Source organism: Bos mutus, chromosome X (genome assembly GCF_027580195.1).
Source record: "Bos mutus isolate GX-2022 chromosome X, NWIPB_WYAK_1.1, whole genome shotgun sequence".
NCBI classification, from domain to species: Eukaryota; Metazoa; Chordata; class Mammalia; order Artiodactyla; family Bovidae; genus Bos; species Bos mutus.
The window spans coordinates 70,571,576-70,714,862 of NC_091646.1; the positions used below are offsets into that span (position 1 = coordinate 70,571,576).

At 39.5% G+C, this 143,287-nt stretch overlaps 2 protein-coding genes, 1 long non-coding RNA gene and 1 other non-coding gene across 6 annotated transcripts; 2 read left to right on the top strand and 2 right to left on the bottom strand.

Moving 5' to 3' along the window:
* Window positions 1-537: 537 nt before the first annotated feature.
* Window positions 538-63,623, top strand: SNX12 (sorting nexin 12). 3 transcript variants are annotated; one of them, XM_070366304.1, is made up of 5 exons: window positions 538-822; window positions 5,645-5,740; window positions 7,023-7,147; window positions 7,558-7,648; window positions 63,546-63,623. In XM_070366304.1, the coding sequence occupies exons 1-5, from the start codon at window positions 658-660 to the stop codon at window positions 63,606-63,608; spliced, it is 540 nt and encodes a 179-aa protein (XP_070222405.1). In that variant the 5' UTR covers window positions 538-657; the 3' UTR covers window positions 63,609-63,623. The 3 variants fall into 3 exon arrangements, with proteins under 3 accessions (XP_070222405.1, XP_070222407.1, XP_005900892.3); XM_070366306.1 differs by having other exon boundaries at window positions 63,549-63,623; XM_005900830.3 differs by lacking the exon at window positions 63,546-63,623 and adding an exon at window positions 14,491-25,792 and having other exon boundaries at window positions 539-822.
* LOC102268725 (large ribosomal subunit protein eL21) lies at window positions 48,058-52,457 on the bottom strand. The gene has a single exon (XM_070365557.1). It carries the CDS (start codon window positions 50,992-50,994, stop codon window positions 50,512-50,514), a length of 483 nt encoding a protein of 160 aa, XP_070221658.1. The 5' UTR covers window positions 50,995-52,457; the 3' UTR covers window positions 48,058-50,511.
* A 34,660-nt stretch (window positions 63,624-98,283) lies between the features above and the next one.
* TRNAC-ACA (transfer RNA cysteine (anticodon ACA)) lies at window positions 98,284-98,355 on the bottom strand. The gene has a single exon. It is a non-coding gene; the product is annotated as a tRNA-Cys (tRNA).
* Window positions 98,356-98,573: 218 nt separating this feature from the next.
* Window positions 98,574-103,609, top strand: LOC138986454 (uncharacterized). Its single transcript, XR_011463304.1, has 3 exons — window positions 98,574-98,680; window positions 101,464-101,671; window positions 103,483-103,609. It is a non-coding gene; the product is annotated as an uncharacterized lncRNA (long non-coding RNA).
* Window positions 103,610-143,287: the final 39,678 nt, after the last annotated feature.

Sequence of the window (143,287 nt, forward strand, 5' to 3'; positions counted from 1 at the left end):
CTTCTTATCTGGATGACTTTGCATATGCTATTCCTTTTTGTTGCTTTCCTGGCATCATAAGTAGCGCTCACTGAGTGCTCAACTGCGTGTGAAATGAATTGAAACTATCAGTGGCACAAGTGGCCAGGCTGCGTTCTACGTTTTTAATATTGTTGGAACCCCACCCTCGGGAGACCACCCTTCTATTTTCGCGCAAAACCAGGACTTATTCAGGTCCCGGAGCTTCGGCCTATCACTGTAGGATCCCAGCTTGCGGGGAAGTGCCCACTGCTGATGGATGCATAATATAAAAACAATTTCTTGGGTTGAGGAGCAGCGATTGGCGGACCTCCCCTGTAGTGCTTCCTAGGATACTGGGGGAATACGTGTTGGAGATGCAGGTTCCGGGGCAGTCACACACACACTGCCCGGAAGTCTGAATGATGCTTTCTCGGTACAGGAGTGCAGGCCGTCAGCTTAGCCACTATTCAGGGTTCCGGGCCCTTGGCCGTGGCGGCGTGCGCGTGCGTGCGTGCGTGCGTGGGCGCGCGTGCGCGGCGCCGCCGTCTGTGGGTTGGCTGGTTATTTTGCAAGCGGGAGGGGCCGTGCGCGCTCTCTGTCTTCGGCCTCTGTCCCCCCACCCCCCCTTTCCCCGGTCTGGGTCTCTCCTTCGGAAAGATGTCGGACACGGCAGTAGCTGACACTCGGCGCCTTAACTCGAAGCCGCAGGACCTGACCGACGCTTACGGGCCTCCGAGTAACTTCCTGGAGATCGACATCTTTAATCCACAGACGGTGGGCGTGGGCCGCGCGCGCTTCACCACCTATGAGGTTCGCATGCGGGTGAGTCACGGGGTGAGGGAGACAGCTGAGGGAGGACCGGGCGGCTGGGCGGGAAGGGCGGGGGCGGGGAGGGGGAAAGACTGCCATTGGGAAGGCTAACGGTGGAGGAAACACTTGAGGGGTCATTTGGGGGTTAGGGGCTTAGTAGGTTTGCTGAGAGGTCTGCACACAAGGTTGTGGCCTGAGGATGCAGAAAACTCCTGAGGGGGAACTCCTGGCCCAATGACCAGCCTGAGGGAAAACAAGTACCCAGGAGCAAGAAGGAAGCATGGCTGGAGACGGTGGGGGTGGAGAGGATTAGAGTGAGGAATTCCAGGAAGTAGGAATCAGAACTGTAGCAACAGAAGGAGGGAAGGAAGAGTGGAAGAGGGCTGGGGGATGGAAAGCCAAAGCTATATGCTGCGGGGTCCCAAAACGAGGTTGTGGGAAGTCAGTCTGAGGAAGGGGATCAGGAAGGCCCAACTTCTTCCTAATGAGGTCTCCGTGGATGATCAGTTCTGCTCAGTCGTGTCCTACTCTTTGCGACCCCATGGACTGCAGCACACCAGGCTTCTCTGTCCATCACCAACTCCCGGAGCTTGCTCAAACTCACGTCGAGTCGGTGATGCCCTCCAACAATCTCATCCTCTGTCGTGGATGATGGGGTTGAGCAAAGCCTGGGTTAAAGGGAAGAGAGACTACAGGAAAGGGAGACAGTGGACTTGGTGGAGCAGAAATAAGAACGGGAGGCTCCTTGAGTGCTTCCCAGACTTGTGTGGAATTAACATCTGAAAGAAGTGTTCAGTGCTTGTTTTCTCAGGTACTACATGCTCACTGGAAAACCTGACCTTGCAACTCGGATTGGTGGATTGTTAGTCACTGCCCTCATCTTGTGCTGACCCTTTAGATTTGAAGTATCCAGAATGTTTATTTCAGTATTTACTGGCTCTCATTTGGGTTTTCTGTATATGAATGGCCATTTGCCCTTTCTGCCCTAGATAAACCTTTTGGATTCATTATATTAGTCCTTGGTCTGTAGTCAACTTTAATATATGACATTTAAGTACTGCTCTAGGAGTGGCTTCTTCCAGTGTGCACTACAGAGGACTTTATTCTCTAGTTCTTAGTCCACCATGCAAGGATGGAATGTGCAGAGTACATGGTTTGCAGGTTCTTTGCCCCCACTGAAGTGGCTACAGGCAAAAAGGTTGAGAGCCATTTCCTAATTTTCCTTATGTTTTCTTCTCAGACTAGAGGGCCAGAATATTCTCTATGGACAGCATGCTGCTCAAACAGCATTTGAAGACCTAAAAGAGTGTATGTGCTTTTATTTTTGAATGAATGAATTGAATGAGAGAGTATGCTGTCCCAACTGAACTTTGAAATCTAACTGAGAAGTGATGATCTCCAAATTCCAAGTTTGGCAAAGTCCAAACTGAAGAAAGAAACACGAATAGCAGAAAATGAGAAAAACTCATCTATATAAGAATTATATGAAATCATCTCTTTGGGGAAGAATGGATGTTAGATCCCTCAAAATATGATAAAACTTGGGAACTGTTAATGGTAGAGAATTTAATTACCTAAAGAGGCCTGGGCATAACTTGTTCAGTGTAAGAACTCTCTGCTGTGGGGTTTTGGAGACGTTGTCTTGATGTATTACCCAAGAGCTGTAGGGATTATGAATGGAATTGTTCGCTACTCTTCTTCTAATAACAAGAACTGTTCATCTAGTGCCTGTCGTGTGTCAGGCACTGAACTAGGATTTAATTTATAAATCCTTACAAAAACAGCATTTTACAGATAGGAAACTAAGGAGGAATGCAATATAAGTAATTTGCTCAAGTACACATAGCTGATAAGTGGCAGTGTTGGGATCTGAACCCAGATCTGTCTGACTCCAAAGCCCATCATACTCTTTCCACTACATTGCAGTGTCTTTGGCAGTGCTTAGTTGCAAAACTTTAGTTTGCAGGTTTTTTTTTACCCACTAAGCTTTTCATCAGGCCTTTCCACAATTACTAATTGTATGGTAATGATAGGATTGATGGCAGTTCCTAATTCTGTGGGTTTGAATTAATTTGTATTTTTGTTAATTTGTATGGCTATATAGACTTAATATTTTGTTGAGCTCTGAGGGGAAATTGATGAAATCATTTGGTTTTAAATTGCTAATTTAAGTGACTGATCATGGTAGGTATTATAGGGAGTATGAGGCTCAGAGAGTGGGCTTTGAGAGTTGGGCGTTGTGTATGGTAGAAGCAGATGGCACTGACTGTTTTCATTTGTATAATAATAGCTCAGGGAAGGAATATCTATCCCCCTCACCCCCGCAAGAAATGAGTCTGGAGAGTTGTTCTGGTGACTTCACATGATATGTATGGGACTTTTCAAATGTCAGTTATCCTTTGGACTTGAACTTTGCTTCTTTCTTTCCTTTCCCTTGATTTTGTTTTGATCAGAGCCAAAGGACTGTGTATCCTGTACTACACAATCCTGTCTCTCTCATACAGTTTGTAGGTTGGACCTGAGAGAGTATCCTAGTACATAGTAGCCCCTTCCTTAGATGGCTAGGTGCTGAGACGAAGGGCCATTACTGTCACCATCCTGTGGGGGTAGGGAAGAATAGCATTTTTGTAAGTCAAAGGAGGAAGTCCACAAAATGACAGTGGGTGGTTTTACTGTGTCTTGGAAGAATCTACTCAACACTTTTTTCCTTATGTCTTTCTGTTGGCCTACTAGTTAAGGTTCTACTGTTTGGGGATCACAGTATTTGTAATGAACTCTGGTGGAAACCTAGAATCTCAAGATACTGAATGGCTTTTTTTCTTGAATGATTGTTTTTATTCCCAGCTTTATTGAGATATAATTGACAGATAGCGTTGTGTGTTGTTGTTGTTCAGTTGCTCAGTCATGTCTGACTCTCTGCGACCCCATGGACTACAGCATGCCAGGCTTCCCTGTCCTTCACCATCTCCCGGATTTTGCTCAAATTCTGTCCATTGAGTCAGTGATAACATTGTGTAGGTTTAAAGTATAGACTGTGATGATTTGATACATGTACATATTTGCGTGCAGGATTCTGAGAATGTTCTCTATAATGGCTTGTTTTGAATAGTTAATACATGCACATGGTACAAAATCAAAAGGTACAAAAATGATATACTATATATATTGAAAAAAATCTGTGTACCCATGTGGACCCATGTGATTTAAAACTATGTTGTTCAAGGGTCAGCTGTACTGTAACAATGAGGTCTCCCTCTCCTGCCTTCTGGAGGTTCCTCTTTCTGAAGAAACTACTGCTTCCATTAATAAGATACTGCTTTACATATTTCTCATTCCACTTCAATCCACTGCCATTCCTGGGATCATGATCCTGAGTAGAGTTGTAACTAATGTAAGTTGGCCAGTTATTTGGCTTTATTGTTTGATGCTATATACCTAGATCCTGAAAAGTCAGTATCCAGACAAGGACTACAGAACATAACATAGCAAGGAATGTGTGAAGCTCCAGCATGGTGCCAATGCCGTTTTCCTGCTCTGAGTTAGTTGTGGAGAAAGTAGAAAAACTAGCTCCTTTTATTTCCATCTACTGATTTGAATTGACTGGTAGGAAGTATAGTCGGTATTAATACATTTGTTTGGCTATTTCTGTTTAGAACCTATAGATAGGAGTGAGGATCAGGGCTTTTTGTTTGTTGGAGGTTCATGTTGCCAATGGAGCTTTGGGGAAATTCTCAGTGATTAAAATGTGGGAATCAGCTGATGTATATCAGGGAGCAAACTATGGAAAACCAACTTAATGTAATTGCTATTTCTGCTGCACTTTCTGGATAAGGGGAGGGTAAACACATAGTTCACTGTTAATCAATTGAGTGTTTATTGAGGAACTTGCATAATCTGCATTTAGGGAGATGCAGCAGTAGTCATGGCTCCTGATTTCAATGAAATTATAATTTACTTTGGTAACAAGGCTAACATAATGCATAAAACAGTAGTGTGTCAGGCAATACCAAAGTCTTATGTGTCCTAAGAGTTCAGAGGAGGAGACCAATAAATTAAGCCAGTGTTGTCAGGACAGATTTCCTGGATGAAGTTGGACTTGAGCTGGGACTTTTAGAATGGAAAGGATTTGGACAGGAAAAGCAAAGGAAAGCATACTTTGAAGGTGCTTATCTCTTGTTTTTTTACAGGGACCGTAAATTCACTTTTCAATTGAAAATGTAATACATGCACATGATAAACTCAAGTTGTATAGTGAAAAATGTGACGTACCCATTCCAGTTGTCTAGTTTTATTCTCCAAAGTCAGTCACTATTATCAGTGTCTTTTCATAAATGTTTTAATTCATAAATATAAATAGATACACATATACATACCCCTTTTAAAAACACAGACTATATACTGTTCTGTGCCTTGATTTTAATGCTTAATATCTTTCCGTATTGGGACATATATATCTTTCTCATTCTTTTCATAGTTGTATTCCACTCTGCAAGTGTACCATAATTTATTTAACCAATTATCTATCTATAGACATTTATTATTATTACAAATGAGAAAATTCAGTGAAAACCCTTGTATACACATATTTATGTATAACTTCAAGTCTATTTGTGGGATAAATTCTAAGCAGCATGGGACTTCTGATCACCACCTCTGACAAGGCTGGATGTGGTGAGGATTGGTATTCACCCAGTGGTGTTTCAAAAGGGTTATAGGAGCATGGTCCTTAGGAGCTGTTTCTTTTCTTAAGATGTGTTCAAGTGGTTGTGACAGGTGGGCATCACAGGCTGAGTGTTATTTACCATCTCTCTTCTCTCATTCTTTCTCCTTGTAGACAAACCTACCTATCTTCAAACTAAAGGAGTCCTGTGTACGACGGCGCTACAGTGACTTTGAATGGCTAAAAAATGAGCTGGAGCGAGATAGTAAGGTATGGCCCTGTTCCCTGTGTGACCCTTGAGAGAGGAGATCTCCATAGGTTTATAAAATCTTGAAGGCAATAGGGAGGGTGAACATACTATATCTACCAAATCCCAATATGTTGGATCTGAGTGATACCCTTTGAGACCTGAAAGTGGGAAGTTCAGGAGAAATTGTAAAGAAAAATTATTACTTGACTCAGCGGATAGAAAAATCATGCAACTTAATTCCTATAGGTGCTAAAAATGGAAAGTTGAGCTAAATTCTTGGATGGTAGTGGACTGTTAAAGAAAGTGAAGAATATTTGAAGTTTATTTCCTTTCCTTTGAGATGGTAGACCTGTCCTCCTACAGAAACAGAGTTGGATTAATTTTTGACCTGAGCCATCCTGTTCTTTTTTTTAAATTAATTTATTTATTTTAATTGGAGGCTAATTAGTGTACAATATTGTGGTGGTTTTTGCCATACAATGACATGAATCAGCTGCAGGTGTATATGTGTCCCCCATCCCAAACCCCCCTCCCACCGCCCTCCCCATCCCATCCCTTTGGGTTGTCCAAGTGCACCAGCTTTGAGTGCCCTATTTCATGCATCGAACTTGGACTGGTCATCTATTTCACATATGGTAGTATACATGTTTCAATGCTGTTCTCTCAAATCAGAGTCCCACAGAGTCCAAAAGTCTGTTCTTTATATCTGTGTCTGTTTTGTTGTCTCGCATATAGGGTCTTTGTTACCATCTTTCTAAATTCCATATATATGCATTAATATACTATATTGGTGTTTTTCTTTGTGACTTATTTCACTCTGGATAATAGGCTCCAGTTTCATTCACCTCATTAGAGCTTATTCAAATGTGTTCTTTTTAATAGCTGACTAATATTCCATTGTGTATATGTACCACGACTTTCTTATCCATTCGTCTGCCGATGGACATCTAGGCTGCTTCCATGTCCTAGCTATTGTAAACAGCACTGTGATGAACATTGGGATACACGTGTCTCTTTCAATTGTGGTTTCCTTGGTATGTATGCCCAGCAGTGGGATTGCTGGGTCATATGGCAGTTCTATTTCCAGTTTTTTAAGGAATCTCCACACTGTTCTCCATAGTGTCTGTACTAGTTTGCATTCCCACCAACAGTATAAGAGGGTTCCCTTTTCTCCACACCCCTGACTGTTCTTATGATCTCAGTTCTTGCAAATTGCTGAACTATGGCATAGGATGGACCCTATTCCTAATAGGAAATTAAATGTACAATGCATTACCACGGATATTTTGCATCTGCCTACAGATTGTAGTACCTCCACTCCCTGGGAAAGCCTTGAAGCGGCAGCTCCCTTTCCGAGGAGACGAAGGGATCTTTGAGGAGTCCTTTATTGAAGAAAGGAGGCAGGGCCTGGAACAGTTTATTAACAAGTAAGCCAAGTTCCTGGGGGTTCCTTTTGCCACTTTTGCCATCTTAGTCTTTCTGTATGTTTCATCTCTCTGCTCTTTTGCAATGGGTAATATGATGTGGTGCTGATTGTGTGCTGGGGTCACTGGACAGTAAAACTCCATTCCTTTGAACAGAATTCTGATCCTGTACCCCAGGGCCTGAGGAAGCATTGCATGTTGGATGTGTCCAGGAATTTGCCCCTACCTTACCTCTCTGTCCCCTTCCTCTCTGCAGTATTATGGTTGAAATGGTGCCCTGTTGCTGTCCTTTACTTGCTTGACCCTCAGGGCTGACTTTGCCCTTCTTCCCCTGTCCACATCCACAGCCCTGCCCCTCTGTGAATTCTCTCTGGTCCCAAAAACTACTGATAACCATCTTGGTCTCTTTATAGAATTGCTGGGCACCCACTGGCTCAGAATGAACGCTGCCTACACATGTTCCTGCAGGAGGAGGCAATTGACAGGAACTACGTCCCTGGGAAGGTGCGCCAGTAGGAGCCCCTCTCACCACTTGCCCTCTACTTTCCTGCTGAAATGACATTGGTTTTTACACTAAGCCTCTCTTTCTCTCTGATCTGAAGTTGTCTGTCCATCCCCTGGCCTGATAGACTGTCTGGCATTGTGTTCCTTGGTACCTGACTATACCATGGGCACTCTACTAGGATCCTCTTCTCTGAGGAGAGGTGGGAAACCACAGGCAGATGCCCTTTGCTTGGGATTGGGGGGGTGGGTGGGGGTATTGGACTGGAAGGCAATTTCTTGGGCATTTACCCATACCAGAAGGCCAACCTTGGGGGCGTGGGTCTTGTGTTGGTGGGGCACTTGGATACATACTGATGCTGCAAGTCCAGGGGATTTTTCTTACTCTTAGGTTTAACCAGGAACGCTGAGCAGGGAAAGACCCTGCCTTTCCTACCTGCATGAACTTTTTTCTTTGGGGAAGGTGGCAGAGACCCCAAAGCTCTCATTTTCTCTAGGCCTTTTCCCAGTTTTCTCAAGAGTTTCTTTTGTTATACTTTCTCTCTCCCTTGTTGCTTTTCATGGCAGTAATTCTAGGGTCTAAGCAGTCTGTTTATGGAGCAAGGTGTGTGGGTTTTTTGGGCCCATCATCATGGCTGCTTCAGAGTCAGAAGAAAGCCATAGGACAGTCAGGGAGATCCTGTTGCCTAGCCCCTCCTTTGTGGCTCCCCACTCTGACTACCTGTTTCTTGCTCACCAGCAGGTGAGTCAGTATGGGCTGGGCCAGCAGTTCCTCTCCCCAAGCCCTCGCTACTTTTATGGGTTAGCTTTGCAGGTTTGGTGGCTTGAGGGCTGGGGGAAACTCACCACTGCCAGGTAACTCCCTGAAGGGTGGGAGTAGATCATTTTCTAGGTACCTCCCAGTGGTAGGGAAGGACATCACCACTCTCTTCCTTCCATTCTCCCTCCCCACCATCCTATTTAGTGCTGCCACAAGGTAGAAACACATGAACAAACCACACAGTCTGACTTCTCCTAAGCACTTTGAGCTGTTGAATGGGGCTTAGGGGCAAGAGCTGTCACTGCCCTCCCCAGCTTGGTCACAGGGTTATTGAACTGCCTGCACTTGTTTCCCATGGAACCCCAGCATTCTCCCCAGAAGCTGAGCTAGGGTTAGCAGCTGGGTATAGATTTCCTAAATCTTAGAGTCTGAAGCAGCTTCTTGAGGCTGGCAGCTGTCCTAGGCTTCTATCTGAGAGGTGGTGGTTTGCTTGCTGGAGCCCAATGTCTGTCCCAAGTGGTGGGATGGGAGCAGGTTAACTCTGGTGTCAGGTCAAAAGTGGGGGCTCTTTGCTTAGACTTCCTGTCATGGAAGGGTTGGAGTTCTTTATATAGGGTCTTGGGGAAAAGGATTACTGATTCTGACAAGACCCTGAACAGAGAGGTTAAGGATTGGATTTTAACATGGGGTTTAAGTCCATCTATATGTTGAAGTTCCCTGAGACAGACCAGCTCTCCGGCTACCGGGCCTGAGCAGCCCCTAGAGAGACGCTCTGCTCCCTTTCCCACCTTTCCAGTGTTGGTGTTGTTGCTGCCTTTTTCATCTGTATCCTCTGTTACTATTTGTTTTTAAAGATTCTTTCTTTCATTGTGCACAAGTGCTGAAAGCCTGAGGTCCCATTTCTGCTGTGTATATATCCTGACTCGGGGCTTTCATTCAGCAAAATGTTCATTCTTCTGTCAGACAATGTCATATTCAACTCTGTTCATATTAAACCACTGTGAAGCAAGCCTCTGTTTTCCTGTTTAAGTTGTAAATTTAGTACTTTTTAGTTTCTAGAATATTCTGGGTATTGTGCAGAATTATATTAACACGGTCAATGTCCTAAAGTGATAAGTAATTTTTACATTTAAATTTTTAAAAAGCAGAATCCAAGCTACCTGTAGTAGTATTTACCTGTCCTTTTTGCAGCTTCCAATTGACTTTGTCACAGAGGTAATGCATCTGCTTGGAGGAAGTAGCCATAGGGCTCAGTAACTGTGGTTTGGGTCAGATTTAGCAAATTTGGTTTTTAAGCTTGTAGGTTTGTGCTAATTTGGGCAAAGCATATTTATAGTATGTGTGTGTATATGCAAATGCTATATGTGTACATAAACGTGTGCATATGCTCATCCTCCAATACACCCACACATGCCCTACAAACACTTTTTTTCATAGGCTTTTTACCTCAGTTGAGATGTTTTCCTTTCAAATAAATTTTATGTAGGCAGAAAGGTGAGTGAACTCTGAGAATTTTTGATGGATAGATAGTTTCACTTGACCAATGGGTTCTCAAATGGCTTCATGCACAAAGTGGGTTTTGGGAAAGGTTTGGAATGAGAGGTTAGTTAGGAATCTTGGCATTTGGGAAGTCAAAGCTACTTTTAATCATGTAGTTGAGCATGCAAAGAAGGTATAGAAAGTGATGTCATTAAAACATAATGAATTAAGAGGACTTAACAGTGATATTTGAGTCCAGGTAGAAAAGTGGGGACTGAATTGAAGAAGTTAAAGAGATTTGGGAATCAGATGCCTAAAGATATCTGAGGGAATAGGGAAGAACAGCTGTTTCTATGAGATGAGAAAAAGGAAGAGTAATAAGAGAAGTGTAGCCTTCATAGGCAGCAGTGTTGGAGAATGAATATAGAATAACCTGAAAAAGCAGCTATAAAAATATTAACAAAATTTTGACAGATAACGATATAAGTACTAATCAATAGCTGCCTGTGTGCCCAGCCTTATGCTAAAAGTTGGGCTGTGATGGGGTGGGTGCTCAAGGTACAAATAAAATGATTACATTCTCTTTCTTCATAGACTTTATACTTTTTATACTTTAGATCAGGAGATATCTCAGTAAGACAAAAAATGCTAGAGACAAATTAAGAGGTCCAGATATATCTAGTTAGTTGTCCTAACTTTTTTCCTTTTTAATGTCAGTCAGGTAAATTATTTCTTTGGATTCAAATGTAACTGGGTTCTGAAAGAACCCGAAATCCAAGCCCATGAACAATGAGAAGGAGAAGCATACTTTTTATAAGAAATTCAAGTTTATGCATGCATCTAGGTATTTACTACTAATTAATCCTCTTTTTCCATAGCACAGAAGCAACTCAACTTTTCACTGGAAGCTGGGCGACAGAGGCTAACAAAAATTTTTGAATACAGTAGCTATACCCAAGGGAAGTCTAAGTCTTCACATTCCAAAGATGGCTTAGCTACCCTTTGACCCTTTCTTTGAGATGAGTTGAGCTAGTATAGGGTGGGAGAGATGAACAGCATTCAGGCTTCTTTGGAGTTTTTGTTTGATGAGGTGTCCTAGGTAAGGCATTTCCATCTTCAAATACATGCTGTAATAATTTAAGTAAAATTACTCTTTTGCTTTGGAAATGCAGACTAACTGCTGACTGAAATAGATATTTCTTCCTACCTTTGAGGATTGTTGAGTCATCTCTGGTCTTCTCAGACACAATAACAGTTCTAAGTTTTCCTCACTTCACTCATTTTTAACCCTTTTATCTTTATTATTCTGAAGTCTCTCCAAGGTCCTCATATGTCCCCAAGTCATAGAGTCTAAAACTGGATACCACTTTAATTATAGCCTGAAGTTTAGGTGGTTGTTAGTCCATCTATATATCGCAGTATTCAAGTTTACTTTAAAAATACAAACACTTTGTGACTAATTTAGCTTGTGGTTCTCTGCCACTCCCTTCCCGACCACCCACCACCCCTCATTCTTCTTATCTTTTTTATGTTATACAAAAGAATTGTTCCCTATTTTACTTTTATTTTCTCTCTCCGTCCTGTCTATCTGTCTATCTACCCTTCTGAGAACAGAAAAGTCATTCCTTAGAAAAGAGACAAACGGGTAATCATTAACAATATACAGAATAAAGGAGTTTTAAAATCACAGCAGGCTTCTTTTAAATATGTACTTCTGTGGTGGTTTTAAGTGTTTGTATATAGATAAACAACTGCTTAATATAGAGAAACTGAAGGTAAAGGATTAAGAGGCACTGCCAATAGAACAACAATCAAATTGGATAAAATGGAAGTTCTTAAGTGAATAGTAAAATACAGTTAGATTCACAGAAATTTATGCATTACTTTTCAAGAAAATATTTTTTTTAATGTTATTTCTTATCCATTAATTTCTTTTGTCCAAATACAGTCAACTTTGATAATCTGTGCTAGTGGAGGGATATTATTAAATATTTTGTTATGCATTTTTGTCCTAAACTTTAAATACAGAAATGTCTAATGTTCATAAGACTTTAAAATATTCCCTAATATGTCATCAGAAAAGACACAGGAAGATCTGAAAAGTAGAAAGAGTACTAAACCTAAAGAGAAGCCTGGGTTCAGAGCTGGCTATGCTATTAGTTGGCCATAGCTCCTTAAGCAAATTGCATCACCACTCTGGGCCTGTTTTTTCAGCTATAAAGTGAGGGGGTTTAACTAAATGATATATGAGTTATCTTAAATCTCTAATGTTTATGGTTTTCAACCCTTGTTTCTCAAGGAGTTGAGAAACCCTGGAGGTGATGCTATCAAAAAAGGTAAAAGCACAATTTTCCCTCTGTGATGAGGTTTGCTATGGTGCAGTTAGGTTTTCTCTCCCAGAAATGAATGACTCTTCAGTTACCCTGATTAGATTTTCTTTGCACATATTCTGTTGTGTCATGAGTACCCATTGAATCTCAGTGGTGATTTGATGATAATTTTTTCATAGGCCTTCTAGCCAAAATTTTTATTATTTAAGAAAAAATTTTTTTTTTTGCCAAGTGACATGAGGGATCTTAGTTCCCTGACCAGGGATCAAACTGCATCCCTTGCAGTAGAAGGGTGGAACCTTAACCACTGGACCACCAGGAAGACCCTAGCCAAAATTTTTAAATAAAATAATCACCTCATAACTATATGTAGTTATTCTTATTTAAAATATATAAATTATAGCTTTGATTTGATTACAAAAGTGCCAATTTTGTTAAAATGTTTTATTGTGATGAAAGTTCAAAAGTAATTAATGCTAGTTGAAAAAACTCAAACAAAACATAAATATGTAAAAAGTGAGATTTCTCCTTATTCCCTAACCCTATTTCCATTCCTCAGGAATAACCTAATTTGGTATGGGTCTTCCTAGGCATTTTTCTATGCACAAATGCATGTATATGAATACATACGTATATTCATACACACGTAAACATCATTGAATACTCACATACTTGTATATAGTTTTAAAAACAAAATGGGATATTTTATGAAGTATTTTGGAACTTTATTTTGTAATATTGTGTGAACTTCCTCTCATTAGTACATGGAAATTTACCTCATTTTTTAAAAATGGTGACATAACATTTTACAGTGTAGTTGTATCAACATTTCATGATTCACTTATTGGTGGAAATCATCTACTATTATAAGTAATGCTGCATATAACCTTGTGTGTTTTAAGTGTTTCTGTAGGATAGATTTTGAGAGAAGGAATTCCTGGGTGAAAGGATGTGTGCATTTTACATTTTGTTAGGTACTACTAAGCTACCTTCTTAAAGAGTGCAGTTTAGTTTCCCACTTACAGAAAATGAGAATTTCTGTAACTTTACAAAAGTGGAGAAATCCTGTTTCCCTCCAAAACGTTTCTTTGCCAAAAGTGGAAAAATATTAAACAATTCATAATTACCCATACTATTTGGTGAAAGTGGTGTTTTCTTAGTTTTAATTTGCATTTCCTGGCACATTTATTTGTAATGATACCACTGTCAGGTTTTTAAAATTTTCCCCATACTTTTCATTTTAGTTGTTCTATAAGCAGTTATCGCTGCTAATTGAGCATCCCTATACTTCTTATTATAGAAAAACCCATATCAATTAAAGGTTCAGGATGTTCCTAGCCTTCTTCCCACCTCAATTTGGAAGAAAATGAAACTACTAGCCTAGTGGCAAAGCAACATATCTGAGGCGCTCTCATGACGACCAATATTTTTCTCAGGTTGGCACTACTTGAGGCCAGTCCCAGAACAGGACTGATAGCTCAACCACAGGCTCATCTGACCTCAGGGCTAATCTCCTTAGAAACTCAGGGAAATATCACTTTGCCTTTTGGACCAGGACCCCTCCAGCTTGGATCTCCTTTTCGGTTATTTAGATTACAGGTAGGGACGGGACAAGGGCAGTGACGTAGATAGAGTTGGGGACTGAAATAAGAAGCCGACTCGCCAGGCCTCCGCTTTTCTGGTTGGCTATCCACACGTCAGAAATGAGCAAACTTAATTGGTCCTATGCAACGGGAAGCACATGCTCTCCTCTGATTGGCTTCTTAATCGAGGGGGTGGGCCATAGGGATTCCAGCTGGTTGGCTGGGATGGAAGACCAATGGGGACCCTGTGGCACTGGTTTCGAAAGCATAACCTGCCTCAGGGCACCTAGAAGAGTCGGCGGGATACCTCGGAGCTCGTTTGGCTTGTTCGGTAACTTCCTGCATCCCGCAACCTAGCTACCTCTAACCACCCCCCAACCCCGTCACCCCAGGTCCACGCTTTGGCGTCTCACTGTGTCTCCGGATGTGCCGCCGCGAAACTGCCTGTAGTCTCCTTGCCTAGCACTTAGAGGGGCCGTGCCTTAACCTGCAGGGCTCCTTCCACCACCGCTGGTCCCGAGCTCTTCCTCTGATGCGGCCAGGGGAGTGAGGGTCGGGGACCTGGACGGGGGCCACAGAGAGAGGTGAAGCCGGAAGCGGGAGAGGCTGGGCTCTGCGGCTGTGAAGGCCTCCTTTGAATTAAATACCAAGAAGGAAGCAGGGGGTGCCTGACTCAGAAATTTCTCCATCTAGGTGTTCAAAACTGTTTGAGCCAACCATCCCCTCCGTCGCCTGATTTCACCGCTCGCTTTTCCTAGACTCATCAGCTCCAGACCGACTGAAGCAAATACATCGGCCATCTCAGCCTGGATTAGAGCCAGTGCCCTTTCTTTCTCAGTGTCAGTGGACCTGACCTCGTTGCTTTATTCCTTTACCCCAATTATTTTTAATTACACTAGTACAGTCTCCTTGGTGTGTGGGGGGGGAAGCCCTCAAAACATTACACAAAAATGGTGCTAAAGTACACGTTGGCCATTACCCACAACCCTAGTCCTCTTAGCCTTCCCAAAGGTAGCCACTATCAACTGTTTTGTATATCCTTGTAGTTTTCCAACTCTTTTTAAAAGACAATGTGTTGTTGTCTATTTGTACAAAAAGTATACCATACTGTACATATCCTGAAAGTTTTTCATTCAATGTTTTTGAAACATTTCAATTTCACTAATATCAAGATTTACTTCATTTAAAAAAATGCCATAGAATTGGAGAAGGAAATGGCAATCTACTCCGGTATTTTTTGCTTGGAAAATTCCATGGACAGAGGAGCTTGGTGGGCTGCAGTCCATGGGGTTGCAAAGAGTTGGACAGGACTGAGCAACTGACCATACACAAACATGCCATAGAACAGCTATTAAATGGTTTATTTAACCATTCCTTATTGATATGGTTTTTACAAGGAGCCCTGCTATGAACATTTCCTGACTTGACATTTTTCTCAGAGTTTCTCTAGGAAAGTGGTTTTCAAACTTTTTAATGTCAGGACTCTCTACACTTCTAAGAGAATTTGTTTATGTGGGTTTATATCTATCACTATTCAATGTATTAGAAATTACAAAGTGATAATTTTAAAATAGTCATTAAAAATAACAGCAATAAACTACATGTTAAATGATATTTGTATATGAAAAATTACTTTTGCAAAGCCAAAAAAGAAGAGTAAAATTGTGCTACATTTTTTGCAAGTCTCTTAAATAGGATTAATAGGAAACATATGGATTCTAATATCTGCTTCTGTATTTGATCTACTATGATGTTTTGGTTGAAGTATATCACACAGGTGTAATTAGAAAAATGAGCAGTATTTTAATAGCCTTTTCAAATAATTGTGTATATTGTTTAATATTACATCAATCCTTAACAAGTGGTAGTTTCTTAAATAGAAGATTACTTTTAATGTGGATTTTGAAACTGTATTAGTAAATGTTTCGTATTTTGTTACATTAAAACCCATGTCTACCTTGTACTTTAATAGATCTTTTACTGGTGCATGATTTTATAACATGTATTGGCAGTTTGGAAAGTGTTGTTTTCACTGTTACACAGATCTTTCAAATGTTGACACAGTTCATTATACAGAGCCAAAAAAGTCACATTCATTAATATCACCACTGCTCTCATCAGAAGTCTTTAAGTATTGAAAAGCTGCCAAACCTATCTATGGTGGAGGTGTAAGTTTTCAAAAATTCTACTTTTTGCTCGAAAGCTCAGATTCTGTCAGTTTTTCTTGAAGCAACAGGCTCATTTTGTCCATTTCGAGAAAACGCCTGCCAAGAACCCAAGTCTGAATATCCATGATTTATCTGTCAGTTGTTATTTCAAGAAAAATGGTGTTTCATTTAAAAGTGACTAGTTCAGCTCACAACTCAGTTTCACAAGTGCTCTTCCTTGGCACAACCCAACTTGAGTATGCAACAGAAATACTTTATCTGTACTTTCTGTTTTGTTATACAAAATATTAAACCGTGTACTCAACAATGGAGATGTAATAACTTTTACTGCTTCATCAAGGACATTCTTAAGTGTGTGGTGGTTAAAAAATAGTGACTGCTAGTACAGCTTGGTCCCACTGCCTTTTATCCACCTTTGCTTTTTCTTTTTCTCCCACATTTGCTTTTGCACCATCAGTGCAAATGTCAGCACAGTAAAAAAGGCAAACACATCTTAATACTTTATTTATTTATAGCTGCACTGGGTCTTCATTGCTGTGCACAAACTTTCTCTAGTTGCAGCTAGCAGGGGCTACTCTTGTTGCAGTGAGTGGGCGCTGCTCTCTAGTTGTGGTTCGTGGGCTTCTCATTGCAGTGACTTCTTTTGTTGTGGAGCACAGGTTTTAGAGTGCATTGGCTTCAGTAGTTGCAGCTCATGGTTAGTTGTGGCGGCACATACTTAGTTGCTTTACAGCATGTGGAATCTTCCTGGACCAGAGATCGAACCTGTGTCCCCTGCATTGGCAGGCACATTCTTAACCACTGGACCACCAAGGAAGCTGTTTTGAATCTCACAGACCCTCAAATGATCTTGGGGGTTTCTAGAGATCTGTGGACCACCTTTTGAGAACATCTGAACACATACTCTAGGAGATGTACCTAGGAGTGGTATCATAAACTATATGCATTTATAATCTTAGTAGATAGATATTTTCATACTTTGGCCACCTGATGCGAAGAGCTGACTCATTTGAAGAGACCCTGACGCTGGGAAAGATTGAGGGCAGGAGAAGGGGACGACAGAGGATGAGATGGTTGGATGGCATCACCAACTCAATGGACATGGGTTTGGGTGGACTCCGGGAGTCGGACATGACTGAGCGACTGAACTGAACTGGTGTGAGCCCTTCCAGAAATTGCCATTAGCCCAACCAACCAGTGGGAACACAGCCTTACTCATCAGCAGACAAGTGGCTTAAAATCTGTGTCATGTCTGCATCCTCTCAGGGTGGAACTGCTATGTGCCATCTTGCCTGTCTCTGACTAGCCTGCTTTCCACACTGGGGCTGTTGGCCTTGGGGCCAGTGGAGGGCGTAACCAGGTCCTTTTATCCTCTGTGTTTCATTAGGCATTCATCTGGCCAACCAGGGGATCCTCTTCATCCGGGCTCTGGAACAAGTGGTTGCCACAACCTGGAGTGGCAGACTAAGGGGTACATTTGCTGTCTTAGCAGCCTCTGAGCCTCCTTCGCAGAGCTCCCCACAGGCCTGTGTGTTTCCCCTAGGGCTTGTCCCTTTCCCCAGGCTGCCCTGTCGGGGGATCAGTGGGCAGAGATAGTGGTGCAAGGTTCAAAGCTCTTTAAGGCTGAGGAGAAAGAGCTGTCAGGAAACTCTGGTCTCACTGGAGGGCTGGGGTGAGGGTGGGAGTCCCAGCGGGGGGAGAGCAGGCAGCGGCCTCAGCTAGGACTCAAGACCTCAGGAACTTGCTCCCTTTCCTCACACACCTAAGCTGCAACTCTCTGCTCCTCTCCTCCCACTGCTTTTTACTTTTTGCTATGTCCCCCATTCCCTTCCCCCCCCCTTTTTTTTCCCTAGAAAAGCTTGATATTTAGCTCAGGCCAAACCTTCTCAGTAGAAAGGCAGCCTTGGGCAAAAGTGGCCCGAGACCTGGAGGTGGTGGTGCTTGAGGGTTTGCTCCAGCTGGCAAGGCCTCGGCTGCTCATTGCCTCTGCTTTCCCTTGCCTGGTACGGCGGGGCACTCTGGCCCATTCAGGGGGCTCCCTTGCCCACACGAGTCACCTGCAGGCTTTAATCTTTCATTGCTGGATTTGGCGTGGGGTGTTCCTGGCTGGCTCCTCCTCACACCTCCCATCATTCAGAGTAGCTGTTGGCCCTGCAGATGTGACCCCCAGAATGGGACTGGAGGATATAGCTGAGAGGCTAAAGTTAGGGACAGTTAGCTGAGGTTCACGTTTTCCCCCCCCCCCTTTTTTTTTTTTTTTTTTGAGAGCCAAAGGCCAAGCTTGAATTCTGCTGCTGTATTCATGGTTATAAGCTTTCCATGCCTAGGTTCTGGGGAATTTATCTATGCATGTATATTTTTAAACATTGTTTCTTGGGTACTGGGCATGTGCCTGTCTGAGCCCCAGGCCCATCTGTCCACACCCCACCATCCACTCTGTCTCTTTCTTGGTTCCTAGAACCTAGAACTAGAGCCCATCATCAGCTGTTCTCTTCTGTAAGGAAATATAGTTTAAAAATGGCTAAAGATGACAGAGAGCAGGAGCTTGATAGATACAATCTTTTCCTTGTTTTCTTACTTGTTTCTGTTTTGGAAATGAAAGGGGGATTTAAATGGTCATTTGAATTCTCTTTTCCAAATAAAGGTTTACCTTCCCCCCCCCCAAAAAAAAATTTTGATTCCAGCTTGATTTCATCTTGTGCTTCATCCAGCCTGGCATTTCGAATGATGTACTCTGCATGGAATTTAAATAAGCAGGGTGACAATATACAGCCTTGACATACTCCTTTCCCAATTTTGAACCAGTCTGTTGTTCCATGTCTGATTCTAACTGTTGCTTCTTGACCTGCATACATGTTTCTCAGAAGGCTGGTAAGGGGATCTGGTATTTCCATCTCTTTAAGAATTGTCCACAGTTTGTTGTGATCTACACAGTCAAAGACTTTAGCATAGTTAATGAAGCAGAAGTAGATGCTTTTCTGGAATTCTCTAACTTTTTCTATGATCCAACAGATGTTGGCAGTTTGATAACCTTTCCATAATAATTTCCCAATCATATCCTATCTGCCTTTGGTTGGATTATAGAGGGAATAGGAGGTAGAAGGGAGAAGCTCATAAAAGAAGCTAAGGAATGGGAAGAGACACAGGAGGAAAACTTGGAGGGTGAGGTGTCATGAAAACCAAGGGAATAGAGTATTGTTGGAAAGAAGAAAGGAAGGAGTACATTTAATACTGTATTAAATGCTGCTGAGAGACCAAAGTAAGATGAGGACTGAAAGGCATCTGTGAGATTTAGTGACCTTTGAAATGGCAATTTCTGTGGAGTGATGGGAAGCGGGAAGAACATTGAGTACATAACTCATTTAAGAATTTTCAGGGACTTGCCCAATGGTCCTGATTCCACTCCTTCACTGCAAGTGGCACGGGTTCCATCCCTGGTCAGGAAACTTAAGATCATGCATGCCACATGGTATGGCCAAAATTTTATTAAAATTAATAAAGTTTTAAAAATTATATAAAAATAATTTTCAATGTTTTTATTTTATAAATTTTTTATTGGAGTGTAGTTGATTTACAGTATCATGTAAGTTTCAGGTATATAGCACAGCCACTCAGTTAATACGTATATGTGTGTGTTAGTTGCTCAGTCGTGTCTGACTCTTTACGACCCCATGGATTGGGGCCCGTCAGGCTCCTCTGTCCATGGGATTTTCCAGGCAAGAATACTGAAGTGGGTTGCTATTCCCTTCTCCAGGGGATCTTTCTGACCCAGTGATTGAACCCAGGTCTCCCGCATTGCAGGCAAACTCTTTACCATGTGAGCCACTAGAGAAGACATACATATATACAAATATATTCTTTTTCAGATTCCTTTCCTTTATAGATTATTGCATAATGTTGAATATAGTTCCCTGTGCTGTATAGTAGGTCCTTGTTGGTTGTTAAAACTTATAGTTTATGTCTCCATTTTTTTTATCATTATAAGAAATTGAACACACAATATGCTGTTGTGCCATATTCTTTTAGGCCATTTCACTCATACAATTTGAAATTAATATTTAATAACTGTATGTTTTATATGGCTTGTGCATGCAGATATTCTAATTATTGAGTTACATATATTAATTTTTTTAGTTTCTTGTTTACTTATTTCTGGCTTCATTTATCTTCTTTTACTATTTATGCACTATTGCCCTGCATTTAAATCTGAAATTAAATCAAGAAAATACAGCTACCACCATAAAATCACTGGTACCACTATGTAACGCCTGTATTGTTTTCTAATGACAAGAGAAAATTCTTTGTATATAAGAAATGTGTATATCCATTATCAGTCACATGTGGATCCCATTTGTATATTTGAGTACTTGAAAAATACATAGAACTCGCAAGCTTTTGAGCCTGGAAATTTTATTTTAAGCTTTTATGTATAATTTATGTCTGTTTCCTCACAGTCTCATCCATTTTAAGTGTAACAGTTCTCCTGAATTTCTCAGCAAATCTTTTCCTAAGGTGAAGCTAGGATCTAACATTGTACTTCATTAGCACATGCCCTTTCTCACTTTAATATCATCAGGAGTCCCTATTATCTGAACACAGGAGGGTATACATCAGTGTCAGTCTTGAAATTTGAAATGTTTTGTTGAAATGTCAACTCTGTTTGCATAGACCTTAGCCATGCTTTTTACACCCTCAGTTTTCAGAGGAAAGAGGTAAACCATTCAGCAGTTCTGCCAACTTCTCCCTGTTGTTCTGCCAACAAGAATTCGTTGACTTATACTTTTCTTTTCAACTTACAAATCAATTTTGTTTCTCTTAAGTCACTTTCTTATTTCGCTCCTTCAATTTACTATAAATTCTTCTTTTTGACCAATATCCCCCCATAGACTTTTCCTATTAATAATATTGAAGAAAGTGGTGTCTTATGTATTTGTTTCTCTAATCTGATAGTTTTTGATACTTTTTTTTTTATAACTTGATGAACAGTACTACTTTGCCATCGTTATTTATGAGTAGTAGTAAATATGTAAATGTTATTTTAAAAAATTCTTTTAGGAATATTATGAGTCCAAAAGCTTCCCAAGCACTTCCTGTTTCCCTTCCCACATTGTACATGCACATAAATAAAGCTAGGAGATATTTGATGTATTGAGAAAACATTTATGGTTGTTATAAAATGAACTTGGCATCATGCATTTTCCTTCATCCTGCCAGTTAAAAGTCCTCTTTAAAACTCTTTTTTAATCAGGAAATTGTGGAAAAGTATCAGTTCAGTTCAGTCCCTCAGTCATGTCCGACTCTCTGTGATCCCATGGACTGCAGCATGCCAGGCCTCCCTGTCCATCATCAACTTCTGGAGCTTGATCAAACTTGTGTCCATCGAGTCAGTGATGCCATCTAATCATCTTATCCCCTGTCGTCCCCTTTTCCTGCCTTCAGTCTTTCTCAGCATCAGGGTCTTTTCCAATGAGTCAGTTCTTCACATCAAGTGGCCAAAGTATTGGAGCTTAAGCTTCAGCATCAGTCCTCCCAATGAATATTCAGGACTGATTTCCTTTAGGATTGACTGGTTTGATCTCCTTGCAGTCCAAGGGACTCTCAAGAGTTTTCTCCAACACTGCAGTTCAAAAGCATCATTTTTTCATTGCTCAGCTTTCTTTATGGTCCAACTCTCACATGCATTTATGACTACTGGAAAAACCATAGCTTTGACTGGATGGACCTTTGTTGGCAAAGTGATGTCTCTGCTTTTTAATATGCTATCTAGGTTGGTCATAGCTTTTCTTCCAAGGAGCAAGCATCTTTTAATTTCATGGCTGCAGTCACCATCTGCAGTGATTTTGGAGCCCAAGAAAATAAAGTCTCTTACCGTTTCCATTGTTTCCCCATCTATTTGCCTTGAAGTAATGGAACCGGATGCCATGATCTTAGTTTTTGTGAATGTTGAGTTTTAAGCCAACTTTTTCACTCTCCTCTTTCACTTTCATCAAGAGGCTCTTTAGTTCTTTGCTTTCTGCCATAAGGGTGGTGTCATCCGAATATCTGAGGTTATTGATATTTCTCCCGGCAATCTTGATTCCAGCTTGTGCTTCATCCAGCCTGGCATTTCTCATGATGTACTCTGCATAGAAGTTAAATAAGCAGGGTGACAATATATAGCCTTAACGTACTCCTTTCCCAATTTGGAACCAGTCCGTTGTTCCTTGTCTGGTTCTAACTGTTGCTTCTTGACCTGATACAGGTTTCTCAGGAGGCAGGTAAGATGGTCTGGTATTCTCATCCCTTGAAGAATTTTCTACAGTTTCTTGTGATCCACATAGTCAAAGACTTTGGCATAGTCAATAAAGCAGAAGTAGATGTATTTCTGGAACTCTCTTGCTTTTTTATGAGCCAACGGATGTTGGCAATTTGATCTCTGGTTCCTCTGCCTTTTCTAAATCCAGCTTGAACATCTGGAAGTTTACAGTTCACATACTTTTGAAGCTTTGATTCTTCAAGTAATTCGTGAATATATTTTTGTTGTTTGAGTCAAACATTAAAGATAGTTTTTTTCAGCCTCTCCAATGTAGGTCCTTGTCCCAGAGGAAACTGGTGTTACCAATTTGGTGTTTGTCCTTCCAGATCATCTTCTGTGTATTTAAAAATACAAATATATATATATTTTGTTTATTTTTCCCTATATAAGTGATATACTCTACATTGTTCCACAGCTTGCTTTTTTATTTGGCAATATACCTAAGAGAGTGAGGTTAAATCAGTGTTTCTTACATAAGACATGCTGTATCATATTCTATAGTATGCATATACCATTTCCCACTTCCCTTTTTTAACTGTGATAAAATAAGCATAACATAAAATTTACCATTTAACAATTATTTTCATTTTTTGAGTTGAAATATAATTGATGTATAATATTACATAAATTACAAGTGTTAGATATTGGTCCTTTGCCACATATAGTTTGAGGATCACTGAGAGAGAATTTCTAGTTTTTGGTTTTTTCCTATTAACTCTTTTTAAAAACTTTTACTATGAAAAATTTTTAATTGTTTTCTTATTATGAAAGTATAACATTACTGTAGAAAATGAGAAAATACAAATAAGAAATCATAGTAATACAATTAACCTGTCATTATGTGGATGTCAGTCTTTTCTAAGCAATGTCTAAAATTTATCTCATGTTCTCCTATTGATATACACTGGAATTTTTTGTTATTATAAATAATACTGTAATAAATACCTGGTATGTTGATTTTTTTTTCGTTTCTGATTATTTTTTTAGAACTAGTTCCTAGAACTGCTATTGGTTCAAAGCATATTGCATTTTTAAAAACATATTATATTTTTAAGGCTTAAAATATTTTTATTGAAATATAGTTGATCTATAATATTATGTTAGTTTCAAGTATACAGCAAAATGATTCAGTTATATATACATATGTGTGTGTGTGTGTATATATGTTCTTTTTTAGATTCTTTTCCATTATAGGTTATTACAAGATATTCAGTACAGTTCCCTGTGCTATATAGTGGGTCCTTGTTTATTTTGTATATGGTGGTGTGTATATGTTAATTCCAATTCCTAATTTATCCCCCCTCATTACCTTTTTTTTGTGGATATATGCAAGTGTTTCTATAGGATAGGTAATGAATAGAATTACTGGGTTGAAGGGTATGCACATTTTACATTTTAATAGATAGTACAGTATTGCTCACCAAAAGACTGAATATTTCCAACAACAGTGTGTGAGAGCACATATTTCCCCATACCTCTGCCAACAATTGATATCAATCAGACAGGGAATTCCCTGGTGGTACAGTGGATAAGAATCTGCTTGCCAGTGCAGGGGACATGAATTCAATCTGTGGTCTGGGAAGATTCCACATGCTGCAGAGCCACTAAGCCCCTGCACCACAAATACTGAAGCCTGTGTGCCTAGAGCCTGTGATACCCCACAGGAGAGGCCTCTGCAATGAGAAGCCTGCACACCTCAACGAAGAATAACCTCTGCTCGTCTCAACTAGAGAAAGCCCACATGCAGCAGTGAAGGCCCAGCACAAGCAAAAAATTAAAATAATTTTTTAAATCTGTAAGGCAAAAGGTGATGTTTTGATTTGTAGTTCTCTGCTTATTAGCCTAGTTATATATATTCCTTTCATATATTTATTATTTGCATTTCCTCTCTTCTTATTTGCTTATTATATCTTTTGCTCATGTTTCTATTGGGTTGTTTTTTCTCATTGATTTGTAGTTCTCTATTTTTTAGATATTAATTATCTGTCTTCTATGTATGTTACAAACACTTCCCCATTCTTTTGTATTTATTTTTTATCTCTTTAGAATAGAAACTTTAAACTTTGATGTAGTCAAATGCATCATTCTTTTCCGTTATGGCTTTTTATTTTTTCATCTGTGTAAGAAGGCTGTCCCTACTCCAAGGTTTTAAATATACTCACTTATATTTTCTTCTCAAGTCTTTTTTTTTTAATTAATTAATTAATTTGGCTGTGCTGAGGCTTAGCTGTGGCACACGGGACCCTCAGTTTCATTGCAGCATGCGGGATCTTTAGCTGGGGCATGCAGGATCAAGTTCCTGACCAGGGATTGAACCCAAACCCCTTCATTGGGAGCATAGAGTCCCAGCCACTGGACCACCAAGGAAGTCCCCTCATGTTTATTCCTCCTTTTATAAAAGGTTCGTTGAGGTATGATCAATGTACAGTAAACTGTACATAAAGAATGTAGTTTGGTGAGTTTTGACATATGTACATGCCCATTAAACTATCACCACAATGAACATGTCCATCACCCCCCAAATCTCCTTATTCCTTTGTTCTCATATATTTCTAAGTGTGAATGTGTGTGTATGCATGTGTGTGCTCGGATTATGTTTTCATTTTTTAATTAAGGTATAATTATGTATAGTAAAATTCATTCCTTTTAGTGTACATTTCTACATGTTTTGACAAATGCATTATAGTTGTGTAACAACCATGATAATCAAGATACAGAATAGACCCATCACTTCAAAAAATTCCCCAGTTCTCCATTATGGTCAACTCCTCCCTACTTCCTAGTACTCACTACCTGTTTTCTGTCATTGTAGTTTTGTGTTTTCAAAACTGTCATATAAATTAAATCATACAGGGACTTCCCTGGTAGTCCAGTGGTTAAGACTCTGTTCTTCCAATGCAGGGGGCACGGGTTGGGGGGAACTAAAATCCTGTATGCCATACAGGATGGCTAAAAAAATTATATATATATATATGAAATTATACAGTATGTAGCCTTTTGAAATTGGCTTTTTCCAATCCATGTCAACCTTTAAAATGTTTCCATGTTGTTGCTTGTACCAGTACTTTGTTCCTTCTTAGTTTGCTAAATAGATTTCAGTGTATGGATGCGCCACAGTTTGTTTTTCCATTCCCCAGTTGAGGGACATTTGGGTTGTTTCTGGTGTTTTATGATTAAAAATGCAGTCACTGTTAACATTAGCATCAGGTTTTTGGGTGAACACAGATTTTCATTTTGCTTGGGTGAATGCATAGGAATGGGACTGCTAGGTTGTGTAGTCAATGTATGTTTAACTTTATAAGAAACTGCCAAAATGTTTTCCAAATTGGTTATACAATTTTGTATTCCTTTCAGTAATGTATGAGAGTTCCAGTTAGTTCTAGTTCCTCAGCACTTGGTAGTGTCAGTTTTTTTAAAATTCTATTAAGTTTTTCATTGTGGTTTTAATTTGTATTTAATTTGTATTTGACTTAATGTATTGAGTATCTTTGGTATAATGTCTGTTCGAATCTTTTGCCCATTAAAAAATTGGATTATTTGTTTTCTCATTATTGAGTTTTGAGGGTTCTTATATTTTGAGTACAAGTCCTTTATCAGATATGCAGACATTTCCTCTCAGTCTGTAGCTTGTCATTTCTTTCTCTTACCAGTATCTTTTGAAGAGCAGAAGTTCATAATTTTGATGAAGTTCAGTATATCAATTGCAAGTTTCACACTCACTCATTTCACATGCTAGCAAAGTAATGCTCAAAATTCTCCAAGCTAGGCTTCAACAGTACATGAACCGAGAACTCCCAGATGTTCAAGCTGGATTTAGAAAAGGCAGAGGAACCAGAGATCAAATCTCCAACATCCATTGGATCATAGAAAAAGCAAGAGAATTCCAGAAAAACATCTATCTACTTCTGCTTCATTGACTACGCTAAAGCCTTTGTGTGGATCATAACAAACTGTGGACTATTTGTCTCCGCTGGAGACTCCTAAACACAAACAGGCAAGTCTGGCTCAGTCTCTTATGGGGTCACTAGAAAAGGTCAGTTTTCATTCCAGTCCCAGAAGAAGGGCAATGCCAAAGAATGTTCAAACTACCATACAACTGCACTCATTTCACATGCTAGCAAGGCTTCCCAGGTGACGCTAGTGGTAAAGAACACATCTGCCAATGAAGGAGACTCAAGAGAATGGTAAAACCAGACCCCCTTACCTGCCTCCTGAGAAATCTGCATGCATGTCAAGAAGCAATAGTTAGAACCAGACAAGGAACAAGGACTGGTTCCAAATTGGGAAAGCAGTACATCGAGGCTGTATATTGTCACCCTGCTTATTTAACTTATATGCAGAGTACATCATGCGAAATGCCAGGCTGGATGAAGCACAAGCTGGAATCAAGATTGCTGGGAGAAACATCAATAACCTCAGATACTCAGTTGACACCACCCTTATGGCAGAAAGTGAGAGGAACTAAAGAGCCTCTTGATGAAGATGAAAGAGGAGAGTGAAAAGGCTGGCTTAAATCTCAACATTCAAAAAAACTAAGATCATGGCATCTGGTCCCATCACTTCATGGCAAGTAGATGGGGAAACAATGGAAATGGTAAGAGACTTTATTTTCTTGGGCTCCAAAATCACTGCAGACGGCAACTGCAGCCATGAAATTAAAAGATGTTTGCTCCTTGGAAGAAACGCTATGACAAACCTAGACAGTGTATTAAAAAGCAGAGACATCACTTCGCCTACAAAGGTTGTATAGTCAAAGCTATGGTTTTTCCAGTAGTCATGTATGGATGTGAGACCTGGACAATAAAAAAGGATGAGTGCCAAAGAATTGAAGCCTTCAAACTGTGGTGCTGAAAACTCTTGAGAGTCCCTTGGACAGCAAGGAGATCAAACCAGTCAATCCTAAAGGAATCAACCTTAAATATTCATTGGAAGGACTGATGCTGTGAAGCTGAAGCTCCAGTCAATCCTAAAGGAATCAACCTCAAATATTCATTGGAAGGACTGATGCTGTGAAGCTGAAGCTCCAATCTTTTGGCCTCCTGATGCGAAGCACCAACTCATTAGAAAAGACCCTGATACTGGGAAAGATTGAAGGCAGGAGGAGAAGGGGCAACAGAGGGCAAGATGATTGGATGGCATCACCAACTCAATGGACATGAGTTTGAGCAAGCTCTGGGAGGTGGTGAAGGACAGATAAGGCTGGCGTGCTGCAGTTCTGGGGCTGCAAAGAGTCAGACAGGACTGAGTAACTGAACAATAGCAACTCAACACTACCCACACTACTCCAGAAAGTTTGTTCTAATGTACATTCTTACCAGCCATACATGATATGTCATATGTCACCAATGCTGGAGAGTTATTTGTCTTTTTCAGTCATTAGTCTTTTTTATTTGTTTCACAGTAGAAATTATCATCATTCTTATTCTTCACTATTTTCAGACCATTGCTTTCAACACTCAGATTAAAAGGCTCATGCCTTCTGGTAATATTCAATGTTCATGTCTCACAGAGAAGGCAATGGCACCCCACTCCAGTACTCTTGCCTGGAAAATCCCATGGATGGAGGAGCCTGGTAGGCTATAGTCCATGGGGTCGCTAAGAGTCGGACACGACTGAGCGACTTCACTTTCACTTTTCTGGTATTATTACTTTTTATTCTTTTTTTTTTTCTGGTTGCCTCCCACAGCTTGTGGGATCTTCATTTCCTGACCAGGGATCAAATCCTGGGCCCCTGGCAGTGAGAGTGTGGAGTCCCAACCTCTGGATTGCTGAGGAATTCCCTTTTTATTCCTTCTTCTTTTTTAAAAAGTATTTATTTATTTATTTCTTTAGCTGTGCCAAGTCTTATTGCAGCATGTGGGATCTTCAATCTTAGTTGTGGAATGCAGGATTTTAGTTGCAGCATATGGGATCTAGTTCCCCCAACAGGGATCGAATCTGGGCCCCCTAGTTTTGGAGTGTAGAGTTTGGGTAGAGGGGAGAATAAGAGCCAGATGCCTGAGTTCTCAAAAAAAATATAAGGAAATATAAAAGAAGTTAATAAATTACTACATCAAGAAGGAATTGGGACTTCCCTGGTGGTCCAGTGGCTAGGACTCCACACTCTGAATGCAAGGGGGCCAGATTTCGATCCCTGGTCAGACAAGTCCCAATTTTTCAGGCATCTAGCTTTTATTCTCCCCTCTACCCAAACTCCAGCTCTTCACCTGATCAGACAGCTCTGTGATTTGACTAGCCAAGCAGCACCCCAGCTTCACAGTTCTCTGGCCACTGCTAGTGTTCTCCACTCTACTCCTGCGACAAAAATCTCTCTGCCTGCTCCTGGATTTGGCCATTTCCCAGAATTACTCTACTGAAAATGTAAAATTCCATTATTGCAGTCTTTGTCCTCTACTTTGGTTTCTCACTACCTTAATCCTTTTGTCATTTCCCTTCAAATCCATAACCCCTTCACTTTCTTTTTTTGAATTAATTAATTTTTGGTCACACTGGATTTCTTGCTGTGCTTGGGCTTTCTCTAGTTGTGGCAAGCAGGGGCTATTCTTCATTGAGATATACTGGCCTTTCATTGTGGTGGCTCCTCTTTTTGTGGAGCATGGGCTCTAGGTGCATGAGCTCATTAGTTGCAGCACACAGACTTAGTTGCTGTGCAACATGTGGAATCTTCCCAGACCAGGGATCAAACCTGTATTCCCTGTATTAGCAGGAGGATTCCCATCCACTGAGCCACCAGGAAAGTCCACCCTTCACTTTATTTTTCAAAAGGTGTTCTTATTATTTTAAAAATAATATGTATTATAAAAGAATGGCTTAATAACTAAACCTACAGTCTAGAGAGTTCTATCTGGTAGTTCTATTACTCTGAGATAACCTCTGTTAAGAATTTAGTGTAGGTCTTCCAGAGTTTCATCTATACACATACTTTTATATTTTTATAATAATGGGCACATATTATATTTTATATGCCATTCTGTACTTCCTTTCTACATAATCTATTTTGGACATTTTGGTCATTTTATACATACAGCATCAATGCATTCATTTTTAAAAATCCAAACAATTTTCTATTGAGGTGTAAATGGACATATAGTTTCAGGTTTACAACATAATGATTCAATATCAGTTATTGAATTTCATATTGTGAAATGATCACCAAAATAAGTCTAGTTAACATCCATCACTATAGATAGTTATGAACTTCTTTTTCTTGTGTTGAGAACTTATTTAAGATTTACTTTCCTTTTTTTAAAAGTAGTTTTTATTGGAGTATAGTTGATTTATAATATTGTGTTAGTTTCTTGTGTACAGCAAAGTGGTTTAGTTATATATATTCATTTATTCTTTTTCAGATTCCTTTCCCATAAAGGTTATTGTAGAGTATTGAGTATAGTTCCTTGTGTGATACAGTGTGTCTTTGTTGATTATATTAAAAATTTACTCTCAGCAATTTTCAAATATGTAATACAGTAATACATAAATAATACATAAGTAATACAGTAAATAATACTGTAATACAGTATTATTAATTACAGTTACCATGCTTTATATTACATCCCCATGATCCCCTCTCCCATATTGCCTCCCACCTCTGGCAACCACTAATTTGTTCTCTCATATCTATGAGCTTGATTTGTCTTGTTTTTTTGTTTGTTTGTTTTTAGATTCTACATACAAGTGAGATCATATGGTATTTTTTTTTTCAGACTTATTTCCCTTAGCATAATGCCTTCAGGGTCCATCCATGTTGTCACAGATGGCAAAATTTAATTTTTTGTGGCTGAATAATATTCTATTGTATATATTTACCACATCATCTTTATCCATTGATGAACATTTATTTTTTTAACTGATAAATTTTTTTATTTAACTTTTGAGTTTTTACACTTTTCCTGATTATTCCATGTAAGGTGGAAATTATGTTTAAAAGACATACACAAATCTTTTATATCAATAACCAGGTTTTTTTCTCTTTTGCTCTACTATTTTTACAACCACAGGTATGCTTGCTAGCAATATAGCCATCACAGGGGCAAATGTGAGGTAGGATACTGGTAAGGAAAAACAAAGTGAGAGAGAGAACCATCAGATATACAGACAGGCTTGTTCCACATCATTCATGGACATTTAGGTTGTTTCCAAATCTTGACTATTGTAAATAATGCTCCACTGAATATGGGGGTGCATGTACCTTTTTGAGTTAGTGGTTTAATTATCTTCAGATAAATACAAAAAGTGGAATTGCTGGATCATATGGTAGTTCCATTTTTAATTTTTTGAGGAATCTCCACAAACTATTTTCCCTACTGGCTGTACCAATTTACATTCCCATCAGTGATGCACACAAGGGTTCCCTGTTCTCCACATCCTTACCAACATTTGTTTTTTCTTGTCTTTTTGATAATAGCCATTCTAACAGGGGGCTTCCCAGGTAGTGCTAGTGCTAAAGAACCTGCCTGCCAATGCAGGAGCCATAAAACACCTGGCTCCATTCCTTAGTTGGGAAGATCCCCTGGAGTAGGAAATGGTAACCCACTCTAGTATTCTCACCCTGGAGAATTCCATGGACAGAGGAACCTGGCGGGCTACAGTCCATGGGGTTGCAAAGTTTCGGACATGCCTGAAGTGACTTAGCATGCATTCTAACAGGTGTGTGGTGATACTGTGTGGTTTTGATTTGCATTTCCCTGATGATTATTGATGTTTTATTTTTCATGTACCTGTTGGCCATTTGAATGTCTTCTTTGGAAAAATGTCTATTCAGATCTTCTGCTCATTTTTAAATCAGATTTTTGTTTGTTTGTTACTATTGAGTGTGGGCTTCCCAGGTGGCACTGTTGGTAAAGAATCTGCCTGCCAATGCAGGAGATGCAATAGATGCAGGTTCAGTCCCTGGGTTGGGAAGATCCCCTGGAGAAAGAAATAGCAACCCACTCCAGTATTCTTACCTGGGAAAGCCCATGGACAGAGGATCCTGATGGGCTACAGTTCATGGGGTTGCAAAAAGCTGGACATGACTGAGTGTACACACAATTGAGTGTACCTATTGAGTGTATGAATTTTTTATGTATTTTGAACATTAACCTCTTAGCAGATATATGAGTTTCCCATATGTTCTCCTATTTATTAGGTTGTCTTAATTTTATTGATGGTTTCCTTTGCTGTGCAGAAGCTTTTTAGTTTGATGTAGTCCCACATGTTTATTTTTGCTTTTATTGCCTTTGGTTTTGATGTCAAATCCAAACAACCATCACCAAGATCCATGTGAAGGAACATAGTTTTCCTCTAGGAGTTTTTATAGTATCCAATTTTAAATTTAGGGCTTTAGTCCACTTTAAGTTTATTTTTGTATATGGTGTTGGAGGATGTTCCTTTTTTTTTTTTTTTTTTTGCTTGCACTGAGTCTTCATTGCTGCACATGGGCTTTCTCTAGTTGTGGTGAGTGGGCCTACTCTTCATTGCGGTGTGCAGGCTTCTTATTGCAGCGGCTTCTCTGTTGCTCAGCACAGGCTCCAGGCACACAGGCTTCAGTAGTTGCAGCAGATAGGCTCAGTAGTTGCACCTTGCAGGTCCTAGAGCATGCAGGCTTCAGTAGTTATGGCCCACAGTAGCTTAGTTGCTCTGTGGCATGTGGAATCTTCCCAGACCAGGGAGAAAACCCATTTCCCCTGCATTGGCATGTGGATTCCTATCCACTGTACCACCAGGGAAGTCCGAGAATGTTCTAATTTTATTCTTTTACATGTAGCTGTCCAGCTTCCCCAGCACTATTTACAGAAGAGACTGCCCTTTCTCCATTGTGTATTCTTGTCTCCTTTGTCATAGATTGGTCATATGGTCAATTGAGTGTAAGAGCATGGGTTTATTTTGGAGCTCTGCACTCTGTTCCATTGATCTATATATGTGTTTTTAATGCCAGTAACACTGTTTTGATGACTGTAGCTTTGTAGTATAGTTTGTAATTGGGGAGTGTGATACTGTGTTCTTCTTTCTCAAGATTATTTTGCCTATTTGGAGTCTTAGCTCATTCATTTAAAATATTTTTATTTATTTAGATAAATAAGAATTATATATATGTATATATATTTAAAGATTGTATATATTTAAGGTGTAAAATGTGATGCTTTGATATATGTACACATTGTGATATGATTACCACAACCAAACAAATTAACATAACTCCCATAGTTACCATTTTTTGGTGTGTGTAGTGTGGACACTAGAGATCTACTCTATTAGCTATATAATACATTGTTATTAACTATAGTCACCATGCGTATATTATGTTTTCAGAACTTATTTATCTTATAACTGAAAGTTTGTACCCTTTGATACAAAAAAATTATTTTTTCTTTTCCCTCCACCCCCAGCCTGTGGTAACCACCATTATACTTTCTGACTTCAATCCAAACTAATTAATTTTAATAGCTGTATAGTGTCCCATTGTGTATATGGACTATCATTTTATTTAGCCAAATCTACTGATAGACATTTGGGTTGTTATGGTATGCTAAGTGCTAAGTCACTTCAGTCGTGTCCGACTTGTGTGACTCCATAGATGGCAGCCCGTTAGGCTCTCCCGTCCCTGGGATTCTCCAGGCAAGAACACTGGAGTGGGTTGCCATTTCCTTCTCCAATGCATGAAAGTGAAAAGAGAAAGTGAAGTTGCTCAGTCATGTCTTGACTCTTAGCGACCCCATGGACTGTAGCCTACCAGGCTCCTCTGTCCATGGGGTTTTCCAGGCAAGAGTACTGGAGTGGGGTGCCATTGCCTTCTCCGTTGGGTTGTTATAATGTATGACTATTACAAACATTCTTTGTACATGTATTTATGTGCCTATGTGAGTATATAGCATGAAGTTTTAGAAATGTATTGCTATGTGAAAAGGTATGCACACTTAGAATTTTAATTACAGTTATAGAGTCTACCATTTTACATGCTTTACCAAGAGAATATGAAGGTGTGTTTTTCCCACGTACTTGTCAATATTGGGTATTATCAATCATTTTATATCCTTTCCAAGGAGAGTTGTTTGTAATCCATTTTGTTTGCACTCAGTAGCATGTTCTGAACTTTTTTCTGTGTCAATGAATATACATTATACCATAATTTTAAATGGCTGTGTAGTATTATAATTTGTGTATAATTATAATTATAACTTTATTTACTTTTCTCTTAATGGACTTTTAGGTTATTTTCAGGTTTTCTTGCTATTATAAGCACCTGTGATGAACATTCTTACCCATGAATCTTTGTGTAATTGTCTGGTTCTGTCCTTAGTAAAATGTTTTACTTGTTAATGCATTTATTAACCAACATTTGCTTCAAAATCTATAGCTTTTAAGGACCAGTTTATGTGTAATGCTTCTTTTGCTCAGCATAATGTTTCTGAGATTTTCCCATGTTAATTGTGCATATCAAGTTTTCTCCCTTTCATTATTGAGTGATATCCCATTGTGTGAATATACCAGTCTGTCCTTTCTATTATTGATGAACATTTGGATTGTTTATGTTTTTTTTTTAGCTATTATGACTAAAATCTTTTCATAAACATATACTTTCGTTGCTTTGTCTTTTGTAGGGTTTTTTTTTGGTAAGTATCTAGATAGAAGTGGCATTTCTAAACTGTAGGGTAGATATATATTTAAATTTATAAGACACTTCAAAACAGTTCTTGTAAATAGTTGTACCATTTTATATTCATATTGATAATGTATAAGAATTCCACTTGTTCTATATCTTCTCCAACATTTGATATGGTTGGTCTTTTAAATTTTAGGTATTTTACTGTGTAGTAGCATCCATTGTAGTTTTAATATGCATTTCTCTGATGACTAGTGATGTCAAGCACTTTTTCACACGCTTATTTCCTATTTATACATTTTTCTTTGTGAAGTGTCTATTCAAATATTTTCTCCTTTTTCCAAACTGGATTGTTTGCCTTTTTAAATTATTGAATTGGGCAACCCACTCCAGTATTCTTGCCTGAAGAATCCCATGGACAGAGGAGCCTGATGGGCTACAGTCCATGGGGTTGCAAAGTGTTGGGCAAGACTTGGCGACCAAGTATGAGTTCTTTTTTTCTGTATTTTTTAATAAAGACTTTTTTTTGGGGGGGAATTTTTAGGTTCACAACAAAATTGAGGGGAAGGGGCAGAGATTTCCCATATACTCCATGTACCTATGCATACAAATGAAGTTTTTATAGCTATTGCTGGCAGGGCGGTAGGAAAACGAGTATACTCATGCCAAGCCTGTGGAAGTGGTTCCTTTAGCTCCTGTTAAAGACTGTGGAGAAGGCACCTCCTCTTGTTCTACATACAGGTCTGGTTGCTGTGACCACAGACCATCCAGTAAACAATGATGGCATTTATCTTCCTCCTAGATTGTGACTTTCAACACATTCTATATCTTTTGACATAGTCTTCTAAGATAGGAGTTCATTATACTCTGGTTACAAGTTCTTTGTCAAGTATATGTTTTACAAATATTTTCTCCTAGTCTGTCACTTGCCTATTCATTTTCTTAGTGGTGATTTTTGATGAACAGGTTTCTTTTTTTTTTAATTTGGTGAAATCTAATTTATAATTTTTCTTTTATATGAATATTGCTTTCTGTGTTCTTTCTAAGAAAGCTTTGTCTATCCTCGTCTCAAAGATCCTTTCCTGAGTTTTCTTCTAGAAACTTTATAGTTTTAAAAATTATATTTTATGACTGGTTCCACAATCTATCTTCAGTTGGTTTTCTAAAAATTTCAGCTTTATTAAGGTATAATTGACATTCAGTTAGTTTTTATGAATGATGTAGGATTGGGGTCGAGGTTTATTTTCTCTGTATTGATATCCAATTTTTCCAGCACCATTTGTTGAAAGACTTTTCCTTTCCCCAATTCAATATTGCTTTGTCAAAAATCAAATTACTTTGCATGTATAGAACTCTCTATTCTGTTCCATTGGCCTATTTGTCTATCAAATACTGTGACTTTCTTTGTAGTAAGTCTTAAAGTCAGGAATATAGATCTACCAACTTTGTTAATCTTTTTTGAAATTTCTTTGGATATTGTAGGTCCTTTGCATTTCCATGTACATCTAAAAATCAGCTTGCCAATTTCTATTTTAAAACGTGATGGGGTTATGATCACAATTTTATTGAGTCTATAGATGAATTTATAGAGGTTTGACACCTTAACAGTATTGTGTCTTTCAATCTAAGAACATGGCAGGTCCATTTATTTAGGCCTATAAATTTTTCTTATAGGAATGTTTTATAGTTTTCAGTGTAGAACTTTCTAGGTCAGTTTTAATGGATATTATCGAATGCTTTATAGTGGGTTGCCATTTCCTTCTCCAGAGGATCTTCCTGACCCAGGTATCGAACCCAGGTCTACCTGCACTGTAGGCAGACACTTTACCCTCTGAGCCACTAGGGAAGCAATAGAAATGTTATACCAGTTTGCATTATCACCAATAGTACATTTTCCCATACTTTCATCAACACTGGATTTTATCAATGTTTTTATTCCTTGTCAGTCTCTCATAGATTAAAATTTATATTAAAAGTTTTATTGGCATGTCTTTGACTAGTGGTGAGATTGAACATTTTTTTCCACTAACTGTATTTATTGATTATCTATATATAATTTTTTAATAAATTATCTTTTGCCCATTTTTCTATAGGGGTGTTCATCATTTTCCTGTTGATTTGTAATGATTTGTAAAAGCTCTTGGTAAGTTAGGGAGGAATGAGTGTGTCTGTATAACTAGAGAATTAATAGTATTATCTTTACAACTTGAAGAAATTGAAGCTAAGAAAAGCTAAGCAATTTGCCTGAAAGTGAAAGGGAGAGTCGCTCAGTCATGTCTGACTGTTTGTGACCCCATGGACTGTATAGTTCATGGAACTCTCCAGGCCAGAATACTGGAGTGGGTAGCCTTTCCCTTCTCCAGGGGATCTTCCCCACCCAGGGATTGAACCCAGGTCTCCTGCATTGCAGGCAGATTCTTTACCAGCTGAGTCACAAGGGAAGCCCAAGAATACTGGAGTGGGTAGCCTATCCCTTTTCCAGGGGATCATGCAAATACGTGACAGAGCAAGGATTTGAATCCTGGCCTGTGTGACAAAAAATACTGTTCCTTCTTTTATAAAAAGATTATTTTTAGTCTCTTAATAACTTTTTCAAGACTTATAAAAATTCTTTTAAAAATTATTTATTTATTTATAGTTTTGGTTGCACTGGATCTTCATTCCTGCTCATGGGCTTTCTCTAGTTGAGGAAAGTGGGGGCTACTCTTTAGTTGCAGTGTATGGGCTTCTCACTGTTGTGGTTTCTCTTGTTGTTGAAGACAGGCTCTAGGTGCACGGGCTTTGGTAGTTGCAGCACTCAGGCTCAGTAGTTGCGACTTCCAGGCTCTAGGGAGCATGGGCTTCAGTAGCTGTGGCTCGTGGGCCCTAGAGTGAGCAGGCTTCAGTAGTTGTGGCACAGGGGCTCAGCAGTAAATGGCTCATGGGCTCTAGAGCATGGACTCAGTAGCTGTGGAGCACAGGCTTAGTTGCTCTACGGCATGTGGAATCTTCCTGGACCAGGGATTGAACCTGTGTCCCCTGCATTGGCAGGCAGATTCTTAGCCACTGTACCACCAGGGAAGTCCTAAGATTTGTAAAACTTCTCTAAGATTATTGTCTTTGGGGGGAAGAGATCAAAATGGTGAAGTATGAGGATGTTGATCTCACCTATCTCTATAAATACATCAAAAATATATCTATGGGTGGAGCAATTCTCACTGAAAACAAACTAGAGAAAGACAGAAAGACTCTTCTGCAACCAAAGCTGTAAAGAAAGATCCAAATGAATTTGGTAGAGAGGGAGAAGCAGCAATCTGATCAGAACCTGCACACTTCAGAGAGAACACAGCAGAGGAGATTATATGAACTTGGAGACCCTTCCTAGGGAGTGAATGGCTCAAACCACATATTGGGGTCCAATACTGGGAAGACAAATCCTCTTAGCTGGTTTGAAAACTAATGGGACTAATAGAGTTATAAGAAACCAAGACTGTGCCCCTGAAGAGCAGGCACACACTTGCTTATTCTCAAAACAAGGCAGAGGAAGCTGATAGAAACTGCCTGGGACTCTGACCTATCACGATGTGTGCCCTGGCCCACACCAAGAACCCATTATGGCCTCTCTTGCACCAGCACAGCTCCCCACTAGGACAAGGGCTACTGTTGCTGAGGAGAGTATACAGTGTACTAACTGAATTCAGTTCAGTTCAGTCACTCAGTCGTGTCCGACTCTTTGCGACCCCATGAACCGCAGCACGCCAGGTCTCCCTGCCCATCACCGACTCCCGGAGTTCACCCAAACCCACATCCATTGAGTCGGTGATGCCATCCAACCATCTCATCCTGTGTCATCCCCTTCTCCTCCTGCCCTCAATCTTTCCCAGTATCAAGGTCTTTTCCAATGAGTCAGCTCTTCTCATCAGGTGGCCAAAGTACTGGAGTTTCAGCTTCAACATCAGTCCTACCAATGAACATCCAGGACTGATCTCCTTTAGGATGGACTGGTTGGATCTCTTTGGAGTCCAAGGGACTCTCAAGAGTCTTCTCCAACACCAAGGTTCAAAAGCATCAGTTCTTCAGTGCTCAGCTCTCTTTATAGTCCAACTCTCACATGCATACATGACTACTGGAAAAACCATAGCCTTGACTAGATGGACCTTTGTTGACAAAGTAATGTCTCTGCTTTTCAAAATGCTGTCTAGGTTGGTCATAACTTTCCTTCCAAGGAGTAAGCATCTTTTAATTTCATGGCTGCAATCACCATCTATAGTGATTCTGGAGCCCAGAAAAATAGAGTCAGCCACTGTTTCCACTGTTCCCCTATCTATTTGCCATGAAGTGATGGGACCGGATGCCATGATCTTAGTTTTCTGAATGTTGAGCTTTAAGCCAACTTTTTCACTCTCCTCTTTCACTTTCATCAAGAAGCTCTTTAGTTCTTCTTCACTTTCTGTCATAAGGGTGGTGTCATCTGCATCTCTGAGGTTATTGATATTTCTCCTGGCAATCTTGATTCCAGCTTGTGCTTCCTCCAGCCCAGCGTTTCTCATGATGTACTCTGCATATAAGTTAAATAAGCAGGGTGACAGTATACAGCCTTGACATACTTCTTTTTCTATTTGGAACCATTCTGTTGTTCCATATCCAGTTCTAACTGTTGCCTCCTGACCTGCATACAGGTTTCTCAAGAGGCAGGTCAGATGGTCTGGTATTCCCATCTCTTTCAGGATCTTCCACAGTTTATTGTGATCCACACAGTCAAAGGCTTTGGCATAGTCAATAAAGCAAAAATAGATGTTTTTCTTGAACTCTCTTGCTTTTTCCATGATCCAGTGGATGTTGGCAATTTGATCTCTGGTTCCTCTGCCTTTTCTAAAACCAGCTTGAACATCTGGAAATTCAAGTAGTAATTTAAATAACTCCCAGAAAACACAAGTCTAATACTGGAGAGCTTCATAGGGGATTTCTACTAAACATATAAAGAATCCTATCCTTCTCAAATGATTCCAAAAAATTGAAAAGGAGGGAACACTCCCAAATTCATTCTACAAGGCCATCATTACCCTGATACCAAAACCAGATTAAAAACACTACAATAGAAGAGATTACATGCCAGTATCTCTGATGAATATAGATACAAAAATTCTCAACAAAATGTTAGCAGACTGAATTCAACAATATATGAAAAGGATCATACAGCATGAACAAATGGGATCTATTCTAGGGATGCAAGGATGGTTCAACATTCACAAATCAATGTAATACACCTCATTAACAAAAGGAAGGATAAAAATCACATGCTCATCTCATTAGATGCAGAAAAAGCATTTGACAAAATTCAACATTCATTCATAATAAAAACTCTCATCAAAGTGGATACAGAGGGAACAAATCTCAACATAATAAAGGCCATATATGACAAACCCACAGTGAGCACCATACTCAATAGTGAAAGGCTGAAAGTGTTTTCTTTTAAATCAGGAACAAGATAAGGATGCCTACTCTCACTACATATATTTACCATAGTATTAGAAGCCCTAGCCACAGCAGTCAGACAAGACAAAGAGATAAATTGAATCTAAATTGGAAGAGAAGAAATAAAACTCACTATTTACAGATGATATGATACTAAATATAGAAGACCCTAAAGTCTCCATCAGAAAACTAAGAACTAATCAGTGAATTCAGTAAAGTTGCAGGATACAAGATTAGTAGACAGAAACCTGATGCTTTTATATACATTTGTAATGAACTATCAGCAAGAGAAAGCAAGAAAACAGTCCTATTTAAAATTGCATCAAAAAGAATAAAACATCTAGGAGTAAACTTAGAGGAGGTGAAAGATCTATACTCTGAAAACTATAAAATACTGATGAAGGGAATTGAAAATGATGCAAAGAAATGGAAAGATATCCCGTCTTCATGGTCTGGAAGTATTAACATTGTTAAAATGGTCATACTGGTCTTCCCTGGCTCAGTGGTAAAGAATCCTCTTGACAATGCAGGAGACATGGGTTGGATCCCTGGTCCAGGAAGATCCCATATGCTGTGGAGCCAGTAAGCCTATGAGCCACAACTATTGAGTACTCTAGAGCTTGGGAGCCACAACTACTGAGCCCACATGCTGCAACTACTGAAGCCTGTGCACCCTAGAGCCCCTGCTCGGCAACAAGAGAAGGCGTCACAGTCAGCAGCCCTCACACGACTAGAGAGTAGCTCACTGCACCTAGAGAAAAGCCTGCGCAGTAATGAAGACCCAGCACAGCCAAAAATAGAATAAATAAATACAAATATTTTTTAAAATGACCATACTGATGCAATTGCTATTAGAATACCCATGACATTTTGCACAAAGCTAAAACAAATAATCCTAAAACTTAGATGGAAATCAGAAAAGATCCCCAGTAGCCAAAGCAATCTTTTGAGTAAAAGAACAGAGCCAGAAGTATGCTCACTGATTTCTTGCCATAAAAATAGACACTTAGATCAATGGAACAGAATACAGAGCACAGAAATAAACTCATACATTTATGGTCAATTAATCTACAACAAGGTAAGCAAAAATATTGTTCTTGTTGTTCAGTCGCTCAGTCATGTCTGACTCTTTGCAGCTCCATGAACTGCAGCACGCCAGGCTTCCCTGTCCTTCACTGTCTCCTGGAGCTTGCTCAAACTCACGTCCGTTGAGTCGGTGATGCCATCTAACCGTCTTATCCAATGTTGTCCCCTTCTCCTCCTGCCTTCAGTCTTTCCCTGCCTTCAGTCTTTTCCAATGAGTCAATTCTTCGCATCAGGTGTCAAAGTATTGGAGCTTCAGCTTCAGCATCAGTCCTACCAATGAATATTCAGGGTTGATTTCCCTTAGGATTGACTGGTTGGATCTCCTTGCAGTCCAAGGGACTCTCAAGAGTCTTTTCCAACCTCACAGTTCAAAAGCATCAATTCTTCGGTGCTCAGCCTTCTTTATAGTCCAACCCTCACATCCATACATAGTCCGACTACTGGGAAAATCATAACTTTGACTATATGGACTTTTGTTAGCAAAGTAATGTCTCTGCATTTTAATATGCTGTCTAGGTTTGTCATAGCTTTTCTTCCAAGGAGCAAGCGTCTTTTTAATTTCATGGCTGCAGTCACCATCCACAGTGATTTTGGAGCCCAAGAAAATAAAGTCGGTCACTGTTTCCATTATTTCCCCATCTATTTGTCATGACGTGATGGAACTGGATGCCATGATCATAGTTTTTTGAATGTTGAATTTTAAGCCAGCTTTTTCACTTAAGCCAACTTTTTCACTCTCCTCTTTCACCTTCATAAGAGGCTTTTTAGTTCCTCTTTGCTTCCTGCCCTAAGGGTGGTATCATCTACATATCTGAGGTTATTGATATTTCTCCCAGCAATCTTGATTCCAGCTTGTGCTTCATCCAGCCCAGCATTTTGCATGATGTACTCTGTATATAAGTTAAATAAACAGGGTGACAATATACAACCTTGATGTACTCCTTTCCCAATTTGGAACCAGTCGGTTGTCCCATGTCCGGTTCTAACTGTTGCTGCTTGACCTGCATACAGGTTTCTCAGGAGGCAGGGAAACTCGTCGGTAGTCCCATCTCTTTAAGAATTTTCCACAGTTTGTTGTGATCCACACAGTCAAAGGCTTTAGTGTAGCCAATGAAGCAGAAGTATATGTTTTCCTGGAATTCTGTAGCTTTTTCTATGATCCAGTGGATGTTGGCAATTTGATCTCTGGTTCCTTTGCCTTTTCTAAATTCAGCTTGTACATTTGGATGTTCTCGGTTCACATACTGTTGAAGCCTAGCTTGAAGAATTTTGAGAATTACGTTGTTAGCATGTGAAATGAGTTCAATTGTGCAGTAGTTAGAACATTCTTTGGCATTGCCTTTCGTTGGGATTGGAATGAAAACTGACCTTTTCCAGTCCTGTGGCCACTGCTGTTCAGTTTAGTTGCTCAGTCATTTCTGACTCTTTGCGACCCCATGGACTGCAGCATGCCAGGCTTCCCTATCCATTACCAACTCCTGGAGCTTGCTTAAACTCATGTCCACTGAGTTGATGATGCCATTCAACCATCTTATCCTCTGTTGTCCCCTTCTCCTCCTGCCTTCAATCTTTCCCAGCATCACAATCTTTTCTAATGAGTCACTTCTTCACATTAGGTGGCCAAAGTACTGGAGTTTCACTCAGCTTAAGCGTCAGTCCTTCCAATGAATATTCATGACTGATTTCCTTTAGGATTGACTGGTTTGATCTCTCTGCAGTCCAAGGGACTCTCAAGAGTCTTCTCCAACACCACAGTTCAAAAGCATCAATTCTTCAGTGCTCACCTTTCTTTAGTCCAACTCTCACATCCATACATGGCTACTGGAAAAACCGTAGCTTTGACTAGATGAACCTTTGTGAGCAAAGTAATGACTCTGCTTTTTAATATGTTGTCTAGGTTTGTCATAGCTTTTCTTCCAAGGAGCAAGCATCTTTTAATTTCATGGCTGCAGTCACCATCTGCAGTGATTTTGGAGCCCAAAAAATCACTGGGCTCTGTTAGCTTTTGCCGTCTTCATTTTGTACTCCAAGGTCCCTGCTGAATTTTCCAAATTTGCTGACATATTGAGTGCAGCACTTTCACAGCAGCATGTTTTAGGGTTTGAAATAGCTCATCTGGAATTCCATCACCCCCACTAGCTTTGTTCATAGTGATGCTTCCTAAGGCCCACTTGACCTCACACTCCAGGATGTCTGGTGAGTGATAACACAATCATGGTTATCTGGGTCATTAAGATCTTTTTTTGTATAGTTCATCTGTGTATTCTTGCCACCTCTTCTTAATATCTTCTGCTTCTGTTAGGTCCCTACCGTTTCTTTCCTTTATTGTACCCATCATTGCATGAAATGTTCCCTCGGTGTCTCCAATTTTCTTGAGGAGATCTCTAGTCTTTCCCATAATATTGTTTTCCTCTATTTCTTTGCATTGTTCACATAGGAAGGGGTTCTTTTTTCTCTTTGGTATTCTTTAGAACTCTATGTTCAGATGGGTATATCTTTCCTTTTCTCCTTTGCCTTTAGTTTCTCTTCTTTTTTCAGCTATTTGTAAGACCACCTCAGACAATCATTTTGTCTTTTTGCATTTCTTTTTCTTGGGGATGGTTTTGATCACTACTTGCTGTACATAGTTCTTCTGGCACTCTGTTTATCAGATCTAATCCCTTGAATCTATTAGTCACTTCCACTGTATAATCAGAAGGGATTTGATTTAGGTCATACCTGAATGGCATAGTGGTTTTCCCTCCTTTCTCCAATCTAAGTCTGAATTTTTCAGTAAGGAGCTGAGCCACAGTCAGCTCCTGGTCTTGTTTTTGCTGACTGTATAGAGTTTCTCCATCTTTGGATGCAAAGAATATAATCAGTCTGAGTTTATGTTGACCATCTGGTGATGTCCATATGTAGAGTCGTCTCTTGTGTTGCTGGAAGAGGGTGTTTGCTATGACCACTGAGTTCTTTTGACAAAATTCTGTTAGTCTTTGCCCTGCTTCATTTTGTACTCGAAGGCCAAACTTGCCTGTTACTCCAGTTATCTCTTGACTTCCTACTTTTACATTCCAGTCCTCTATGATGAAAAGGACATCATTTTTTGGTGTTAGTTCTAAAAGGTTTTTTAGGTCTTCATAGAGCCATTAGTGGAGAAGGCAATGGTACCCCGCTCCAGTACTCTTTCTTGGAAAATCCCGTGGACGGAGGAGCCTGGTAGGCTTCAGTCCATGGGGTCACTAGGAGTCGGACACGACTGAGGGACCTCCCTTTCACTTTCCACTTTCATGCATTGGAGAAGGAAATGGCAACCCACTCCAGTGTTCTCGCCTGGAGAATCCCAGGGACGGGGGAGCCTGGTGGGCTGCCGTCTATGGGGTCGCACAGAGTCGGACACGACTGACGTGACTTAGCAGAAGTAGCAGAGCCATTCGACTTCAGATTCTTTGGCATTAGTGGTTGGGGCATAGACTTGGATTATTGTGATATATAATAGTTTGCCTTGGAAACAAACCAAGATCAGTCTGTCATTTTTGAGACTGCACTGGGGCAAAAAAGCAATCTCTTCAGTAAATGGTGCTGTGAAAACTGGACAGCTACATGTAAAAGAAGGCTACTATGCTCAGTAAATCAGAGATAGAAAGACAAATACTGTATATAATGTTATCAGTTATATGTGAGACCTTAAAAATAAAACAAATTAATATAATGAAACAAAAATAGACTCACAGATATAGAGATCTAGTACCAGTGGGGAGAAAGAAGGGGGAAGGGAAAGAGAGGGCTACAGATTTAAAGATACAAACTGCTGCTGCTGCTGCTAAGTCACTTCAGTCATGTCCGACCCTGTGTGACTCCAGAGACAGCAGCCCACCAGGCTCCCCCGTCCCTGGGATTCTCCAGGCAAGAACACTGGAGTGGGTTGCCATTTCCTTCTCCAATGCATGAAAGTGAAAAGTGAAAGTGGAGTCGCTCAGTCATGTCCAACTCTTCGTGACCCCATGGACTGCAGCCTACCAGGCTCCTCCGTCCATGAGATTTTCCAGGCAGGAGTACTGGAGTGGGGTGCCATTGCCTTTTCCAAAGATACAAACTACTATATATGAAATAAACAAGCCATGCGGGCATATTGTATAGCACAGAGAATATAACCAATTTTATATTCACTATAAATGGAGCATAATCTGTAAAAATTTTGAATTGCTATGTTGTAAACATTAAATGCAATATTGTAAATAAACTATATTTCAATTTTTTAAAAAGGTTATTATGTCTTTTGCTAAAAGCTTTGGTTTTGGAATTTGGCTCCTGCTGTTAATCTTGATAGAACTTTAGTGAACATTTGGTATAGTTTTCCCCTTTTAAAATATCATTTAAAGTTTAAAAACAAACTTATCACTTTGAAGTAATTTCAAACTTAAAAGTTGGAGGAATAGCACAAAGCATTTCCATATACTATCTACCCAGATTCATAAACTTTTGACATGTTGCCACATTTGCTTTCTTATTCTATCATCATCTGTCTGTAATTTTTTGAATCACTTGAGTAATTTTCGGACATAAATTTCCTATTCTCCTAAATCCTTAAGCATGTCTTTCTTAAGAGCAGAGACATTCTCTTACAAAATCACAGCATAATGATCAAAATCAGAAAAACTAACATTGATATTAACATAGTATTATCACTATCTATATTTAGATTTTACTTCTTGTCTCAGTAATGTCCTCAATAGCAATTTTCCCCCAGTCCAGATTACAAGCCAATATTATTTATTGAATTTGTTTGTCATGTCACTTTATTATCCTTTAATCTGAAATGGTTTCTGTCTTTTTTTTTTCATTGTGTTGCCATTTTTGAAGAGTTCAGGCCAGTTATTTTGTAGAATGTCCTTTAGTTTGGGTTTATCTGATGCCTCCCAGTGATTAACTTCAGGTTATGCATTTTTTATAGGAATATTGAAGAAGTGATTTGTTCTCAATGCATTACACCAGAAAGCACATAATGTTTGCCTGTCCCACGATCGCTGATGCTAAGTTTGGCTATTTGGTAAAGTGAAGTCTGCCAGGTTTCTCCACTGTAAATTTACTATTTTTTCTTTTGTAATCAATATACAATTTGTGAGGGGATAATTTGAGACTGTATAAATGTCTTGTTCCTCATCAAATTTTCACCTAATAGTTTTTAGCGTTCACTGATAATTCTTACCTGAATTACTCATTACTATGTAGTTTGGAAAATAGTGGTTTTCTAAATATATCTTTATTTCTACATTAGTTGGCATTCTGCTGAAACAAAGAGCTTTCCTTTTACCCCATGTATTGATAGATTGATTATCAGTATGGATACATGGGTTCTTATTTTTTGCATGAGTTATAATATTTTATAGTGAAAGTGAAGTAGCTCAGTCGTGTCCAACTCTTTGTGACCCCATGGACTGTAGCCTACCAGGCTCCTCTATCCATGGGATTTTCCAGGCAAGAATACTGGAGTGGGTTGCCATTTCCTTCTCCAGGAAATCTTCCCGACCCAGGGATTGAATCTGAATCTCCTGCATTGTAGGCAGATGCTTTACCATCTGAGCCACCAGGGAAGATAGCCCTATAATATTTTATAACGTGGGTTATAATGTGAGGAACAGGGAGGCTTTGGGGTTGCAAAGAGTCAGACACGACTTAGTGACTGAACAACAACAATAGTAATGTTTTACTGTCATTATTCAGTTTTATAGTTAAATTGGCCCAGACTTGGGCAGTAGGAGCCCTTTCAAGCTGATATCTGTGTCCATTTACATATCCCCATCATTATTTAGCACTTCCTTACTTTCTGGGACAATAAGACTATTTCAAGCTTATCATATACTTGCTATATGATATATATGCATTACAAGCTTATCATACACTTGCTTATCATATACCTGCTATCCCCCTGGGACCAGCTATTTCTCCAAGGAGCTTTGGCTCTCTTAAATGAAGAATGATATTTAGAAACTAAGATCTTGTACTAGGTATATTTATTACTACTGGAGTATCATGGCTTTTGGCTTTTTTAGCAGAGAGACCTATGAATTATCCCAGGCTTTTGAATCTCTCTCAATGTTCCCATAAAATGATTGTCTAGGTCTGTGCTTGAACACGTCATTATTTGAGGATATGCTCCAGAGACAGTCTTTTCTATTGTTGCGCAGCTTTGGTACTTGATGACATTTACATTTGAAAACAGTGGTCATTGGTTTCCTCTACTAAGTCTTGTCTTTATGCTAAAAATCTGCAACTCCTTTACTGTCACTATTCTCATGACAGAGTTTTAAGATCCACTCATCATTCTGGTTATTCTGTTCTGCTCTTACTTCAGTTCACTAATATCTCTCTTTAAAGATTGGCATCTAGAATGAAATGTACTATTTCAAGCAATGAAATGTACTATTTCCCCTCACTACAGAGAGGAGAGTCAATGCCTTTTTGTTTTAGATCCTATGCTACTACTCATGTAGGCCAAGATTTATTTAGCTTTTGCCTTTTTTTTTTTTTTTTTTTTTTGACAATCACGTCAATCACTCTGTTGACTTATGTTGAGGTAGTCGGAATTCCTAAGACTGACTCTGCTGCTGTGTTCATCCATTTGGTACTTGCACAGTTGTGTTTTAGGACTCGGAATGCACTCTTTAAGTTGATCTCTTTCTCTTCACCTTGTTAAATTTAGCCTATTATTCCTGCTTGTCAAGCTTATTTTGAATCCTAAATGTCGTCCGGTTGACTAGCTTTCTTTCCGTCTATCATCTGCAGATTTGCTTAGTATGCTTTTGGTGTGTTCATACAACTAACTATTTAAAAATATCAAGAAGGGAAATTTGCAGCTCAACTCTTTTCAGCCTGATTGGAGACTTTTCTCCCATGTTGAAATCAGTCTGTCAAATAAGGGTTAGTGCTGTTCATCTACCTTCAGTTACTGTTGTATATAGGATCTGAACTAACAGACCTGTCACAGTACACAAAGTAGGTCCAATTTCTAAGTGTTTTCATGGGCCAGTGCTTCAAGGTCATAAGAAGGCTTATTTCTTGTAAAATAGAGGCCTTTCACATAGTCCAAACTTATTTTTGCATGAAAACTGACCTGGTCTGGCTCGTTCTGTGTCATCCTTGGTGACAGAGTCAAGGGAAAATGTTTGAGGGAGCCAAGACCATTATACTTTAATCATAGAATCCTTATTGAATCTAAGAACTTTAAGGATCATCTAGTTCAAGCTTCAAAAATCTGACTGTCAAAACCTCCTAATAATGTACCCTTCTATATACCCTGCTAAATTTGACAACAAGTGTTTACATACTTTATTAAAAAGGAGGAAATATGCCTTACTCTGGAAGGTGCTCTCAGAATTGCAAATAAGGATGGGGAAAGGTTATTGTCTTAAAATTAAATATAATGGATAAAAGTAGCTATCTGAAAGCATGCTTCTAAGAGAATTAACCTACCTTAAGACAGTTTCTAAGTTTTCTTTTAATGAGACTAAGGTATCTTTCAAGTTTCCATCAAAGAAGAGAATGAAATGTAATAATGCAAAAAATCCTAACTTACTCAGCTGCCTTATAACTTGGCCCTCTGAGATAGAAAACTGTGTATAGAAGTGGAAGGGTGGTTATGGCAAGGAGCCTAGAAAGGAGAAGAATGATATTTTGTTTCTTTATCCTTTTCTGAGGTTTATTTGCTTTAAACTACTGAGCGCCAAAGAATTGATGCTTTTGAACTTTGGTGTTGAAGAAGACTCTTGAGAGTCCCTTGGACTGCAAGGAGATCCAACCAGTCCATTCTGAAGGAGATCAGCCCTGGGATTTCTTTGGAAGGACTGATGCTGAAGCTGAAACTCCAGTACTTTGGCCACCTCATGTGAAGAGTTGACTCATTGGAAAAGACTCTGATGCTGGGAGGGATTGGGGGCAGGAGGAGAAGGGGACGACAGAGGATGAGATGGCTGGATGGCATCACTGACTGGATGGACGTGAGTCTCAGTGAACTCCGGGAGTTGGTGATGGACAGGGAGGCCTGGCATGCTGCGATTCATGGGGTCACAAAGAGTCGGACACGACTGAGCGACTGAACTGAACTGAACTGAACATAGATAATAAGGTTAAAGATATGGGGCTACAGGGAATGTATTATGCTTTGCTTTTCTGTTTTGTTTTTTGGCCAGGCTGCATGGCTTTTGGTATCTCAGTTCCCCAACTAGGGACTGAAGCCAGGCCATGGCAGTGAAAGTCCAGAATCGTAACCACTAGACCATCAGGGAACTTCTGCTGTTTTCTTTTTTTTTTAAATTGGGGTTCTCTTATCTGTTCCCATGGCTTCAGTTGCTTACTATACATTCACTTTACACAAGTGTATGTTCAACTCAGACTTCTTTTCTGAGTTTTAGACCCAGTGTATCCATCTGCCTATGTGGATAGGCATCTCAAATTCACCATTTCCCATATTGAGCTTGTTCTTCCCTTTTCTGTCAAAACTTGTTCCTCCTCTTCTGTTCCTTATCTCAGAGAATGGCACCACTGTTAGTTCAGTGGCCCAAGCCTGAAACCGTCATATTGTCCTCCCTCTAGTTATTCTACCACCAAATCCTTTTAGGTCTACTTGCTAAATATCTACTGAATCCATGTACTTCTATTTTCTTATTGCCTATTCCTATTCTGGTCCAGGCCACCATCACATTTCACCTCCACTATTGCAACTATCTCTTAATTCATCTACCTGCCCCCACTTTCCTACTCCCAAAGCATTCTCCACACTATAGCCAGAGAACACTTTCTAAAACATAACGCTTCAGTGGCTTCCTAATCCCTGTAAGAGAAAGTCCACAATTCTTTGAGTAGCTTCCAAGATCCTACATCTTGCTCCTGTACCAGCTTCTTTTATCAAAACTTTCTATCTCAAACTCTAAACCCCGTTTTCCATTATTGAGAATTCCATGCTCTCTTCTTCTTGAATCGAAACCTTCACACATGCTATTCTAGTATCTGGTTGCAAATTGGTGACCGTTTGATCCCCCCACTTTAAAGTTCCCTATTTGTCTTCCATTAGTTTTAGCATCCAGTGATAATCATTATCTGGAGTAGCAAATGTCAACCCACTCCAGTATTCTTGCCTGGAAAATTCCATGGACAAAGGAGCCTGGTGGGCTAAAGTCCATGGGATCACAAAGAATCAGACATGACTGAGCGACTAACATTAATGTATGCACAATGATCATTGTCTAAATCAGTTATTTTATAAGAGGCTTCAAACTGGTAATTTTTCTAGTTCTATCATTCTTTCTACATCTATTAGCTGGAAATCTTTTGTAAAGAATTTTCTCTGACTGGCTAGGTCTATTTGGTATACTGAAACATAGTTTAAACATGATTGGCAGGATGAATATTTAATTCTTTTATGGTTATATTTTTAAACATTTTTAAAATTAGTGACTTGAAGTTTTGGACAATTTTATCAGAAAAACTAAGAGTAGTGGTTGTGTTTTCAGAGTAGCAGATTAAAAGCCTACAGGGTAAATTAAGCATTATACATAAGCAATGAAAAATAGAAAATATTTTTGTAATATTAGTTATTAAATGAAAACTGGATGAATTTTTGAAGTTTAACTTGAGTGAGAGAAAGGCAGTGCTAGTAGTGAAGAACCCACCTGCCAATGCAGGAGACTTAAGAGTCATGGATTTGATCCCTGGGTGGGGAAGATTTCCTGGAGGAGGGCATGGCAACCCACTCCAATATTCTTGCTTGGAGAATCCCATGGACAGAGGAGCCTGGTGGGCTACAGTCCATAGGGTCTCAAAGAGTCAGACATGACTGAAGTGACTTAGCATGCATACACTTAGAGGAAGAAGATGTAGGTAGATACTAACAGTGCTTTGAAGGGATCTACGGAGTATTTTCAAGAGTTTTTAGAATTTGATGGCACTGGTTCTTATGTTTATTTATTTATTTTTATAAATAATATCTGGCAGTTTATTAAAAAATGGAACATACTGAACAACAAACTATCTTTCATCTTTCAGGAAGAAAAAACACTAAATTTGAAAAGACATCACCCACTGAATTTGGACACAACACCTCTACTTAATTAAGAGAAACATTTGTACAGTCCAGGTCTTTATTTTTACACCCATCAGGCCATAAATTCATAGGGAATGGGCTCCAACAGTTTGGGTTCCTTTCCATTGGTCCTCCCAAAGTGTGCTTCTCTGGGTGGAGCAGGCTGGCACTTCAGCTGAACCCAAGTCCCTTTCTCTTTGACTTCCTTCTTTTTCTGATCATTTTCCTTCATACATTTCAGGAAGCTATCTCGGCTCTTAGAGTGCTTAATATGCTCCATACGCACCTTAATTCTCTTGGCAAGAATCTTGTCCTTAACTTGTTTGTTTACAATGATGACAACAGCATGCTGGGTAACATTGTAGACTCTCCCAGTTTTGCCATGGCAACATTCATGGGGCATTCCTTTTTGAACAGTACCCATTCCCTTGATATCTACAATATCACCCTTCTTGTAGATTCGCATGTATGTGGCCAAAGGAACAACTCCATGTTTTCTAAAAGGCCTAGAGAACATGTAGTGGGTGCCCCTCTTCTTTCCCTTTGTGTTGGTCATTTTGGCGAATTACTGGAAAATGGTGGTTCTGGCTGAAAAGCTGGTTCTTATGTTTAATTTCACTAAGGATTTAAGCTATTTCCATTTCTGTGACTGGTGTAACACCAACACTTCCCTTGTACTCAGCAACCAGGGCCCACAGTCAGGGGAAATTTTCAAGTTACAAATGGAGAGAGGCACATTTTCCCATATGCCAACTGTCAGAAGGGAATTAAAGAGGTACATGTGAGTGCACCTGAGACCAGAGTGATAAAAGATAGAAGGACTTTAATGTTTGGACTTGGGTGTGAGGAGGGACCAGATCTAGGGTAAAGCAAAATGAGATGCCTGTAGTGCCGATGCTACACTTGCTTGACCCTGAGAGTGAGTGCCTCCTTAAATGTTGTGCTGTAAGATAGTGACTTTTGAGCTCTCTCAGTGGGAAACAGTCCAGTGAGATCCATGGAAGGACGTGGTACAGCAGTTCCTAGGTACAGTTTGAAACTGAGCAAAGACTCTAAGGCTACAGATAAGAACACAGGTATTATATGATAGGAGAAGAAGGTTCAAACCAAAGTAGATTGAATATTGGAGGTCAAGAAAGGGTTCATGGAGACTTGTACTGATGTCAGAAAGCTCTCCTCAGGCCAGAAAGTTTTAGGAGGAAGTGTGATAACAAAAAACAGAGGAAACAGGAGCAAAGGCATGGGGATGTGAAATAGGTTTAATGACTGTAATTTAGGGAGTAGTAGGAGATGAGGCTGGGGACTACATTATGTAGAGCTTTACAGACCATGCTATGGATTTGAGCTTTATCTCTGTGGACCTTGGAGAACTACTGAAGTTTTTTTTATACTCAGAAGTTACATGGTCAGATTTGTGACTTTAAATAAATGTCTTCAAATGTACTCATAAAGAGGATTATATAATGAACCTTCATGTACCCATTAACTGCTGCTGCTAAGTCACTTCAGTCATGTCCGACTCTGTGCGAACCCATAGATGGCAGCCCACCAGGCTTCCCCATTCCTGGGATTCTCCAGGCAAGAACACTGGAGTGGGTTGCCATTTCCTTCTCCAATGCATGAAAGTGAAATGTGAAAATGAAGTCACTCAGTTGTGTCCGATCCTCAGATACCCCATGGACTGCAGCCTTCCAGGCTCCTCCATCCCTGGGATTTTCCAGGCAAGAGTACTGGAGTGGGGTGCCATTGCCTTCTCCAGTACCCATTAACTACATTCAATAATTACCAAGATTTTGCCAATCTTGTTTCAGCTATCTCTTTTTTCCTTTCTCTTTCCTTTCTTTTTTAAAAAAATTTATTTATTTTAATTAGAGGCTAATTACTTTACAATATTGTATTGCTTTTGCAATACATCAACATGAATCTGCCACGGGTGTACACGTGTTCCCAATCTTGAACCCCCCTCCTACCTCCCTCCCCATACCATCCCTCTGGGTCATCCCAGTGCACCAGCCCCAAGCATCCTGTACCCTGCATCAAACCTGGACTGGCGATTTGTTTCTTATATGATATTATACATGTTTCAATGCCATTCTCCCAAATCATCCCCCCGTCCCTCTCCCACAGAGTCCAAAAGATTGTTCTATACATCTGTGTCTCTTTTGCTGTCTTGCATACAGGGTTATCATTACCATCTTTCTAAATTCCATATATATGCGTTAGTATACTGTATTGGTGTTTTTCTTTCTGGCTTACTTCACTCTGTAAAATCAGCTCCAGTTTCAACCACCTCATTGGAACTGATTCAAATGTATTCTTTTTGATGGCTGAGTAATACTCCATTGTGTATATGTACCACAGCTTTCTTATCCATTCATCTGCTGATGGACATCTAGGTTTCTTCCATGTCCTGGCTATTATAAACAGTGCTGCGATGAACATTGGGGTACACATGTCTCTTTCAATTCTGGTTTCCTTCTTTTTTAAAATTTGCTGAAATTTTTTTAAAAGCCAATCCCAGGTATCATGTTATTTCACCATATACATTCACTAGGCATGTCTAAAGTACAGACATTTTCTTATATAACAGTTATGCTGTGGTTATGCTATCTTGCTGCTGCTAAGTCACGTCAGTTGTGTCTGACTCTGTGTGACCCCATAGACGGCAGCCCACCAGGCTCCTGTCCCTGGGATTCTCCAGGCAAGAATACTGGAGTGGGTTGCCATTTCCTTCTCCAATGCATGAAAGGAAAAGTGAAAGTGAAGTCTCTCAGTCATGTCCGACTCTTCTCGACCCCATGAACTGCAGCCTACCAAGCTCCTCCATCCATGGGATTTCCCAGGCAAGAATACTGGAGTGGGTTGCCATTGCTTTCTCCTTATGCTATCTTACAAAATTAAAAATTCCTTAATAGTATCTAGTACCCAGTTGATTATAAAATTTCTCAGGTTATCTCAAAAGATTGTCCAACAGTTGGTTTGTTCATATAAAGATCCAAACAATGTTCTCATATTACATTTGGTTATCATCATTTTTACCTTCTTACTGACATTGCTATAGATTAAATGTTTGTGTTCCACCCCCTTCCCCAAGTTTGTATGTTGAAACCTAACCCCCATTGTGATGGTGTTAGGAGGTAGGGCATTTAGAAGATGATTACGTCATGAGGATAGAGCCCTCATAAATAGGATTAGTGCCTTTATAAAAAAGACTTCAGAGAAATCCCTTACCCATTCCACCATGTGAGGACACAGAGAAAAGAGAGTTGTCTATGAAGAGAGGATCTTACCAGACACTTAATCTGCCAACACTTTGATCTTGGACTTCCCTCCCTGTCTCTAGAACTATAAAAAATAAATTTATGTTATTTATAAGCTATGGTATTTTGTTATAGCAGCCTGGACAAACAGACTAAAATGAGGTGTAATTGGAGTAGGAAATGGCAAACCATTCCGGTATTCTTGCCTGGAGAATCCCACGGACAGAGGAGCCTGCTGCTAAGTCACTTCAGTCGTGTCCGACTCTGTGCGACCCCATAGACGGCAGCCCACCAGGCTCCCCCGTCCCTGGGATTCTCCAGGCAAGAACACTGGAGTGGGTTGCCATTTCCTTCTCCAATGCATGAAAGTAAAAAGGGAAAGTGAAGTTGCTCAGTCGTGTCTGACTCTTAGCGACCCCATGGACTGCAGCCTTCCAGGCTCCTCCGTCCATGGGATTTTCCAGGCAAGAGTGCTGGAGTAGGGTGCCATCACCTTCTCCACAGAGGAGCCTGGCGGGTTGCAAAGAGTTGGACATGACTGACCAACTGAACACACACACACACATACACACAAGTATATGGTATTTTGTTATAGCAGCCTGGACGAACAGACCAAGACAAGGTGTAATTGACAAATAAAAGTAGAATATATTTAAGGAATTATCTGGCAGTTTAGTGGTTAGGACTCCATGCTTCTAATGCAGGAGTCCAACTTTGATCCCTGGTCAGGGAACTAAGAGCCTACAAAGCGCTACCAGAAAGAAAAAAAAAGCATATATTTAAGGTGTACAACTTTATGATTTGATACAGGTATACACTAGGGAATATTTACCATGACCAGGGAGGATAGGGGTTAAAGGGAAAAATGTTGATCAAGGTATACAAAGTTTCAGTTATACAAGATGGTTATTATTTCTTCAGTTCAGTTCAGTTCAGTCGCTCAGTCGTGTCCGACTCTTTTCGACCCCATGAATCGCAGCACACCAGGCCTCCCTGTCCATCACCAACTCCCAGAGTTCACTCAGACTCATGTCCATCGAGTCGGTGATGCCATCCAGCCATCTCATCCTCTGTCGTCCCCTTCTTCTCCTGCCCCCAATCCCTCCCACCATCAGGGTCCTTTCCAGTGAGTCAACTCTTCGCATGAGGTGGCCAAAGTATTGGAGTTTCAGCTTCAGCATTATTGTTTTTGCTTTGGCTCCATCCCTTCATTCTTTCTGGAGTTATTTCTCCACTGATCTCCAGTAGCATATTGGGCACCTACAGACCCAGGGAGTTCCCCTTTCAGTATCCTATCATTTTGCCTTTTCATACTGTTCATGGGGTTCTCAAGGCAAGAATACTGAAGTGATTTGCCATTTCCTTCTCCAGTGGACCACATTCTGTCAGACCTCTCTACCATGACCCTCCCGTCTTGGGTGGCCCCACACAGCATGGCTTAGTTTCATTGAGTTAGACAAGGCTGTGGTCCGTATTATTTCTTAAGCCTCTCTTAATCTAGAGCAGTCTGCACTTTACTTTTTCAAGCCATCGACTTGTTACAAAAAGTGGGTCAGTTGTCCTACAGAAAATCCCACATTTTGGATTTGTCTCTTACCTTTCTTATGCTGTCATTTACTTTATTCCTCTATACACTCCATATTTTTCTATAATGGAAGTTAGCTTTAGAGGCTTGATTCAAGTTCAACTATTTTTTTGTCAAGAATATTACACAAGGGTTGGTGTGTAATGCACTTTGAGTCACATCTGGAGCATCATGTCTATTCCACTTTTAATGAGCAGGTGACAGTCTGATTCCTTCGTTATGATGTTTCCCATCAACCTTTCATCTATTGATTTAATTCATTGATGATCATTAGCAGAATTAATTATTTTACTAGGAATTTCAAGGTGGTGATTTTCCAGTTTTATCTTCTACATTAATTAGTTGGAATTCTTCTGAAAATAAACTTTCTCTCATCAATTACAGCTATTGAGTTACTTATGCAGAGAGGATAGGAGAGATACTTAATTCTTTATCTTGGACTTGATTGCCAGTTTTTAGAATAAACGCTTTGTGCCCTGTTTACTTACTTTCAATGATATCCAGTGAGTTGTATGTGTCTGTTCTCGCTTTATCATTATGAACCCATGTTTTTAAAAATATATTTAGTGGGTTTCAATTGATTGCATTCATTATCCTTTTTAACACTCAAATTGTCCCATATCTTGCCAAAATGTTACCTCCTGTATCCCTTCAACACTAGTCATTAGGTTTTCATAGCTTGCTTGATTTTTGGCATAGAGATTACCTCATATATTTCCTGCCTGAGACCTGCCATTTCTCTAAGGAGCCTTAGTTTATTTATATTTTCTTTTTTAACAATATCTTTATTGAGGTACAACTTACATACCATAAAATTCACCTATTTGAAGTATACAATTCAATGATTTTTAGTAAATTATATAGTTGTACAACTATGACCACAATCTGACTTTAGAATATTTCCATCAGACCACAAGATCTTTTGTACCCTTTGTCTGTCAGTCTCCTTACTCGTCCCTATTCCTAGGCAACCACTAATCTACTTTCTGTCTCTATAGATATGCCTTTTCTATAAATTTCATATGAATGGAATCACACGCTATATAACCTTTGGCATCTGGCTGCTTTCATTTAAATATTGCTTTTTAAAAATTGAGATGTAATTCACATACCATAAAATACATCATTTTAAAGTATATAACTCAGTGGTTTTTAGTATATTCACAAGGTTGTGCAATCATCACCACCATCTAATTCCAGAATATTTTCATCACACCAAAAAGAAACTGTACCGGTTAGCAGTCACTTCCCATTTTCGCCATCCCTTAGTCCCTGGCAACCAACAGTCTACTTTTTGTCTCTATGAATTTGTCCACTCTGAATATTTTATTGCAGCTGAAGATTGAGAAGCTCTATACGGTCAGCAAAAAACAAGACCGGGAGCTGACTGTGGCTCAGGTCATGAACTCCTTATTGCAAAATTCAGACTTAAAATGAAGAAAGTAGGGAAAACCACTAGACCATTCAGATATGATCTAAATCAGATCCCTTATGATTATACAGTGGAAGTGACGAATAGATTCAAGAGATTAGATCTGATAGACAGAGTGCCTGAAGAACTATGGACAGAGGTTCGTGACATTGTACAGGAGGCAATGATCAAGACAATACTCAAGAAAAAGAAATATGAAAGACAAAATGGTTGCCTGAAGAAGCCTTACAAATAGCTGAGAAAAGAAAGCTAAAGACAGTACTCAAGAAAAAGAAATAGGAAAGACAAAATGGTTGCCTGAAGAGGCCTTACAAATAGCTGAGAAAAGAAAGCTAAAGACAGTACTCAAGAAAAAGAAATAGGAAAGACAAAATGGTTGCCTGAAGAGGCCTTACAAATAGCTGAGAAAAGAAAGCTAAAGGCAAAGGAGAAAAGGAAAGATATACCCGTTTGAATGCAGTGTTCCAAAGAATAGCAAGGAGAGATAAGAAAGCCTTCCTCAGTGATCAGTGCAAAGAAATAGAGGAAAACAATAGAATGGGAAAGACTAGAGATCTCTTCAAGAAAATTAGAGATACCAAGGGAACATTTCATGCAAAGATGGGCACAATAAAGGACAGAAATGGTACAGACCTAACAGAAGCAGAAGATATTAAGAAAAGGTGGCAAGAATATACAGAACTATATAAAAAAGATCTTAATGATCCAGATAACCACAATGGTGTGATCACTCACCTAGAGCCAGACATCCTGGAGTGCGAGGTAAAGTGGGCCTTAGGAAGCATCACTATGAACAAAGCTAGTGGAGGTGATGGAATTCCAGTTGAGCTGTTTCAAATCCTAAAAGATGCTGCTGCTAAAGTGCTGCACTCAATATGCCAGCAAATTTAGAAAACTCAGCATTGGCCACAGGACTGGAAAAGGTCAGTTTTCATTCCAATCCCAAAGAAAGGCAATGCCAAAGAATGTTCAAACTATCACACAATTGCAGTCATCTCACACGCTACCAAAGTAATGCTCAAAATTCTCCAAGCGAGGCTTCAACAGTACGTGAACTGGGAACTTCCAGATGTTCAAGCTGGATTTAGAAAAGGCAGAGGAACCAGAGATCAAACTGCCAACATCTGTTGGATCATAGAAAAAGCAAGGGAATTCCAGAAAAACATCTACTTTTGCTTTATTGACTACACCAAAGCCTTTGACTGTGTGGATCACAACAAACTGGAAAATTCTGAAAGAGATGTGAATACCAGACCACCTTACCTGCCTCCTGAGAAACCTGCATGTAGGTCAGGAAGCAACAGTTAGAACTGGAAATGGAACAATGAACAGGTTTCAAATTGGGAAAGGAGTACATCAAGGGTATATATTGTCACCCTGCTTATGTAACTTATATGCAGAGTACATCATGCAAAATGCCAGGCTGGATGAAGCACAAGCTGTAATCAAGATTGCTGGGAGAAACATCAATAACCTCAGATATGCAGATGACACTACCCTTATCACAGAAAGCAAAGAGGAACTAAAGAGCTTCTTGATAAAGGTGAAAGAGGAGAGTAAAAAAGCTGGCTTAAAACTCAACATTCAAAAAACTAAGATCATGGTATCCAGTCCCATCACTTCATGGCAAATAGATGGGGAAACAGTGGCAGACTTTATTTTCTTGGGCTCCAAAATCACTGCAGATGGTCACTGCATGAAATTTAAGCAAAATATAGCAAAAAAATAAAGCAAAACCATGAAATTTAAAGATGCTTGCTCCGTGGAAGAAAAGTTATGACAAACCTAGACAGCATATTAGAAAGCAGACATTACTATGCCAACAAAGGTCCATCTGGTCTAAGTTATGGTTTTTCCAGGAGTCATGTATGGATGTGAGAGTTGAACTATAAAGAAAGCTGAGCGCCAAAGAATTGATGCTTTTGAACTGTGGTGTTGGAGAAGACACTTGAGAGTCCCTTGGACTGCCAGGAGATCAAACCAGTCAATCCTAAAGGAAATCAGTCCTGAATATTCATTGGAAGGAGTGATTCTGAAGCTGAAACTCCAATACTTTGGCCACCTGATATGAAGAACTGACTCACTGGAAAAGATCGTGATGCTGGGAAAGATTGAAGGCAGGAGGAGAAGGGGATGACAAAAGATGAGATGGTTGGATGGCATCACCGACTCAATGGACACAAGTTTGAGCAAGCTCCAGGAGTTGGTGATGGACAGGGAAGCCTGGCGTGCTGTGGTCCATGGGGTTGCAAAGAGTTGGACATGACTGAATAACTGAACTGAACTGAACTGAGCATTTTATATAAATGAAATCATACAGTATGTCTCCTTTTGGTCTGACTTTTTTACTTAGCATAGTGTTTTCAAGGTTCATCCATGTTATGTGACAGAACTTCCTTTATTCCTTTTTATGTCCAAATAGTATTCCATTGTATGAATATACCATATTTTGTTTATCCATTCATCAATTGATGAAAATTTGGGTTGTTTGAGACATATGGTAGGTTACTCCAAGTTTAACCTTTTGAGGAACTGGAAACACCTTTTTTTTGCCACTTTGCTTTTTTTAATTGAAGGATAATTTCTTTACACAATTTTGTGGGTTTTTTGTCAAACATCAACAAGAATCAGCCATAGATACACCCATGTCCCCTCCCTCCCTCCCATCTCCTTCCCCATCCCACCCATCTAGATTATCAGAGCCCCTATTTGAGTTCCCTGAGTCATACAGCAAATTCCTATTGGCTATCTAGTTTACATATAGCATTGTAAGTTTCCATGCTACTCTCTCCATACATCTCACCCACTTCCTCCTTCCCTCCCACTGTGTCCATAAGTCTGTTCTTTAGGTCTGTTTCACCATTGTTGCCCTGAAAATAAGTTCATCAGTACCATCTTTCTAGATTCCATTTATATGCATCAGAATACAATATTTATATTTCTCTTTCTGACTTACTTCACTCTGTATAATAGGCTCTAGGTTTGTTCACCTCAGTAGAACTACTTAAATGTGTTCCTTTTTATGGCTTTTATTCCACTGTATATATGTACCACAGCTTCTTTATCCATTCATCTGTCAGTGGACATCTAGGTTGCTTCCATGTTCTAGCTATTGTAAATAGTGGTATACTGTTTTCCAAAGCAGTTACACAATTTTACATTCCCAGAAACAGTGTATGAGAGTTCCAGTTTTTTCCACATCCTTGCCAAAGCTTGTTTATTGTCCATCTTTTTGACCATAGCCATCCTATTGATTTTCCACTATATTTATCTGGCCAATCCCTACTCACAAATCAACCCAACGATTTCTTTTTTCTATTCCTGTTTACAAATTACAAAGTACTATTAAGGAAAATCCTATACTCCTGACCACTAGTTTCTCCTCCACCCAACTGATCTTCTATTGCTATCAGAGTGATCTTTTACTTTTGGCAGGGGAGGGGGCTGCACTGAGTCTTCTTTGCACCACACAGATTCTCTGGTTGTGGTATGTAGCCACTTTGGAAAACAGTGGGTGTAGCCACTTTGGAAAACAGTTGGCAGTTCCTCAAAAGGTTAATTTCAGGTTCTGATTCCTACCCATTCTGTCTCTGAGGTTGCTGTGGTGGCTTGCCTGGATCAATTCTGTGAATTCTCTCTCTTCAGTGTGTAGCCTATTAATGTTTCTACTCTTTTTATTTGTAAGCTTGGCTTCCTTGGTGTCATACAGGTCAGGATAGCTTAGCGTTCAGCCAATTGTTTTATTAGAGATTGTGTCTAAATACCTTGGGCCAGTATTGTCTTTTACTCTTTGTCGATGGAATTGTGTGTAGGTTTGGAAGTATAGTCGAAGTTCAGGAGAGTTTAAAAATTTTCCTTGATTTTTACTTTCTGCTGGGCCTTCTTGTGTCTCCTCTGTACCTTTGTAAGGCTTCGCATTCAAGCAGGGAAATGTAGTTAAGTAGGATCCTCTCTAGTACCTTGAGCTTGAGTGCAACCTTGTACATACTAGCATTGTAGACCCACGGGGGTATGAGTGAGCTTATTAAGCCCTACCAGGGTTGTCTGTCTCTCTGCATCTCTCTGCTAAACTTTCAGCAGGCCTGCTGTTCTGTTGCTTGCCCCAACCAATGCTGTAATCTCAGGTAACTGTGATGATAATTTTCTCTGATCTAAGGAGTTTGCTGTTATCTTCAACATCCCTGGGCATAGAAATTTTTTTGTGTGTGCTCATTCCCATACAAGTAATTCCCCTCCAGCAGCCAAGTTGTTGGTTTTTATGGTTTGACTTGCCCTAACCTTATAATATCAGCTCCAGTAGAGCTGGGGAGGGAGGTGGGAATATGAACAAGCCTCAGGCTAAAACACCATAGATTCCCACTGTTCTTAGCCAACATTTAATAGATTTTCTTAAATACTTTTAAATTTATTTTTTAATTTTGGTCTATTTCCAGAATCTTGAAATGGTTGTTTTTGACAAATCTGTACAGTTATATCATTGTTTTCATGGGGAGAAAATTAGCTGAGCCCCTCATTCTGCCATTCATGAAGTCTTGCTTAATCTATGTTTTAAAAGATCATTCTGGCACTTCCCTGGTGGTCCAGTGGTTAAGAATCTACCTTCCAATGCGGAGGACATGAGTTTGATCCCTGATCAGGGAACTAAGATCCCACATACTGAGGGCAACTAAGCCCACACACCACAACCAGAGAGTCTGTGTGGTGCAAAGAAGACTCAGTGCAGCCCCCTCCCCTGCCAAAAGTAAAAGATCACTCTGCTAGCAATAGAAGATCAGTTGGGTAGAGGAGAAACTAGTGGTCAGGAGTATAGGATTTTCCTTAATAGTACTTTGTAATTTGTAAACAGGAATAGAAAAAAGAAATCGTTGGGTTGATTTGTGAGTAGGAATTGGCAGGATAAATATAGTGGAAAATCAAGGGGATAGGAGAATTGAGTGTGCTGGTTACTGTCAATGAAGTCCCACTGTCCATGGAGTCTTCCCTAGGTAGAGAAGGAAGTGAAATCCAAAGGGACATTGAGGCCTTTGAGAAGAGTTAAGAGTGTTGATGAATCGAAGGCCTTTGGAAAGTTGAAGGGTAAATTCAAAGACTGTAAAGTGTAGGACAGGCAGAAAAACAGGTAGTTCTGAGTGCAGACTCTGGTTTTGGAGGTAGAGCCATTCCAGGTGTCACTACAGAAATGGATGGCTGAGCTGAAGAAATTAAAATAGGATATGTCATGGAACTGTGAAGTTTGGATGTTAGATCATCAAGGGGAATAGTGAAGGCTTTCAGATGAAAAGGGGAAAGAAAACAGTTGGTACCAAAGTCCTCAGTGAATGTCAGGGGGAGATCTGAAAGTTGACATTTAACATTAATAGGATGATAAAATTAAGCAGTGTAAACTCTGAAGAAAGAAGGGCTATTGAGTAAAACAATACTTTGGGGATCCAGTGAACAAGACCTGAGATGATGTTAACTTGGTCTTGATTTATGGGAAGGGATGAATAAAGGAAAATGAATAGCTTCCAATTAAGAAATTTGCAAGGGAAACAAAATTGGGATACCTAGAGTTAAGGAGAGGAGATAGAGACTCCTTGAATGGATGAGCAAGACCAAAAGCAAGAAGGTTTTAGGAAATGGTGGATAGTTCTTTTTTTTTTTTTGGCTTAAGCAAGCATAGGTGTAATTCAGAGTATGCGTGTGTGCATGCTCAGTCGCTTCAGTTGTGTCCAACTCTTTGCGACCCTATGGACTGTAGCCCACCAGCCTCCTCTGTCCATGGGATTCTCCAGGCAAGAATACTGGAGTGGGTTGCCATGCCCTCCTCCAGGGGACCTTCCCAACCCAGGGATTGAACCATGTCTACTGTCTTCCTGCATTGCAGGTGTATTCTTTACCACTGAGCCACCAGAGAAGCCCGTAATTTGGAGTATATTAGAAGATAATATTGTTTGAATTCAAACAATTCAAATTAGTTTGAATCTAGACTATAAATAGTGTTATTGTTAAAAGTATTATTAGTTAGATGAAATACTAAGGAAACTGTTTGAAATTATTGTATTTAGATCTTAGGGAAATTTTGGAACTGATATTGGTAGCTGGGAAGCAATTTGACAACTTTAGAATACTTTGTGACAAATGGGATTTGGTGTATGTTTGATAAGTTATTAATGCCACCACTGGAATTGAAGGTGACTATAAATCATAATTTTGATAGGAATATATCCAGGAGACTGATGAGTTTTGGCCTTTTGTAATTAGAAAATTGGAGCTTTAAAAATGTATTGACTTTTTGGAATAATCTTCTTCTATTTTCTAGAACCATCTGTAATTCACTATATATAGAGGACTGTGTAGAATCTGCTTGAGTATGGGGGTTTTTATCTCAGTTGCCCTGACTGATTCTATTTGACATGATTGTGTCTATGTATAAGAAACATAGGTGTGTAGGAGAAGAGAAAATGTAAAGCAAAAATGAATCTGAATTGTAGATGTAGAGCTCCAGCTATGAAAACTTTAAGAAGATTAACTGCTGTGATGGTAATCTGGCACATTTTCAATTCTAGCTATCATTTGTTATGAACTGAAAGAACATTGAAATAATTGGATACTGAGGTGTATAATTGCTGGCAATGGGATGGAGGAGGGGAGTTGGTTAGCTAGCAAGAAGACTTACAGCTGTTTTTATGTTAATACTGTATATTTGGCATTGGTTGATAACAGCAGGAAAATTATTTATGATTATGCTGAGGACTTGTTATATTGATTCTATTTTGTAATAATATGAAAGAGTTTAATGGTTACTCTTATTAGATGTAATATTTCTTTCTTTTTTTTTGTCATTCCAGCAGCCATCAGAAAAGAGACCACAAGAAAGCAATTGCCTGTACAGTCCTCTTCATCGTTTGTGACCTAGGATAGTGAGCTCTTGGGCTGTCAGAATTCCAGTTCATGAGGCAATCTATGTCATTCTGGTCTAGCCAGGTAAGTAGTCCCTATGGACTAATTTCTTGTTCTCTGAAAAGAACAAGAAAGAAAAAACCAAAGTAGGGGAGTATGAAAAAAATCTATATATGAATCTTAGACCCTAGAGGAGAACTTAAGGCTTGGGCCATAAGCAGCAAAACAGGTGAAGATGACCCTGGGGGTTATATACAAGTTCACTAGAGTGGAATTCATGAAAAAAATACTGGGAGAATTACGTCTGTTTTGAGACCTGGCTTGACTTCAAGCATGAAGAAACTTAGGTTGAACTGCAAAAAAAATTCCTATGAAGGCAAGGTTAAATAGGAAAGAAGTATGCTTTGAAGTTAAAATGGATAGAAGCTTAATTTTAATGAAGTACCTTTTTCTTTCTTTTTTAGAAAACTAGCAATATTTTATTTTTTGTTTTTTAGTTTTTATTTTATATTGGACTGTATAGTTGGTTTACAATGTCGTGTTAGTTTCAGGTATACAGTAAGGTGATTCAGTTATGAAGTATCTTTTTCTAAAGCAATATTAGCTCTATAGAGATAATAATAACATTTTAAAGATTTCTTTTATATTTAGGAGAATGAATCCCAGCTCTTTAAATTATTAGTTGTGTGATCATGGGAAAATTAGTTACCTTCTCAAACTTCAGTTTCTTTACCTATCAAATAGATTAGGTATACTTATATGGTTACTGTACAAATTAAATGAAAAAATATATAAAGTGTATAACATGATGCCTAGCACATACTTAGAGCTCAATATACAGTCACTATTATCAGGCTTTGGAAGGAAGAGTAAATGAGATGGGAGTGCAGTAATGTGATGAATGATTCTTCACAGGTAGGCATGCAATTAGTTATTTCTTGTCAGGTTAGTTTGCAGCAAAAAGTTTCAAGGTCAGAACATCTTGGAGATCAGGACTACAATGGGTGCTAATCAGGCCAGTTTGAAGGAGGGTAGCTTTCTTTGTTTCTTGAGTTTGTAACAAATTAAGTCTTCTACACTTCCCTTCCAGAACAGTGCATTTAACATTAGCATTTTAGCTAGATTTATCTTTAGTGTTTTTAATATTTTTGTTTGTTTGACGTGGATCTTGAATTCTGGGTAAGATGGCAAAAACCATCAACAGATCAAGTAGACAGACCATGCTAGTTAAAAACAGAGAAGATGGTAAGTGGTAAGAGTATAAAAGGTACAGATTTCTCCATGGTTAGTGTAGATCACCTTTTGGATTTACTTCATTAGGTCACTTGTCTGGGTAGAGTGAAACAGAGTGCCTGGAGTTGAAGTGCCACAGGGAGTCTAAAACAGAGGTCCTAATGAGGTTCTCTGATTAGCCTATTCAAGTTAAGGAGGAGGAACTAGGCTTCTCAGTCTAAATAGCAAAGGAGGACATGGACTGTACTTTTTATGGACCTAATTTTGCTAGGCCTAAAAAACAGCCATGGGACAGAAAGTATAAAGCTATAGTATTTTTTGTTTTATTGTTATTTCACATTCTATTTGAAGAGTCTCTGATTTAAACAATTTTAATAGACTTTATTTTTAGAGCAGTTTTATGAAACTCCAGTACTTTGGCCACTTGATGCGGAGAGCTGACTCATTTGAAAAGATCCTGATGCTGGGAAAGATTGAGGGCAGGAGGAGAAAGGGACAACAGAGGATGAGATGGTTGGATGGCATCACCGACACAGTGGACATGGGTTTGGGTAGACTCCGGGAGTTGGTGATGGACAGGGAGGCCTGGCGTGCTGCGGTTCATGGGGTCGCAAAGAGTTGGACACGACTGAGCGACGGAACTGAACTGAACTGAACTGATGTTCACATCAAAATTAAACTGAAAGTTCCTATATACCCCCTGACCCCACACAAGCATAGCCTCCCCCACAATCAACATTCTGCACCAGAGTGGTGCATTTCTTAAAATTAATGAACCTATAATGACACATCATTATCACCCAAAGTCCATAGTTCATACTTGGTACTGTACATTCAGTGGGTTTTGACAATTGTATGATGACATATATAGCCACTTATAGTATCATACAGAATAGTTTCACCACCTTGAATATCTTCTGTGTTCTTATTTATCTCTCTCTCCTCCCTAACCCCTGGTAACCACTGGCCTTTTTACTGTTTTTATAGTTTTGATCTGATTTTTAAAAATAGCTTTATTGAGGTATAGTTCACACACCACACAACTCACCCATTTAAAGTGTACAATCCAATGTATAATTTAGTATATTGACCTTTTTAAAGGACCAGCTTTTAGTTTCATTGATTTTTTTCTATTGATTTCTATTTTAGGGCTCATTGATTTCTGCTCTAATTCTTATTATTGTCTTTTCTTCTGCTTACTTAGAATTTAATTTGCTCTTCTTTTTCTAGCTTCCTAAGGTGGAAACTGAGATTACTGATTTTAGATCTTTCTTCTTTCGTGCGTTTAATACTATGACTTCTCTCTAAGCACTGTTTTTGTGGTATCCCACATATTTTGATAAGTTATATTTTCATTTTCATCTAGTCAAAATATTTTTAAATTTCTCTTGAGATTTCTCCATGACCATGTGTTATTTAGAAGAGTATTGTTTAATCTCCATATATTTTGGAATTGTTCCAGTCATCTTTCTGTTATGATTTCTGGTTTAATTCCACTGTGGCCTGACAGTGAAAATTGTTTGATTTCTATTCTTTTAAATTCTGTTCTTCAAATTGTTAAGGTGTGTTTTATGGCCTAGACTGTGATCTATCCTGGTACATGTTTCATGTGAGCTTGAGAAAAAACGTGTGTCCTACTGTTATTGAATGAATTAGTCTATAGATGTCAATTATATCCAGTTGATTGATGGTGTTGTTAAGTTCAGCTAGATCCTCACTGTCTGCTAGAACTGTTCATTTATGACAGTTCTATTTTATGGAGGCATATTGAAGTATCTAAACAAGATATTGGATTTATCTACTTGTCTTTGCAATGCTATTAGTTTTTGCCTCACATAAGTTAATGCTCTGTTGTTAGGTTGTATATACATTAAGGACTGTTATGTCTTCCTGGAGAATTAGCCCTTTTATCATTATGTAATGCTCTTCTTTATCCCTGATAACTTTTCTTGCTTAAATTTCACTCTGTGTGAAATTAATATAGCTACTCCTCTTTTTTTGTTAGTGTTAGCATGGTATATTTTATTCCATCCATTTACTTTTTAATAAAAAATTTTTATTTATTTGGCTGCATCAGGTCTTAGTTGCAGCACATGGCATGCAGGCTTAGTTGCTTTGCAGCTTGTGGGATCTCAGCTCCCCAACCAGGAATTGAACGCATGGCCCTAGCATTACAAAGCAGATTCATAATCACTGGACCACCAGGAAATTCCCCATCCTTTTACTTTTAATCTATATGTGTCTTTATATTTAAAATGGGCTTCTTATAGATAACATATACCTGGGTCTTATTTTCTTAATTCATTTTTATAATCTCTATCTTTTCAATGGTACATTTTGATCATTAACATTCAAAGTGATAATATTTATCATATTCATTAGTGTTTTCTATTTGCTGCCCTTGTTCTTTGTTCCTGTTTTTATCTTTTATTCTTTTTGTATCTTCTGTGGTTTTAACTGAACATTTTATATAGTTCCATTTTTTTTTTCCTTTCTTAGAACAGCAACTATACTTTTTTTCCCCTTTTTAGTGGTTGCCCTAGAGTTTTCAATATACATTTGTAGCTAATCCAAGTCCGCTTTTCAAATAACACTACAGTTGACCTCTGGACAACATGCATAGGTCCACTTATATGCAGATTTGTTTCCAATAAATATATAGTTAGCCCTCTGTATTCATAGGTTTTGCATCTGTGGGTTCAACAACTGCATATTGAAATTTCCATTTGTGGTTGGTTGAATCCACAGTTGTGAAACCTACAGATATGGAGGGGCAACTGTACTATGCCATTTTATATAAGGGACTTGAGCATCCGTGGATTGAGGACTCCTGGAAACAGTCCCCTGTGGATACCTAGGGACAACTGTACACTGTTTCACAGGTAGCACAAGTGCCTAATGATGACAAAATAATCCTAATTCCTCCCTCTTGTTCTTTCTTATCATTGCTGTCACTCATTTCACTTCATTATAAACACACACACACGTATACATAATTGAATGCACTGTTGCTATTTGAGCAAACTGGCATCTATTAGATCAATTTAGAATAAGAAAAATTTCTTCTTTTTTTAATTCCTTCTCCTGGTATTCCCATTTTGCATATATTACACTTTTATTTTTGTTGACCCACAGTTCTTAGATATTCTTTTCCTATTTTAGAAAAGTCCTTTTCAGTTTGCTTTTTATTTCTGGAAGATTCTATTGATATTCTCAAGTTCAGTGATTCTTTCCTCAGCCATGTCCAGTCTACTAATGAGTCTGTCATAGGCATTCTCCATTTCTGTTACAGTGTTTTTGATCTGTAGAAAATCTTTTTGATTCTTAGAATTTTCATCTCTCTGCTTAAATTACTCATCTGTTCTTGCATGTTATCTGCTTTTTCCATTAGAGCCCCTAGCATATTTATCATAGTTGCTTTAAATTCATGGCTGATTCTAGCATCTGGTATGTCTGGATCTGGTTCTGATGTTTGCTCTGTCACTTAAAACTGTGTTTTGCCTTTTGGCATGCCTTGTTGTTTTTCACTGGAAACCAGACGTGGTGTATGAGGTAAAAGGAACTTTGGTAAATAGGACTGTTGTAATGTACTGGTAAAGTATGGTGGGAGGGGAAGTGTTTTATAAATCCTCTGATTAAGCCTTAATCTTTCAGTGACCCTGTGTCCCTGGGCTGTGAAATTTATGTGTCTCTCAGATTTTTATTCTCCCCACTTAGGTGGTACAGAGTGTTTAGAGGGGTCAAGAGTTGACTATTTCCCTTCCTCTAGGTTGAGCAGGCTCTAATAAGACCCCAAAAGATTAGGCTCTTGTAAAACAGTTCTTAAGGGTAGAACAGAATGGCCTAGCATATTTCAAAAAGATTACTTTCTCCTCCTCCTACTGGAATCCTGAGAGTGTGTTATCTCCATGACTGGGTCTTCCTGGATTTTTTTTAATCTCTCAGGCTTGTCTACTCTGATACTCCAACATTTCATCAATAGTTCAGAATTTTCTACCCCAATACTGGTTCCCATGGAAGTTTCTGCTCATGGGTTTCTGTTCTGGCAAGTTGTAATTCTCTGAATCTGCCTGCTTGTTCCCCAACTTGGGGGGCAGTGTTTGCCTTATTACTTCACTGACAGATCTAGAAGAGTTGTTAATTTTTTAGTTTGTTCAGCTTTTTACTTATTAGCATGGAGTGATGACTTCTTATGTGCCAGACTAGAAATTGGAAGTCTCCTTTGTCAATTTTTTAATTGGATTATTCATTTTAGTACAAAGTTGCAAGAATTTATGTATTTATGTATGTTTAGTCCCTTAACATATATATGATTTGAAAATACTTCTCTCTCATTCTGTGTGTTGTCTTTTCACTTTCTTTCTTTCTTTTTCTTTTTTCATTACTCCCTGGAAGTCTAGTACCTTCTTTCCTTGTTGTCCTGGAGAAGCTCAAACTTTTCCATTACTTTTCCCCTCAGATATTTAAGCCACTGCCTATACCAATACCTTATTATAAGCTGCCATCTCTCAAACAAGATCTGATGGCAGGCACTGGGGGATATTTGTCTTTCATGTATTTGTCAACTTCTTAAGTTCTGTCATAGAACAGTTATTGAGAAGGTCCTTGGCTATGGAGCCTACATTCTGGACACATTCATGTGGCCACTGATTTAGAATGGAGAAGGTCTAATACCTTTCATTTTTTGATGTTTTACAGCAGAGAGAATAAAACACAAATTATTGTCTAAGTAAATCATTGTCTGAATTCTTCCCAAGTAAATTTTTGTGCTTTAAAAATAGTTTTTCTGCTGAATTGTATCTTTATAAGTATCCTGTGCATCTCAGGTGCCTGTGCATCTGCTTTCTGTAAGCAGTTATTCTCATAAGTAGAGTGATGTCTCAGATATGTTTTACCTTATCTCTGAACATTTTTAATTTGGGTATGTGAGATTACCTTCAAGAATAAAGTTAGATAGGCTGATTGCATTTGAAGAGATCTTCATAATCCTGAATGTCTTATACTTTAAACCTGTAAGAAAATTATTTTTAGATGCAGTTAACAGATATGACCTCTTTATTCTCCTTGTCCAAGTTTTTCAGACCCTGCTTATATATGGAGATCTCATTTCTTATTCTCCTGGGATCTGACATGGACTGTCTTGCCATGGGTCCTTTTATTAATGGAGTCTTTTCACTTTTTTGATATATCCTTTGAAATACCAAAGTTTAAAATTTTGGTTAGTCAAGTATATCTATTTTTTCTTTAATTACTCATGTCTTTGGTGTCATACATAAGAATCCATTGCCCAATTCAACATAATGAATATTTACATTTATGTTACATTTAGGCCTTTGATCCATTTGAGTTAATTTTGTATATGATGTGAGATAAGGGTCCAACTTCATCTTTTGAATATGGCTATCCAGTGTTCCCAGCACCCTTTGTTGAAAACACAACTCTTTCCCCATTGAATGTCCTTGGCACCCTTTTCAAAAATCAATTGACCACAGATACATGGGTTTATTTCTGTACTCTTAGTTCTATTCCATTGATCTGTGTGTCTATCCTGGGCTTCTCCAATGGCTCATTGGTAAAAGAATCTGCCTGCAATGCAGGGGACACAGGAAACGTGGGTTCGATCCCTGGGTCAGGAAGATCTCCTGAAGGAGGAAATGGCAACCCACTCCAGTATTCTTGCCAGGAAAATCCCATGGACAGAGGAGTCTGGTGGACTACAGTCCATAAGGTAGCAAGGAGATGGAGATGACTGAGTGACTGAAGACACATACACATGTGTCTATTCTAATTCCAGAACCACACTGTCTTGATTATTGTAGCTGTGTTTAATAAGTTTTGAAATTTGGAAATGTGATCACTCTAGCCTTGTTTTTATTTTTCAAGATTGTTTGGTCATTCTGTGTCTTTTGAATTTCCATATGAATTTTAGGTTCAGCTTATAAATGTCTGTAAAGGAGAAAGCTGGAAATTTGATGGAGATTACTTTGAATCCATACATCAATTTGGGGAGTATTGACATTTTAACAATACTAGACATTATGTTAGACATTAGACATTATGTCTAATAGTGTTAAAATGTAATCCATGAAGTGGTATGCCTTTCTACTTATTTAGTTTTTTTTTTTTTTAATGAGGTCTTTTCCATTTTATTTATTTATTTAGCTGTGCCATGCAGGATCTTAGTTCCCTGACCAGAAATTGAACCCGCCCTGTGCAGTGGAAGCATGGAGACTTAAAACACTGGACTGACAGGGAAGTTCCTATTAAGTTATTCAAGTTATTTTAACAATATTTTATAGTTTTCAGCATATACATTTTGTACTTCTTTTGATATGTTTATTTACAAGTCTTTTTAATGCTATTATAAATGATATTGTTTCTTTTTTATATTTATTATTTATTTTTTAATTGGAAGAATTGCTTTACAGTGTTTCATTAATTTCTGCTGTACAACACTGCATATCAATCATCAGTTCAGTTCAGTCGCTCAGTCGTGTCCGACTGTTTGCGACCCCATGAACCACAGCACGCCAGGCCTCCCTGTCCATCACCAACTGCCGGAGTCTACCCAAACCCATGTCCATTGAGTCGGTGATGCCATCCAACCATCTCATCCTCTGTTGTCCCCTTCTCCTGCCCTCAATCTTTCCCAGCATCAGGGTCTTTTCAAATGAGTCAGCTCTCCGCAGGTGGCCAAGATATTGGAGTTTCAGCTTCAACATCAGTCCTTCCAATGAACACCCAGGACTGATCTCCTTTACGATGGACTGGTTGGATCTCTCAAGGGACTCTCAAGAGTCTTCTCCAACACCACAGTTCAAAACCATCAATTCTTCAGTGCTCAGCTCTCTTTATAGTCCAACTCTCACATCCATACATGACTACTGGAAAAACCATAGCCTTGACTAGACGGACCTTTGTTGACAAAGTAATGTCTCTGCTTTTTAATATGCTGTCCAGGTTGGTCATAACTTTCCTTCCAAGGGGTAAGCATCTCTTAATTTCATGGCTGCAATCACCATCTGCAGCGATTTTGGATCCCAAAAGAATAAAGTCTGTCACTGTTTCCACTGTTTCCCCACCTATTTGCCATGAAGTGATGGGACCAGATGCCATGATCTTAGTTTTCTGAATGTTGAGCTTTAAGCCAACTTTTTCACTCTCCTCTTTCACTTTCATCGACTATATGTATATCCCCTCTCTCTTGAGCTTCCCTCCCACCACCCCATCCCACCCCTCTAGGTTGTCACAGAGTGCCAGGCTGGGTTTCCTGTGTTACACAGCAGCTTTCCACTAGCTATCTATTTTACACATGGTAGTGTATATGTCAGTGCTAACTTTCTCACTTCATCCCACCCTCTCCTTCCCTCACTGTATCCATGAGTCTGTTCTCTATGTGTCTGCATCTCTATTCCTGCCTTGCAAATAAGTTCATCAGTACCATTTTTCTAGATTTCATATATATGAGTTAGCATATATTTGTTTTTCTCCTTCTGACTTACTTCACTCTGTGTAACAAACTCAAGTTTCATCTATGTCAGTTCAACTGATTCACATTTGTTCTTTTTTATGGCTGACGAATATCCCATTGTATATATGTGCCACAACTTCTTTATCCATTCCTCTGTCAATGGACATCTAGGTTGCTTCCATGTCCTGGCTATTTTAAATAATGCTGCAGTGAATATTGGGGTACATGTGTCTTTTTGAATTATGGTTTTCTCAGGGTATATGCCCAGTTTTGGGATTGCTGGGTCATATGGTAGTTTTATTCCTAATTTTTTAAGGAATCTCCATACTGTTCTCCATAGTGGCTGTATGAGTTTACATTCCTATCAACAGTGCAAGAGAGTTCTCTTTTCTTCACATCCTCTCCAGCATTTATTGTTTGTAGACTTTTTGATGATGGCCATTCTGACCAGTGTGAGATGATATCTCATTGTAGTTTTGATTTACAGTTCTCTAATAATGAACGATGTTGAACATCATTTTTTCTGCAAGTGTATAGAAATATCATCAAGTTTTATACATTTATCTTGTATCTTGCAATTCTGCTGAATTCATTTATTCTAATTATTTTCTAGTGTTTTTCTTAGGATTTTCTATATATAAGACTAAGTCATCTACACATATAGTTAGTTTAACTTTTTTTCTAGTCTGGATGCTTTGTTTTCTTTTCCCTTTTTTCTTCCTTTCTTTTTCCCCCCTAATTTCCCTGGCTATATCCTCCAATACAGTGTTGAATACAAGTAGTGAGAGTAGACATACTGGTCTTGCTTATGAACTTAGGGAAAAACATCCTTTCACCATTAAATATTATTCATACATGCCCTTTACCAGGTTGAGGAGGTTACCTTTTCCCATTTTAAAAGAAAAAAAAATTTTGTTTATCATGAATAGTTTTTGCGGTTTGTCAGTCTGTGTCTATTGAGATGATAATATGTTTTTTGTCCTTTATTGATATGGTGTTTAACACTAATTGATTTTTGGATTTTAAACCAACCTTGCATTATTGGGATAAATCCTACTTGGGCATGGTTTACATTTCTTCTTACATATTGCTGGATTAATGTTGCATATGAGTGTGGGTGTTTGTGTGTGTGTGTGCATGTGTATGTCTACAGTCATAAGAGAGTCCATAATTTTCTTTATAGTAATATTTCTGGTTTTGATGTCAGGGTAATACTGACCTCATAGAATGAGCTGGGAAGTGTTCCCCTCTCATTTTGGGGGGGATAATTTGTGAAAAATTATTATTAACTCTTCCTTAAATATTTGGTAGACTTCACTAGTGAAGTCATCTGTGTCTGGGCTTTTCCTTGTGGGAAGGGCTTTGATTACCATTTCAACCTTTTTACTTATTTAGATCTATTCAAATCCTCTATTTCCATGTTCTAGCTATTGTAAATAGTGCTGCAATGAACATTGTGGTATATGCATCTTTTTCAATTTTGGTTTCCTCAGGACATATGCTTAGGAGTGGGATTGTTGGGTCATATGGTGGTTTTATTCCTAGCTTTTTAAGGAATCTTAAATTTTAAGGAATCTTCCATAGTGGCTGTATCAGTTTACACTCCCACCAGCAATGCAAGAGTGTTCCCTTTTCTCCACACCCTCTCCAGCATTTATTGTTTGTAGACTTTTTGATGATGGCCATTCTGACTGGTGTGAGGTGATATCTCATTGTAGTTTGATTTGCATTTCTCTAATAATGAGTGATGTTGAGCATCTTTTCATGTGCTTGTTAGCCATCTGTATGTCTTCTTTGGAGAAATGTCTGTTTAGGTCTTTTCCCCACTTTTTGGTTGGGTTGTTTGTTTTTCTGGTATTAAGTTGTATGAGCTGCGTGTATATTTTGGAAATTAATTCTTTGTCAGTTGTTTCCTTTGCTATTATTTTCTCCCATTTTGAGGGTTGTCTTTTCACCTTGTTTATAGTTTCCTTTTCTGTGCAAAAGCTTTTAAGTTTAATTAGGTCCCACTTGTTTATTTTTGTTTTTATTTCCATTACTCAGGGCAGTGGGTCATAGAAGATCTTCCTTTGATTTGTGTCATCTAGTGTTCTTCCTATGTTTTCCTCTAAGAGTCTTACAGTATCTGGTCTTACATTTAAGTCTTTAATCCATTTTGAGTTTATTTTTGTATATGGCATTAGGAAGTGTTCTAATTTCATTCTTTTGCACATAGCTGTCCAGTTTTCCCAGCACCACTTACTGAAGAGGCTGTCTTTGTCCCATTGTATATTCTTGCCTTCTTTGTCAAAAATAAGGTACCCATAGGTGCGTGAGTTTATCTCTGGGTTCTCTATCTTGTTTTCTTGGTCTATATTTCTGTTTTTGTGCCAGTGTCATACTGTCTTGATGACTGTAGCTTTGTAGTATAGTCTGAAGTCAGGAAGGTTGATTCCTCCAGCTCCGTTCTTTCTCAAGATTGCTTTGGCTATTCAGGGTCTAGAATGTGGAAGCAACCTAGTTGTCCATTGACAGATGAGTGGATAAAGAAGCTGTGGTACGTATATACAATGGAATAGTACTCCACCATAAAAAGGAGCATATCTGAGTCAGTTCTAATGAGGTGGACAAACCTAGAACCTATTATATAGAGTGAAGTAAGTCAGAAAGAGAAATATAAATATCATATACTGATGCATATTATGGAATCTAAAAAGGTGGCACTGATGACTTTATTTTCAGGGCAGCAATGGAGAAACGGACATAGAGAACAGACCTATGGACATGAGGGGAGGGGAGGAGGGAGAAGGTGAGATGTATGGAGAGAGTAACGTGGAAATTTACAATACCATATGTAAAATAGATAGCCAATGGGAATTTGCTGTGTGACTCAGGGAACACAAACAGGGGCTCTGTGACAACCTAGAAGGGTGGGATGGGGAGGGAGACGGGAGGGAAGTTTGGGAGGGAGGTTTGGGAGGGAGGGGACATGGGTGTACCTATGGCTGGTTCTTGTTGATGTATGACAGAAAACCACAAAATTCTGTAAAGCAATTATCCTTCAATTAAACAAAATTATTTTGAAGAATATAAACATCAAAGGAGAAGGCAATGGCAGCCCACTCCAGTACTCTTGCCTGGAAAATCCCACGGATGGAGGAGCCTGGTGGGCTGCAGTCCATGGGGTCACGGAGAGTCAGACACGACTGAGCAACTTCACTTTCACTTTTTACTTTCATGCATTGGAGAAGGAAATGGCAACCCACTCCAGTGTTCTTGCCTGGAGAATCCCAGGGACGGGGGAGCCTGGTGGGCTGCCGTCTACGGGATAGCACAGAGTCGGACAGGACTGAAGCGACTTAGCAGCAGCAAACATCAAAAAATAAACTAAAATATTAGAATAAAAAATCTTCTGTTTCTTCTTGAGTAATTTTAGTTACTTTGTGTCTTTCTAGGAATTTGTCTATTTCACCTTCAGTTCAGTTCAGTTCAGTTCAGTCGCTCAGTCGTGTCCGACTCCCTGCGACCCCATGAATTGCAGCACGCCAGGCCTCCCTGTCCATCACCAACTCCCGGAGTTCACTCAGACTCATGTCCATCGAGTTAGTGATGCCATCCAGCCATCTCACCCTCTGTCATCCCCTTCTCCTTCTGCCCCCAATCCCTCCCAGCATCAGAGTCTTTTCCAATGAGTCAACTCTTCGCATGAGGTGGCCAAAGTACTGGAGTTTCAGCTTTAGCATCATTCCTTCCAAGGAATACCCAGGGCTGATCTCCTTTAGAATGGACTGGTTGGATCTCCTTGCAGTCCAAGGGACTCTCAAGAGTCTTCTCCAACACCACAGTTCAAAAGCATCAATTCTTTGGCTCTCAGCCTTCTTCACAGTCCAACTCTCACGTCCATTTCATTATAGGGGACTGGAATGCAAAAATAGGAAGTCAAGAAACACCTGGAGTAACAGGCAAATTTGGCCTTGGAATACGGAATGAAGCAGGGCAAAGGCTAATAGAGTTTTGCCAAGAAAATGCACTGGTCATAGCAAACACCCTCTTCCAACAACACAAGATAAGACTCTACACATGGACATCACCAGATGGTCAACACCAAAATCAGATTGATTATATTCTTTGCAGCCAAAGATGGAGAAGCTCTATACAGTCAACAAAAACAAGACCAGGAGCTGACTGTGGCTCAGATCATGAACTCCTTATTACTAAATTCAGACTTAAATTGAAGAAAGTAGGGAAAACCACTAGACCATTCAGGTATGACCTAAATCAAATCCCTTATTATTATACAGTGGAAGTGAGAAATAGATTTAAGGGCCTAGATCTGATAGATAGAGTGCCTGATGAACTATGGACTGAGGTTCGTGACATTGTACAGGAGACAGGGATCAAGACCATCCCCATGGAAAAGAAATGCAAAAAAGCAAAATGGCTGTCTGGGGAGGCCTTACAAATAGCTGTGAAAAGAAGAGAAGTGAAAAGCAAAGGAGAAAAGGAAAGATATAAACATCTGAATGCAGAGTTCCAAAGAATACCAAGAAGAGATAAGAAAGCCTTCCTCAGCGATCAATGCAAAGAAATAGAGGAAAACAACAGAATGGGTAAGACTAGAGATCTCTTCAGGAAAATTAGAGACACCAAGGGAACATTTCATGCAAAGATGGGCTCTATAAAGGACAGAAATGGTATGGACCTAACAGAAGCAGAAGATATTAAGAGATGGCAAGAATACACAGAAGAACTATACAAAAAAGATCTTCATGTCCCAGATAATCATGATGGTGTGATCACTGACCTAGAGCCAGACATCCTGGAACGTGAAGTCAAGTGGGCCTTAGAAAGCATCACTACGAACAAGGCTAGTGTAGGTGATGGAATTCCAGTTGAGCTATTTCAAATCCTGAAAGATGATGCTGTGAAAGTGCTGCACTCAATATGCCAGCAAATTTGGAAAACTCAGCAGTGGCCACAGGACTGGAAAAGGTCAGTTTTCATTCCAATCCCAAAGAAAGGCAATGCTAAAGAATGCTCAAACTACTGCACAATTGTACTATTTCACCTAGGTTATCTAATTTGTTGCTATACAGTTTTTCATAGCATTCCCTAGTAATCATTTTTGTATTTCTAATGTGAGTAGTGAAGTCTCCACTTTCACTTCTTTTTTAAAAATTAATTTGACTGTACCATGTCTTAGTTGCAGCTCTTGGGATCTTTGATCTTTGTTACAGCATGCAGGATCTTTTAGTTGCAGCATGTGTAATATTTAGTTGCGGCATGTGAACTCTTAGTTGTAGCATGTGGGATCTAGTTCCCTGACCAGGGATTGAACCCAGGCACCCTGCATTGGGTACGCAGAGTCTTAGCCCCTGGACCACCAGAGAAATCCTCTCATTTATGATTTTAGTAATTTGAGTCTCTTTTTCCTCATCGGTCTAACTAAAGCTTTAGTAGGTTTGTTCATCTTTTCAAAGATTTAACCTTTTGATTTCATCGACTTTCTATAATGTTTTTCTAGTCTCTATTTTATTTGTTTTCATTCTAATCTTTATTCTTTCCTTTCATTTCCTTTGGGTTTAGTTTACTCTTTTTTCCCCATTGTCTTCAACTGGAAGGTTAGGTTGCTGATTTGCAATCTCTTTTTTTAATGTTGACATTTATGTCTATACAGTTCTTATAAGTACTGCTCTAGTGGCAGTCTATAAGTTTTTGTATGTTGTGTTTGAATTTTTATTCATCTCATAGTATTTTCTAAATTCCCTTATGGTTTCTTCTTTTAAACCCTTGCTTTTCTAGGAGTGCATTGTTTAATTTCCACATATTTGTTAATTCTTCCAAATTTTTTTGTTACTTAAATTTTTAATTTCACTCCACTGTGATTGGAGAATATAGTTTGTACAATTTCAGTCACTTAAATTTTACTAGTCTATCCTAGAGAATGAATGTTCCTTGTGTATTTCAGAGGAATGTATATTCTTCTGTTGTTGGACATGTTGTTCTATAGATGTCTATTAGGGCTAGTTTGTGTATAGTGTTATGTAAGTCTTCAGTTTCCCTGTTAATATTCTGTCTTATAGTTCTAGCCATTATTGAAAGTGGAATATTGAAGTCTCCAACTATTATTATTGTATTCTCTATTTTTTCCCTTCAATTCTGTCAATGTGTGCTTCACATATTTTGGGGTTATGTTGTTAGGTACATATATATTATAATTATTATATATTCCTGATGTGTTTGTCATTATAAAATTTCCCTTTTTATCTCTAGAAACATTTTATTCTTAAAGTCTATTTTATCTGATATTAGTCTATCCAGTTCAGCTTTCTTATGGTTGCTATTTGCATGGTATATATTTTTCCATCCTTTTATTTTTAGCCTCTTTGTATCTTTGATCTAAAGTGTTTCTCCTGTAGGGAGGAGATCACGATGGCAGAGTAGGAAGATGCTGAGCTCACATCCCACACAAACACATCAAAAATAGATCTACCTGTGGAGTAATGCTCACTGAAAACAAACTGGAGACAGACAGAAAGATTCTTCTATAATCGAGCCTGTAAAGAAAGAGCCATACATAGTCAGTTAGGGAAGGAGGAAAAGCAATCAGGTCAGGATCTGTGCCTCCAGGAGGGAACACAGGAGAGCAGGGGGATATCACTTGGAGATCCTCCCTGGGAAGTGAAGGGTTTGAACCACATACTGGATATCTCAACCCAGGGGTCAGATACCAGAAATAATGAGTCCCCTTAGCTGGTGTGAAAACCAGTGGTACTTCAGGAGGGCTGTAAGAAATCCAGACTCCACTCATAAATAGAATGCACATGCTTGCTTACTCCGGGAATAAGGTGGAAGAATCAGACTGAAATTGCCTGGGGCTTTGGCCAGTTTCCCATGACCATCTCAGTCCTTTCCCCGACCCCTCTAGCTATGGCACAGCTTCCCCACTAGGATGAAGGCTGCTGTTGCTGAGCAGAGTACACACTTAGTGGGGAAAGAGCTGGCTTAGCATGAGCATTGCACCTGAATGTGGTGAGGTCAGCCATTACTGGTGCCTGTGGGGGTGGTAGATCAGAAGTGGTCTGGAGCTCTAATTGACGTGCTAGGACTGTCTCTGTGCACTGGCCCATGCTGAGCACTGGCTCTGGCTTGACTAATTTCTCCAGCACAGCTCTGCACTAGGACAAAGGCTGCTATTACTAAGGAAAGTGCACACTTAGTGGGGACAGAGATGGCTCATACCTGGCACTGCATCTGAATCTGAATAGTGTGAGGGCAGCCTTACTGGTGCTCATAGGAGTAGCAGATCAGGAGCAATCTGGAACTCTGACTGGTGTGCTGGGATGGTCCCAGCACATGCCATGGCCCATACTGGGAGTCTGGATCAGCACCTCTTGCTCCAGCATTGCTACCTTCTGGGATGAAGGTGCTGTTGCCAGGAGTGGGGAGAGAACACACTTAGAGGGAACAGAATCAGTTCAGACCAGACCCTCAGAGCTTCTGCTTTAGCACCTTGGGACCCAACCCTGTCCCTAGTACTGGCCACTGAGCACAGGAGAAGCCCCGGCTCTGGCCCTAACCCCTCCATCTCCAGTCCCACCTCCCACCAAGGTGATAACTGCCATCAAACCTGAGAGGAAGATATGACTTGTGCTCACTTAAGGTCCAACTCTCCCACCAAAGCCACTGGGCACATGTAGGCTGTATAAAGGTGTGCCCATACAAGGACATGTCTTCAAGACCAGGATAGGTAACTGTTTCACCTAATTTCGTAGACACAGAGAAACTTAAAGGAAATCAGAAGACAGGGGAATTTGTTTCAAACCAAAGAAAGATTTTAAAAACCTTGAAAAAACAACTAATAAAACAGAATTTACTAGGTAAAGAGTTCAAAGCATTTGAACTTGAGAAAAGAATAGATGAACACAGTGATAATGTTAATAAGGGACTAGCAAATATAAAAAGAACCTGTCAGAACTGAAGAATATAATAACTAAAGTGAAAGGCACACTAGAAGGATTAACAGTAGACTAAGCCACCTCATGCGAAGAGTTGACTCATTGGAAAAGACCCTGATGCTGGGAGGGATTTGGGGCAGGACGAGAAGCGGACAACAGAGGATGAGATGGCTGGACGGCATCACCAACTTGATGGACACAAGTTTGGGTTAACTCGAGGAGTTGGTGATGGACAGGGAGGCCTGGTGTACTGCGATTCATGGGGTCACAAAGAGTCGGACACGACTGAGCGACTGAACTGAACTGAAGTGATACAGAAGAATGTGTAAGTGATCTGGAGTTTAGAATAATGGAAATCACACAGTCAGAACAGCAAAAAGAAAAAAATTAAATAAGAACAGTTTAAGGGGCCTCTGTGACAAAATAGAGCATACCAACATCCACATTAAAGGAGTCTCAAAAGGAGAAGAGTGAGAGAAAGGTGTCAAAAATGTAGTTGATGAAACTATGGCTAAAAAAATCCCTGAACCTGAATGAAACAGATATCCAGGTACAAAAAGTACAGAGGTTCTCAAATAAGATGAACCCAAACAGACCCACACCAAGACATATCATAATTAAAATGGTAAAAGTTAAAAGAGAATTCTAAAGACAACAAGAAAAAAATAAAGTCATATACAAGGGAACCTCCAGAAAGCTATCAGCTGATTTTTCTGCAGAAGCTTACAGGCCTGAACAGGAAAACTCTACAAAGTAGGATACTCTGCCCAGCAAGATTATCATTCAAAACTGGTAGAGAGATAAAGAACTTCTCAGACAAGCCAAAACTAAAAGAGTTCATCAGTATTAAACTGATCCTAAAAGAAATGCTAAAGGATCTTCTCTAAGTTGCAAAGAAAGGACCATAGCAAGAAGTAAGAATCTATAGGGAAGGAAAAGTCCCACTAGTAAAGGCAAATATATATTAAGGGCTTTGGATCAACATTTCAGTGGTTAAATAAGCTAGAACTAAGATTTAAGTCTTATGGACTCTGTGGGAGAGGGAGAGGGTGGGAAGATTTGGGAGAATGGCATTGAAACATGTAAAATATCATGTATGAAATGAGATGCCAGTCCAGGTTCAATGCACGATACTGGATGCTTGGGGCTGGTGCACTGGGACGACCTGGAGGGATGGTATGGGAGGGAGGAGGAGGGAGGAGGGTTCAGGAGGGGGAGCACATGTATACCTGTGATGGATTCATTTTGATGTTTGGCAAAACTAATACAATTATGTAAAGTTTAAAAATAAAATAAAAAAATAAAAAAGAAAAATTATAAAATCAGCTATAACAAACCATTAAGGAATAAACATGAGAGTGTAAAATATGACAGCAGAAATATAAAACTGTGAGAGAGGGGAGTAAAAAACTGTAGATCTCTTAGAAAATTTTTGTAGTAAAATGACTACCAGTTTAAAACAAATACATAGGTTAACATATATGAACCACATGTCAACCACAAATCAGAAACCTACAATAGATACACAGAAACTAGAGAGAAAGGAACACAAACATGCGTATGTGCTCAATCACCTCATTTGTGTCCATCTCTTTGTGACCCCGTGGACTGTAGCCTACCAGGCTCCTCTGTCCATGGGATTCTCCAGACAAGAACACTGGAGTGAGTTGCCATGCTCTCCTCCAGGGGATCTTCCTGACCCAGAGATCAAACCTGTTTCCTGTGTCTCCTGTATTGCAGGTGGATTCTTTACTACTGAGCCATCAGGGAAGCCACTGAACACAAATACCGCTTAAGAAAATCATTAAACAAGTGAAGAAACTAAAAGAAGAAAAAAGGAACATCTTTGGAGAGATGTCTATTTAGGTCTTCTGCCCATTTTTAATTTTTTTTGAATATTGAGCTCCATGAATTGTTTATGTGTTTTGGAGATTAATCCTTTGTCCATTGCCTTATTTGCAAATTCTTTCTCCCATTCTGAAGACTGTCTTTTCATCTTGTTTATGGTTTCCTTTGCTGTGAAAAAGCTTTTATGTTTAATTAGGTCCCATTTGTTTATTATTTTTTAAAATTTTCATTACTCTAGGAGGTGAGTCTAAAAAGATCTTGCTGTGATTTATGTTAAAGAGTGTTTTGCCTATGTTTTCTTCTAAGAATTTTTAAAATTAATTATTTAATTTTAATTGGAGGCTAATTACTTTACAATATTATAGTGGTTTTTGCCATACATTGACATGAATTAGCCATGGGGGTACATGTGTCCCCCATCCTGAGTGTTCGGTCTTACCTTTAGGTCTTTAATCCATTTTGAGTTTATTTTTGTGTGTGGTGTTAGAGAATGTTCTAATTTCATTCTTTTACATGTAATTGTCTAGTTTTCCCAGGACCACTTAGTGAAGAGGCTGTCTTTTTTCCATTGTGTTAATATAGTCTTGCTTTCTTTGACATAGATTAGGTGACCATTGGGCTTCCCTGGTGGCTCAGACGGTAAAGTGTCTGCCTGCAATGCGGGAGACCCAGGTTCGATTCCTGGGTTGGGAAGATCCCATAGGTGCATGGGTTTATCTCTGGGTTTTCTAACCTGTACAGTTGATGTATATATCTGGTTTTGTGCCAGTACCATATTCTCTTGATTTCTGTAGCTTTGTAGTATAGTTTGAAGTCAGGGAGCCTGATTCCTCGAGCTGTTTCTCTTTCTCAAGATTGCTTTGGCTATTCAAGGTCTTTTGTGTTTCCATACAAATTATAAAATGTTTTGTTCTAATTCTGTGAAGAATCCCATTGGTAATTTGATAGGAATTTCATTGAATCTGTAGACTGCTTTGGGTCAGTTCAGTTCAGTCACTCAGTCATGTCCGACTCCCTGCGACATCATGAATCACAGCACGCCAGGCCTCCCTATCCATCACTAACTCCCGGAGTTCACCCAGACTCACGTCCATCGAGTCAGTGATCCCATCCAGCCATCTCATCCTCTGTCATCCCCTCCTCCTCCTGCCCCCAATCCCTCCCAGCATCAGAGTCTTTTCCAATGAGTCAACTCTTTGCATGAGGTGGCCAAAGTACTGGAGTTGACACTGCTTTGGGCAGTATAGTCATTTTCACAATATTGATTCTTCTAATCCAAGAATATGGTGTATCTCTCCATCTGTTTGTGTCATTGATTTCTTTCATCAGTGTCTTATGCTTTTTGGAGTTCAGTTCAGTTAAGTTCAGTTGCACAGTCATGTCCAACTCTTTGCGACCCCAAGAATCGCGGGCCTCCCTGTCCATCACCAACTCCCGGAGTTCACCCAAACCCATGTCCATCGAGTCGGTGATGCCATCCAACCATCTCATCCTCTGTCATCTCATCCCATTCTCCTCCTGCCCTCACTCTTTCCCAGCATCAGGGTCTTTTCAAATGAGTCAGCTCTCCGCATCAGGTGGCCAAGGTATTGGAGTTTTAGCTTCAACATCAGTCCTTCCAATGAACACCCAGGACTGATCTCCTTTACGATGGACTGGTTGTATCTCCTTGCAGTCCAAGGACTCTCAAGAGTCTTCTCCAACACCACAGTTCAAAAGCATCAATTCTTCGGCTCTCAGCTTTCTTCACAGTCCAAGTCTCACATCCATACATGACTACTGGAAAAACCATAGCCTTGACTATATGGGCTTTTGTTGACAAAGTAATGTCTCTGCTTTTCAATATGCTGTCTAGGTTGGTCATAACTTTCCTTCCAAGGGGTAAGAATCTTTTAATTTCATGGCTGCAATCACCATCTGCAGCGATTTTGGAGCCCAGAAAAATAAAGTCAGCCACTGTTTCCCCATCTATTTGCCAGGAAGTGATGGGACCAGATGCCACGATCTTCGTTTTCTGAATGTTGAGCTTTAAGCCAACTTTTTCACTCTCCTCTTTCACTTTCATCAAGAGGCTCTTTAGTTCTTCTTCACTTTCTGCCATAAGGGTGGTGTCATCTGCATATCTGAGGTTATTGATATTTCTCCCAGCAATCTTGATTCCAGCTTGTGCTTCCTCCAGCCCAGCGTTTCTCATGATGTATTCTGCATATAAGTTTTTGGAGTACAGGTCTCTTTTTGTAGGTTTGTCCCTTTAGGTAGGTTTATTCCTAGGTATTTTATTCTTTTTGTTGCAATTTTAAATGCGGTTGTTCCCTTAATTTCTCTTTCTGATCTTTTGTTGTTTGTGTATAGGAATACAAGAGGTTTCTGTGTATTAGTTTTGTATCCTGCAACTATTAAATTCATTGATGAGCTCTAGTAGTTTTCTGGTGGCATTTTTAGGATTTTATATGTATAGTATCATGTCATCTGCAAACAGTGACAGTTTTACTTCTTTTCCAATTTGGATTCCTTTTATTTCTTTTTCTTCTCTGATTGCCATGGCTAGGACTTCCAAAACTGTGTTGAATAAGAGTGGTGAGAGTGGATATCCTTGTCTGTTCCTGATCTTAGAGGAAATGCTTTCAGTTCTTTTTTTTTTTTTAATTTAAATTTATTTATTTTAATTGGAGGCTAATTACTTTACAATATTGTATTGGTTTTGCCATACATCAACATGAATCCACCACGGGTGTACACATGTTCTCCATCCTGAACCCCCCTCCCACCTCCCTCCCCGTACCATCCCTCTGGGTCATTCCAGTGCACCAACCCCGAGCATCCTGTATCCTGCATCAAACCTGGACTGGCGATTCGTTTCTTATATGATATTATACATGTTTCAATGCCATTCTCCCAAATCATCCCACCCTCCCCCTCTCCCACAGAGTCCAAAAGACTGTTCTATACATCTGTGTCTCTTTTGCTGTCTCACATACAGGGTTATCATTACCATCTTTCTAAATTCCATATATATGCATTACATTGAGAATGATGTTTGCTGTGGGTCTGTTTTATATGGCCTTTATTATGTTGAGATAGGTTCCCTCTATGCTTACTTTCTGGAGGTTTTATCATAAATGGGTGTTGAATTTTGACAATTTTTTTGCATCCATTGAGATGACCATGTGGTTTTTATTCTTTAATTTGTTAATATATTGTATCACATTGACTGATTTGTATATATTGAAGAATCCTTGTGTTCCTGGGATAAATCCCACTTGATCATGGTGTACGATTCTTTTAATGTGTTGATGGATTCAGTTTGCTAGTATTTTGTTGAGGATTTTTGCCTCTATGTTCATCAGTGATACTGGTCTATAATTTTCTTTTTTTGTGATATGTTTGTCTGATTTTGGTATCAGGGTAATGGCGGCCTCGTAGAATGAATTTGAGAGTGTTCCTCCCTCTGCAATTTTTTTGAGAAGGATAGGTATTAGCTCTTGTCTAAATGTTTGATAGAGTTTACCTGTGAAGCCATCTGATCCTGGATTTTTGTTCGTTGAAAGATTTTTAATTACAGTTTCAATTTGATTACTTGTGATTGGTCTTATTTATATTTTCTAATTCTTTCTTTCTTTAGTTGTAGCATGCAGAATCTTTTTCGTTATGGCATACAAACTCTTAGTTGTGGAATGTGCAATATAGTTCCATAACCAGGGATCAAACCCAGACCCCCAGTATTGGGAGCACAGAGTCTTAGCCACTGGACCAGTAGGGAAGTCCCACTCCTTTGATGAACTTTGAATAGCACTGAGATGTATGAAATGGTGAGTGACTAAAGATGAGGATAAGCAGGTAGAGGCTAGGACTGATGGGGACTGCTAACCTCTATCAGTTGCTGTGGTTATTGGAAAAGAGTCCTATAGTACTTCAAGTAGGTTTTAAGAAAATAGAATTTAGTTTTAAATGGATAATAATGGTGGCTATGTGGTAGGTGGGAAGGAAATAGTTATTGGCCAAGATCCAAGACTGGGAGACTAGTGAGTATATAATAGTTATACCATATACAAGATGGCAAGGGCGTGAACTAGGCCAATTGTAGAGTTGGAGAGGATAGATTCTAGAGATCTAGATAAGAGTAGAACACAACTTTAGTGGGAACTAAGATATGTATATATTGGTGATGGCATTGTTGAATAAAAGATGACTTCCAGGTTTCTAGCTTGACTTGAGGAAAATGGTACCATTGACTGAGATAAGGAATACAGGAGGAACAAGTTTGGTTGTCAGAGTGACAATAAGTTCAGTTTTAGACATGTTTGGGGAATCCAAGAAGATGCAGTTATTCAGAAATGAGATCTAAGAATTCTAGCTCAGAGGAGAGGTGAACGCAGGAAGTAGAGATTTAAGAACTACTAGCACTTAACTACAGAGAAGGCAATGGCACCCCACTCCAGTACTCTTGCCTGGAAAATCCCATGGACGGAGGAGCCTGGTAGGCTGCAGTCCATGGGGTCACTAGGAGTTGGACACGACTGAGTGACTTCACTTTCACTTTTCACTTTCATGCACTGGAGAAGGAAATGGCAACCCACTCCAGTGTTCTTGCCTGGAGAATCCCAGGGACGGGGGAGCCTGGTGGGCTGCCATCTATGGGGTCGCTCAGAGTCGGACACGACTGAAGCGACTTAGCAGCAGCAGCAGCAGCACTTAGCTAATGGTTAAAAGCATGGGGTTATATGAGATTGTTTACGGAGATTATAATAAGAGGAACAGGTTAACGTTAGTACCCAAGGGAATGTTTAGAAGGTGGGTTAAGAAATAGCCCAGAAAGAAGATTTCTATCTTCTATCCTTGGTTTTTCTTTTTTATCTTATACATTCTCTACAAGAAATCTTATCTATACTGATGGCTTTAAATACTTATTTTTTTCAAAATTCAGTTTATTTTTTCTAACTCTGTACTGGACTCTTCTTCCCTGAATGTTTCAAACTTAGCATCTAAAACTTAGATTATTCACCTCAAATAATATCATCATTATTATTAACAATATCAGGCCCTCCTTTCCGAGAGTATAGGCATAATTGGGGGTGTCATCCTACCAGGTGGTCTCATTGAGCATCTCTGTACCCTTAGCCTGTTATATTTTGGGTGCCCTTGAGTGGAATACAGAGAAATCAGGGGATGGAGATGAGCAAAAGACTGCAAGCCACCCAAAAGCCCACCTACAGAAAGATGAATAAAGGACTGAGGGATGACTGTACCTCAATGTCAAGTCAGTGAAACAGGGACCACAGCCCTGACATCACTCTGGACTCTTATCATACAGTGCAGAATAAATACAGGGTTTGGAAGTTTATCAATATGATGCCATTTTAATAAAGCTCAATACTAAATATACATTTCATAGGATTCATACATATGTGCTATAATTATGAAGGAAAGCAAGGGAATCAACACAATGGCCACAATGCTTCCCTATGGGGATGGTACAGGGGTGTGTTTTGGGGAGAGTGAAGGTGTATGACATTCTTGTGCTCAAGGGGAGTGGTGGCTTCATGGATTTTTACCTTATGCTTCATATGTTATATGTTCATATGTCTTATATGTTATATATTTGTATGCTATACGTTCTTCATATGTTATATGTTCTCTTCGTATGTTATAAGTACCAAATATTATGCAAATAAAAAACCAAGAAACCAACTAGACTTAACAGACATATATACAGAACATCCCACCCAACAACATCAGAAATACACATTCTTTTCTGGTGCATGGGGGACATTCTGCAGGAGAGACCACATGTTAGACCACAAAACAAATCTTTATAAATTAAAAAGATTGAAATCATTACCAAAAATAACACAATACTAGATGATATTGAGCACTTACTACATGCTCAATACTATTCTTGGTGCTTTATGTATTTTAAGTCATTTTATTTTTCTCAACACCTTGATGAAATTGCATATTATATCCATCTTCTAGATGAGGAAATTGATACATGGAATGGTAAGTAACCTGTCCAAGGTCACACAGCTAGTAAGTGGCTATATCTGAATTAACCTAAGCAGTCTGGCTCTAGAGCCAATAATTTTAACCACTATGCTCTACTACCTTTTTTAAGTTTCTTCTCCCTCCTTTGTTCTTAATTTCAGTTAATGTCACCATCCATCTGGTTTTTTAAGCTAGCAAATTCAGTGTCATCTTCTTGACTTATCCCTGTTCCTTATCCTGAACATTACACACACTATTATTTTGCCTTTTCTCTAGCCTCTTTTTAATCTTTGTGTGTGTGTGTGTGTGTGTGACAGAATTTCTTTTTTTCCTGCTCTAGGTCTTCATTGCTGTGTGCAGGCTTTCTCTAGTTGCAGTGATCAGGGGCTACTCTTTGTTGTGGTACGTGGGCTTCTATTGCAGTGACTTCTCTTGTTTCAGAGCATGGGCTCTGGGGCATGTGGACTTCAGTAGTTGTGGCATGTGGGCTAAGTAGTTGCAGCTCATGCATGGGCTTTAGAGCACAGGCTCAGTAATTGTGGAGCACGGGCTTAGTTGTTCCACTACATGTGGGATCTTCCCAGATCAGGGACCAAACCCATGTCCCCTGTATTGGCAGGCAGAATCTTATCCACTGGGCCACCAGGGAAATCTAAACCCTTATTCTACTCTTATTAGACTATTACAATAGTGATCCCTGTGGTCTTCCTGCCTCCTGTCTCTTTCCCGTTCCAGCTTTCTTCTATACTTTGCTATAGCTCCTATCCTACTGTCCATTACTTTGCTTAAAAGTCTCTGTTGGGGTTCCTCAAAAAGTTAAACACAGAATTATCATATGACTTGGCAGTTCTACTTCTAGATATATTATCAAAGATAATTGAAAATAGGCTTTCCAATGTATACTTGTACATGAATGTTCATAACAGCATTATTCATAATAGCCCCAAAATGGAAATAACCCAAATATCCATTGACTGATAAGCAAAATGTGGTATACCCATACAATGAAACACTATTCAGCAAAAAAAAAAGAATGAATGAATGATGTACTGATACATGCTACAACATGGATGAAGAGAACAAAATCCTAAGTTTAAAAAGCCAGACAGAAAAAGCCTCACACTGTATGATTCCACTTATATGAAATATCTAAAATGTAAAATTCTTAGAGACAGAAATCAGATTAGTGGTTTCCAGGGGCTTGGAGGGTTAAGAGGGAAATGAGGAGTGACTGCTTAATAGGCACATAGTTTCTTTTTGAATGATGAAATGTTCTGGAATTAGTGGTAATGGTTGCACAACAATATGAATGCACTAGAAGCTACTGAATTTGTACACCTTAATAGTTAAAATGGTGACTTTTATGTTATGAAAACTTTATCTCAACTACAAAAACATTATTTCTCTACTTATAGGATAAAGTTAAAATGCTTTAACTTGGCATACAAGGTCTCTTTTCATAATATCCATGCACTTCCTCTCACAAATACTCTAAACATGTTGAATGTAATACTTCCCTTTTGTATCTGTGTCTTTACATATTCTGTTCCCTCTGCCTAGAATACTAATATTTTTCTATTCTACCTTGGCAAACTTATACTCACTTTGGAAGATCCTGCTAAAATATTACCTTCATGTGAAGCTTTTTCTAGCTACCCTAGGCACACATAGTTGCTCCTTGGTCTATGTTCCCACAACACCTTATTTATATTTTTGCTCTAGAATTTAGCTTAATTGTTTTGTAACTTGTCAGCAGTATATGTTTCCCATTTAATCACTGAGTTTTTTACTTTTTTGGAGGTCATAGATGATATAAAGTATAGACTCTTTCTAGATAAATACACATATATTAATATATGTACAGTTTTCATGTAATTTAATTGAGTTCATGAACCTCCCAAAGGGCATGTGCGGACCCACTCATCTGCCTTAGAATCACCTGGAGTTTTTTTTTAGCCAATTCCTAGGTCCTACACCCGGTTACTAAATCAGGATCTTTGGAGGTGATAATTTTATTCACTAGACACTATGGAACACTTTGAGAATAAAAATATGAATGTAACTTTTGCTCTTAAGAAATAAAGACAATCTAGTGGTAAGGGAAACAAATAGAAAAAATGTGATAAAGTAACAACAGAGAGTGAGATTAGATATATCTTCAGAGAGAATGCAATTAAACAGAGACAGAGAATGAATAAGCACTTACTAAGTGCACAAGGTAAGGAAGGGCATTTCAGGAAGAAATTAAATTACCCAGGCATGAAATGGTAAAACTGCATGGCCCATTCTTGTAATTGAAAATAGACTGGTATAAAGAATTGATAGAAGATAAAGAAGATAAAGTTGGATAGGTGGGCAGGAGTCAGAACACAAAAGGGCCTTTTATACCAAACTATGTGGTAGCCATTGGAGAGTTGGGGTTTTTTGTTTTGTTTTTTGCCATACCACATAGCTTACAAGATCTTAGTTCCCCAACCAGGGATTGAACCCCATCTGGCAGTGAAAGTATTGAGTCCTAACCACTGAATTTCCAGGGCATTCCCACTGGAGAGTGTTAAAGGGGAAAGTCCACTGTGTTTTAGACAACCAGTTACAGTTTAAGAATACACTAGGAAAGACCAGAGGAAGGGAGATTAGTTTAGAAGGCTATCGGAATTGTCTCAGGGAGAAGTGAGGTCCTAAACAAAAGAGAGGAAGTGATAGATTTAGAGAAGTATTTCTGAAGAAGGTTCAATAGACCTTTGTTTACTAAGTGACTGTGAAGAGTATGAGAGGAATTATGAAGGGAGTGGCATTGGGGGGCTTCCCTGGTGGTTCAGTGGCTAAAACTCTGAGTTCCCAGTGCTGGGGGCTTGGGTTTGATCCCTGGTCAGGGAACTAGATCCCACATGCTACAACTAAGAGTTTGCATGCCACAACTAAGATCCAGCACAGTCAAATAAATATTAATAAATACTTTTTTAAAGAAACTGAAAAAAAAAAAGAAGGGAGTAGCATTAAAATGGCCTAAAGCCCTAAAAGGCCCTGGTTTAGGAGTCTAGATTAATGGTGAGACAATTAACTAAGAATAAAACTGTTGGCAACAAAACAAGTTTGGGGAGTAGTAACTGTAATATAATAATCACTAACATTTATAGAGAGCCCATTGTATGGCAGGCACTATGCATGCATGCTAAGTTGTTTCAGTCGTGTCCAACTCTTTGCAACCCTGCCAGGTTCCTCTGTCCATGGGATTGTCCAGACAAGAATACTTGAGTGGGTTGCTAAACCCTCCTCCAGGGGATTTTCCTGACCCATCTCCTGAATCTCCTGTGTTGCAGGTGGATTCTTTACTGCTGAGCCACCAAGGAAGCCCCAGCAGGTAAAACCCTATCTCCACTGCTACCCCTGCTAGATAATAAATTCTACCTGGATTATTGTGATAGATTAGTCTGTCTGCTTCCACTTTTGCCCTTCAACAGTTTGGTTTTTCTCAGAGTAGATACAGTGATCTTTTCAAAAGAGTAAGGACTTATCCTTCTGGTTATAATGGACTAAAAAGGACTGGATTTACTCTTTGACCTTAAATAACTACAAAACTGGACAAAATAAATGAAACAACAGTTCAGAGAGAGTGAGCCTGGCTAGAGTCCAGCAATCTCTTTGAATTTAGAAGGCAGAGTTGAGAATCCAGGGAAACGGAAGTGGCTAAAATTCACAGGGCACAGTAAAAAAGAGAAGAAACATGCACATAGAGAGACAGAGAGAGAGATACAAAGAGAGAAAGAGAAAGAATATTGCCTCAGTAGTACAGATAAATTAGCTTTAGACCAAAGACTTTCCCGATGGCTCAGCAGGTAAAGAATCTGCCTGCAGTGCAGGAGACATAGGAGATGCAGGTTTGATCCCTGGGTCAGGAAGATCCCCTGGAGGAGTGAATGGCAACCCGCTCCAGCATTTCTTGCCTGAAAAATCTCATGGACAGAGGAGCCTGGCAGGCTATAGTCCAAAGGATCTCAAAGAGTCAGACACGACTGAGCAACTAAGCATGTGCACACATGTGTGCGTGCGTGCACACACACACAAAGGTTGCTTTAATTCTGCCTAACAAAACTTAAGAGCAAGCCTTAAAGGATTAAACTGTTTCTGAGTAACTTTATTATCTCAGAACAAATTGCAAAAGTATTTAAAGGAAAAACGAAGAAAAATTCCAGCACTCAACAACATAAAATCCCCAATGCCTTGTATCTAGTAATAAATAATGAAGTATACAAAGCAAGAAACTATGAGCAAAATCAATCAACAGATACAGACCCAGAAAGAGCACAGATGATAGAATCAGTAGACAAAGACTTTAAAGTTCGAATGTACTCTATTTGTTCAATAAAGTAAAGGAAAATGTGATCATATTGAGGAGAGATATGGAGGATATTAAAAGACTGAAATTAAACATAGATATTAATGTCTGAGAAAAAATTACTTGACTGGATTAATAGATTAGACAAACCAAAGGAAAAATTAATGAACTTGAAGACACAGCAGTAGAAACTATCTGAAATGAAACACACAGAGAAAAAAATGAGTAGAAGAAAAAATTAACAGAGTATCAGTGTGCAGTGGGACAACTTCCAGTGGTCTGAACTTGGGAGAGATATTGAAAGTAGAAATAGAGATTTGCTAGTCTCAATGATAATAGGTGGTATTTGAAGACAGAAGACTGGATGCCACTGCAGAGGGAGAAAACAGAGGTGAAACAGAAGAGGGCCAATGACAGAATTTGGGAGAATGGCTTTGTATAAGTAAGGGGTCTCTTTCTAGCAGTGTTTGTTAGAAAGTGGATTCCAGAAGCTCTGGTTTCAAAATCTGTCACTGACAAAAGTTTCTCAGCCTTCATAGCCAGATTTCTTGAAAAACCATTCTATATTCTCTACTGCCTCTTCTTGCATATGTGATTGCAAAGAAAAATTTGATGGTATTCAAGGGCTATGATCTAGGCAGAGGGAGCAATATATAGATGATTATGTAATGGAGATCAGGAAGATCCCTATTGAGCTATAATTCTTGCCTGGATTTAACAGAGGAGAGCTGTGTGCCATCTAGTTGAAGGTATACAATGCATTGATTTTATACACATATATTGTAAAGTGATTACCACTCAGCCAAACATAATTATTTTTTCCAACTTTATTGAGCTTTCTTAACACTGTGTAAGTGGTGAGATTTTATATTTAAAAATGATTACGTCTTTCAGCAACATTCAGGTATTGAATACAATATTTTAAATTACAGTCACAATCCTGTACATTAGATACTCATCATTTATTTATTTTATAACTGAAATTATGTACCCTTTGAACATTTCTCCTTCTTCTCTGCTCCCCAGCACCTAGAACCTACTATTCTGCTCTCTGTTTCTATGAGTTCAGTTTTTTAGATTCCACAAATAAGTGACAGCATACAATACTTGTCTTTGTCTGACTTATTTCACTTAGTATAATGTCCTTAAAGTTCATCTATGTTGTTGCAAATGGCAGAATTTCCTTCTTTCTTGTGGCTGAATATTGTATTGTATGTATGTGCATATATATGTGTGTGTGTGTGTATATCCCACAACTTTTTTATCCATTCATCTGTCAATGGACACCTTTGTTGTTGTTGTACAGATGTTTCCATATCTTCATTGTCCACAGTGATTTTAGAGCCCAAGAAAATAAACTCTGTCACTGTTTCACTTTTTCCTCTTCTATTTGCCATGAAGTGATTGGACTGGATGCTATGATCTTAGTTTTTTTAGTATTGAACTTTAAGCCAGCTTTTTCACTCTCCTCTTTCACCCTCATTAAGAGGCTCTTTTAGTTCCTCTTCATTTTCTGCCATTAGAGTGGTATCATCTGCATATCTGAGGCTGTTGATATTTCTCCCAGCAATCTTGATTCCAGCTTGTGATTCATCCAGCCCGGCATTTTGCATGATGTCCTTGCATTAAGTTAAATAAGCAAGATGACAATATACAGCCTTCACGTACTCCTTTTCCAATTTGGAACCAGTCCATTGTTCCATGTCCAGTTCTAACTATTGCTTCTTGATCTGCATACAGGTTTCTCAGGAGGCAGGTAAGGTGGTGAAAATATTTGTGGTCTGGTATTCCCATCTCTTGAAGAATTTTCCACAGTTTTTGTGATCTATACAGTCAAAGGCTTTAGCATAGTCAATGAAACAAGTAGGTGTTTTTCTGGTATTTCCTTGTTTTCTCTATGATCCAGCCATTGTTGGCAATTTGATCTCTGGTTTCTCTGTCTTTTCTAAACACAGGTTTTACATCTGGAAGTTCTTGGTTCACGTACTGCTGAAGCCTATTACTTAAAGCCTAATTGGCTGTTTGTGATTGGCTGTCCTTATTATTGTGATTTTGAAACCTTGAAGCTTAGATTCTGGCTTGCCTACATAGGCCACCATGGCATTAGAGCCACATCAGTGTAATGGCCTCCTTATTTAATTAATTTAATAACATATATATTTATATATGTATCTGTATTAAGGTAAAAATTAATTCATACTAATATTTCCAATTCATATCTATTACCCTGTGGGTCATTTTACCTTCTTCCCTTTGCTTATCTATATCCTCCCACTTCAACACTAAGAAACCTGGCTCCTACAGTCCACCATCAGATACTTAATTGTTCAATTCCAGTATACACGTATAGTGGTTTCAGAATTATTAGCCTGTACCCTTAGGGGAAAAAATTTTGTCAACTAGAATAGAATGCTTATGTACAGTCCCTTTTGCCTATACTCTTAAACATCACTCATTTACAAAGTTACTTAGGTTTGCACCCACTTCAGAAATGTTCTTTTGTACTTTTGTAACCCAAATTGCAAATTCTTTTTTCATGTTGTGCATTCTGACCTTTGTATCGCTTGATCTCCTAAGTGATTTTTTTGTTTTAGTTAAATATATTAAGTTTTTTTCATATTTTACTTTGTGCTCTAAAGTTCTATGGGTTTGGAAAAAAATATGAAACATCCACCATTACAGTATCATAGAGAAAAAGTTCACTGTCCTAAAATATTCCCCTGTCCTTCAACTTCCTCCTCTTCTCCAAATACCTGGAAACCAGTGATGTTTTTACTGTCATTTTAGTTTTGCCTCTTTTAGAATGTCATATAAATGGAATCATACAGTATGTCATCTTTTCATACTGACTTGTTTCACATATAAATCATATATGTTTATGATTCATCCATGTTTTTGCATGGGTTGGTAGTTCATTCCCTTTTATCTTTCAGTAGTATCCCATTGTTTGGATATACCATAGTCTGTTTATCTAGTCACTTACTGGATTACATCTTGGTTGCTTCTAGTAATTATGAATAAAGCTTCTGTAAACATTCACATACCCCCCGAAAAAGATCCTCACAGAAGAAATATTTGAGCTGAATATTCAAAGAAAAGGAGGAGATTACTAAGTAGAATGAGTAAGAATATCATGAGGAAGGGCAGAGAGGGATGAAAGAAGAAAGCATATTTGGGGCCATCAGAAAGTTTTCCCTAATTGAAATGGTACTTTTATGATGACAAAATTGGAAAGGTAGGATGGGACTAGGTCATAAAGATTCATGGAGTTTGGGCTTTATCCTTATAAGCCAATGTTTTCCAACTTCACTTATTCATATTCTACCTTTACCATTTTAATTTTTTAAATTTAGTCAATAATATTTTTGAAATTATGAGTTTAATATATTTCCTATGAATATTAAAATAAAAATATGCCTCTTAAAATAAAAATGTTTTCATTTGTTTTCCAGCAGTGGTACACTATAATTGTTTAGAAAGATAGTTCTGAGAGTGTTATATGAGAGAGAATGGATGGGTGAATAAAATATGTGATTATTGACAGATGATGAAGTCCTGAATTAAAAAAAAAAAAAACACAAGCCTTATTCGCAGGGATGGTAAAGAGGGGAAGGGATTTAAAAGATATTTAGGAACTAGAATAGACAGGACTTATTAATTAGAAGAAGGTCGGGATATTTATGAGCCAAAATTTGGATTTAGTGACTAAGTGGAAGGGTGGAAGATTACAGAGAAGGAAGGATCTTGAATTACTTGTAGGTCTCTTGTCTTGGAAGTGAATGATGATATCAGTCCACCAGAGCAGAGAACAAGAGTAAAATTAGGTTTGAGGGGAAAAAATTTCTCTCAAAAATTTATTTAATTGACATTTTCTTTTAAGTTACAAATATGTTTGTTCTCATTGTAGGAAGTGAAATAATAAATGCAAGAAGATAAAGGACTTCCTTGGTGACCCAGTGGTTAAGAATCAATCTACCTGTTAATGCAGGGGACACAGGTTTCATTCCTGCTCTGCAAAGATTCCACACGACCTGAGGTACCTAAGCCCGTGCACCAAAACTTTTGAGTCTGTGCTCTAGAGCCTGTGAGCCACAACTACTGAGCCTACATGCTGCAACTACTGAAGCCTGCATGCTCTAGATCCCCTGCTGTGCAAACAAAAGAGGCTACTGCAATGAGAAGCCCATGCACTGCAACCAGAGGGTAGCCCTCTATTCCGCAACTAGAGAAAGCCCATGTGCAGCAACAAATGGATTTTATTTATTCATTTTTAATATTATTTACTTATTTATTCATAAAAAAAGAAGAAGATAGAGGTAAAATCTCCCCTTTCAATGGTAACAATGACCCTATATGCAGGACAGCAGGGGAGACACAGATGTAGAGAACAGACTTTTGGACTCTGTGGGAGAAGGCGCGGGTGGGATGATATGAGAGAGTAGCATTGAAACATGTATATTACCATATGTAAAACAGATGACCAGGGAAAGTTCAATGTATGAGGCAGGGCACTTAAAGCCACTGCTCTGGGACAACCCAGAGGGATGGGATGGGGATGGGATGAATCACCCGTGGCTGATTCATGTCGATGTATGGCAAAAACCACCACAATCTTGTAAAGTAATTAGCTTCCAATTAAAATAAATTAATTTTTAAAATTAAAAAAATCTCCCCTTTCATATTCCCTTCCCCTCCCCTTGTAACATTGAGGGTACCAATTTGTGCAGCCTTTCACACCTTCATCATGTGTATGTATTTATACACACAGATACAATTTTTTAAAATAAAAATGAAATCATATTCTTCCTCCCTCTCCCTCCCTCCTTCCCCCTCTCTCTCTGAAACTGTGTCACACAGCCGCTTTGTGGTTCCTTCCATAGCACCTGCACATCATTCCTCAGTGGTAGCAGGCCCAAAGTGGGAGGTGACAGTAAGAACAGAGGGCCAAGAAACAGAACTCTGTTAGAGCCATCCATTGGAAGCAAAACTTCTCATTGCACAAGACAGGTCTGTATAGTCTTCATTGGTCCCACACACAGCAATAGAGCATGCTGTCCTCCCCACACACAGCTCACTGCTTGGAGCCAAGTTCTCACTGAGTCCTGACAGCAGCCCCTTCCGTTTTACTCACAGTTGAATGCATTCTGTTGTATGTGCATGATACTCTCCTTCCACTGCTGGGACTTGCTCTGAGATGACTGTGTCTTAATCTCACTGGTCCCACACTGATGCCAAAGTCTAAGGAGTCCACATGGGGTAACTGTAGTCATGCTTAGAGACCTTGCCCTTGGCGAAACACTGGTCGGGGTCTGCATCCTCCAAGTGGTCCAGGTATTTGTCCCTTGCACACACTGGTAATCCTCTTAGTGCTTGTCCCAGATCTTCTCCCTGGATTGATGCGCACGGTCTCCTCACCTGCCAGTGGGGCCTTGCCATCAGCTGTTTGATATGATAACGGTCTGTGAGGTATGGGTCCGGGAGGTGACCCAGGCTGTAAGTCCTCTGGTGCTAACAGGATATGAGGGAGGAGATCCTCTGAACAAGTTGTTCCTTCTGAGACGAATTAGCAGTTGTATTAATAAAACGTTGTCATCGCAAAGCTCCAGTTTCATAATGGACAGTGAAAGATGATGTTGAGCTTTTTATAAGGTCTTTGGTTTCCTCACTCAAGGCTTTGGAAATTAAGTCAAAACTAACTGTTGTCAACCTTCCAATGATGAAAGGTTGGGTTGACTTTGATGTGAAAGTGAAAGTGAAGTCGCTCAGTCGTCTCTGATTCTTTGCGACCCCATGGACTGTAGCCTACAACGCTCCTCCGTCCATGGGATTTTCCAGGCAAGAGTACTGGAGGGGGTTGCCATTTCCTTCTCCAGAGGATCTTCCCAACCCAGGGATCGAACCTGGGTCTCCCGCATTGTAGGCAGATGCTTTACCATCTGAGCCACCAGGGAAGACTCTGGTGTAGACCGAGTCATTTCTTAAAAGTGTTCCAATACCACCAGTTTGTCTTTCTGTCCTTCACTTTTTCTCTTTCCGTCTTTTATGAGAAAGCTGATTCGTCCGTTGCCATCACGACTGAGCGATACGCACACGCACACGCACGCACGCACGCACGCACGCACGCACGCGCATGCACACACATCTCATCTCATCTAGCATGCGCGCACAACATTACAGATTCCGCTTTCCTTCTTGTGGGAACCAACCCGCCCAGCTGAAGTCACCTCAGGTCATAACTACAGCCTCTACGTGCACAATATAGCTGTCCTCACCCAGGTGTGATTCTTCTATCATTTGCCTATTCACCTACATTCCTGTCCCGTGATGGTGGGCAGCTTTTCTCCCTTCATCTTCCTGTCTGCTACCCTCCCCGCTTATTTACATCTTCAGAGATCACCTGATTTAGTTGGAGGCGGAGAATGGTAGCAACTGGAGCGACTGGAGTGCAAGAGCAGGGTTGCATATACAATCTGGTTGGGGGAGCGGGGACTGAGCACCCGTGAGGCGAGAGGATGGAGGCCAGCAGGGACTCAGGGGACTTGGGAGTCAGTTGAGGGGAGATGGAAACGATTTGGGTGGAAAAACTACCACGTGGCTGAGAGGCGGGGACTGCTGGGAGAAGGAGAGGGCCAGCTGTTGGAGGGGGGCTCAATCCTGGACCTCTCCACCCCCCACCGCCAGACCAATCAGAGCTTGAGGGGAGCTAGGGGAGTTATACCTGTGAGGCGGTACAGGGCACCTCACTGAGCCCTATCTATTTCCCCCAATTTATTCCATATTGGATTCTTAACCATCCTCAACGTGGGGAGCTTCCCTTTTTCCCATTAGGACACCTGTTGTATTATACTGGGCTTCCTAGGTGGTGCAGTGGTAAAGAACTCGCCTACCAATGCAGGAGACACAGGTTCTTCCCTGGGTGGGTAAAGAACTTGCCTACCAAGCATGCTGGCACCCTGATATCTAACTTCCAGCCACTAGAACTGTGAGAAACAAATTTCTGTTGTTCGTAAACTACCCCCGCTACAGTACTTTGTCATAGAAGCCAGAACTAAGACAACCCTGTTTCCAGATAAGGCCACATTCACAGGTACTGGTATTAGGACTTCAATATATCTTGCTATGGGATACAATTCAATCTATAATAGTAATTAGTGATAAAAAATAGTAATTATTGATATGTTAAGACTTGAGTCTCCCATTTCATTATTTTCTGTTTGTTTCTCTGTTCTTCTTTCTCTTCTTTTGCTTTCCTGTGCTTGCTTGAACATTTTTAAGGATTCTATCTTGATTTATTTATAGTATTTTTGAGCACACTGCTCTATTTAGTTTTCTTAGTTGTTGTTATAAGTGTTACAATATAAACATGTAACTTATAATCAGTTCAGTTCAGTTGCTCAGTTGTGTCTGACTCTTTGTGACCCCATGGACTGCAGCACTCCAGGCTTCCCTGTCAATCACCAACTCCCAGAGCTTGCTCAAACTCATGCCCATTGAGTTGTTGATGTCATCCAACCATCTCATCCTCTGTCGTCCGCTTCTCTTCCTGCCTTCAATCTTTCCCAGCATCAGGGTCTTTTCAAATGAGTCAGTTCTTCACATCAGGTGGCCAAAGTATTGGAGCTTCAGCTTCAACATCAGTCCTTCCAGTGAATATTCAGGATTGATTTCCTTTAGTATTGACTGGTTGGATCTCCTTGCAGTCCAAGGGACTCTCAAGAGTCTTCTCCAACACCACAGTTCAAAACCATCAATTCTTCAGTGCTCAGCTTTCTTTATGGTCCAACTCTCAGATCCATACATGACTACTAGAAAAACCATAGCTTTGACTGTACAGACCTTTGTTAGCAAAGTAATGTTTCTGTTTTTTAATATGCTGTCTAGATTGGACATAGCTTTTCTTCCAAGGAGCAAACATGTTTTAATTTCATGGCTGCAGTCACCATCTGCAGTGATTTTGGAGCCCGAGAAAATAAAGTCTGTCACTGTTTCCATTGTTTACCCATCTATTTTCCATGAAGTGATGGGATTGGATGCCATGATCTTAGTTTTTTGAATGTTGAGTTTTAAACAAGTTTGAGAACCCCATGAACAGTGACTTATAATAGTCTACTCTTATTAGTATTTTACTATTTCAACTACAGTAGAGAGACCTTATTTTCATTTAGATTGCTTTATGATACCCACATTAAAAATGTATAATTGTCTTAAGTATTTCTTCTACATGTATTGAGCCACCACATTAGATAGTGTTATAATTTTAGCTTTAACCATCAAATATGATTTAAGAAACTCATGAAAAAGATAGTATTCCCCCATTTTCACCCATTCTGATATACTTTCCTTTCTAAATTTCCAGACCTCCTTTTATCATTTTCTTTCCATTTAGAGAACTTCCTTTAGCTGTTCTTTAAGGGCAGGTTTGCTAGCAACACATTCTCTCAGTTTTCCTTTGAATGAAGGATAGTTTTGACAGATACAGAATTTGTTGTTGACTGTTAGTTATTTTTTAAAATTTTTTGACATGTACACACTGCTTTATTTATTTTTGGCTATGCTGGGCCTTCGTTGCTGCATGCAAGCTTTCTCTAGTTGCAGAGGGCAGGAGCTGAATAGCCCCCTCTACTCTCCCATTGTGGAGCATGGGCTGTAGGAACATGGGCTTCAGTAGTTGCAGCTCGCAAGCTCTACAGCACAGGCTCAGTAGTTGTGGTGCATGGGCTTAGTTGCTCTGAGGCATGTGAAATCTTCCCAGACCAGTGATCAAACCGGTGTCCCCTGCATTGGCAGGTGGATTCCTAACAACTCTGGGAAGTCCAACAGTTGTTTATTTTTGACTAATCTTTATTTTTTAGAACAGTTTTAGGTTTACAGAAAAATTGAAAAGATAGTACAGTTTCCATATACCCCACACTGTTTTCCCTATTGTTAACATCTTACATTAGTATATTTGTATGGTACATTTGTTACAGTTAATGAAGTCATATCAATACATTATTATTAAAGTCTATACTTTATCCAAATTTCCTTTGTTTTAACCTGATGTTCTTTATCTGTTTCAGAACCACCCAAGATACCACATTACATCTAGTCATCATGTCTTCTTAGGCTCCTCTTGGCTGTGACAGTTTCTCAGATTTGTATTCCTTTTGATGACCTTGATGGATTTGAGGAGCACTGGACAGCTGTTTTATAGAATATCCTTTACTAGAATTTATCCAATGTGTGATAAAACTGGAGTTATAGGTTTTGGGAAGGAAGACCACAGAGGTAAAGTACCATTTTCACTGCATCGTATCAAGTGTACACACTATCAAATGATTTCTCACTTTAGATGTTCACATTGAACACTTGGCTAGGTGGTGTTTGTCAGGTTTCCTCAAAGTAAAGTTACTATTCTATCCCCCTTCCTGTGTTGTACTCTTAGAAGTCACTGTGTATACCCAAACTTGAGTAGAGTTTTGCTCTACTATCTCCTTGGGAGCAAACTATCAAAATAAATTATTTAGAGTTTTGCATGGGAGATTTGTCTTTTTTCCTCCATATATGCATGTATATATGTATATACATATATGTGGCATTATGATTAAATGTATTAATATGCTTGTATGTATGTATTTATCCATCAAATCAATCATTATATGAGTATAAGTATATACTCATGGATATTTATTTTATACTTTGGGTTATAACCCAATACTATTTTATTATATTGCTCAAATCATTCTGGCTTTGACCATCGGGAGCTCTTTCATTTGGCTCCTCTGTCCCTTTGACATACTCCCATCACTGTGGTTTTTTATTTTTTTCCTTTGCACTTTTCTCAGCACTTTCTTACTTTCTGGCTCTATAAGATGTTCTAGGCTCATCTTATGTATTGCCCTAATCTGACAGTTATTCTTTTACTGTGCTTGAAAAATTTTGTGCCACTATCTTCTGACCTGCATGGTTTCAGGTGAGGAATCTGTCATCATCCAAGCTGATGTTCCCTTTTAAGTAGTGCATCTTTTTCTTTGGCTGACTTCACGATTTCTTGTCTTTCAGTTTCAGAAGTTCAATTATAATGTGTCTTAGCATGGATTTCTTTGTAATTCATGTTTTCTAATAACTGCATTGTATTCTATATTTGAAGATATCACAATTAAAATATATGCTACAGACATAGAATCACTAATACAAAAATATATAAAGAATATTTATTGTAACATTATCATTAGTGGCAAAAATAGCATTAGACTATAGGGTCAAAGAGAATGTGTTATTAACTAAGGAGAGGTTCTCAGTGCTGTGGGCTGAGTGAATCATATTCCTCAATTTATGGCATATTGTCTTCATTGACCCATGCAAGATTCCTCCTTTATTTGTTTATATATTTTCTTTTAGCCCCATTCCCCACTCCCATGCCCTCTTCACCCCACATGCAACCATTCCTTAATGTATATCCTTTTGTTTGAATGTAAAATGCAATTTGTTATTTTATATGTGTATTATTTATATTTATATAAATCATATTATGTTAAACATTCAGTTTTTTTTCACTCAGCACTCTGTTGTAGAAGCCATTTTAATAAGAAGCTTGGGGTGAACACACTCACACTACTATATATAAGACAGATAACGAACAAGGACTTTCTATATAGCACAGGGAAATCTACTCAATATTCTGTGATAAGCTATATGAGAAAACAGTCTAAGAAGAATGAAAGTATGAATATGTGTAACTGAAGCACTTTACTGTGCACCTGAAATTAACACAACATTGTAACTCCAATAAAATTTAAAAAAAGAAAAAAAAAGTCATTCCTGTTTACTGCATACATACATCTAAGGTATTCCCTCTGACTTGGATATAGTACTCCGAGGTATATGTCTACTATCAGTTTCTCCAGTGATGAGCAAGCAGATTATCTCCAACTTCCTGGTAACACAAACAACAATGTGATGAGCATACTCGTATATGTACCCTATGGACCTGTGTAGCAATTTCTTTGGCATATAAAGGACATGCATGTATTTTATATTTTAATAGATATTGCCAGGTTACTTTCCAGAAAGGTTATAATAAGTCTTTCTTCTATCAGAGGTGTATGCTGCTGCTGCTGCTGCTGCTGCTAAGTCGTTTCAGTCGTGTCCAACTCTGTGCAACCCCATAGACGGCAGCCCACCAGGTTCCCCCATCCCTGGGATTCTCCAGGCAAGAACACTGGAGTGGGTTGCCATTTCCTTCTCCAAAGCATGCATGCATGCTAAGTTGCTTCAGTCATGTCCAACTCTGGGTGACGCTATGGACAGCAGCCCACCAGGCTCCTCTGTCCACAGGATTCTCTAGGCAAGAATACTGGAGTGGGTTGCCATTTCCTTCTCCACAGAGGTGTATGAGAGTCCCTGTTTTCCCTACTCATTGCCAGTGTTGGATGTTATCAGTATCATTAATTTTTTGCCAGGCTTGGTGAGATATATTGCATTTATTGCTTTAATTTGCATTTTCCTGATTTCTAGGCGAGATTGGGCATCTTCTCATTTGTTTTTGACAACTTGAATTTCTTCTGTAAATTGCCTTGTTTAAAACTGAATTCTGAATGTGTTGAGTTTGTCATCTAGGAGCATCTAGATGACCTGTCTAGTAGGCAACTCAAAATATGGACCTCTAGTTCCAAAGAGAATTAGAGTTGGTAAATAGCAAATTGGGAGTTGACAGTTTATAGATGAGAGCCAGAATCATCTAAATTGGATCTAAATGATAGGATCATCCTTGAAAACAGTGTAAAGTGAGGGAAAAAAGCTGAGCAAAACCCCTGCAAATTCAACATTTAAGCAGCAGATAGAGGAAGAGTCAGGAAGAATGTAAGGAGAAAGAGAAGCAGGAGAGGCTGATGCCAAGGAAGACAAGGGAGGAGAGATATTCAAAGAAGATATGATCTGCCATGTCAAAGGCTACAGAGAGGTTCAGTGAGGTTAGGACTGAAAAATATCCATTACATGTGGCAAATAGGGCATTATTTACCACCTTAGTGAATGTAGTTCCAATAATATGGTGATGGCCCGAAGCCAGATTACAGGGGGTTGAGAAGATCCCTATCAAAGGTAGGGAAGTAGACATAGTGAGAAGTAGATGATCCTTTAAAGAAGTTCAAACCTAAAAGGAAGGAGAGAAGGCAATAGTTAGAGGGATTATAAGGTTTGTGGAGGGCTTCATTTGTTTTAAGAAAAAAGAGACTTGATCATTTGTACAGGCTGGGAGAAGGAAAGGTTAGAGGCAAGAGGAACAGAGATTTTCTAAAATGTCTAAAGTGGCACTCCTGATTTCCCTTCAAAACTTGCTTCCCCAAACTTTCCAATCTCAGTAAATGGCACCACTATCAGTTTCTCAACCCCCAAACCTGGATATGACACTTGAGTCCTCCCTTTCTCTCATTCCATTTAATGAATAAGTGGGAATGCTGAGAGAGCACATACATTTTCTAATATTCCAATAACCTTACCTGGCTTACTGAAGCCCTGTCAGAGCAGGATGTAGAAGCCATGCAGGTCAGGGTCAGAAAGAGAGTGAACTTGCTTTTTTAAATTTCCTGACCATGTTCAAAGGTAATAGTCAAGTCTGAGAACAGAACAGGTGTTAGTCTTAAATAGTTAACTGAATCTCTTGATATTAAGAACAATACATTTGCTTGAATGCTGTCCTCAGTATAGTGATGAGAAGCATCAACAAAATAGCACAAAGTGGTGATATAGCTCCTCTTCCTAATAGGTATTAATTCTGCTCTTCTTTCTAGTTCTTTGGCAAGGAAGAGAGAGGATTAGACGCCTGTCTAATAATGAAAGAGAAGGACATGGGTAGGGGCTTAGTGTGAAGGAAATTAGCCTATGTTTAACAATGTACTCTGGGACTTAAAACTCACTAGACTTAAGTCATTAACAGTAAGGACTGTGTCTGTACCCTCAACACCCAGCACACAGTGTCAGTGCTCAATAAATGTTTGAATCTAGAATATTAAAATACCTTATTTAATCCCTGCAATAACCCTATGAGGTAAATAATTTTACCCACACTGTATAGATTAGGATACAAAGGCTTAGAGAATTTAGTAGCCTGCTCAAATTTAGACCTATGGGCATGTGCATGTATAAAATGTCTTTAGTGCAGTGCAAACGCAGGTTTGGGATAAGGGGTGAGGCTATGGCAAAGAGGGTAGTGCTTTCTCCACACTGACTTGCTTTAGAGCAGGGTTTCTCAGCCTTGAAATTTGATACTTGCAGCTGGGTAATTCTTTGTTGTGGGGGGCTGTCTCATGAATGATATGTTTACTAGTATCTCTGACCTCTGCCCACTAGACGGCTGTAGCATACCCTTCAGGCCTACCACATGGTGACAATCGAAAATGTCTCCGGACATTGCTAAGGGTTAAAATCACCCCTGATTGAGAATCACTGCTTTAGAGGTTCACAGAACACAGCAGGTGCTGCCCCGGAGCCTCTTTATACCCAAAGAGAGTAACTCTTCCCCAGTCTTTTCTCCCTACAAAGTCAGTGGTAGAGAACATGCTATGAATACAAGGTGACATGGCTGGTTCTAAGTCTTAGCCCTTTTCTGTGCCCTTTATTCTCCTTCCTCTCTGTTGTATATTTGTTTTTTTCCCTTCCTTGGATCCCCCAGCCCTTTCTCCCATTTAGACTGAAGTTATGTTTTGTGTAAGAACGGTACCCCTTGGGCAACTCAGGATGTTTTTGAACTTTCTGATAAAATCCAGGCCCTCTCTGCTATTAAACTCTACTCTAGTCCCTGAGGCTTGTTGGCTCTCTCCCCGATGTTTTCCTTTGTCACATGGAGATACCAGTCATATTTGTGAGATTCCATCCAAGTATTAACAAAATGGTGGAGTCAGATCTACCTGAACCCAAGGCCCAGGTTCTTACCTTTCCCTCCATTGTTTTCAAATTTTAGATCAGAATCTATAGATCAGAATCCCTTGGCGGTAAAGTTGCCAGATTTTGAAAAATAATAAGACAAAAACCAACCAAACAAAAACAAAATGTCCAGTTAAATTTTAACTTGAATATAGTTATATACCAAATATTGCAAATATTTATAGTTAAAATTGTTTGTTTTTAAAATAAAATCAAATCCCTTATGATTATACAGTGGAAGTGACAAATAGATTCAAGGAGTTAGGTCTGATAGAGTGCCTGAATAACTATGGATGGAGGCTCATAACCTGGTACAGGAGGCTGTGATCAAAAGCATCCCCAAGAAAAAGAAATGCAAAAAGATAAAATGGTTGTCTTAGGAGGCCTTAATAGCTGAGAAAAGAAGAGAAGCAGATGTACCCATTTGAATGCAGAGTTCCAAAGAATAGCAAGGAGAGAGAAGAAAGTCTTCCTAAGTGATCAATGCAAAGAAATAGAGGAAAACAATAGAATGGGGAAGACTAGAGATCTCTTCAAGAAAATTAGAGACGGGAACATTTCATGCAAAGATGGGCGCAATAAAGGACAGAAACGGTATGGGCCTGACAGAAGATGTTAAGAAGAGATGGCAAGAATACACAGAAGAACTGTACAAAATAGATCTTCATGACTCAGATAACCATGATGGTGTGATCACTCACCTAGAGCCAGACATCTTGGAGTGCAAAGTCAAGTGGGCCTTAGGAAGCATCACTACAAACAAAGCCAGCAGATGTGATGGAATTCCAGTTGAGCTATTTCAATCCTAAAAGATGCTGCTGCTAAAGTGTGCACTCAATATGCCAGGAAATTTGGAAAACTCAGCAGTGGTCATAGGATTGGAAAAAGTCAGTTTTCATTCCAACCCCAAGGAAGGGCAATGTGAAAGAGTGTTCAAACTACCACACAATTGCATTCATTTCACATGCTAGCAAAGTAATGTTCAAAATTCTCTAAGCCAGGCTACAACAATATGTGAACCGTGAACTTCCAGATATTCAAGCTGGATTTGAAAGGCAGAGGAACCAGAGATCAAATTGCCAACATCTGCTGGATCATCAAAAAAGCAAGAGAGTTTTAGAAAAACATCTACTTCTTCTTCATTGACTATGCTAAAGCCTTTGACTGTGTGGATCACAACCAACTGTGGAAAATTCTTAAAGAGATGGGAACACTAGAACACATTACCTGCCTCCTGAGAAACCTGTATGCAGCTCAAGAAGCAACAGTTAGAACCGGGCATGGAACAACGTACTGGTTCCAAATTGGGAAAGGAATGTCTCAAGGCTGTATATTGTCACCCTGCTTATTTACCTTATATGCAGAGTACATCATGCACAATGCCAGGCTGGATGAAGCAAAAGCTGGAATAAAGATTGCTGGGAGAAATATCAATAACCTCAGATATGCAGGTGGCACCACCCTTATGGCAGAAAGCAAAGAGGAACTAAAGAGCCTCTTGATGAAAGTGAAAGAGGAGAGTGAAAAAGTTGGCTTAAAACTCACCATTCAAAAACCTAAGATCATGGCATTTGTCCCATCATGTCAAGAAGAGGTGGCAAGAATACACAGAAGAACTGTACAAAAAAGATCATCATGACCAAGATAATCACAATGGTGTGATCACTCACCTAGAGCCAGACATCCTGGAATGTGAAGTCAAGTGGGCCTTAGAAAGCATTACTACGAACAAAGCTAGTAGAGGTGATGGAATTCCAGTTGAGCTATTTCAAATCCTGAAAGATGATGCTATGAAAGTGCTGCACTCAATATGCCAGCAAATTTGGAAAACTCAGCAGTAGCCACAGGACTGGAAAAGGTCAGTTTTCATTCCAATCCCAAAGAAAGGCAATGCTAAAGAATGCTCAAACTACCGCACAATTGCACTCATCTCACACGCTAGTAAAGTAATGCTCAAAATTCTCCAAGCCAGGCTTCAGCAGTATGTGAACCGTGAACTTCCAGATGTTCAAGCTGGTTTTAGAAAAAGCAGAGGAACCAGAGATCAGATTGCCAACATCTGTTGGGTCATAGAAAAAGCAAGAGAGTTCCAGAAAAACATCTACTTCTTCTTTATTGACTATGCCAAAGCCTTTGATTGTGTGGCTCAATAAACTGTGGAAAATCCTGAAAGAGATGGGAATACCAGGCCACCTGACCTGCCTCTTGAGAAACCTATATGTAGGTCAGGAAGCAACAGTTAGAACTGGACATGGAACAACAAACTGGCTCCAAATAGGAAAAGGAGTACGTCAAGGCTGTATATTGTCACCCTACTTATTTAACTTATATGCAGAGTACATCATGAGAAACGCTGGGCTGGAAGAAGCACAAGCTGGAATCGATTGCCGGGAGAAATATCAATAACCTCGGATATGCAGATGACACCACCCTTATGGCAGAAAGTGAAGAGGAACTAAAAAGCCTCTTGATGAAAGTGAAAGTGGAGAGTGAAAAAGTTGGCTTAAAGCTCAACATTCAGAAAATGAAGATCATGGCATCTGGTCCCATCACTTCATGGGAAATAGATGGGGAAACAGTGGAAACAGTGGGCTCCAAAATCACTGCAGATGGTGATTGCAGCCATGAAATTAAAAGACACTCCTTGGAAGGAAAGTTATGACCAACCTAGATAGCATATTCAAAAACAGAGACATTACTTTGCCAACAAAGCTCCATCTAGTCAAGGCTATGGTTTTTCCAATGGTTATGTATGGATGTGAGAGTTGGACAGTGAAGAAGGGTGAGCACCGAAGAATTGATGCTTTTGAACTGTGTGTTGGAGAAGACTCTTGAGAGTCCCTTGGACTGCAAGGAGATCCAACCAGTCCATCTTAAAGGAGATCAGTCCTGGGTGTTCTTTGGAAGGAATGATGCTAAAGCTGAAACTCCAGTACTTCGGCCACCTCATGCGAAGAGTTGACTCATTGGAAAAGACTCTGATGCTGGGAGGGATTAGGGGCAGGAGGAGAAGGGGACGACAGAGGACGAGATGGCTGGATGGCATCACCAACTCGATGCACATGAGTTTGGGTGAACTCCGGGAGTTGGTGATGGACAGGGAGGCCTGGAGTGCTGCAATTCATGGGGTCACAAAGAGTCGGACACAACTGAGCTACTGAACTGAACTGACTGAGATGGGGAAACAATGGAAACAGGGAGAGACGTTATTTTCTTGGGCTCCAAAATCACTGCAGATGGTGACTGCAGCCATGAAATTAGATGACACTTGCTCCTTGGAAGAAAAGTTTTGAGCAACCTAGACAGCATATTAAAAAGCGGAGACGTTACTTTGCCAACAAAGGTCCATCTAGTCAAAGCTATGGTTTTTCCAGTGGTCATGTATGGATGTGAGAGTTGGACTGTGAAGAAGGCTGAGTGATGAAGAATTGATACTTTTGAACTGTGGTGTTGAAGAAGACTCTTGAGAGTCCCTTGGACTGCAAGGAGATCAAACCAGTCAGTCCTAAAGGAAATCAATCCTGAATATTCATTGAAAGGACTGATGCTGAAGCTGAAGCTCTACTTTGGCCACCTGATGCAAAGAACTGACTCATTAGAAAAGACCCTGATGCTGAGAAAGAATGAAGGCAGGAGGAGAATGGGATGACAGAGGACGAGATGGTTGGATGACATCACCAACTCAATGGACATGAGTTTGAGCAAGCTCCAGGAGATGGTGAATGACAGGGAAGCCTGGAATGCTACAGTCCATGGTGTGGCAAAGAGTTGGACACGACTGAGCAACTCAACAAGGAACAATAACAAAAAATTATTTGTTGTTTATCTGAAATTCAAAATTAACTGGAACATTTTGTATTTTATCTGGTAAACTTTCCTGGAAGGCATTATTAAAACACAGCTTGCTGGGCCTCACTTCCCAATGGTTTTGATTCTGTAGGTCAGGATGGGGCCTGAGAATTGGTGCCTGCTGGTCTAGAGACCACTTTTGAGATCCATGCCACATAGGTTAAATGGTGAGAGATAAGAAAGTCCGTGGGAAGCTTTTCCCTCTGATCCTCATATTCCACCAAAGCAGAAGGAAAGAAATGTTTAAAACTTAAAGCAGGATTCTACTTTTTTTTATCAAACTACTGAACCACCTGATCAGAAATCCATTTGTGAGAGTATATGAATTTCTATCAATAACAATAGTCCTCTAGCTATTCAAAACTATGAATTTTGAACAATAATACAAAAACATTCTAAAAGTGAGCTTAGGAAATTTTATTTTACCAAAGCCTAGTGTTAGTCATTGCTCAATTTTGATTACGTCAATGAGAATGCTTCATTTTATAAACTGATTCTTGAAACTATGTGATTATCAGTCTTTAAAATTTTTTTCTTTAATCACTGCTTTTGCTAGTCACAAAAATAATGTATGCTCGTTAAGTTTTAAACAAACAACCAGAGAGTTGTGGCTTGGAAAGAAAAATTCTCTATGATCCTAGTCCCAAGAGATAAGCTGTGTATTTGCTGTACTTTTACAGAGGCCCTTTGCATACCGCTGACATGTATGATTTTACTTATTTTTCAACAAAAATTCACTCATTTTGAACTCATGGATTTGAATATATTTGATATCTCAGACACCATGTACATTTCCTGTCCCAAATCTGGAATCAGCCACTTCTCCAAAAGGCCCTGTTTTCTCTTTAGTGGAAAAAGGTATTTTAAGGTCACAGTCTAGATGCTAGCAGTGCTCATAGGTACAGGGCTGGTCACTGTTTCTAAGCCTTTTAAGAAAAAATGCCTCATGAGTTCCCACAGATACTTTAATTCAAAGTCAAGCCTATGGGATTTTACTTAACTCCTATGTTGTATTTGAATCTCCTTTCTTTCAAACTTGAGAATCTTGGTTCCCATTGTTGTTGTTTAGTTGCCAAGTTGTGTCTGACTCTTTGTGATGCGATGATCTGCAGCACCCCAGGCTTCCCTGTCCTTCACTGTCCGCTGAAGTTTGCTCAAACTCATGTCCATTGAGTCGGTGATGCCATCCAACCATCTCATTCTCTGTCACCCCTTCTCCTTGTGCCCTCAATCTTTCCCAGCATCAGAGTCTTTTCCAATGAGCTGGCTCTTCGAATCAGGTGGCCAAATTATTGGAGCTTCAGCATCAGTCCTTCCAATGAATATTCAGAGTTGATTTCCTTTAGGATTGACTGGTTTGATTTCATTGCTGTCCAAGGGACTCGCAAGAGTCTTCTCCAGCACCACAGTTCGAAAGCATCAATTCTTCAATGCTCAGCCTTCTTTATGGACCAACTCTCACATCTGTACATGTCTATTTGTAGCTCAGTCAGTAAAGAATCTGCCTGCAGTGCAGGAGACCTGGGTTCTATCCCTGGGTTGGGAAGATCCCCTGGAGAAGGAAATGGCAACCCACTCCATCCTTGCCTGGAAAATCTCATGGACAGAGGAGCCTGGTGGGCTGTAGTCCATGGGGTCGCAAAGAGTCGGACATGACTGAGTGACTAACACTAACTAACTATTGGAAAAACCATAGCTTTAACTATATGGACCTTTGTTTTGCAAAGTGATGTCTCTACTTTTTAATACGCTGTCTCAGTTTGTCATAGCTTTTCTTCCAAGAAGCAAGCATCTTTTAATTTCATGGCTGCAATCACCATCCTCAGTGATCCTGGAGCCCAAGAAAATAAAATTTATCACTGTTTCCACTTTTTCCCCATCTATTTGCCATGAAATGATCAGACCAAGTGCCATGATCTCAATTTTCTGAATGGTGAGTTTTAAGCCAACTTTTTCACTCTCCTCTTTCACTTTAAAAAAATTAATTTGTTTATTTTAATTGGAGACTAATTACTTTACAATATTGTGGTGTTTTTTGCCATACATTGGCATGAATCAGCCATGGTATACATGTGTCCCCCATCCTGAACCCTCCTCCCTCTTCGCTCCCATCCCTCAGGGTCATCCCAGTGCACCGGCCCTGAGCAGCCAGTCTCATGCATCGAACCTGGACTGGCCATCTATTTCACATATGGTAATATACATGTTTCAATGCTATTCTCTCAAATCATCCATCCTTACCTTCTCCCACAGAGTCCAAAAGTCTGTTCTTTATATCTGTGTCTCTTTTGCTGTCTCACATATAGGGTCATTGTTACCCTTTCTAAATTCCATATATGTTCGTTAATATGTTGTATTGGTGTTTTTCTTTCTGACTTATTTCACTCTGTATAATAGGCTCCAGTTTTATCCACCTCATTAGAACTGATTCTAATGTGTTCTTTTTAATAGCTGAGTAATATCCCACTGTGTATATGTACCACAGCTTTCTTATCCATTTGTCTGCTGATGGACATCTAGGTTGCTTCCATGTTCTAGCTATTGTAAACAGTGCTGCGATGAACATTGGGGTACACAGTCAGTTCAGTCGCTCAGTCATGTCTGACTCTTTGCGACAGCACGCCAGGCCTCCCTGTCCATCACCAACTCCCGGAGTTCACTCAGACTCACATCCATAGAGTCAGTGATGCCATCCAGCCATCTCATCCTCTATCATCCCCTTCTCCTCCTGCCCCTAATCCCTCCCAGCATCAGAGTCTTTTCCAATGAGTCAGCTCTTTACATGAGGTGACCAAAGTACTGGAGTTTCAGCTTTAGCATCATTCCTTCCAAAGAACACCCAGGACTGATCTCCTTTAGGGTGGACTGGTTGGATCTCCTTGCAGTCCAAGGGACTCTCAAGAGTCTTCTCCAACACCCCAGTTCAAAAGCATCAATTCTTCGGTGCTCAGCCTTCTTCACAGTCCAACTCTCACATCCGTACATGGCCACTGGAAAAACCATAGCCTTGACTAGACGGACCTTTGTTGGCAAAGTAATGTCTCTGCCCTGCAATATGCTATCTAGGTTGGTCATAACTTTTCTTCCAAGGAGTAAGCGTCTTTTAATTTCATGGCTGCAGTCACCATCTGTAGTGATTTTGGAGCCCAAAAATATAGAGGCTGACACTGTTTCCACTGTTTCCCATCTATTTCCCATGAAGTGATGGGACCAGATGCCATGATCTTCATTTTCTGAATGTTGAGCTTTAAGCCAACCTTTTTACTCTCCTCTTTCATGTTCATCAAGAGGCTTTTTAGTTCCTCTTCACTTTCTGCCATAAGGGTGGTGTCATCTGCATGTCTGAGGTTATTGATATTTCTCCCGGCAATCTTGATTCCAGCTTGTGCATCTTCCAGCCCAGAGTTTCTCATGATATACTCTGGATATAAGTTAAATAAGCAGGGTGACAATATATAGCCTTGACGTACTCCTTTTCCTATTTGGAACCAGTCTGTTGTTCCATGCACGGTTCTAACTGTTGCTTCCTGACCTGCATACAGATTTCTCAAGAGGCAGGTCAGGTGGTCGTATTCCCATCTCTTTCAGAATTTTCCACACAATAAATTCTAGAAAATTCTGAAAGAGATGGAGTACACACGTCTCTTTTAATTCTGGTTTCCTCAGTGTGTATGCCCAGCAGTGGGATTGCTGGGTCTTATGGCAGTTCTATTTCCAGTTTTTTTAAGGAATCTCCACACTGTTCTCCTCTTTCACTTTCATTTAGAGGCTCTTTAGTTCCTCTCTGCTTTCTGCCATAAGGGTGGTATCATCTGCATATCTGAGATTGCTGATATTTCTCCCAGCAATTTTGATTCCAACTTGTGATTCATCCAGCCTGAGGAGAGTGATGTGAGAGTTGGACCATAAAGAAGGCTGAGCACCAAAGAATTGATGCTTTTGAACTGTGGTGCTCAAGACTCTTGAAAGTCCCTTGGACAGCAAGCATATCAAACCAGTCAATTCTAAAGGAAAATAACCCTGAATATTCATTGGAAGGACTGATGCTGAAGCTGAAGCTCCAATACTTTGGCCACCTGATGCGAAAAGCAATTCATTGGAAAAGATTCTCATGCTGGGAAAGATTGAGGGCAGGAGGAGAAGGGGACAACAGAAGATGAGATGGTTGGATGGCATCACCAACTCAATGGACATGAGTTTGGGACAGGGAAGCCTGGGGTGCTCCAGTTCATGGGGTCATAAAGAGTTGGACATGACTGAGCAACTGAATGGCAACAACTCTGCATGTAAGTTAAATAAGCAGGGTGGCAATACACAGCCTTGATGAACTCCTTTCCCAGTTTTGAACCAGTTCATTGTTCCATGTCTGCTTCTAACTGTTGCTTCTTGACCTGCCTACAAGTTTTTCAGGAGACAGGTAACATGGTCTGGTATTCCCATCTCTTTAAGAATTTTCCAGTTTTTTTTGATCCACACAAAGGCTTTAGTGTAGTCAATGAAGCAGAAGTTGATGTTTCTCTGGAATTCCCTTGCTTTCTCTATGATCCAACAAATGTTGGCAACTTGATCTCTGGTTTCTCTGCCTTTTCTAAATCCAGCTTGTACATCTGGAAGTTTTTGATTCACATACTGCTGAAGCCTGGCTTGAAGGATTTTGAACATTACCTTACTAGCATGTGAAATGAGTGCAATTGTATCATAGTTTGAAAATTCTTTAGCATTGCCTTTCTTTGGGATTGGAATGAAAACTGACTTTTTTCAGTCCTGTGGCCACTGCTGAGTTTTCCAAATTTGCTGATATATTGAGTGCAGCACTTTAACAGCATCATCTTTTAGGATTTGAAATAGCTCAGCTGGAATTCTATCACCTCCATTAGCTTTGGTCCTAGTAATGTTTCCTAAGGCCCACTATGGTTCCCATAGATATAGGGAATAATAGAATATCACATAATTACTCATTTGCTTTATCCCACTAACATACACAACTGTCTCAAAATGGCAGTATTAATACTACCACCACCTATATAATAATGAAAACAATTAAACATTTCTGCATGTCATCTCTCCATTTCCCTCCCTTTAGTAGCAATTATATACTATACTTTTACTTAGAACCTTCATTGAATCTTAGTTCTACATGTGTGTGTATGTGTGTTTGTTATTTATTTAATGCTCACTCTCTGTCCTTATGTGCTTCCCTGGTAGCTCAGCTAGTGAAGAATCCGCCTGCAATGCAGGAGACCCTGGTTTGATACCTAGATTGGAAAATTCCCCTGGAGAAGGGATAGGCTACCCACTCCAGTATTCTTGGGCTTCCCTGGTGACTCAGATAGTGAAGAATCTGCCTGCAATGTGGGAGACCTGTGCTCGATCCCTGAGTTGGGACGATCCCCTGGAAGAGGGCATGGCAACCTACTCCAGTACTCTTGCCTGGAGAATCCTCCTCAGGAGAGGAGCCTGGTGGGCTACAGTCCATGGGATCACAAAGAGTCGGATATGACTGAGCTACGGAGCACACACCAGTCCTCATGTCAATGTCTTTCTAGTTATTTTGGTTTTCTGAAGTTTTTTCTCTGGTAGATTCCTCAGGTAGGGGGTCACAAAACCAATCTTTCTTGAATGATTACATGTTGATAGTAGTTTGTAGCCTCTAATCTAGAAAGTCAGTGTATTAGTTAGCTAGGGTTGCTGTAACAAAATATCACAGACTGGATGAATTAAACAACAGAAATTCATTTTTTCACAGTTCTGTAGGCTTGAAGTCCAAAATCTAGGTGTTGGCAAGCTTGATTTTCTCAGGCCTTTCTCCTCAGCTTGCAGATGGCCACCTTCTTACTGTGTCCTTGCATAATCTTTTCTGTGTGCATATTCATTCCTGGTTTCTCTCTGGGTCTTCACATTTCCTCTTACGATGACAGTGGGACTGAATTACAGCCCACCCTAAAAATGGTCCCATTTTAACTTTATCACCTTGAAAAGTCCTGTCTCGAAATACAGTTCACATTCTGAGATACTGGGTTTCAGCATAAGAACACTACAAGTGGGGAGGGAAGTACACGATTCAGCCCACACCAGTCAGTTTGGCTAGAGATAAACCTTAGCCCACATTTTCTTTCCTGTATATCTTGAACATGTAAATTTATTTTCTTCTGGCATAAACCATTGCTGTCAATACATCTGATAACTGGCTGATTTTCTTTCCCTTGTTCTCTTTACTAGGATACATAAGATTTTTTTTCTTTAAAGTCCAGTAGTTTTACTATGATATGATCATCTTGGGTTAATTTTCTCAGTTTCACAAATTCCCTTCTTAATTTTTTTTTCAAGTCTGTTGAAAGTTATTTTAGGAAAACTTTCTTATAGTCTTTATTATTCATTCTTTTCCCCTTGTTTTGGTTTTCTTCTATGTATGTTGACTTTTCTCTAACTTCTGAATTTATCACTTTTTCTCAGATTCTATCTCTTTTTTTTAGTTTTAATTTTTTTTCTTCTATTTATTTTCTTTTTCTCTTAAGGAATTGTGTGTTGAGTTTATTTGCTCTTGTGCTTCTTCTAGTTTAGAATTCATTTCTGATTTTTTTCTTTTATTTGCAATTCTTTCCTTACTTCTGTCACATAACTTTTGAGTTTTTCTAATTTTGATTTATATTGTTGTTTCACATCTTGTATAATTTCCTTAATGTCCTTTTACTTGCTCTAAAACAGTTGGTTTATAGTTTTCATATTTTGTACTGTTATTTATCTACCATGATTTTGTTGTCAAGGGATATTATTAGCCTTATTGTTTCATTGTAATAAACCTTGATCCTTTTCTGTTGCTCATTTTTACATGAAAAGGTTTTAATTTTAAAAGAAATTTAGATTGAGTATTTTTTTAATTTCATGGCTTTTGAGCGCCCTCTTGTGTTGCTTTTGTGTAACATTAAAACAAATGATATGGTGCTCTCCTATTTTCATCTGGACCTTCTCTTGCTGCACTGCCTAATTTGGATTCTACTCCCAGAAGTTTCTCCTCAGTGTGGGCTTTGTCCTAGAATGGACCTTTAGCTGGTTGGTTTTGAGAGTTCGGGGCTCACTCTACCCCAGGCCCAGATTGTTCCAGCTTCTTTAGGTCTTACCACTGCCCTGCTATAAGCATATGCAAAACCTCTCTCAGTTTTAACTGCTCTCCTTAAACTGGCCCTCTGAACTTTCCACTGAGTAACTAGCTATTTGGGGATTCTCTGGTCTGTTGGATGCCCCATTGCTTCCCTCTGCTTCCTTTTGCTGAAATCCATATATGTCTTATAGGTGCTGGTAATTTGTCCCCTTTCCTCATATTTTGGGATTCACAGGGGTATCTTATTACCTATTTTTGTTGCGGATATTGTCCATGGGTTTTGGGTTTGCTATCCTATTTTCTCTTTTTATAGAGGAACTTGGGGCAATTGAAAAACTGCTACCTTATCACCTTCCAGAAATCACCCTGTACATTAAGTTTTAATTGCAATTATTATATCTCTCATTTTTATGTTTTAAAAGTTTTAATCAACTTTCTGAAACATCATTTACATATAATAAAATATAATACAATATGCCTATTTTACATGTATAGTTTGATGAGTTTTGGCAAATAAATACACCTGTGTAACTTACCACCTCCTTCAAGAGAGAACATTTTTATCATCCCAGAAAGTTCTCTTGTGCTCCTTTCCAGTCAATCCTTCTTACTCATGGCACCAGACAATCATTTATTTGCTTTCCATTACTGTAGATTTGTTTTTCCAGAATGGCATATAAATGGTATCAACAGTATGTAGTTTTTTGTGTCTGGATTCTTTCGCTCAGTATAATGAAATTCTATCATGTTGTTGCCTGTATCAAGTTTGTTTCATTTTAATGCAAAGTATATTCCTTTGTATGGATATGCCACTGTTTATTCATTTATTCTCCTGTTGATGGATTTATAATGTTTGACTTTTATGAATAAAGCTGCTATGGATATTCTTATACATGTCTTCTGATGGATATATACATTAATTTCTGTTGAATTTTTACCTAAGAAGTATAATTGCTGAGTTGTAAAGTAGATGTATGCTTTAGATACTGCCAAATAGTTTTCCAAATTGCTTATATCAATTTAACACTGCCATTAGTAATTATCAGTGTTCAGATTACTCCACATTCTTGTCAAAATTGGTATTTTCAATAAATGAGAAAAATTACCTTTCTAGTGAGAGAAAAGTGTGTTTTACTCATTTTTAACAGTGAGCTGCTCATTTTCCTTAGGAAATTATTTGTGGGAATTTTTTGAGTAGTAGGGTGAAAGAACATTCTTTCAGAAAGTTTCTGTGTTTGCTTCTGCTAGGTACTTAGGAGCAATATCTAGGACTGTAAACTAAATCAAGGTTTTATGTGTGTGTGTGTGTGTGTGTGTTTACCACCAGATGGCGTGTATTTCAGCTATAAACTTGAGCAAGGCCCAGCTTTTTGTTCAGTTTCTCAAGCACTTGATTCTCCCTTCTATAATAGAGAACCAAGGCAATTTTTTTTTTCAGTTCCCTGGAGCTGAGGAAGTAGGGTTTGGTGAGATTACTTTCTAATTTGCACTTACTTAGGGTTGTGGCCCTTTCAGGATTCAGCTAAATTCCAGGGGTACAGGAAGAAGGCTTTTCCCCACCTTGGAGGGATCTAGGAATCCACAAAGGTCACCAGGTTTTGTAGATATTCCCAGGGCAAAGTAGCTTCAGTGTATCACATGTCTATACGGGTTCCCTTTTATTTTATCTTATTAATACTTTTTTATCATACCAGTTTTTGGATGCTTTTAACAGAGTTCTTTCTGTTTTATCCAGTCTCTTTAAGTGGTTTTCTGTTGGAAGATTGGTTCAAGTACCTAGTCTACCATATAACCAGGAATGGAAATTTTGCTTCATATTTCTATCATTATTTTCTGGTATAGTTTTTGTTTGTTTTTCTTGGAGTTTCTAATTGTCTTTTATATTTTGATTTTGAGGAAAGATATCACTTCTTCTAATCATTAATATTTTCTAGCTTCTTAATCTATCCATCACTTAGAATCAAGTTGCTTCTTTTTGAAGACCTTCTTTCTGTAGCATGCTGGTTTCTTATTCTAAATTGGACTGACTGCTTTCTAGGCCTGCTTCACAGTTGTCATCCTGGAGGGGTTTTGTCACTGGATTGATGAATTAAGTCTTTTATTTCTTGTTTCTCATGTCTTTTTCTTTCTGGGATTTACCCTGGTTTTGTTGAAGTACACTTTAGAATAACAAACTAAGAAAGGCTCTGCAGAAAGTATTCTTTGAGTCTTTACATTTCTGAAAATATCTTTTTTGTATTCATACTTGATTGGTGATTTGGCTAGATTTTTAATTTAATTTAATAATTTTCCCTCAGAATTTTCGAGTGTTACTCTAGCATTTGGTGTTGCTAATGATAAAACTGATTTTTGTTTCTTGATAGGTAGCCTGCTTTTTCTTTCTGGAAGTATTATCATTTTTCTTTATTTCTGACATATAAAATGATATAGTGTCTTAAGTATGGGTCTTTTTTCCCCTTTGATCTTAGTAAACCCTTAAAATCTTCTTTGAATTATCTGTTTCCTCTGAGATTAATTCTGCTTGTTTATCTTGACCTTTCTTTTCATCATGCTATTTTTCTTCATATTTCTGATGGTCTTTGGCTGTCTTTTCATATTTATAAATGAAATGATAGGTAATTGATATAGTTGATATATGTAGATCCATTTTCTTATAGTTCTCTAAATAGGGGATTGGACTAGATGTCTGTGTAGCTGATCAGGACTTGTGCCTAACAACCTTCTCTTTAGACTTGTGTTTGGAAGTTGACTTTAGGCTGGGGGACCCCAGATGCTGGATTAAGAGGAGTTTTCATTTGTTCTTGGGCACCAACACCTATACTACCCTTCAGTTTTCTCCACATGTTTATTCTATTTCTACTGAGTCCTCATCTTTTTTTTTTCTTTTTTCTTTTCTTTCAAATTCCTCTTTTTTTGCTTTCTTTCTTTTAATTCCTTTTTTTTTTTTTTTTGCTGGGAGGTAAGAATTGGGTTAACTATGCAGAATTTGGGGATGATGGGTGAGAAGATCATGGGGAGCCAATGGGGACATTTGTTTCATAGACAGACTTTTAATTCAATCCACAGTTTTCAGATTCCCTTCTTCTTTTGACCTTGAATACTTGCCAGCTCTGAAATGGGAGCTTTTTTGGAATTCTGCCAGGTCCATTGGCTTGTTCCATTCTGTTTCATCAGTTGACACATTTCCAATCTTCCAGAAATTTGTTAAGCCCATTTTTTTCCACTGTTAAGGGCTTATTCCTTTATTACCATTTTAATGAATGTCAAAAGGGAGGAGATAAGCACATATCTTTAGTCAGACATCTTCAATTAGAACTCTCTTATCTTTATAATGGCTTCATGGTGGACCTTTGTGTGGATGTAATATAGTTTATTAAATGTCCAATTGATGGACATTTGGGTTCTTTCCAGTTTTCCACTATTCAGACAACGCTATAGTAGACATCCTTTGTGCATACATCTTTGGGCAAGTACTTTTTTCTCTTTAAATTTTATCTTTTTAAACACTGAAAACATTTTATATTGGGGTACAGCCAATTAACAATGTTGTGAGAGTTTCAAGTGAACAGTGAAGGGACTTGGCCAGAAGTAAATTTGGTAGATATTGCCTAACTGTGCTCTTAAAACATAGACCCACATCACTCTCCAACTACCACTGAATAAGAGTATTTTCCCCATACATCTTCACAATACTATTTATTAATTTTTTTAGTGGTTTTTGCCAAACATCAACATGAATCAGCCACGGGCACACATGTGTTCCCCATCCAGAATCCCCCTCCTACCTCCCTCCCCATCCCATCCTGCAGGGTCATCCCAGTGACCAGCCCTGAGCACCCTGTCTCATGCATCAAACCTGGACCAGTGATCTGCTTCACATATGATAATATACACGTTTCAACGCTACCCTCTCAAATCATCCCACCCTCGCCTTCTCCCACAGAGTCCAAAAGACTGTTCTTTACATCTGTGTCTCTTTTGCTGTCTTGCATATAGGGTCATCGTTACCAATTCCATATATATGCATTAGTATACTGTATTGGTGTTTTTCTTTCTGACTTGCTTCACTCTGTATAATAGGCTCCAGTTTCATCCACCTCATTAGAACCGATTCAAATGTGTTCTTTTTAGTAGCTGAGTAATATTCCATTGTGTATATGTACCACAGCTTTCTTATCCATTCATCTGCTGATGGACATCTAGGTTGCTTCCATGTCCTGGCTATTATAAACAGTGCTGAGATGAACATTGGAGTACATGTGTCTCTTTCGATTCTGGTTTCCTCTGTGTGTATGCCCAGCGGTGGGATTGGTGGGTCATTTGGCAGTTCTGTTTCCAGTTTTTTAAGGAATCTCCACACTGTTCTCCAAAGCATCTGTCTACAGTGCAGGAGACCCAGGTTCGATCCCTGGGTCGGGAAGTTCCCCTGGAGAAGGAAATGGCAATTCACTCCAGTACTATTGCCTGGAAAATCCCATGGACAGAGGAGCTTGGTAGGCTACAGTCCATGGGGTCGCAAAGAGTCGGACACGAATGAGCGACTTCACTTCACTCACACTGTTCTCCGTAGTGGCTGTACTAGTTTGCATTCCCACCAACAGTGTAAGATGGTTCCTTTTTCTCTGCACCCTCTCCAGCATTTATTGTTTGTAGACTTTTGGATAGTAGCCATTCTGACCGACATGAGATGGTACCTCGTTGTTTTGATTTTAATTTCTCTGATAATGAGTGATGTTGAACATCTTTTCATGTGTTAGCCATCTGTATGTCTTCTTTGGAAAAATGTCTGTTTAGTTCTTTGGCCCATTTTTTAATTGGGTCATTTATTTTTCTGGAATTGAGCTGCAGGAGCTGCTTGTATATTTTTGAGATTAATTCTTTGTCAGTTCCTTCGTTTGCTATTATTTTCTCCCATTCTGAAGGCTGTTTTTTCACCTTGCTTATCATTTCCTTCATTGTGCAAAAGCTTTTAATTTTAGTTAGGTCCCATTTGTTTATTTTTGCTTTTATTTCCATTACTCTGGGAGGTGGGTCATAGAGGATCCTGCTTTCACAACACTATTGAAAAACTATTTATCATTTATCTTTTCCCATTTTGCCATTCAAATGAGCAGAAGTCTGTCCTCTCATTATTTTAATTTGTGTTTTTTAAACATGAGTGAGGTTAAGCATTTTTTGGATGCATTTTTCATTAACCAGTTTCCTCTGTGAGTTGCCTGCTGATGTCCTTTGCCCATATTGTTTGTCTTTTTCAAGTCGATTTGTGGGAGTTCTTTTTATATTATGCATCACAATTCTGACTCTAGGTTTACATAATACATTTGGGGTGTGCAGAGTGAAACAAAAGCTTCTTTACCACAGGATTTTAAAAAACCTTTAGTGTGATAATGTACATTGTGAAGAAGTGAATTTAGTGTGCAACATTTCCCAAACTAATCTGATCACAGAGCTATTGTTTTTTCTTGGACTGTCTTAAGGAGCTGACTTTGAGGGACCAGTTTGGGAACTGCTGTCTTATCTAGCAACTAAGCTCAATGAGAGTGAAGACAATATCTGTCTTATTCACCATTCTATATCCATTGTCCATTCCCTGGCATGTAGTAAACTCTCAGTAACTATTTCTTGAATGAATGAATGAATACATTTTTAATGCCCAATAAATAAGCATTTTTTTTGCACCTAATCGTATCGTACTCTAATAGGTGCATATGTGCTCAATTGCTCAGTTGTGTCTGACTCTTTGTGACCCCATGTACTGTAGCCCAACAGGCCCCTCTATCCATGGGACTTCCCAGGCAAGAATACTGGAGTGGGTTGCCATTTCCGTCTCCAGGGGATCTTCCCAACCCAGGGATCAAACCAATGTCTCTGTTTCTCCTGCATTGCAGGTGGATTCTTTACTGCTGAGCCACTGGGGAAGTCCACTCTAATAGGTACTACTCAAGATAGAGAATTTGGATTTCATCTAATCTGAAACATCATTGACTATAATATATTCTCTTGTTTTATGCACTAGTAAGAAAGAAAAAAAATTCACTTTGCTGTACACCAGAAACTAACACAACATTGTAAATCAACTATGTTTTTGTTCAGTCATCCAGTCCTGTCTGACTCATTGCAACCCCATGGTCTTCAGCACACCAGGCCTCCCTGACCCTCATCATCTCCCAGAGTTTGCCCAAGTTCATGTTCATTGCATTGGTGATGCTGTCCAGCCATCTCATCCTCTGATGCCCTCTTTTCCTCCTGCCCTCAATCTTTCCCAGCATCAGGGACTTTTCCAATGAACCATTTGTTTGCACTGGATGACCAAAATACTGGAGCTTCAGCTTCAGTATCAGTCCTTCCAGTGAATATTCAGGGTTGATCTCCCTTAAGATTGACTGGTTTGATCTCCTTGCTGTCCAAGGGACTTTCAGGAGTCTTCTCTAGCACCACAGTTTGAAGGCGTCAATTCTTTGGCCTTCTGTCTTCTGTATTATGGTCAAGTTCTCACAACCATATGTGACCACTGGGAAGACCATAGCCTTGACTATATGGACCTTTGTCAGCAGAGTAATGTCTCTGCTTTTCAACACACTGTCTAGGTTTGTCGTCGCTTTCCTGCCAAGAAGCAGTTGTCTTCTGATTTCATGGCTGCAGTCACTGTCCACCGTGATTTTGGAGCCCCAAAACAGGAAATCTGTCACTGCTTCCACTTTGTCCCTTCTATTTGCCATGGAGTAATGGGGCCAGATGCCATGATCTTAGTTTTTTAAATATTTAGTCTTAAGCCAGTTCTTTCACTTGCCTCCTTTACCCTCATCAAGAGGCTCTTTAGTTCCTCTTCACTTTCTGCCATTAGAGTGGTATCATCCGCATATCTGAGGTTATTGATGCTTCTCCCACCTATCTTGATTCCAGCTTGTAACTCATCCAGCCTGGCACTTCTCATGATGTGCTCAGCGTATAGGATTAAAAAACAGGGTGATAGCAGACAGCCCTGTTGTATTCCTTTCTCGATCTTGAACCAGTCAGTTGTTCCACACAGGGTTCTAACTGTTGCTTCTTGACCTGCATACAGGTTTTTCAGGAGACAAGTAAGATGGTCTAGTATTCCCATCTCTCTAAGAGCTTTCCACAGTTTTTCATGATCCATACAGTCAAAGGCTTTAGCATAGTTGATGAAACAGAGATAGATGTTTTTCTGAAATTCTCTTGGTTTCTCTATAATCCAGAGGATGTTGGCAATTTGATCTCTAGTTCCTCTTCCTTTTCTAAACCCAGCTTGGACATCTGGAAGTTCTTGTTTCGAATAATGCTGAAGCCTAACATGCAAGATTTTAAGCACGACCTTACTAGCATGGGAGATGAGTGCAATTGTCTGATGGTTAGCACATTCTTTGGTACTACCCTTCTTGGGAATCGGGATGAGGATTGACCTTGTCCAGTCTTGTTGCCACTACTGGGTCTTCCAGATTTGCTGAGATAATGGATGTAAAATCTTGATGGCATCATACTTTAGGGATTTGAATAGTTTTGCTGGAATTTCATTGCATTCACTAGCTTTATTAACAGCAGTGCTTCTTAAGGCCCACTTAACTTAGCACTCCAGAATGTCTGGCTCTGGTTGACTAACCACACCATCATAGTAATCCAGTTCATTAAGATCTTTTTTATACAGTTCTTCCATGTATTCTTTACACCTCTTCTTGATTTCTTCAGCATCTACTAGATCTCTACCATTTTTATCCTTTATTGTGCCCATCTTTGGACAAAATGCTCCCTTAAATCAACTATACTTCAATAAAAAAAAATAAACAAAAAGAAGGAAAAATACAGCCAATTAAATAACAATGCATTTTAGCTTTTATAATTTATATTTTATAATTATTGGGAGTGTTCTTTAAGACTTGTTTAGAAAAGGATTTTTATCATATATAACTCTTTTATATATGCTACCAAGAACTCTGAAATGAAATAAATTGGTTAAGGTATTTTTAAAACATCTTCACATTTGGAATCTGACTCTTCTGAATTACTTTTTGGCTCAGTCAATATGTTCTGAATTTTCTACATAATATTATTCTTTGTCATTAACAACATTAGAAATGTATTATTTCTGGTGGTGACAGGGGAGTGGGGGGAGGGGTGTAGGCGAAGTGTTCTACTTTTGTCCATCCAAGGTTTTCTTCCATGTTGCTGCATCCATTTTGCAAGTTTTGATGCTGGTGCTTTCTTGATCTTACCAGAAGGTGTCAGACAATGACAGTTACATCATAACTGCTGCCTGAAAGTGAAAGTGAAATCGCTCAGTCGTGTCTGACTCTTTGCGACCCCGTGGACTGTAGCCCACCAGGCTCCTCCGTCCATGGGATTCTCCAGGCAAGAGTACTGGAGTGGGTTGCCATTTCCTTCTCCAGGGTATTCTCCTGGCCAACAGTAATTGTGAGATTCCATTAGTTATAAACTACACGCCGATTTTAAAAATGCTAAAAGCATGAAGAAAAGTGCAGTTTTTGATCAATTAAATGGTATTAGTTGCTATCATTGTTCCTTTCATAAATTCTGCATTTTTCTTTAGCTCAATTTATTTTTCTCTTTTCCTTCATAACCCTGCTTTTAAAAAGAACAGTCTGTTTTTATTGTCTCACTTTCCTCCCCTTTCATTCACCCTTTAATCTACTACATTCTAACCCCCATCACTCCAGTGGTGATCTGTTTTAAGTCCTTTTGCAGAATCGTTCACCAACCAGTGAATGCTTATAGTCTGGGAAGATAACAATCAGATCAGATCAGTCGCTTAGTCGTGTCCAACTCTTTGCGACCCCATGAATTGCAGCACGCCAGGCCTCCCTGTCCATCACCAACTCCTGGAGTTCGCCCAGACTCATGTCCATCGAGTCAGTGATGCCATCCAGCCATCTCATCCTCTGTCGTCCCCTTCTCCTCCTGCCCCCAATCCCTCCCAGCATCAGAGTCTTTTCCAACGAGTCAACTCTTCACATGAGGTGGCCAAAGTACTGGAGTTTCAGCTTTAGCATCATTGCTTCCAAAGAAATCCCAGAGCTGATCTCCTTCAGAATGGACTGGTTGGATCTCCTTGCAGTCCAAGGGACTCTCAAGAGTCTTCTCCAACACCACAGTTCAAAAGCATCAATTCTTCGGTGCTCAGCCTTCTTCACAGTCCAACTCTCACATCCATACATGACCACAGGAAAAACCATAGCCTTGACTAGACGAACCTTTGTTGGCAAAGTAATGTCTCTGCTTTTGAATATGCTGTCTAGGTTGGTCATAACTTTCCTTCCAAGGAGTAAACATCTTTTAATTTCATGGCTGCAGTCACAATCTGTAGTGATTTTGGAGCCCAGAAAAATAAAGTGGACACTGTTTCCACTGTTTCCCCATCTGTTTCCCATGAAGTGGTGGGACCGGATGCCATGATCTTCATTTTCTGAATGTTGAGCTTTAAGCCAACTTTTTCACTCTCCACTTTCACTTTCATCAAGAGGCTTTTGAGTTCCTCTTCACTTTCTGCCATAAGGGTGGTGTCATCTGCATATCTGAGGTTATTGATATTTCTCCCAGCAATCTTGTTTCCAGCTTGTGCTTCTTCCAGCCCAGCGTTTCTCATGATGTACTCTGCATATAAGTTAAATAAACAGGGTGACAATATATAGCCTTGATGAACTCCTTTTCCTATTTGGAACCAGTCTGTTGTTCCATGTCCAGTTGTAACTGTTGCTTCCTGACCTGCATACAAATTTCTCAAGAGGCAGATCAGGTGTTCTGGTATTCCCATCTCTTTCAGAATTTTCCACAGTTTATTGTGATGCACACAGTCAAAGGCTTTGGCATAGTCAATAAAGCAGAAATAGATGTTTTTCTGGAACTCTCTTGCTTTTTCCATGATCCAGCAGATGTTGGCAATTTGATCTCTGGTTCCTCTGCCTTTTCTAAAACCAGCTTGAACATCAGGAAGTTCACAGTTCACGTATTGCTGAAGCCTGGCTTGGAGAATTTTGAGCATTACTTTACTAGCGTGTGAGATGAGTGCAATTGTGCGGTAGAGGATAACAATAGTATGGAGCAAATCACAGTATCTTAAAACTAGAAGATTTCCTAATTCTGCCCTTTTCTTAATGTGGCAAACCATCACATTTGACCATTGTTCGTGGCTCCTTTTCCACCCGCCCATTTTAGGTTCATTTTAAGTTCAATAGTTCTAGCTTCTTCAGCCAGTCCTCATATGACAAGGTTTCCAGAAAACTTCCCATCTTGGTTGCCTTGACCTGAACTTAATATGTAGTTGGCAGAGGCCTCCTCAGATGTGGAGCCCCAAGGGAAATTCACAATGTCCCCTAAAGGAACCACAAAGACCCAGCAATCCTTTTACTATTACTAGCTAGCTTTTGCTCCCATTCCCAGTAGATGCTATTTTAAACCGTTCCTCACCTCTCTTCTCACATTGCCTTCTCCATCTCAGTTCCCTCCCATTCTGAAGATGTTCTTGCCTCCCCTCATAAAGAAAATTGAAGCCAAATACCAGCTCCTCTACTTCAGAATCTAGTTATATTTGTGCTCAGCCTTTCCTGTTTACCTCCCTTTTGAAAAGCTTATCTTCTACACGTGTGGAAAGTCCTATACCCTCACATCTTTAAAGAGTCCTGACTTGGCCAATATTATTACTTTTCTTTCTTATCTCTTAAACTTTTTTGTCTTCATCACAGATTCTTGCCCTCAGCAGATAAACATGCTTTAGAATCTACTGTATTGTGAGAAAAAGGTATGCTTCATTAATTCTATATCCAGCTTTAGTTAAACTTAATTATTCTTTTTTTCTTAGACAAACTTAATTTTAAATTTTTATTATTATTTATGTTTTGGTTCAAGATTCAAAAGTTATAAAAGGGCATACCAGGAAAAACTTCCTTCCCATTCCCATCCCAGTGGGAACCAGGGTTTTCAGTTTCTGTTGTCCTTTGTAGCCCAGCCCTAGGTGTCTATTGTATGTAATTAATAAACATCTAGAATGGCATTAGTTACATGCTGTTCTTGGGAAAATTAAAGGAATATTCACACAAAAATTTTTCTATAGGGCTTTAATCTCTGAACTGTGGTTGAGAAAAGCTGTAGAGATAACTATATATATATATATATATAAGCAGCTATGCATATATATACATATATTTATATATAATTTTTCTTTTAGAGAAATGATGTCATCTTATATGCTGTCTTGCATCTGTCTTTATTCACATAACCATATGTATTGGAGATCTATGTATGTTATCTAAATCTATTCTATTTATTAGATAGATACATGTTTGTATGCATCCACAAACCTAAAGATATCCCTTATTAAAAAAAATTCACCTATATTTTTAAAAAAGCAGCTTGATGCAGCTATATTTCATGTACATATAGTTCACTTATTTTTTTTTATAGTTCACTTATTTAAATGGGTTTTATTATATTCACAGAGTTTAGCAGTCATCCCTCATTTCCTCTCAACCCTCCCAGCCCTGGCAGCCACTAATCTATTTTCTGTATCTATAAATGTGCCTATTCTAGATATTTAATATAAAGGGAATCTTAACCATGTGTGGTCTTTTGTGACTAGCTTCTTTTACTTAGCAAACAGTTTTCAAGGTTCATGTTATAGCATGAACTTCATTTCTTTATAGTGATAAATAATATTTGATTGTATGGACATACTGTTGTAGGAAGGGGGAGGCCCCCCTTCAGGGTCCCAAGAGCGGGCTCTTATCTAACACTCAGAAAAGAATTGTCCAAGGAGACACTGGCTGACAAAGCAAGAGATTTTATTGGCAAAGGACACCTGGGTGGAGAGCAGTAGGGTAAGGGAACCCAGGAGAACAGCTCTGCCACCTGGCTCGCAGTCTTGGGTTTTATGGTGATGGGATTAGTTTCCGGGTGGTCTTTGGCCAATCATTCTAATTCAGAGTCTTTCCTGGTGGCGCATGCACCTCTCAGCCAAGATGGATGCTAGCGAGAGGAATTCTGGGAAGCAGACTGACACGTGGTGTCTCCTTTTGACCTTTGCCGAACTCTTCCGGTTGGTGGTGGCTTATTAGTTCCATATGCCTTACCAGGATCTCCTGTCATAAAACAACTCATGCGAATGGTTACTAAAGGGCCTGGCCAGGGTGGGCGGTTTCAGTCAGTGTGCTTCCCCTAACAATACCATGTTTTATTTTTCTATTCATCAATTGATGGAAGGACCTATGGACATACCACATTTTATTTTACTATTCATCAATTGATGGACATTTGTTTCTATTTTTTGGCTACTATAAATAATGCTGCTATCAATATTTGTGCACAAGTGTTTTTGTGGACATACATTTTGATTTCTCTTGGGTATATATTTAGGTGTACATTTGCTTGGTCATATAGTGATTCTATGTTTAATCTTTGGGGAAATTGCCAAACTATTTTCTACAAAGGCTGTACCATTTTACATTCCCACCAGCAGTGTATGAAGATTTCAATTAATCTACATCTTCACCAATACTTGTTATTTTCTGTCATTTTGATCACAGCCATCCTAGTGGGTATGAAGTGGTATCTTATTGTGTGTGTCTTTTTTCAGGGATTGAACCTGTGGCCCTTGCAGTGCTGAATCTTAACCACTGCACCACCAGGGAAGTCACCTTATTGTAGTTTTGCTTCACATTTTTCTGCTGGCTAGTGATGTTGAGCATCTTGTTATATTCCTTTTGACCATTTGCATATGTTCTTGGAGAAATGTCTATTCAGATCCTTTGCCCATTTTAAAGTTGCTTATCTTGTTTTTTATTGTGGCAAAATATATATAACATAAAATCTATGAATTTAACTATTTTAAAGTGTATGGTTATGTGGCATAAAGCACATCACAGTGTTGTGGAACAACCACTACCCATTTCCAGAACTTTTTCATCTTCTTCAGCTGAAGCTCTGTACCTGTTAAATAATAACTCTCCATTCCCACGTCTCCTCAACCCCAGAAACCACCATTCTACTCTATCTCTCTTCATTTGACTACTCTAGGAACCTCATACAAATGGTATTATATTTGCCCTTTTGTGACTGGCTTATTTCCCCTAGAGTGATGTCTTTAAGGTTCATCTAAGTTGTAGCGTGTGTCAATATTTCCTTCCTTTTTAAGGTGGTATAATATTCCATTTTATGTATGTACCACAGTTTGTTTATCCATTCATCTGTCAGTGGACATTTGAGTTGTTCCACGTTTTGACTATTGTAAATAATACTGCTATGAACATAAGTGTACAAATACCTACCCAAGTCCCTGCCTTCAGTTCTTTTGGGTAAATAACTCAGAAATGGAATTGCTGGATCATATAGTATAATTCTATGTTTAATTTTTTTTTTTAAGGAATCACCATAGTGTTTTCCACAGCAATTGTACTGTTTTTACATTCCTACCAGCAAGGCACAAGGATTTAAACTTCTTCATATTCTTACCAAAACTGGTTATTTTCTATTTTTTGTTTTTTTAAAATAATAGTCGTCTTATTGCAGATGACACCACCCTTATGGCAGAAAGTGAAGAGGAACTAAAAAGCCTCTTGATGAAAGTGAAAGAGGAGAGTGAAAAACTTGGCTTAGAGCTCAATATTCAGAAAACGAAGATCATAGCATCTGGTCCCATCACTTCATGGCAAATATATGGGAAACAGTGGAAACAGTGTCAGACTTTATTTTTTGGGGCTCCAAAATCACTGCAGATGGTGATTGCAGCCATGAAAGTAAAAGACACTTACTCCTTGGAAGGAAAGTTATGACCAACCTAGATAGCATATTCTAAAGCAGAGACATTACTTTGCCAACAAAGGTTTGTCTAGTCAAGGCTATGGTTTTTCCTGTGGTCATGTATGGATGTGAGAGTTGGACTGTGAAAAAGGCTGAGCGCTGAAGAATTGATGCTTTTGGGTTTTTTTTTTTTTAGAATTGATGCTTTTGAACTGTGGTGTTGGAGAAGACTCTTGAGAGTCCCTTGGACTGCAAGGAGATCCAACCAGTCCATTCTGAAGGAGATCAGCCCTGGGATTTCTTTGGAAGGAATGATGCTAAAGCTGAAACTCCAGTACTTTGGCCACCTCATGTGAAGAGTTGACTCGTTGGAAAAGACTCTGATGCTGGGAGGGATTGGGGGCAGGAGGAGAAGGGGACGACAGAGGATGAGATGGCTGGATGGCATCACTGCCTCGATGGACGTGAATCTGAGTGAACTCCGGGAGTTGGTGATGGACAGGGAGGCCTGGCATGCTGCAATTCATGGGGTCACAAAGAGTTGGACACGACTGAGCGACTGAACTGAACTGTAGCTAGGGGTCATTGAGAAATCCTGAAGGCCTACCCCTCCTGGAAAGATACTTTAATCCCTGACTGAGACCTGAGAGAAGAGGATATTCTGTTTTCTTGCCCACGTGTGCCAGGAGTGGAGCTTCAGTCATGCTGAACTGGGGTGGGGGAGGTTGTGGGTCTTTTCTCAAGTGTCACAGACTCTTCTTATTGAGATTTAGATTTTCTTGAATAAATGTTTTTGTGTTTGCTCTATGCCCATAAGACAGTTTCCAGCGAGTGTTAAATCACTGCCTGTGTCTTAAAAGTAATTTTCACCACTTATGGGTACTTCTTTTGGGAGTGGATCTTCACAGCTCTTCACATTGCCACTGGGAAATGGAACCTCCTTCCTCTTTAAAATAACTCTATTACATTGCATTGAAAGGACCATACTTTATTTAACTAGTTAACAGGTTATTTAAAAACAATGCTCCAATTAATAACCCCTTGTATATGCTAATAGGGCTTCCCAGGTGGTACTAGTGGTAAAGTGAAAGTGAAAGTTAAGTCGCTCAGTCGTGTCTGACTCTTTGCAACCCATGGACTGTAGCCCACCAAGTTCCTATGTCCATGGGATTCTCCAGGCAAGAATACTGGAGTGGGTTGCCATTTCCTTCTCCAGGAGGTCTTCCCGACCCAGGGATCAAACCCAGGTCTCCCACATTGCAGGCAGACGCTTTAACCTCTGCACCACCAGGGAAGTCCTTAAATACAAGAATACGGTCTCTCAGAAAACCTCCTATAGAGACACAGAACTTTAGATCCAAGTGCTAACATCAAAGATTTCAAAGGGAGGAAAGGAAGCCAGGTTGAAAGAAGAAGGGGGAGGAGGTGGGAGAGGAGGGCAAAGGGGGTGGCCTTACAGATGTCTCCTGCCACCTACAGATACCCAGGCGTTATGGGACTTTTCCCTGGGCCTCCAGAGAAGGGAGGACTGGAACTCGGCCCTACCAGAAATCAGAACCAGAATTCGAGTTCTCTGCCAAGAGGAGGTGATCAGTCTCCAATCCTCAGCTCAGGCTGAGGGCCCTTTGACCAGATTCCTGCTTCCAGGACTGGGGAACCAGAAAAACAGGACTGGGGAACTAGAAAAACGGGGAAAGATAGGAAGGGTTAAGGAGAGGAGACAGGGAAGGGGAGCTGCTGCTGCTAAGTCGCTTCAGTCGTGTCCAACTCTGTGAGACCCGGTAGACGGCAGCCCACCAGGCTCCCCCGTCCCTGGGATTCTCCGGGCAAGAACACTGGAGTGGGGTGCCATTGCCTTCTCCAGGGAAGGGGAGAGAGGTCAATAAAGATCCGCCTAACAATGCAAGATATGTAAGAGACATGGGTTTGATCCTTGAGTTAGGAAGATCCTCTGGAGGAGGGCACAGCAACCCACTCCAGTATTCTTGCTTGGAGAATCCTATGAACAGAGGAGCCTGGTGGGCTATAGTCCTGGGGTCGCAAAGAGTCGGGCACGACTGAAGCGACTTAGCATGCATGCATGAATGCATATGCTAGTATATCTGTAAGATACATTTCAATTGCTGGATGAAATAATATGAACATAAATAGCTTTGATAGATGTTCCCAAGGTTACCTCTGTTGAGGGCTTCAACCACTAATATAAAAGTGTATCTGTTTCTTCATAGTACTCTGGCCATCATAGTATATTATCAAAATGTTTGGTCTTTCCTATCCTTATGTGAAAACTGATTTTAGATATAATTTTAATTAATTTTTTCCTGCTATGAGTGAAGTTAAGAATCTTTTAATATGCTTATGAGCCAGGCATTTGCTTTTCTGTGCTCTATTTTTATCTTTTGGTCATTTTAAAATTGGGATGATGGTCTTTTTATTGATTTGTAGATTTTTATATATTAAGAAAATAAGCCTTTTGCCATATGAATTACATATTGTTTCCTTTAGTATGTCCTGTGTTTAAATTTTTTATTTGGGGTTTTATTATTTAAGATTTCTTTTATTTTTATGTAGTCAAATTTTTCAGTCTTTTCTTTTGTGACTTCTAGGTTTGAGTCATACTTAGAAGGGCATCTCCCCTTCTTCCTCTGAGATTAAAAAAAAAATGCTGTCTATGATTCTTCCTAGTACTGTTATGGCTAGTTATGGTTTCAATTTATATTTAAGTTTTTCTTCCATATGGAATTACTTTTATTGTATTTGGGGGGGTTAGTATTTTTTTGATTTTTATGTATTTCTTTTTGGCTGTGCTGGGTCTTCACTGCTGCATGGGCTACTCTCTAGTTGCAATTTGCAGGCTTCTCATTTCAGTGGCTTCTCTTGTTGTGGAGCACAGGCTTTAGCGTGTGAGGGCTTCAGTAGTTGCAGTATGTGGGCTCAGTAGTTGCGGCTCCCAGGCTCTAGAGCACAGGCTTAGTAGTTGTGGTGCACAGGCTTAGCTGCTGTGCAGCATGTGGGATCTTCTCGGACCAGGGTTCAAATTCATGTCTCCTGCATTGCCAGGTAGATTCTTTACCACTGAGCCACTAGGGAAGCCCTGTTTTATCTTATTTTGGTGCAAGATATACCCATGAATCCAACTTACGTATTTATAGACAGCTACCTATTTGTCCTACAGAATAGAGACAATGTTTTCTTCATGTCTGCATCTTTAGTACCTAACATATTTCCTTGCTCATTGTAGGTTGTATATAAATGTTGTTTGAATGAACAAGATGAATACTCTGCTTCTCTTAAAATATTTAGTACCTGCCTTACTGTGGTGGACATACCTAAAATGACCCCCAATTTGTCATACCATGTATAATCCTCTCCCCTTGAGTGCAGGTAGAACCTGTCACTAGCTTCTAATCCATAAAATATGGAAAAGGTGATGGTATGCAACTCTCATGATTACGTTAGGTTATATAAGGCTCTATGTTAGCAAATTAGAATGAGAGAAACTCTCCTGCTATTAGGTTGATGCAAAAGTAATTGTGGTTTTGCATTGTTGAACTTTGCCATTTAATATTGGAATACATTCTTAAATAAACGTGGTTATATTATACATCATTTAATGTGCATTTCTCACTTTATGTTTTTTTGCTAATGACATTATTTGCCATGTATTTTATATTTGTTTTAAACTATGGAAAAATGGAGAAGGAAATGGCAACCCACTCCAGTATTCTTGCCTGGAAAAGTCCATGGACAGAGGAGCCTGGCGGGCTGCAGTCCATGGGGTTACATGACTGAGCATGTGTGCATGAGGGTGGAGGGTGATGGGTTGGTAGCAATAAACTGGTAGAACTAAAAATAAATAAATAAAAATAAACTATGGAAATGATGTTGGACAAAAAGCAAATTTGAGCAATTTTCTTACTGGAATACAAAATGGATCATAAAGCACCAGAGACAACTTGCAACATCAACAATGCATTTGGCCCAGGAACTGTTAATGAATGTACAGTGCAGCAGTGGGTCAAGAAGTTTTGCAAAGGAGACAAGAGCCTTCAAGATGAGCACAGTGGCTGGCCATTGGAAGCTGACAATGACCAACTGAGAGCATTGAAGTTGATCCTCTTACAACTACATGAGAGGTTGCCGAAGAACTCAATGTCAACCATTCTGCTGCTGCTGCTAAGTCGCTTCAGTCGTGCCCGACTCTGTGCGACCCCATAGATGGCAGCCCACCAGCCTCCACCATCCCTGGGATTCTCCAGGCAAGAACACTGGAGTGGATTGCCATTTCCTTCTCCAATGCATGAAAGTGAAGTTGCTCAGTTGTGTCCGACTCTTAGCGACCTCATGGACTGCAGCCCGCCAGGCTCCTCCATCCATGGGATTTTCCAGGCAAGAGTACCAGAGTGGGGTGCCATTGCCTTCTCCGCAACCATTCCAAGGTTGTTCAGCATTTGAAGCAAATTGGAAAGGTGAAAAAGCTCGATAAGTGGGTGCCTTGTGAGCTGATCGAAAATTTAAAAAAATCATTTTGAAGTGTATGTTCTCTTATTCTTTGCAGCAACAACGAACCATTTCTCGATCAGATTGTGACATGCAAAGTGGATTGTATATGACAACCAGTGACAACTAGCTCAGTGGTTGAACCAAGAAAACACTCCAAAGCACTTCTCAAAGCCAGCCTTGTACCATAAAAAGGTCATGGTCACTGTTTGGTGGTCTGCTGCCCATCTGATGCACTACAGCTTTCTGAATCCTGGCGAAACCATTACATCTGAGAAGTATGCTCAGCAAATCAATGAGATGCACTGAAAACTGCAATGCCTGCAGTTGGCATTGGTCAATAGAAAGAGGAGCCTAATTCTTTTCCACGACGATTTTTGACCACATGTCACACAACCAACACTTCAAAAATTGAATGAACTGAGTTATGAATTTTTACCTCATCTGCCGAATTCACCTGACCTCTCTCCAACCAACTACCACTTCTTCAAGCATCTCCATGACTTTCTGTGGGGAAAATGCTTCCACAACTAGCAGGATTCAGAGAATACTTTCCAAGAGTTCATTGAATCCTGAAGCATGGATTTTTATGCTATAAGAATAAACAAACTCTTTTTCTCATTGGCAAAAATGTTGATTGTTAATGGTTCCTATTTTGATTAATGAAGATGTGTTTGAGACTAGTTACAATGATTTAAATTTCACTGTGTGAAACTGCAATTACATTTGCACCAACCTAACAGCTTTAAAGAAGCAAACTGCTAGGAAATAAACTGCCTATGGAGAGTGCCATGTAGCAGGGAACTGCTAGTGGCCTCTAGGAGCTGAGTCTCAGACCCATAATCGCAACAACTGAATTCTGTCAACTGTGTGAGTTTGGAGGAGCATCCCAAGCTCCAGATGAGACCCCAGCCTTGGCCTATACCTTGATTTCAGCCCACTAGGATCCTAAGCAGAGAACTAAGCCTATCTATGCTGGGACTCCTGACCCATAGAAACTATGAAATAATAAATGGGATTGTTTTAAGCTGGTAAATTTGTGGTAATTTGTTATACTGTAGTAGAAAATTAATTTACTTAAATTGTTGACTCTTAGAGCTTCCAAGTTTTCCTCATGTCATTTTAAGTCAGTTCACTCCATCTTATTCCTTTGAAGTCAAGTTTTTAAATTTAGTACATGACTATTAAGTATTTATTACCATTAAATCCCACCTTCTTGGTTTGGAATCAGTGTTCTATGCATGTAGATTATTTGAGAAGTTTTATCTCCTCTTCTGTGAGTTCTTCTTGGATGGTTTTTCTCTGTCCTTTTCCTCTAATACACTATGGATTGTTCTTTCTTTTGAGATATATCATCTGGTCCCATCACTTAATGGGAAATAGATGGGGAAACAATGGAAAGAGTGACAGACTTTATTTTCTTGGGATCCACAATCAATGCAGATGGTGACTGCAGTCATGAAATTAAAAGACGCTTGCTCCTTGGAAGAAAAGCTATGACCAACCTAGACAGCATATTAGAAAGCAGAGACATTACTTTGCTGACAAAGGTCCATACAGTCAAAGCTATGGTTTTTTCAGTAGTCATGTATGGATGTGAGAGTTGGACCGTAAAGAAAGCTGAGTACTGAAGAATTGATGCCTTTGAACTGTGGTGTTAGAGAAGACTCTTGAGAGTCCTTTGGACTGCAAAGAGATCAAACCAGTCAGTCCTAAAGGAAATCAGTCCTGAATATTCATTGGAAGGACTGATGTTGAAGCTGAAACTCCAATACTTTGGCCACCTGATGTGAAGAACTGAGTCATTTGAAAAGATCCTGATGCTGGGAAAGATTAAAGGAATGAGGAGAAGGGGAACAATAAAAGAAGAGATGGTTGGATGGCATCACCAACTTGATGGACATGAGTTTGAGCAAGCTCCAGGAGTTGGTGATGGACGGGAAAGTCTGGTGTGCTGCAGTCCATGGGGTCACAAATAGTAGGACATGACTGAGCGACTGAACTGAGCTGAACTGAAGTCCCCTACATATGAACCTTCAAGTTATGAAATTTCAAAGATGTGAATGTGCATACTATCAGTGTCGGGTATGTGTGAAATTGCAGCTTTCCCTCCGTCTCCTATTGCCAATGATCCTTCAGCTCTACCATCTCCAACCTCCTCTCCCTCCTCCAGTCAGTAACTCTTCTTGCCAGTTCACTTGATGCTAGACCCTGTATACCAGCTGTTTACTGTATTATTGTACTTTTCAAGGTACTGTAAGATTTAAAATGTTTTCATTTTTTGTGTTTGCTTTTAATGTATTATTTGTGTGAAAAGTGGTATAAAGTACTATATAGCCAAGTGTCAGTTGGGTACCTAGGCTTATGAACACACTCTCAGAATGGAAGTCATTCATGTGTAGGGGACTTACTGTATTGTAGCATTATTACAGTACATTGTGATTATCTGCTCACATGCTCATCTTTTCCACTAGACTATGAACTCCTAAAAGACAGGGACCTTGACTTTTCACATCTTAGTGCAGTGCCTGACATAATAGAAGCTCAATAATTCTTTTTGTTGTGTGGGTAAAATGAAAGAAGTGATCAATAATAGGAAATGCTTCATATGACTTAAACAGAAGAGGTCGAAGGAGGATATTGTCGTGGTTTGTGCACAGGTTGGAAAAGAATTTCCGGTATGAGGCAGAATGAAAGGAGAATAAAGTTTATTAGAGTGGGGGGGGGCAGTTGCTGCTAGCACAGCGGTCGGGCTTCCTGATAATCAGAGAGAGCCAACATTGAAAGGGGTCCTTGGTCCATTTTTATAGCCAGGGTACAAGGAGCGAGATGGGGTCTTGTGGGTCATTTGCTGATTGGATGAGACACATATACTGGGAGGGAGAGCCAACATTGAATGGGGTCCTTGGTCCATTTTTATAGCCAGGGTACAAGGAGTGAAATAGGGGTCTTGCAGGTCATTTGCTGATTGGATGAGGCACATATACTGGGTGGGGGAAGAGTAAGGCAAATACCTTCTTCCTATATGGGGTAGGAGGGGAGACAGGTATACTGCTCAGGAGGACCTGAAATTCTTGAATAGTTACAACATGGGGGAGGGCAAGGATAAGGGTCTGTTTTTTTCTGTTCCCGCATTCCAAGACCCTCCTTGTTTTTTTCTGTTCTTTTGTCCTTGATACACCACAGATATGATTTGAAGTCTCCATGAAAATTGCAACCCCTCTCTGAGGTGAATTCTGCCCCTATTCTCGCACTTACGGATAGAGCTATGATAATAAGCCTCCTTTTGTCCTTTGCATCTTATGGTGGCCCCTTTCCTGACCTAACTGTGCTTGACAGGTACATTTAATTCAAGACTAATTCTGTACCCAATTACAACACGTGTGGGTACCACACCACCAAGCAATTCTCAGACACTAGCTGGGTGTCCTAAATTCAACACAATTCTGACACTATGCGGCTAGAGATAACATCAGATCCCACAGGCTCAGTCCTACAAGACTGAGCCCCATCCAGCTCAGACATCAACTCCAAATTCACATTGTCACCTGTGTTTCAGAATTGCCAGTTATAGAGTAGAGGTTCCAAAACACCCCTCCATGAGTTTAATTACTTTCTAGAGTAGTTCACAGAACTCAGAGAAGTATTTTACTTACTAGATTACCAGTTTATTATAAAAGAGTATAACTTAAGAACAGCCAGATGAAAGAAATGCATAGGGTATGAGGAAAGGACATGGAGATTCCATCCATGCCCTCTCTGAGAGCACCCAGACCCAGAAGCCCTTCAAACCCTGTCTTTTTGGATTGTTTCATTTTTTGTTTGTTTCTTTTTGACCATGCCACACAGCTTGAAGCATCTTAGTCCCCGCCCAAGGATTGAACCCAGGCCCCCAGCAGTGAAGTGCCGAATCCTAACCACTGGACTGCCAGGGAATTCCCACTTTTGGAATTTTTGTGGCAGCTTCATTACCCAGACATAGTTGATTAAATCATTGGCCACTGGTGATTGATTCACCCTCCAGAATCTTCTCCTCCCCCAAGGTCAGAGGGTGGGACTGAAAGTTGTTTCTTCTGGCACCCAGCCCCCGTTCTTCCGCTAGGTCATTTATTATATTACCATAACAATAGACACCTTGACTGCTCTCCTCTTTTAGAGAATTCCAAGGATTTTAGGATCTCTGTGCCAGAAGGCAATGGCACCCCACTCCAGTACTCTTGCCTGGAAAATCCCATGGACGGAGGAGCCTGGAAGGCTGCAGTCCATGGGGTCGCAGAGGGTTGGACACGACTGAGCGACTTCACTTTCACTTTTCACTTTCATGCATTGGAGAAGGAAATGGCAACCCACTCCAGTGTTCTTGCCTGGAGAATCCCAGGGACGGGAGAGCCTGGTGGGCTGCTGTCTATGGGGTTGCATAGAGTCGGACACGACTGAAGTGACTTAGCAGCAGTGCCAGAAGGGAAGCAAAGACCACATCACAATATCACAAAGATCCTCTCACGGCAGAAAATACTGAAGCCTGAGTACCTGAGTCATGGGTAGGTACTCAGTCATTCGCTGTAGCCTGCCAGGCTCCTCTGTCCAAAGGATTTCCCAGGCAAGGATACTGGAGTGGGGTGTCATTTCCTCCTCCAAGGGATCCTCCTGACCCAGGGATCAAACCAACATCTCTTTCATCTCCTGCATTGGGAGGCGGATTCTTTGCTTTTAGCGCCACCTGGGAAGCCCCCAAGTTATGGGTAGAATAAGCTAAATACTCTTTACAGAGTAGAGAATTATTGCCAGCTCCTCTTTCTGATATCTGTGCCGCTGCTACTGCTGCTAAGTCGCTTCAGTCGTGTCCGATTCTACCAGTGCTTATTTCTTACTTTGTGATACCAAACCCCTAAGAGTTGGGAATGGAATCAAGAAATGATACCCTCTGAAAATAGTGTAACCACAGTGTCTTATAAGACAAGGACATTTCCTAAATTTTTGTCCAGGAAACCTGAATATCTTCCCTAACCTAAGGAAGAGCTCAGAGTAATTCTCAGTTCTAACAGAGGGTATGGGGCTTATCCTCACATCTGGAGTGTAACTGATGTAAAGAAAATGAAATCACTTAATTTTATTATAATCTGTTTGACGTTGACAAAAAGTTGGTGTTCTATGAGAAGAATAGAAATAATGGAACCAAAAGTGAGAATTCATGAGTGTATCACCAGGCTTGACCTTGAGAGCAGACATAAATTTCTCCAGAGTACAGTAGAGGAGTTAATCATAGTGAAAATTCAAGAACAACGTAAATTTACCATAATAGTTATTTTAGGATATTTCAAAAGGATATTACAGTAGGTTTTGAAGAATGTTTAGTGGTAAGTATAAAAGTTTACTAGAGTTGCCATAACAAAATACCACAGACTCGGCAGTTTAAACAATAGAAATTTATTTTCTCATAGATCTGGAGGCTAGAAGTCCAAAATCAAGGTGTTGACAAGTCTGGTTTCTTCTGAGGCTTCTCTCCTTGACCTTGGGTGGCCTCACGCCCTGCAGTGGCTTGAAGCAGGGTTTTGGTTCCCAGAGAGAGATTGAGATTTACTGTAGCAGTAAGAGAGCCAAATCTTAGCCACTAGACCAGTGGTCAGTGACAAGGCCCTGGCCATTTGGCCATGTAAAAAAGAATTTTCAAAAAGAAAAAAGTAGTGAAATGAGGTAAGTGTTTATTAGGAGAAAAAAGAGTACAGTACGTGTGGATAGACATACCAGTGGACTCAGACAGTGCACCCTCAGGGCTTTTCTTGCTGGTTTCCTTTGGCCAATCATTTTGATTTGCCTAGTTCTGAGTCTGTATTCGGAGAAGGCAGTGGCACCCCACTCCAGTACTCTTGCCTAGAAAATCCCATGGGCGGAGGAGCCTGGTAGGCTGCAGTCCATGATGATGTCGCTAAGAGTCAGACAGAACTGAGCGACTCCCCTTTCACTTTTCACTTTCATGCATTGAGAAGTAAATGGCAACCCACTCCAGTGTTCTTGCCTGGAGAATCCCAGGGACAGAGGAGGCTGGTGGGCTGCCATCTATGGGGTCGCACAGAGTCGGACATGACTGAAGGGACTTAGCAGCAGCAGCAGCAGCATCTCTTATCTAGGCAGGGCCCAGCCTCCTCTTTCAGTTGTCCTGCTATTTTGGAGTTTCTGTCCACAAGGAAGGAACTCTAGCTGCTCACCCTGGGGCCCATCTATCTCCTGCCTCATCCTTGGCTTGAAGATGACCACCTTCTCACTGTGTTCTCACGTTTTTGTTTTTTTTTTTCCAGTGTATACCCATCCCTTGTGTGTCTGTGTGTGTCCAGATTTCCTCTTATAAGAACACCAGTCAGATTGGATTAGGGCCCACCCTGGTGGTCTCATTTTAATTTCAGCACCTCTTTAAAGGCCCTGTCTGCAAATGCAGTCACATTTTGAGGTCCTGGGAGTTAAGGCTTCAACATACAAATTTTGGAGGAACACAGTTCAGTCCATACAACAGGGGGAAAGTTTTACAATATGAATTAAAAGGCAAGATATAATGTAATATTTTGTTGTTGTTTAGTTGCTAAGGCATGTCCAACCCTTTGCGACCCCATGGATGATAGCCTACCAGGCTCCTCTGTCCATGGGATTTTCCAGGTAAGAATACTGGACTGGGTTGCCATTTCCTACTCCAGGGGATCTTCCTAACCCAGGGATCAAACCTTCGTCTCCTGCACTGCATGCTGATACTTTACCACTGAACCACCAGGGAAGCCCCAATATAATATTTAGTGTGATTCTAATCATATAAATATATGCAGAAAAAGACTGGAAAGAAATACTCAAAAATATTAATGGTTTTTTAGAGTTTGAGAATTATGAATAATTTAAAATATTTTCTTCTTTATGCATTTCTGTATTTTCTAAATTTTCTATAATAAAACATGTATTATAATTAGAAAAATGCAATAAAAGTCACATTAAAAATTCATTCCTTTTCCCCTTAATTTTATGACTAAATCAGCTTACCTTCAAGAATGGAAGACAGATAAATGTGACAGAATAATTGGTATCAGTTGTTAAATTATAAGTGGTATTCTATTTTAGGTCATACTATGGTGAGGTTGATCTTGTTGATTGGTTCTCTTTTGAGTAAAATGATTAAAAATGACTTGTTTTTATGTGTGAAGGGGATAAAAAGGTATAAGCTTCCAGTTATAAAATGAGTAAGTCATGAGAATGTAATGTACAGCATGGTGACTATAGTTAATAAAAATATATTGCATATTTGAATGTAGGAGAGTAGATCTTGAAAGTTCTCATCACAAGAAATGAAATTTTTGTTATTATGTATGGTTCAGTTCAGTTCAGTTGCTCAGTCGTGTCCGACTCTTTGCGACCCCATGAACTGCAGCATGCCAGGCCTCCCTGTCCATCACCAAATCCCGGAGTCCACCCAAACCCATGTCCACCGAGTTGGTAATGCCATCCAACCATCTCATCCTCTGTCGTCCCCTTCTCCTCCTGCCCCCAATCCCTCCCAGGATCAGGGGCTTGTCAAATGAGTCAGCTCTTCACATCAGGTGGCCAAAATATTGGAGTTTCAGCTTTAACATCAGTCCCTCCAATGAACACCCAGGACTGATCTCCTTTAGGATGGACTGGTTGGGTCTCCTTGCAGTCCAAGGGACTCTCAAGAGTCTTCTCCAACACCACAGTTCAAAAGCATCAATTCTTCGGTGCTCAGCTTGCTTCACAGTCCAACTCTCACATCCATACAT

Coding starts and splice junctions, on each gene's coding strand:
- SNX12 (XM_070366304.1), top strand. CDS start 658: ATGTCGGACACGGCAGTAGCTGACACTCGGCGCCTTAACTCGAAGCCG. Junction 5,741..7,022: donor AGCTGGAGCGAGATAGTAAG/GTATGGCCCTGT, acceptor ATCTGCCTACAG/ATTGTAGTACCTCCACTCCC. Junction 7,649..63,545: donor GGAACTACGTCCCTGGGAAG/GTGCGCCAGTAG, acceptor TTGTCATTCCAG/CAGCCATCAGAAAAGAGACC.
- LOC102268725 (XM_070365557.1), bottom strand. CDS start 50,994: ATGACCAACACAAAGGGAAAGAAGAGGGGCACCCACTACATGTTCTCT.